At 30.0% G+C, this 144,179-nt stretch overlaps 12 protein-coding genes, 1 non-coding gene and 5 pseudogenes across 17 annotated transcripts in view; 11 read left to right on the top strand and 7 right to left on the bottom strand.

The window, feature by feature from the left end:
• Positions 1-1,743, bottom strand: part of LOC114186742 (pentatricopeptide repeat-containing protein At4g18975, chloroplastic) — a 4,029-nt gene extending 2,286 nt beyond the window's left edge. Inside the window, exons 1-5 of one of the 2 annotated variants that reach the window (XM_028074734.1) lie at positions 1,521-1,743; positions 491-629; positions 342-416; positions 184-254; positions 9-105 (exon numbers count right to left, since the gene is read on the bottom strand). In XM_028074734.1, coding sequence (XP_027930535.1) covers positions 9-105; positions 184-254; positions 342-416; positions 491-550 — 303 coding nt within the window. In that variant the 5' untranslated portion in view covers positions 551-629; positions 1,521-1,743. The remainder of the gene's footprint in view (positions 1-8; positions 106-183; positions 255-341; positions 417-490; positions 630-1,520) is intronic. The other variant, XM_028074733.1, reaches the window with a different exon arrangement.
• A 5,660-nt stretch (positions 1,744-7,403) lies between these two features.
• Positions 7,404-7,476, top strand: TRNAK-CUU. Its single transcript has one exon. It is a non-coding gene; the product is annotated as a tRNA-Lys (tRNA).
• Positions 7,477-13,611: 6,135 nt separating this feature from the next.
• LOC114188784 lies at positions 13,612-14,207 on the top strand. Its single transcript, XM_028077423.1, has one exon. It carries the CDS (start codon positions 13,704-13,706, stop codon positions 14,025-14,027), a length of 324 nt encoding a protein of 107 aa, XP_027933224.1. The 5' UTR covers positions 13,612-13,703; the 3' UTR covers positions 14,028-14,207.
• A 4,703-nt stretch (positions 14,208-18,910) lies between these two features.
• LOC114188157 (transcription factor GTE9-like) lies at positions 18,911-22,563 on the top strand. 2 transcript variants are annotated; one of them, XM_028076708.1, is made up of 11 exons: positions 18,911-19,094; positions 19,524-20,327; positions 20,450-20,510; positions 20,581-20,727; positions 20,821-20,870; positions 20,967-21,018; positions 21,111-21,194; positions 21,281-21,402; positions 21,512-21,578; positions 21,818-21,939; positions 22,023-22,563. In XM_028076708.1, the coding sequence occupies exons 2-11, from the start codon at positions 19,605-19,607 to the stop codon at positions 22,269-22,271; spliced, it is 1,677 nt and encodes a 558-aa protein (XP_027932509.1). In that variant the 5' UTR covers positions 18,911-19,094; positions 19,524-19,604; the 3' UTR covers positions 22,272-22,563. The 2 variants fall into 2 exon arrangements, with proteins under 2 accessions (XP_027932509.1, XP_027932508.1); XM_028076707.1 differs by having other exon boundaries at positions 20,806-20,870.
• Positions 22,564-23,646: 1,083 nt separating this feature from the next.
• On the bottom strand, positions 23,647-25,924 carry LOC114186611 (eukaryotic translation initiation factor 4E-1-like). The gene is made up of 5 exons (XM_028074564.1): positions 25,551-25,924; positions 25,249-25,414; positions 24,750-24,875; positions 24,105-24,170; positions 23,647-24,011 (listed from the first exon to the last, which is right to left on the bottom strand). Exons 1-5 carry the CDS (start codon positions 25,832-25,834, stop codon positions 23,961-23,963), a joined length of 693 nt encoding a protein of 230 aa, XP_027930365.1. The 5' UTR covers positions 25,835-25,924; the 3' UTR covers positions 23,647-23,960.
• A 2,277-nt stretch (positions 25,925-28,201) lies between these two features.
• LOC114187885 (serine hydroxymethyltransferase 3, chloroplastic) lies at positions 28,202-34,202 on the bottom strand. Of its 2 annotated transcripts, none has more exons than XM_028076282.1 (12): positions 33,994-34,202; positions 31,447-31,696; positions 30,837-31,032; positions 30,530-30,704; positions 30,317-30,434; positions 30,126-30,238; positions 29,904-30,026; positions 29,624-29,728; positions 29,395-29,481; positions 29,097-29,204; positions 28,864-28,936; positions 28,202-28,755 (listed from the first exon to the last, which is right to left on the bottom strand). In XM_028076282.1, exons 2-12 carry the CDS (start codon positions 31,652-31,654, stop codon positions 28,481-28,483), a joined length of 1,581 nt encoding a protein of 526 aa, XP_027932083.1. In that variant the 5' UTR covers positions 31,655-31,696; positions 33,994-34,202; the 3' UTR covers positions 28,202-28,480. The 2 variants fall into 2 exon arrangements, with proteins under 2 accessions (XP_027932083.1, XP_027932084.1); XM_028076283.1 differs by lacking the exon at positions 33,994-34,202 and adding an exon at positions 31,843-31,997.
• A 7,778-nt stretch (positions 34,203-41,980) lies between these two features.
• On the bottom strand, positions 41,981-46,873 carry LOC114187176 (PITH domain-containing protein 1). The gene is made up of 9 exons (XM_028075338.1): positions 46,722-46,873; positions 46,514-46,594; positions 46,378-46,427; positions 44,813-44,890; positions 43,518-43,575; positions 43,384-43,433; positions 43,032-43,140; positions 42,899-42,960; positions 41,981-42,276 (listed from the first exon to the last, which is right to left on the bottom strand). Exons 1-9 carry the CDS (start codon positions 46,803-46,805, stop codon positions 42,234-42,236), a joined length of 615 nt encoding a protein of 204 aa, XP_027931139.1. The 5' UTR covers positions 46,806-46,873; the 3' UTR covers positions 41,981-42,233.
• A 14,534-nt stretch (positions 46,874-61,407) lies between these two features.
• LOC114187223 (protein SRG1-like) lies at positions 61,408-65,150 on the top strand. The gene is made up of 4 exons (XM_028075407.1): positions 61,408-61,754; positions 61,844-62,088; positions 62,216-62,537; positions 64,731-65,150. The coding sequence occupies exons 1-4, from the start codon at positions 61,503-61,505 to the stop codon at positions 64,992-64,994; spliced, it is 1,083 nt and encodes a 360-aa protein (XP_027931208.1). The 5' UTR covers positions 61,408-61,502; the 3' UTR covers positions 64,995-65,150.
• Positions 65,151-66,176: 1,026 nt separating this feature from the next.
• On the top strand, positions 66,177-71,400 carry LOC114188606 (ABC transporter B family member 9-like). The gene is made up of 12 exons (XM_028077177.1): positions 66,177-66,398; positions 66,563-66,617; positions 66,790-66,962; positions 67,040-67,261; positions 67,352-67,590; positions 67,702-68,227; positions 68,358-68,631; positions 68,734-69,364; positions 69,482-69,710; positions 69,796-70,062; positions 70,141-70,404; positions 70,602-71,400. Exons 1-12 carry the CDS (start codon positions 66,177-66,179, stop codon positions 71,241-71,243), a joined length of 3,744 nt encoding a protein of 1,247 aa, XP_027932978.1. The 3' UTR covers positions 71,244-71,400.
• Positions 71,401-72,736: 1,336 nt separating this feature from the next.
• LOC114187518 (ABC transporter B family member 9-like) lies at positions 72,737-78,301 on the bottom strand. Its single transcript, XM_028075785.1, has 12 exons — positions 77,994-78,301; positions 77,639-77,693; positions 77,332-77,507; positions 76,896-77,117; positions 76,565-76,803; positions 75,958-76,483; positions 75,600-75,873; positions 74,792-75,431; positions 74,483-74,711; positions 74,132-74,398; positions 73,784-74,047; positions 72,737-73,672 (listed from the first exon to the last, which is right to left on the bottom strand). Exons 1-12 carry the CDS (start codon positions 78,246-78,248, stop codon positions 73,028-73,030), a joined length of 3,792 nt encoding a protein of 1,263 aa, XP_027931586.1. The 5' UTR covers positions 78,249-78,301; the 3' UTR covers positions 72,737-73,027.
• A 7,319-nt stretch (positions 78,302-85,620) lies between these two features.
• LOC114187446 lies at positions 85,621-89,648 on the top strand (annotated as a pseudogene).
• Positions 89,649-99,649: 10,001 nt separating this feature from the next.
• On the bottom strand, positions 99,650-109,877 carry LOC114187995 (annotated as a pseudogene).
• On the top strand, positions 103,366-108,930 carry LOC114187992 (ABC transporter B family member 9-like). Its single transcript, XM_028076461.1, has 12 exons — positions 103,366-103,673; positions 103,974-104,028; positions 104,160-104,335; positions 104,550-104,771; positions 104,864-105,102; positions 105,184-105,709; positions 105,794-106,067; positions 106,236-106,875; positions 106,956-107,184; positions 107,269-107,535; positions 107,620-107,883; positions 107,995-108,930. The coding sequence occupies exons 1-12, from the start codon at positions 103,419-103,421 to the stop codon at positions 108,637-108,639; spliced, it is 3,792 nt and encodes a 1,263-aa protein (XP_027932262.1). The 5' UTR covers positions 103,366-103,418; the 3' UTR covers positions 108,640-108,930.
• Positions 109,878-112,950: 3,073 nt separating the features above from the next.
• LOC114187994 lies at positions 112,951-114,931 on the top strand (annotated as a pseudogene).
• A 5,082-nt stretch (positions 114,932-120,013) lies between these two features.
• On the top strand, positions 120,014-123,305 carry LOC114187993 (ABC transporter B family member 9-like). 2 transcript variants are annotated; one of them, XM_028076463.1, is made up of 6 exons: positions 120,054-120,538; positions 120,641-121,271; positions 121,389-121,617; positions 121,703-121,969; positions 122,048-122,311; positions 122,509-123,300. In XM_028076463.1, exons 1-6 carry the CDS (start codon positions 120,436-120,438, stop codon positions 123,148-123,150), a joined length of 2,136 nt encoding a protein of 711 aa, XP_027932264.1. In that variant the 5' UTR covers positions 120,054-120,435; the 3' UTR covers positions 123,151-123,300. The 2 variants fall into 2 exon arrangements, with proteins under 2 accessions (XP_027932263.1, XP_027932264.1); XM_028076462.1 differs by having other exon boundaries at positions 120,014-120,538; positions 120,641-121,617; positions 122,509-123,305.
• A 1,337-nt stretch (positions 123,306-124,642) lies between these two features.
• On the bottom strand, positions 124,643-130,205 carry LOC114187525 (annotated as a pseudogene).
• A 5,685-nt stretch (positions 130,206-135,890) lies between these two features.
• Positions 135,891-139,615, top strand: LOC114187139 (serine carboxypeptidase-like 11; the record flags this gene model as incomplete). The annotated part of the gene is made up of 14 exons (XM_028075281.1): positions 135,891-136,138; positions 136,241-136,386; positions 136,514-136,590; positions 136,714-136,836; positions 136,964-137,066; positions 137,207-137,244; positions 137,797-137,903; positions 137,977-138,055; positions 138,149-138,298; positions 138,418-138,489; positions 138,579-138,697; positions 138,785-138,898; positions 138,991-139,036; positions 139,213-139,615. Coding segments are annotated over 14 exons (1,506 nt in total), but the record flags the coding sequence as incomplete, so codon positions are not given.
• Positions 139,616-141,809: 2,194 nt separating this feature from the next.
• Positions 141,810-142,555, top strand: LOC114186720 (annotated as a pseudogene).
• Positions 142,556-144,179: the final 1,624 nt, after the last annotated feature.

Here is a 144,179-nt window from a genome sequence, read left to right as displayed (position 1 = left end):
TGACATACAATTCTAACAAGAGTGAGGGCCTTTTGGCCAGACTGAGCTGAATCTCTACTTTTCCACAAGTGGTGCTCTTTCTTTCCAGTTGTCTTCTTCCCTTTTCTGCATTCCAGGTAAAACAAATAATTCACATAAACAAGAGTTCATTGAAAAATAATGAAAATAGAATAAAAAACCTACTTCTTCTCCATGGGACCACCACCTTCTGGGCTAACTTTGGATCTCTTAATCACGCAGTGGATACAACTTCTCTATAATCAAAAGCAGAATATTTCAATACTTCAAAGCCAAATACAAGAAATGCAATTACTATGCTCTTTTATTGAGCTTTTGTTTACCTTCAGTGAGACGGTTATTGGAATTGTTGATAATTTATTCCCCCATAGAAGGGCTCTTGTTTTATCCATCTTAGCCTGGGTCAGAAGAGAAGAATAAGCAATTACAAAAAAAAAAACAGCTTTTTTCTTGGTCAAAAGAACAGCATTACCTGACATATTTGTGACAGGGGCAGAGGAGAAATAATTGAGCTTAAACATGTCATGGGCATCGTGCTTTTCAAATTTGGAGATGTGTTATCACAGAGTCGAAGGGATAAGTACACTCTAGAGTTATCGAAACTGCACTTCCTGCAATTCAATAATCACCATCATTCCTTTTGATTGAACAAAATCTACTGTAAAACCTATGGCATATCATTTATCAGTATCTCTTCAGTTTAACGACTCCCATCCCTAAACTCATCCTTTGCTGCTAAACTTTTTAATAACAGCAAAGAACCCTGTTTACACTCCTTCCCACGTACACGAATTGGTAGCAAATTTAAGGAACAAATTTCTTCATATTTCGTAACCTTTTAGGCAGAATCTTTAATTTGTTTTTCTGTTCAACACCACTATGCTGTTACAGAGTGTAATTATCAATATAACATGTATCTACCCATTATGCTCAAAATTAAGAACTCACTCACTCCGCTACCGAAGTATGCGCATAAAAATCAATAAATTTAGAATACAAAAGCTATACTGTGTAAAACTTTTTACACTGTAAACCAATTAAAAACAGCCTCATAAAACTATAGTAAAAGTTAACAAACCTGACTGACATATATGAAGATTTGGTTAGAGTGTAAAAATGTTTTAACCAGTCAGAGAAGAGTTTATTTCCACTTCAATTTTAAACCAGTGAAATTACCACACTTCAGAATACTTTCTTGTTATGGTTACGCCGAAGAATTTACCTTGTCTGCATTCTGACAACCAAACTATTTAAAGATAAAACTTCCTCGCTTTTCAGTTTCATTTATGCATTCCTTCGAACACTTGATAGGCAATATAAACCAACTCTTACTTATTTCAAAATAAATAACTTTGACAAGCTCAAGAAACTACTGTTATAGCAACGGAAAATTGATCAAAACAGAAACAGCACAATAAGAACATGCAGGAAACAAACTCATGGTAGAAGGGAGCACACTTGGGCTGATTGCACGGTTAAATAATACTGCGGCCAATACTTACCCAATAAACTAAAATAAAAAATTAGTGCCCTCTGGGTCGATTTTTCCTCGGCATCAGATACGAATTTTGCACCATTGCATATTGTCGGAACTGATGTTCTTCATGACCACGCTGTTCAGTTAATTCCGTGCTTCTGTCTGCTGCAATTCTGCTTGTTTGGGTATGGACTTTCATGCTTGGTTCGCTCTGGCCCCATTTCTCATCGGGCCCAGAATAAGGAAAATGTTGTTTACACCACCTTTTGTTAATCATCATACCTCCCTTATGGTAGTTTTCCACTATTTTCCTCCAAACAGCCTTTTAATATTAAAATTCCTCCATTAGAGTTTCTTTGCAAACAAATGGACAAACTTTTTAACATTGGAGTCATGCCAAAGTTCTCTTTTAAGTAGAGATGGTAAATAAACCCGTATCCGTGGGTATTGTCCGAACTTGTTCCCGTTTTGACGAGGAATCCCCGCATTGACTGGGTATGGGTACGGGTATGGAGAATCTCCGATTTTTTCAATTGGGTATGGGGATGGGGATGAATATATCCCCGCCATAATACCCGTCCCCGCCATATCTCCATCATCATTTAAATTATTAAAATATTCACAATTAATTAAGTAACCCTATATATTTATATATATATATATATATATATATATATATATATATATATATATATTTATATATATATATATATTCTTTCTATTTTTTATTTTTTCTAAATATTTTGTTTGTCATGAAACTCATTCGCATTTCCAATATATTTTTTTATCTTATCATAACTTTTATGTAATTATGTTAAAATGATGTATGTCAATTAAAAAAATTTTATGTCTAACATTTGAATATTTCTATTATTTTTTAATATTTTTATTTATTGTATATTTTCCTTTCACCTGAGAATGTTTAATACTCTCAATTTAAGTGTTTAATAGCATAAACATTTCATTTACAAGGTAATATACAAAAAATTACTTATTATTATTATTTTTTGTTTCATTTGAATAACTCTTTCATTTCGCTAAAATTTTTTTTGTTATTTCTCAACCATTGAGTGTATATGTTGATATTTGAAAAGTTTCCTTAGATCTCTAAGGTGTTTTTCGTCTTATCATACCATTAATTATACATTTGTTTTTCTTTGTGCAATTCCTTCCAATAGTCTCCAAATTATTTGTAAGACACACATTTGTTAATTTTTTAATATTTTTATTTTTGTTTATTTTCATCATATAGAATACTATTTTAATAAATTTTATATAGTTATTTTTTATTTTCTAACTCATTACAATCATACTTTAATATTTTCAATGTAATTGTATAAATAATTTTTATTTACTACAATATAAAAATTTAATGTAATTGCCATGAATATATTTTTATCACCATCCAACATATATTGGAGTTTAAAAGATACAATATCTATGATAAAATTTTATTATGTTTACTATTTGTTCTTTGCGTCATTTTTTTTATCAACCATTGAGTATATATATGTTGATATTTGAAAAGTTTTTTTAAATCTCTAAGATATTTTTCATCTTATCATAATTTTAATTATATATTTATTTTCCTTTGTGTGATTCCTTCCAATAGTCTCCAAATTGTTTATAAGACACACATTTGTTAATTTTTTTATTTTTTTATTTTTTTTATTTTCATCATGTAGAATACTATTTCGATAAATTTTATCTAATTATTTTTTATTTTCTAACTCATTATAATCATACTTTAATTTTTTCACTATAATTGTATAAATAATTTTTATTTACTACAATATAAAAATTTAATGTAATTGCCATGAATATTCTTTTACCACCACCCAACATATATTGTGGTTCAAAAGATACAAAATCTATATTAAAATTTTATTATTATATTTATTATTTGTTCTTTGCGTCATTTTAATCAAGTGATGTATTATAACTTTTATTAGTGTATAAAAAATAGATTCATTATAATTTAAAAAATTGAAGTAAACAAACATTTAAAATATATTTTAATTTAAATATTTTTTTCCTTTTATATTTTTTAAAAAATATTTTTTCCTTTTATATTTTTAAAAAAATATTTTTAAAATTTATCAACTAGGTTTCATTAATGTTTGCAAATTTAATAAATGTTTTGGTTCTCATTAAATTTTATTTGGTATTCTAATCTAAAATGTAAACAATTATAATTTATTTCAAAGTATTTGATATCGAAGAAACAACCATACTCCTAATATTGAATATTTGATAATATTATGTTTCCTTTACCGTAATTTTTTATTATTTTATAAAAAATAATTAAAATTAATATTAAAGTAGTAAGAAAACGGGTACGGGTATGGGTACGAGATTATACCCGTTACCCGGTGGGGATGGGGATGAGATAAAAGTTTGATATCCGTTGGATTTGGGTATGGGGATGGGGATGAATTTTTGTTACGGGGATGGGTATGGGATAGTGAAACCCGTCCCCGCCCCGCCCCGTTGTCATCCCTACTTTTACGTGCATTTATTTACTGTTTAGAGGGGGTTAGAGAGTGATTTAAGGTATTTACTTGGGGATTTGAGAGAGAGGAAAATAAAGAAAAATAGGAATTTGATTATTTTATGATCCTCTCTCGTATAATTTGAAGGTGATTTATATAAGATTATATAATAATTTTAATTATTTTTTGTTTTTTTAATTCAAAAATAATATAAATATAACTTCTAAAATTATGTTCACAACATTAATTAATATTTTCTACTTTTTATTATTTATCAAAAAAAAAATCAATACATAAACATATCGTATTATATTATGTTTTTATTAAAATAAATATTTTTCCAATTTATTTATTAAATATTTTTTAGAAAATAAATATAACTCAACTAAAATATAATCTTATATTACTTTCAATCAATTTCATGATTTTGTTTTTCTTTCAATTAAACTTAAATTTTAATAAAGTTGTCAAAAGAAGTTATCACGTCCGATACACTGAGGTCCCGTTCTTTTGAGAGGATTAGAGATGAAGGCATGGAGAGTGATCACCTTGTTCTTTTTGGGGTGATGCAAGGGAATGACAGGGATGGATTAGAGGGATGGCTAAAAAATTCAATCCCTCTACTATGGAAGAGATTAGAAGGTCATGGATACAAAATTACCATTTTATCCTCGTCATATTTATTTTTTACCTCTCGTATCCTCGTAAATTTTTGACGCGTGTTCACATAGTGCTGTCTTCTTTCTTATTTCTTCACATAAATTTATCTTTTAATTTTAGTTTTAATTTATTAATAAAAATAAATAAAATTTTATTATTAACAAATATCTAAAAATCTAAAAGTTAAAAATATATAAACAATACATAATTCTATAAAATTTGAAAAAAATAAAAAAAAATTATTAAAAAACGTTACCTATATTATTAACAAACATAATCAAATTAAAAAAGATATGTTCATATCAAATAAACAAAAAAATATATATTTCAAAGACTTAAAAACAAAAATATATATAACATAAATAAATTATTTTTCATGTAAATATTAAATTGATAAATGTTAAATTTAATTTCATACCAAATAAATTTGATTATTATTATTTTATAAATATATTTATATTATTTCACACAATTAATAGAAATTAAATAAATTATTCTAAATGATTTATATAGCATTTTATATTACTTTTAACATTAGGGATATTTTGATAATCTCATTTTTTTATCTATTAATTTTTTTTTAATATGTCACATCATTCAATTCAACCACAAACTTTCACAAATTTCACTCTCTAATCTATTCTAAAATCACCTCCTAATTCCTTAAAAGGAACAACATCAACTTCATCCTCTGATCCTTCCCATCTCTTCCTCTCCCTCTCCTTCTAATTCTTCCTCTCAAAAGAACATAGCCTGAAGGTTGGTCACCTAGTGAGTCGATCCAACTTGGTTCACTTATTAACGAGCAAAAAATAACAATGAACCTGGTTTGACCTACCATGAGTTGGTGAGTTAAACAGGTTGGCTCACTTAATTAAAAAATATATATAATTTTTCTCCTTCAGTCTAAAACAAACTAAATTATAATTGTGGAAAAAAAATCTAAATAAACTTCAATATAATTCAAATAAAATCCAAAATAATATTTAATTCCAAACCAAAATCACAAAAATATTAGGTTTGCATTTGTCAACCTAATATGTCGAGAAACAAATATCAGTCCAACCTAACCTAAATACAAAACAATTGCGTGATCTTTTATTTGCAAGTGGATTGATGAGCCAAACTGGCTCACCATAGGTTCAACCTAGATGAGCCAAGTTCTCGGTAGGTGGGGTCAAAAGTCAATCTAGCCTAAAGTTTGTAAAAAAAAAATAACCTCATCCAGCTCGAATATGTGGTGGATTGGGTTGACCCACAGATTCTGATCCACTTTGACAATTCTAATCTTTAATCTATCACATCAATTAAATTATTCACACACTTTTACAAGTTTTATTCTAAATTCACCTAGTTTCACTTTTAAACCACTTAAGTAAACAATAGAGACTTCACCTCTAATTCAATTAAATTCATCATCTTTCTCTCTCTCAAATCAATTTTCACACACATTTTTTTATATATTTGGATGAGCTTTTCTATAAACTCTCTAGTTGGAAAAGAAAATTAAAGAAAAAAATTGATCTGAAGTTAATTGATATATAATTTTTAAAATTTATTTTATAACTTTTGTATAAACTAATATTAATTTGTAGAAAAGGTTTTTTTCTTGTAAAAGAGTTATAAGTGAATTAAAAATCCAAAGGAGGGTCATGTCCAAGGGTAAAGATATCCGAGTAAGTGTTCTTTTGGAAGGTACTGGTTGTGATAAAAAGAGTCTAAATAAGGAATAAAGCGGTATTTCTAGATAGATTACTAACAAGAATCGACACAATACACCTAGTCGATTGGAATTGAGAAAATGATGTTCTCGTCATTATATAACAACATATGCTAAAGAAGAAAAAAAATACAAATCCTTTATTATAATTATATTTATTGAAATCAATGTTATTTTTGGAATATGAATAAATAAACTATGGAAAAATCTAAGCGACTCTTTATTAAATTCAATTGATCTTTTCGTAGACGTTTGCCCCCGATTCAGGGAGAAGTTTGTCCAAATAAACTCTTGATTTATATTCATTTCATTGTGGTCATAAACTACCTTTCATCATCATCAAATAAAGGTCTCTGCTTTAGAGAATAAATTATAAACCATGAATCAAAACCTTTCAGTTCTTGAACCTCTCAAATTTCCATTTATTCTAACCGTGAATTTGCCATGCAAATTAAATGTTTGTGACTATGCCTTCTATAAAACACTAGCAAATAAGTGTGAGAAATAATAAATGTGATTCAAAAGTCTGGCATGGCACCACATTTCTTGAGTTTTACTTCAGAATTTGTATCTCGCAGACTGATCTCATGTGTCTGCCTTAAAGGTTACAACAGCTTCATCAATTTTCAAAATTAAAACGAGGTTTCCTTCAAAAGCATCTCACACCATTTGTAGTTGTATTAAACTAATATGTTATATCTCCTTCAAAACAAGTGATTGAATGTTTTTGTAGTTCAAATATATTGTACAGTGCTATAAAGTTTAGATGTCCAGATCAATATTCAAAATATATTTAGTCAAACTTTATTTTATGCAAAACGTATTAAAGACTCAATAAATGAACAAAAATAATACTGTTAACATTTTATATATAATTATAATTTATTATTTAATTATTTTAAAGGATGTAAGTGTGTAATTGGAAAAATAATTTTTTTTATTTTTATTTTTATTTTAAAGATCATGAAATATTTTAATTGAAAGTTAATAATGTTAATAAGGGTTTATTAACTAAAACAAGTAATTTTTAACGTAAGCCCGTCTAGCTCAGTTGGTAGAGCGCAAGGCTCTTAACCTTGTGGTCGTGGGTTCGAGCCCCACGGTGGGCGTTTTTTGTTTCCTTTAGTTCAAAATGAACACAAACTTAATTTTCTCCCTTCTTTCTTAACTTACGACGTATTTATATCAAAAATTATTTTAAAATATTCTATTTAGTTTGTCTTTTAATTTTCTAAATTACTGTTTTCAGTTTGAACATAAATTTATTTAAAAACTCATGAGATCTCAACTTTTTTAATAATTTTTTACTCTTAAAAACCCTTATAATTAAGTTTTTCCCAGCATGCCTGGGTATCTCACAAAGAAAAACATAGAGAATGCGAACCCATTTCATTAACCAGTGTCACATGTTCACTATTTTCAATCATTGTCGTACTGTTAGACATCACATGCACAATCAGATAAGCCTTTTTGGACAATCATGCATATCAGATAACCCAAAATATGAATTATTTGGCACTCATTAATCATTCACAACAAAAAGGTGCAAATCTTTTATGTTCCGTCTCAATTCCCAGTTCCCACGATGCTAAAAATGATTTTCATTTTTCATTTTTTTGGTTAAAATGAAAAAAACTTGAACTTTACAATTTAGTTATTTGTTGGCCAGCTTTTAGCATCCATGCAGATTATATACCATGTATAGTTCTTACAATTTTATGATGTTTTCCTAATTAAACAACGATAGTTACGTTTTTTGATGAACAACCAACACAATGATCAGGATGAAGGATAGTCGGATAAACATAATAAATTAGGATCTTTTCATTGTCAAACAGTCTTCATAGTGGAAATTGTATCCACACCCTTGAGCCTTTTTTTCTTTTTATTTTTGCTTTTTTATTTTTCCATCATCACACCGTAAATAATAAAAAAAAAAGCTTTTACAAAGACATAATCCTTTTGTAGAACTTATTCAAATGTTAACATTTTTAAAACAATGATTCAATATCATGTCAGAAAGTATGTATGTAAAAAGAAATTTGTATCTTATTTATATATTATGAAACCATCAAACCAATTTATAAGAAGAGGATTTTTACTGACTTATATATTGTGAATTGACCTTATCTCTAGTCGATGTGGGACTTTTCAACATACCCCTAGTATATTCATCTCGTGCGTGGGACAAAAAATTAGTGGATGGTCCGTTAACGGATGGAACAGAATGTCCAAGAAAGTTCGCTAAGATAGTCTCTAACCAGGTTCTGTTACCATATTAAAAGTGAGTTTTAAGCCTAACTCAACGTACAAAACAGGCTTATAAGATAAGAATTACATCCACTTATATATTATGAATTGGCTTTATATCGGGTCAATATGAGACTTCTAATAGTTTGTACATATTACCGACTCATGTAAATCTTAATGTTGTTTATGTGACATATTCCTTTTATAATTTAGATATAATTCATTTTATAATTGAAGTTCAATTTAACCAAGAATTTGACTCGTTAAACAAGGTTGTTGTTACTTATATATATTATAATTTAATGGTGTTATTAAAATAATTGATTGACATTGAGGCGTTTGATAGACTCATTAGATCTTGGGAAATAATGATCTCCCTCAAGTTTTGAGTTTAAGAAAGTTGTGGTAGATGAGGATTGGACAAATAAGTTTGAGAATGAAGGAGAAGAAATGGCAAAGCAAGAGCCTTCCAAAGAAAACCAACAGAAGATTGCTTGGAGAGGTGACTTCACCAGCATATTCGACAAACATAGAGGAAACTGAAAAGTAAGATAAAATAAAATTATTATTGAGATAAAGTTAAGAAAAATTATGGTAGTAGTGTATGGAGACTTGCACGAAAACAAATAAACGACGTGGGGAACGTAGCAGCGAAGCAGGATTAATGATGAAGAGAGTGGAAGCCTTGGAGCACGTGGAAAAGTGGGCCGTGACATCATCATTGAACACGTGTAGCGAAAGTAGTGGGTGGTGAGGTTGGAAATCCTGGTACGCAGAGGTGACAGGTATATGCGGATGAGGCGTGGGGCCCATGGTGCAGAGGCTTGGCTTGAGATGCGCGCGTAGGTGTAGTAAAACACAGAGAGATAGCTTTATTGCCACGCTTTTTACACATTCAATCATTGTTGTGCTTCCCAATGCTGCTTTAGCCGCTACCATGCATAACATAACATAATTTTCTTTTTCCATTTTTCTCTTATTAAAACTTTCTATTTTTTTTTCTATTTTATTTGCAAATAAATAGAACGTTAAATAACTCATTTCAATATCTATAATGTATGAGTTTGTCAGTCATTATTATTAGAAATCATCAAATTGAAGGAAGAAAACTCAAATAAACTTTTCAAATGCTTGTTGGATATAGTGTTATTATTATATGATTATTAATAAGAAGACCTAGTTGTACACGTAAATATCAATTAACTTAGGAGGTTTTTTTGACTTCGATTCTCAGTTTCTTACAAGGTTAAGGTTGACTTCAATATGTGAATGGTATTTCTTCCGCTAAGTTTGCCCGTGCATCACCTAAAATAATACTTTGAACATTTCAAGTCTAATATAAGCTATGATATCAACATGTAAGTATGTGATTTACCTTATCCACAAAGGAAACCTAATTGGTGACATTGTTGATTGAGTATTGGGTTATAGATGTTAGTTTTGTACACAATAAAAATTTCAATTTGTCAAATTAGTATAAAATTAAATAGTATTAGTGTAAGTGTTTTTTCTTTTCTTTTGTATCTCATTCCTCCATCATAGTTCTAGACTATTCTGTAATCTTCATTATGATTCAAACTGGTGACATAATATCGTGAAGTCCAAACACAAAAAGGTCATCGGAAAAAAAAAATGACACCATTATGCTTACACAAACCAAGTATATATTTCAAACATAATAAAATAGTATTCAATAATGTTGCCATAAATACACAATGACGAAAAACTGTCATTAGTTTTATAGAAAAGAGGAAAACACAAATTTTGGGACCATTGGATCATTTTCTCATATCAAACTTAAATGAATGCACATCCAAAACATGGGAAGTGAATGATTTTTTTTTTCTTTGCAATATTAATAAAGTAAAAGGTCAAAATAATCCAATTCGTAAATAGTATTAATAGGGACCACATATGTACTGTCTTCTAAATACGTTCAAACATTTTAATTAAGTACTGTTTTGAAAAAAAATTACAAAATATTATCTAGGACTATTTTAATTTAAAAAATGGAGTAAAAATAATTATCTTCTGAAAATGTTTTTCCTATTGTAAAAATATATATCATACTAGAGTAGAGTGTGTATGTATCAATGGTGTAAATGAAAAAATGTTTTATATGCTAAACTTGTTGATTGAGATGTATTATAGTTTAAAGATTATATTAATGATCATTTTTCATGTATTAGTATTGTGTGTTTTCTAATGTTTTGGTACATATTACTGATATACAATATCACCAACCTTCTTGATCATTCTTTTTTTCAATATTAATATTTGTAATGAGACATTTGATTTCAATTTTTTATTTACAAAATTATAATTCAAAATGTTATTATTATTTAAGAGAATCAAATTATCACTAGAAATAACATATTCATAACAATAAACAAAAATTAATTTTATTACAATAAACTAATATAAAAAAAACTAAGATAAAATTATATAAACTAATATTACATGTTAGAGTTTGATTATCACAATAAACTTATTTAAATTTTAGAATTTTAAAAAATAAAATATTTTTATAGTTTTGTATGATTTTTTCTATTATAACTTGTAATATCATATGTTACATCTGAATACTTAATTATTTTAAACCAACACATAATATGAGAAAAGAATGTATACATGTGTTACAGTATATTCAAAACTCAACAATTATCCAATTGATTAAATGTTAAACTTAACTGTACTTACTTATTGTGATAGCATATTTTTCAGAAACTCAGCTTTGTTTTTACAAACTTAATTCACTTACATTATTAGAAACATCCAATCTTAATTAAGATTTCACAAAAAATAAAAGTAAAAAAATAAATAAATACTAATACAGACCAAATACTTACTATAATCAATAATTTATTCAGTTTAATAAAATATTTTCACTTCATTATGTACCATTTTAGAGATATATTTTATCACCACAGTATATTTTTCACTTTTAATAAAATAAATGATAAAATATTTTATATAATGTATCTATAATGTTTTCATCGTTTTCTATTTAAAATTGATTGCTGACAACAAATTTAAATTTTTCTCCTTATATTTTGAGAATAAAAAAACATAATTTTAATTGCAGTATAATTGTAAATATACTACAAAACACAATATATTACTTTGCTCATAAAATATAGAATTACGGTTCTAAGACGTGCATTATTGAAATGCATACTAGCAAATATGAATTATGCAAGTAAAATAATTTATAATGAAATAAACTTCTATTTTGTTGTATGATTATTTCACATTTCCGTATTATCATCATCTCATGATGTAATTGGTCAATGGTATAACATACTTAATATTTTTATCAAATAAGAAATTCAATATATCATAAACTAATTAACAAAATTTGTCAAATAAATTCAAAATTACTCAAAAAATTATAGGGCTGTGGAAAGTAAAAGTTAAGTTATGTTTTCTCTTCCTACAATATTAATTTTTCATTGAATTTTGATAATATTTTATTGTCATCTCAAAATTAAAAAAAAAAACAACAACACTTTATCCTCTTTAATTAATAATTTATGAAGAAGAATGGTAGTTGATTGATATTTATTATTTCCTATTATCATCAGTTAATTTTAAAAATTAAACTTATTGAAACAAAACAAGTACCATCTATAAACGAGTTAATCAGAAAATACCAAAGATTATAATTTATTTTTCACATATTTATCTTTATTGTTATTACATTTTAGTAATTATTTAAAAAATATTAGTATTAATTTTAATTATTTAATATAATAAAAATTTTAATATTGTGTATTAAAATTAACCTCATGAAATTTTTGTATGACATTTCCTTGTATAATTTACATTATTAAATATTGTGGTAAAAGAATCTCCATACCAATGAATCAAGTTGAAAATGTTAATTATCTTAAAAGTTTTACACAAACACTTTGTTGTGTTACATAACTGAAAAAATGTAATTAGTTAAACTCAGTTTTAGTTATAAAAAAAATATGTTACAAAAGTATATATATTTAATAGTTTCGATACTTTCACAGTTTAACATACAGAGATTCTTTCGATTCAAAGGATTTGATTTCCGAGTTGTCATCATTAGAAAAGGGTTACACAAAAAATAAGAAAGGTGTGATGGAAATAAATTGACAGAAATACACATCCATAGCGCATTGATTAGAACAAAAACAGCTACTTTTCTTGTCTCGACGTCTTCTTTGCCAGAAATTTTATTTTGCCAGAGAAGAACACTGTACAAAAATTTATTCTCATTTGAATTTTACTTTGTCAGAAGAAAACAGTGTACAGAAATTTTTATCATTCCACGACACGCGCTAAGTTAAAATCGTGTTTTAACTTTCTGCTATTTAGATAACGATGAACCAGTGACCACGTGTGTAAGCAATCACACTTATGCCTTATGTTTCTGCTTTGATCTTCGTTTAGACAGTTAATTAACAAACAATTATGTGTGTAGGTAACAGCGATCAACTTTTGTATATAATTCATTGTGTTTGGAGAGTAACAGAATTCTTAGATGAAGTAATCATTTAAATCATGTGCTTACCGTTTTAAAAAAACATAAACTTTTGACTTAATTCATTCAATATAGCTTATTTTGGATAAACATTAAAACTCAGCATTCAACAATAATGTAAAAAATTCATTAGATTCGGAAACATGGAATAGGGTAAATGAGGAGAATTAGAAAACGTAGAGACACAAAATTGAAGTTGAAAACCAAGACGAAGGCATGTGTAATTAAGATAAGGCAATAGGTGAGATTTTAAATTGGGATTAACTATGGAGAAGGCACAGAAGGAGTTAATTGCAAGAAAAGGAAATGTGATGGTATTGAAATGAAGAAAACAAAAGTGGGACCCACAGAGGAGAAAATTAGGAGCTGGATTTGTTCACAAAATTGAGCCGACTCAGTGAATGAAACAAATTATAATGACGCCATCTGACAACACAAACCAATCCAAGTGTACCCTATACGTTTCCAAGGATTCCCTTCCTGTTCTTATAAATAAAACCCCAAACCTCCACTGTTTCATTCCCAAACCTTACTTAACCCCCAAAACAATTCATAAAACATTAACCCAACCAAATGGCTGAGGAGTTTACGGAATCCGAGGTTGTTTTCTCCGACCACAGCCTCCGCCAAGGAGTCAAGGTGGCGCTGCCCCCGCCGCGGAGGATGCCAACATCAAAGCCTGTGAATATACCGGATAGAAGGGTACGGCGGTGGGATTCCGGTGAGGAGGAGGAAGAGTGGAAGGAAATGAGGCCGCCGCATGAGATCGTTCGGCGGAGGGTGGCCGGGAAAATGGCATTCTCAGTCTGCACCGGTAATGGGAGGACTTTGAAGGGACGAGATTTGAGTCAGGTCAGAAATTCGATCCTCAGGTTGACTGGGTTTCTGGAAGCTTGACATTGGAAAAAACAGGGAAAATTGAAAGCAGAAACGAGAATTTCCTCCATTTCTTGCTTTGTTATTGATTGGTTGATTAATTGGGTTAGCTTAGAGATCTTTTTTGGAATCTCCTTAATTGTTTGTAACAAGGAAACATTTGAAGTTTAGAAATAAAATAAATTGATTTACAGGTTTCAATTATGCTTTATTATTTAATTTCATAGCATTCAGTTTTCTTGCGGAATTGCTTGCTTCTGCGTGTTGGATGTTCTAAGGTGTGCGCAGTGCACCTAGTTCTGGATATTTTTTCCTTCTTTTGAAGATGGATTCAAAAGGAAGGTTTTTTCCTTCTTTTGAAGTTCAAACTTCAACACTCATGGTCTTCATGTGTCGGGTGTTTTGCCATTAAAATGAAAACTTTGAATAATCACGGGAGAAGACAGCTAAGAAGGAAAATTATTAAAAGAAGGAAAGATTTTAGTTCACAAGCACATTATTATCTTAATAAACTTTATCGCTTGCTTTTGTTTTTATTAGCTATGTGATTGACATTTGGATCAAATTCAATTTGAAGTAATTAATCCCACAGATTGATTAATGAGGGAGTAATTAAAGCACAAGAGTGAAAAATTGCAAGAGGCTCTTGATAATCAATCGGCTGAGGAATTCTAAATATTCTAAATATTTTTTAAAGCATGTTCCGTAAAACAGAAGGACTATTTAGGAAAATGATATTTTAATCTACTTTTTTTGACCCACTTTTAACCCATTATTTTAATTATCATTAGATCATCTTTTTTTATTTTTTTTAGTGATGTGATGTGATGATCTAATGGTGATTGAAGTGGTGAGTTAAAAGTGAGTCAAAAAAAGTAAGTTAAAGTATCATTGTCCGACTATTTAATATATATTTAATATATTGTTCAAAATGTACAATTGTTTAATATTCTTTTAGACTCGTTTATAAATAAAGTAAATAAATGTTTACGCTAATTACAAAATAAATTAGTATCGTTCAATTCTACTACTGACATTTAATTTTGTTTTTGGGGCTATATAATTGATCAAGATACAAAATAATTTAAAATTTACTTATATGTGTAATATAGTTTAAAGAAAAATGTTACTTGTAATTACATAATAGAGGTGATCTTGGTACATTTTTTGTCAAAGTATTAAAGGTTATTTACTATACTTCTTTTGACCGTTCTTATAAAAACAAGTTTGATTTTACTGTTTTTATGAAAATTAATTTAAAATGTTTTCTATGGTATTTTGTTTTTGTCCTATATTCTTTTAAAGTGTTATATTTATGGGAGTCTAACTTTACCTTGATTAATGACAATACTTTGACTATTCAGTACAACATGAATTAAACTTAGAAATAATAAATGTACGAAAGCAAAAATAAATTAAGAGGATTAAAACTAGTAAAAAATTAAAAGCACGTCTTGTTAATGGTCAATAAAGTTTAATGTCATCAAATAAAAACTGACAACTGTTTAATTATACCAAACTAATTAACTAGCTCTTATGATTAGTAAAGAAAAGAAAATCAATGGCATTAAATATTTTTTTAATTTATGTATTTGAACATCTAAACACATGGAAAGGAGGTAATATAAAATTTAATAAGATGTATGATTTTGGGTGGGCTCTTTGAAAAGGAAATCAATATAGTAACATGGGTTTTATTTTATTGGTGAGAAAATACGATAGACATAATTATTTAGTTGTCTCCTTTTCCCTGCATTGAAAAAAAGCAGATTCTTAATATATTAATAATGTGAGGACAAAATAGAATGCTTGAGAACTTAGTTTGGCATTCCACGTACCCCACCAATATTACTATTTTTTGTTTCTCATCTACCATATCATTTGTACTTATGTAACCAGCGTAATTTTTTTCCCTTCAATATAATTTTTGAAATGAATTAACGTAACAGTAATAATTAATAGCTTTATCATGTATCATATTTTAAAGTTGAATGAGAAGTAAAAATATGAATTTGAGTAGGATAAGTAAACCGAAAACAATACGAGTGAACAATGTACCAATTTGTAAATTACGTCTAGATACAATGTCAACCTTAGTGTTTCTTATCGTTTTACTGTTCATTTTTAATTAATTTTTTAAAACTTTTTGCGCATGGATATAAGTTCATATTATGAAAATATGCAATAAATGCTTTTTTGCGTGTGTCTCTGTTTAAATTTGCTAAAGAAAAAGACTCTTGAATAGGTTTGACCTCTCTGAATCATAGTACGACACTTTTGAAAATAGAAAAAATAATTGTCTATTCATGTATATTAGTGATTAAACTATAATTTTGTAATTAAAGTGGCAAATAGAGAGTTGTAGTGAAGAGATTATTCTAAAGACAAATCTTGAAATCAATAAGAAATAACATAGTATGATGATCGGGTAAAAATTACACCAATGATCGAGTTTTGTTGATTGCACAATAAATCAGTTGATGTATCATACTAAAATGAAGTTCCTTTTATAAATTATTTTTCTGTCTTTTGTCTAACCTTTTGGATCCGACTTTTATTTGTTTGAATATTAGAGATTGGACAATGATATGTTAATCAATTTATTTATTTATTTTTAAAATGATAAATTAAAAGTGGTTTAAAATATTATTATCTATCAGAGATTATCATTAAATTCATGGTGAAAAGATTTATATTTTTGACTGATTAAAATTTGAAATAGAACGAGTTTACTTTTTCTTTTCTAGTTCTAGTTACTAGGTTTAAAGAGAAGTTGGATATTTTGTGTAGCTTATATTTAATTTATTTTTGAGTGAAAGAAAGTAGGGTCAAAAGGCAGGAAGGAAGTTGAAAAGAACGAAAAGGATGATTCGTGGCATTATCCATTTGGACAAATTGTTGTTTTGGTGCGAGCGTGGATAGAAAGAGAGGAAGTTTCGTGCGGGGAAAAGTGTGCTAATGTAATGGCTCGGGGTACTTGGTAGGTTTATTGGAAAGGTAGATTGGAAAATAGTATAAAAGTGATTTGAAAATGAAAAGTTTGGAAAATGATTGTGAGAGATAGTTATAAAGGGATTTCGCTTTCGGGCCTTTACATTGGGATATGGTTTTGATGGCCCCTCACACTCCACCACATTCTTTCATTTTAGTTCTCATACTATCTACTTCTTACTTACCTTGCATTTTAGACACGGACTCTCAGGAACAAATCATTTTTTTATATTCATAATTTGAGTTTTGAGTTTTTTTGTTGTTCTTTGTTTAACATTAAAAATACACCATAATAGTATTTTAAATATTTTTTTAATATATTTTAAAATGTTAAAATTAATAATAATCGGTGTATTATGGTGTATTATGAAAGTATAGTAAACAAACAACATACGAAAAATCAGTAGAGAATCTAATCACTCATTATTTAGATATATATAACTTTTATTTTCTATATTGTAATGCTTGCCCGGCCTTATCTCCTAATTACATCACAATAACATTAGTAATTACAAATGCAAAAGATTGACGGAACTCAAATTTGTTTTAATGATTATAATAATTTTGTTATGATGAATTTTGGACTTGTTCCCCAAGATTCAAGTTAGAACGTAAAATTAATACAGAAGTTTTTATAGTAATAGGAGTAGAAGGGTGCCAATGTGATGGTCATGTGAATCACGGGTAGTTAGTTATGAATAGGATATAATTTTTGAGTAAAGTTTTCTACTTCGAAGAAAAATTCAAGCAAGTATGAAGTGAAAACTTCGCAATGTTATCATCTAGATGTTTGAGTAATCATCTAATACACCTAATTCAACTTAAAAAAAATAGAAAAAAATAATAATAAAAGTGATGTACAATAGTGTGATAAAAGAAAATTAAATAAAAATAATATTTTTACTAATAATATTAAATATTTTATGTATGAAGAAAGATGACACACACTCTGAAGTTTCATTTCAGAAAATACAACAAATAAACAAAAGAATTACAAATAAAATGGTTAGAAAAAGCAAACTTTAATAAAAATGAATGAAAAAGATAATTAAAAAATGAAAAAAATATAGAAGTAAAAAAGTTTATGATATTGTTTTTGTTGTAGTGATTTCCTTAATTTTGATGATCTATTGTTAATATTTTTTTTTATATTTTAATGTTTATTGATTTTATTCTAATCCACTTTTTCAGATTTGATGATTATTACGGGAAGGAATTTGAATGTGCTTACTCGCAGATAATATATATATATATTTTAATTTATTCCTTATTTAGAACCGATTACAATCATAGAAAAGCTACAAAGAGAACTTTCAGAAGAAGAATTAAGGTAATGAGAAGGAATATATTCACTCGTTTTTTATAATATTATGCAAGCAACCTTAATTTTAAAAGTAAATTTTATATACAGTATTACCTTGATAAAAGTAATCATGAATTAAATATTTATTTATAGTAGCAATTTTAGCACAATAAAAAAACGTGGAGGTGTGTATTTTATTATAACGTGTCACAAATGAAAAAGCGCCGTATAAAGGTGTCACGTTCATTTTGCAATTTGCCAGGCTGGCAGCAAGAATTTGAAACGGGCCGAGGAAGCCCAAAATCTTAAAGCAACCGTAATCGTACCTAATTATTAATGACATCACTCCACGGCGTATATATCGCGGTTTAAAATTTAAATAAATCTGGGATATTGTGTTAAAGATAGAAAAGTATTAGATATTTCCTTTATTATGAAATAAATATTGGCTCTTGATAGATATTTCGTTGCTAAAGAATCACATCACAATAGTAATTGAAAAACCTTTATTATTCGATTTCCCTTTTTTTCCTTCTGAAATAAAAACAGTAAATAGAGAAAGAAAAACGCGGACTAAAGCCCACGACGTAAAACAAGAGCCGTATCTATAAATAATTAAAAGGGAAAATAGAAAGTCAAGGCGACTCGTCGATTAGCAAAAACCCTAGAAACCACACTGCTACACACACTCATCGCACACTGTGGTTTTGGCAGCGCGACTCATCTCCCTCCTCGCGTCGATCTGCGAGAGGGGCTTCCTAGCCCACTCTCTTCTTCTCTCTCATGCAATTCAGGTAAGTTCGATTCCAACCATAATTTGGATTTAGTCTAAAACTCGGTGTAATTCCGCGCGTTCTTTCTTTTTCTTTTTCTTTTTTGTTTATTCACTGCAGTTTTGGTTCGCTTTGTCGATTTGAAGAACCTCATAATTTTTTAATTTTATTCGACGTGAATGGACTGAGTTGTTGTTATTCATGTCGGAGTTCTTGTCTTCGTTTGTTCTTTTTATTTGTTCGTGAATTCTAATAGTTTCGATCCAATTCTTTTAAATTCTGGGTCGAGGAAATTGTTTGATTACTGTTAACGATTTTGGCCTTCAATAGCCTGCGGTGCATGGTCTATTTGTATTTTGTAATTTATTTATTAATTTTTGGACAATACGCTGTATACTATATTTCCTCTACACGATTTCCGCTATTTTATTTAGCTATCTGGTAATCCAGGTGATTTTGGAGCATTGCCTGCTTGAAGGACTCCGCACCATTGTCTCAGAAGTTGGGGTTTTCAATTTTTATTTCATCAGCATGATTACCACTGAAATTATAGCACCAAGTGCTAAATTGAAGATCAAGTTCTCAACCAAAATGATGGAGGTTGATTCTGTGGCGAAACGTGAGTTTGGACGGGAAGTGTCTCACACTGATGAAAGAAGGCGTTTTAATTCGAATGGAAAATCGTCTGGGCTGAATTCCAACAAGAGGGGACAACCAGATAGTAACGAGGGCCAAAAGGTGAAAAGACAGAGGGTTGATCGAAAATGGTCAGTTCAGTGTGCTACGATACTGAAGAGTTTAATGGCTCATCCATATGGTTGGGTGTTTAACAATCCAGTAGATCCTGTGGCTTTGAATATTCCAGATTATTTTAACATCATAAAAAGTCCAATGGATTTTGGAACAATTAAAGCTAAGTTGGAGAAGAACGATTATTCGGGCACCGAGGATTTTGCAGATGATGTCAGACTGACTTTCTCAAATGCAACGACATACAACCCTCCCGGTAATGATGTTCATATGATGGCGCAGGCTCTACGTAAAATATTTGACCGAAAATGGAAAGATCTAGTCAGGAAATTGAAGTGTGAAGATGAACGCAGTAGAAGCGAGTCTGGAACAATCAAGGAAGCTAGTGGAAGAAGTCTTGACACAATGCATTCCCGGCATAAGGATTCCTGGCCGAAAAACACACACGTATCTGAAAAGAAAGGAATTCCCAAGAGTATATCATCGGCCTGCAAAGATGCTAGTGTAAGTGTAATATTCAACTATACAATATATTTCTCTGTGATGCATTTGTATAGTCTCATGTTTCCTTTATTTCTCTGGTGTTATTTTTTCAATGTGTTATATTGGCAATGTTTAACTTGTAGGTGGAGGCACCTAAATTATCACATATTCCTTTGAAGTTTATGGAGAAAGACTTGCACAAAGGTATGATGCTTTAAGAGTGCTGTGAAGGTTTTTGGCTCTGGAAAGGAGCTAATAACTGTGTATTCTATAGGCAGCAAAGGTAACCGTGATAGAGAACAGTCTGCTGGGTCGCTAAAGGCATGTTCTACTGCGTGCCCTGTCACATGCAAGTGTAGCATTTGTGGTGATACCAACTGCCATTGTCTAATTCGAAGCAACTCAACGCAAGTGTCATCAGGTAGTTAGACACTCTTCTGGCTGCTTATCTGATGTGCCACTTGTTTCTTTATTGACTTATATCTTTTTACTGATTTAGATATATCATTTGAAGGATCGGAAGGAAGGGACCTTACTGTATCTGGTGCTGATACTTTGAGACAGGTACTAAAAATATTATTATCCATATATTAGTCAAAATACGTTTTGAGAAATCTTTTTTACATGTAAATCTTAGAGAAACTCTTTGCCTACTTCCAGGATTGCCTGACTAAAGGTTCCTCACCCATGGAGAAGAAATCGGATTCTGATGGTGAGAATAATTTATAGCTTCTAATAATTAGTTATCTTGTATCTTTTCCATGCATGCTGATTTCATATTGTTGATGTTGATATTTTACACAGGGACTGTTAGTTCTCTGGACAGTGAACATATTTGTGCTAGTTCTAAGCATGTAACTTTTACCACTGATGCCTCTTCTGGGGAAGGTCAGCACCTCGCTTCCTATCAAGTTAGCTGCTGCTACCTTCGTATTTGAATTGATATGGTGCTAATATCTGTTTTTTTGCTTTAGTTTGGAGCACGGCTATTTTGCCTGTCCAGCTATCTCCTAAAAAGGCTCTTCGTGCCGCTATGCTTAAAAGCCGCTTTGCAGATACCATATTGAAAGCACAGCAAAAGACCCTTCTTGAACATGTAAGACTTATATTCAGGGTGTCTTGATATCTGAACATTCTCCTCTTTCCTCAGTAAAGGATACTTTTGAATGTCGTCTGGTTTTCTAATTTTTATTATTGTTTCTAAGGGTGATAAACGTAATCCTAAAAAAATGCAGCTGGAAAAGGAGAGATTGGAAAGAATTCAGCGTGAAGGTGAGTATAGTATATCATTTATATTTCTTGGCACATAGAAACTTCTTTGGTAGAAACATATGTACTGTTTGGAACTTTGAATGCTCTGTTGTGAAATCGTATGTCCATTTTCCTTTTAGCCTGTGTACTTTTTCTATATAAAAACGTGCTTTGTGTAATTTATATTTTAATATTTGTCATCTGTTTTCTGAAAGCAACCATTTGCTCAACTTATTCATTGTATGTTGCATGCTTAACAGAAAGAGCTAGAATCGAAGCTCAAATTAAAACTGCTGAGGCTGCTGCAAGAACGAGGGCTGAGGAAGAGTCAAGACAACGAAGAGAAAAGGAAAGAGAAGCTGCACGAGTTGCAATAGAGAAGGTTTTATTCATTATTTATAATTGGTTGCAAGTTAAATCTTCCTTGATTGTGTGATTGAGTGTTTAATTTGGTGTGTTTTGTAGATGAAAAGAACTGTTGATATAGAACATAATATGGAGATCATTAGAGAACTGGAAAGTTTGAGTGGATGCACGCTATCTTATAAGGCTGTGGGTGGCAGAAATGGCTACAAAGTTGCATTGGACACATGGGATAAACCTCAGTTTGAGAACCCATTGGAGCGGCTTGGTCTATTTATGAAGGAAGAGTATATCGTAGAAGACGAGGAGTTTCTGAACGGAGTCAGAGAAGAAGGGGAAATTTTTAACTGATGCAGTTTAATACCTTTCTACCTACTAAGTGTTTATATTAGACAGGGAAATAGACCACTATTGTAAATGCACTTACTGTGTCGAATCAAGCCTTTTTGAGTGTAACTGCCTTACTACCCTTGTCTGGGAATAAGGTGAACTGCACGCTACCAATTTTGTTTACAATCCTAAATCATTCATTTGAACACGTAGAAGGCCTTTTTATACGTGTCTCTCTATAATGTAAATATTTAGATTAATATCCCAGAAAACGATACTCTTGATTAAATAATTGGTATAATGTTTTTGCGTACGTGTGTACTATGCATGTATGAATTCAATGCTTTTCTTTTTGTACAAGTGGTAGGAACATACAGGTCAATTTTTTTTCTCCTGCCTAGGAATAAAGTTTGTTTTTAAGAGAGATGTGAGTTTAGTATGTCAAACTTAATCTGTTAAATTATTACATTACTGTTAAATTATTATTATATAAATTTTTTGTTATGTATTAATCTGTGAAAATTATTGTAGTTGTTGAGTTTTGGTATAAAACTAAGAATAAATTCCGAAAAAGTTCTTTGTAGTTATAATTGTTATAAATTTCTTGGTATGTTAATTTGTGAAAGCTATTGAATATTAAGTTATATGTAAGAAGAATTACATGGTGGAATAGCGTTTTTAAATTGAAAAAGAGTATGTTTAGACCAATAAATTTACGTGAAAATAGTTAATTTTAGTTTATGGAAAATTGCTTGGATTGCTCTTAAAAGTTCTATGTGCCAAAAATATTTGATTGAAGCATATCAAAGCTTCATATTAAAAATACGCATATTAATGTGACTTGCAAAGTTCGTATGAAAGCTGTCGAAATAAAATTTTAAGATATTGCATAACATTTTCCAGGGTATTTTGAACACATAAAATTAATGTAAATTAATGTTGTTAGTAAAATATTAAGTGTATTATCGGAAGCTTTAAGAAAGTTTAAATTTAATAATTTCAAGTTGGTATTTCAATCTTAGAAATCCTGCATTTATACTTGTGCACCACGGTTTTGGCTGCTGTTTTTATGAGTTAATTAAAGTGCACCTTGGAATTGCTTCAATTTTATAGTACACAATTTATTTTATTGCTTTATTTCGTTTATTATAATATTATAATATTACTAAATGTCTTGGTTGTATTTATTATAATGTTTCTATCAGTGTAAAAAAAAAAAAAGGAAACATGTAACGTCTTACGCATTTTCCTCATCTACTACTATTCCACACATAGTATAACGTCTGAAGTTGTAACCACAAGGAATTAGATAGATGTACCAAAAAGTATTAGCACTTAATAACTGGCGGCCTCTGTTATATTTTTGTATCATCAATTTTAATATTTGACAGTTAAGTTTTCCGTTTGAAGGAGCTTCATACCTTGGATTTAAAAGTGGATATTGGAGAGAAATATCAATCCAAGGATGCAAGTTTAGTTCCATTTTGTAACTAACGGTACATTCATACCCTAATCACTATATTATTGATGATGAAACATCTTCAGTAGGAAATATTCTCCGAGCACAAGAAATACGAAAGTACTACAAAGATATAAGAGACCAAAAGGCCTTAGAATTCAGCTCAGCTACTGAGCATCTAAATGCCAACTCTTCATGCAAGAAATGTACCGCATCCTTCATTTGCCACCACTTTTAAAACGCTATACACTTCATATCACGTATTTATTTTTAGCACCCCTCTCATGCTTCTTTGCATCCTCCTGGAGATCACGGGGCAACACAAATAAAAACCCAAAATACGAAACAGATTAACCAATTTGAGATTAGATAAACACAAATAGATTTCCACTCACATGAAATATAAAGCCTATTGTCTCATTGTAATCAAGAAACTCCTTCCACTGCTTTCCAATGCTCATCTGCAAGAAGAAAAATGTTTGATATTTCTCAAGTTAACACAAGAATTTGAGAGAAGATTTATGGGACATTTTAAAAGCATGCTAAAGTGGTTTATGGACTTTCTAAAAATTCTTTATGACAAGCTTCGTTTAGAAACTTACCTATATAAGGTTTTTTTCAGTCAAACTTATTAACAAACTCTCATTTTATATGAACTTGTTGGAAGTTACTTAATTAAGTTTATCACCCAAACTCGTCTTTGAGCATAAGTAAAGCAAGGTTTAGAAAGTCACTAAAGATCCTCACTCGTAATGAGAACGAACATAAGTAAAGTAGGGTTTAGACAGTCACCAAAGACACTCACTCGTAATGTGAACAAATATGATGTAGTTTTATATATTCAGTGTAATCAAAGAAAGTCATCTTGGAGAGTTCAAGAGTAAATTAGATGAAGTATGTCTAATACACATTCCTCAATAATTCTGACATAACATGAGTGTCTAATTAAGATTAGCTAAATCTCCCTCCAAACTTACAGAAACCATAGACAATAAAGAAAAGACAAACCAAGCAAAATAAATACGTAAAAGAAATGTCACCTGAGCAGCTTCATTTGAAGCATTCTTAGTCCAAATAGAAATTTTATCCTGCCTATTTCTGACATTCACAACAGCTCCACAGATTTCATCTCCGTGATCAAACTGTTCTCCAATCATTGCCAACAACTAGAGGCAACAAGAACAGAGAAAACAAAAGCACTATTAGTTTGGTCACAAATAGATAATTTATTTTACATACACTACTCAATGTAATTTTTTTTTTTTCACTCAAACATCCTTTCAGATTTGTTCATTTCCTGTATAATCCAACTCACTAATAGAATATAAAATCCAAACCCTATCACTACGAAACACTCTACAGTGTCAAACAATAAGAAAATAATTTCAATTACGACTTTTAGAATAGCTATTAGAAACAATAACTAGCCATACATGACAATCCCTGACAACAGTAGCACATGCTAATTAAATTCATAAGTTATACTCCACAAACAAATGAGTTTTGGTATCACAAGCAGAGGGTAATGTAAAACAATACCGTATACAACCAACTGGTATCAGATTTTCCCCTTTGGAAAGTCATAGTCCATTTTCCACCATTGGCGCAGATAGGGTCCTCCCATTTGGGCTCGATCTTATACTTGAAGCAGTGAAAGTCCACCCGCACACCCAACTTGCTCGGATGGTGAATGTTATTGTAAATGCTGAACAATTTTCAAGTAAAAAAAAAAAAAAACAAGGGTTAGCATTTGCAAGAATCAAGAAAGATGCAATTAGGTTAAGACCCAGAGCGAGGGAAATTGGGAGAACGGAGGGGAAGGGAAAAGATCAAAGCTCGACCTCCAAAACTCTTCGACGGTGGCGAAGGTGTATATAGGTCGGATGGAACTGCCCCATTCGTCTTGTTTGGACTTGGCGGAACGGTTGTCGAACCAGAAGGTCCAGGAATTCTCGAGAGGGTGGGGGTTGCGGAGGAGTGCGGACGGAGGCTTGGAGGCGGCGGAGGCGGCGTCGTCGGCATCTTCGAGGATCTCCCCATCTTCAAGATCTTCGTCGTCGTTGTCGACCCTGCTAGGGTTTTGGTCATCGGTGATAGTTGATTTTTGTGAATCTTCCACAACCATTTTTAAGTTCACACTTTTTCCCTTTCTTTCCTTCTGTGTTCTTTGTGCTATGAGATGCAAATAGATGAGTGCATTTCGTTTCGAATCACTGATTATAGGTTGTTTTTAATGACAAACAACAAGAGAGAGAGGGAGACACTGCTGGGCTGGGCTGGGCTGGCTTGGGCCGAACCACTCACAAGATTGGGCTTCAAGCCCCATATAGGTAATCTATGTCGCTTATTACCGGTTGAAAAGTGAAATAGAAGTACCATAATAGTTTTGGACGTATTGTAGCTTAAAGTTAAAATTCATTTAAAAATTATAAATATATGTGGTCCTCAGTTTTTATTTTGAGTTTTTTTTTTCTTTCTAATTTTAATAAATTAACTAACCATAAATTATGTGCTAGACAGCTTGGTACCAATACTTTTCAAGATAAAAACAATACTACTGGTAATAACTAATTTTTTCTGTCACATTGCACCTGAATGTGCTAAATATTATTTGTTGAAGTTTATTAGAATTCACAAAATTACACGGGATTTTACTCTTTTAACGAATCTCACTTATAATTTTGAAGCTTTTAATAAATTTTAATTAATAAAAGAGTACGAATGAGAAAGAATATGGTACCAACACTCCTCTTGATCGAGTGATATGAGAAAACTTACTAACAACTTTTATTCGGTGGTTTTTGTAGAGATGACAAATAAATTCGATTGTAATCTTTTCACTATAATTGTATAAATAACTTTTATTTACAACAATATAAAAATTTAATGTAATTTTCATGAATATTTTTTATCGCCATTCAACATATATTGGAGTTCAAAAGATAGAATATCTAAGTCAAAATTTTGTTATTATGTTTATCATTTGTTCTTTTCGTCATTTTGGGCAAGTGATGTATTATAAGTTATAACTTTTATTAGTGTATAAAAAAGATATTCATTAGAATTTAAAAAATTATAGTAAACAAACATTTAAAATATATGTTAATTTGAATATTTGTTTTTCTTTTATATTTTTTAAAAAATATTTTTAAATTTTATCAATTAGGTTTCATTAATGTTTGCAAATTTAATAAGTATTTTGGTTCTCATGAAATTTTGTTTGGTATTCTAATTTAAAATATAAACAATTATAATTTATTTAAAAATATTTGAAATCAAAGAGACAATCATTCTCCTAATATTGAATATTTGATAATATTATGTTTCTTGTATTGTAATTTTTATTATTTTATAAAAATTAATTAAATTTAATATTGAAGTAGTAAAACGGGTACGGGTACGAGATTATACCCGTTGAAGTTGGATATGAGGATGAGGATGAATTTTTTGTCTAAATATAGGTATGGAATAGCGAAACGCGTTCCCGTCCCCTCTCACCCCGTTGTCATTCCTAGATTTGCATACAGTAACTTTATGGTAATTTTACCTTAATTGTGTAATATAAATTTATCCTAAAGCCAACTTGGGTCATTCAGGTAAATTTACCTAATAAACAAACATTTATTTTTTTAAATGAAATATTCTAAAAAAAAGGTTTAACCGAACTGTGGCAAAATTATTAATAAAATGAAGAAATTATCCTTGTAATATAATAAATGGATTCATTCGAAATTAACAATTATACGAGTAAATAGTACTTGTGTCTTTGTTATTATTATATTATACTATTGTACAGTGGTAAGTATATCAACAAAATTTAATATCTTTATTTAAATTCTGTAAAATCATTTAAAAAAAATAAGAATGACATAAATGTCTTACATAGAATTATTTATCCGAGTACTCTTCTGAAACGTGTGACTATATATTAAAACATAAAGAATAAAAAATAAGTAAAAAATACAAACTAAAATATAAATAAAGTAGCTTATAAATTACAAATTAAAATATTTTCAAAATAAATTATTTTCAATACAAACCATTTTATAAGGCTTAAACTAATTTATAAGCTAAGATCTGTTTAGTAAATATCCATACTTATATCAGGCTTGGATTGTTTTACACGAATGCAAATCCAAAGTTTTCTACAACTTTCTCAAATCGCCACGTCCCAAAAGAACAATCCCGTTTGGTCTCACGGCAACCATATATTTTATGATGGTCTTATCTTCTGGAGAAGCCATCATCAATGATTTGGTTGAAAACATCAATGAAGGGAGATTATAAAGGTTTCAAGAGTTTTTTTTTTTTTTTTTTTTTTTTTTTTAAATAATTGTCACCATATTAATCATATTAAGTTTCCAAATGATAAAACTGATTGAAATCGTCTTCTTATGTAACTACTTTAAATCATCCCAATAAAAAAAAATGCTTTTTCATTTTACATTTGTTTAGAAATATTTGAAGTACCAAAACTCTAGAGGTGGTATTATCATACAAATAAAATTATTACTTATTACAGGAACAAAATGCTTCGAATCCTTGTGAAGGTTTGTTTCTAAAAATCCATGACCTATGAAATATTTGAAGGATCAAGGATTTGTTTGCCTCGAATTATAAATGGGGTAATCGTAAAGTTGCTGCTGCAGCAGCAAACAGATTTTTCCATCAATAGTAACATACAACATATTCTTAGCATCATATCTAAGCATGATTATTAAACAAAATTTTTTAAAACATCTCAGTTTTACGTGCTCATTAAGCAGTACACTTAGACTCCGGGTATCGGATACTGAGTAGTAAGAGCTTCAACTTTCCTCCGCAATTCTGAGACCTTCTCTCCCAAAGGAAATTCAGAAGATGATACAAACTTCAAAAACTCTTGGAGCTTCGTTCCTGAGACCAAACTTTTGGCTTCAAGACTTATTTGCACACCCTCGTGAATTAAATCTGCAATAAGTGCAAATTCTTTCTCACCAAGTCCTCTTGTTGTCATTGCAGGTGCCCCAATGCGAATGCCTCCCGGAACAAGGGCACTCTTATCACCTTTTATAGTAAGCACATGTCAGAAATAATGGGACATAAATATCACGGTGAACAAGCATAAATGCCAAAGGTGCACGCAATACAAACAACACAGCAATAAGATCTCACCAGGCACTGAATTTTTGTTGAGGGTTATTGAAGCCATATCAAGAATTTTCTCCACCCGAGCACCATCAAGGCCCTGACGAACATGTTAATTAATATGAAACATAGCTAACGTACAAAAATGATCATATATCAACTCGGATATCATGCCTTTTTGCATTGAAACACGAGCAGAAGAAAGTGGGAAACGAAGTATATTTTCTGTGACACATTAAAGAAAGGAACAAGAAGCTTACAGAAGGCCTTAGATCAAGAAGAACCAGGTGATTGTCACTACCACCAGAAACCAGTTTATATCCATGCTCAACTAACCGCTGAGCAAGAGCTCTACAGTTAGCAACCACCTGCAGGATAGTATTATTATGAGTGTTAAGTGCCATGTGCCAAACTCTATATACTACGCCCGGTGCACTTTTTTGTTTAATACAGACAGAGTAGCAACCTTGGTTGATTCAAAATTATGCACCAAAAGGCTGTTTAAAATGATCATGTACACACCCTTATGTCCAATGATGAAATGGGCAATCGATATACCTGATTCTGGTAATTTTTAAACTCTGGAGACTGGGCATACTTCAAGCAAACTGCTAGTCCTCCAATTGTGTGGTTATGAGGACCACCCTGGACAAATCTATCACTATCAAATCACAGAAGCAGGAAGGTATAGAAGACGCGTGCATCTTAACTCCATAGGAGCACATGATCCATGCACCTCAATTAGAATAGTTACAATAAAACTATTAAGAGAATATTCCTAATTTACCTGTAGACCGGGAAAAACAGAATTGTTAATGGCAGGCTCCAGATCAACCCCATGCACAGGATCTTTCTTGAAGAATATCATACCACCTCTTGGACCCCTCAAAGACTAGAAGAAAATATCCAACAGACTATGTCACAGGTGTGCCAAGTGTAGCAAAGAATTGTATTTACTTAAGAGTTTCAAGCAACATAGCATCCAATTTGTACACAAACTGAATGCAGATTCTTCTCTTTTTCATTTTAAATGCAAAAGTGTGGCATAAAAATATCTCAAGCCAAACCTTGTGGGTTGTGGTGGTCACAATATCACAATAGTCAAAGGGATTAGCAAGTACAGATGCAGCGACAAGCCCACTTATATGAGCCATATCCATCATAAGAAAAGCACCTACTTCATCTGCAATCTTTCCATGCATAAAAGATGTGATTAGCTTCTTGCCAAAAAGAAAACCATATAATGAGCAATATATAATTCCATATTACTGCATATATACAAAACATACTTTTCTCATGCGAGGGTAATCAATGTCCCGAGGATACGCACTAGCCCCAGCAATGATCAGCTTTGGCCTGAAGAGGATAGCAGTTTTCTCCAGCATATCATAATCAATTAGACCTATCGTGATGCCAACATGGGTTAAAAAATGAGTCATCTCACAAATTTGCAATAACTTTAATGAGAAAACAAAAGTACCTGTTGATTCATCAAGTCGATAAGGCATAGATTCAAAATAAATTGAAGTAGCAGATACACGTTTTTTAGGCGTCATGAATCCATGAGACAAATGTCCTCCATGAGGCAAGTCCAAACCCTGGTAACAAACCATTGCACATCAGAACAATTACAATAATGGGCTGGGAATTGGAATAGCCAAACAAGATGAAGGATAGGTCGAATAGTTTTTACCATAATTCGATCATGTGGTTTAAGAACTGCAGTGTATACTGCAAAATTAGCTGGGGATCCAGATAACGGTTGAACATTAACACCCCATTTATTTCCATCTACATGAAATGCAGCCAGTGCCCTTTGTTGGCATAGGGTTTCGAGCTCGTCAATGTACTCATTCCCACCATAGTACCTTCCATGTAATGAAATTTTAATTATTAAAAAATGAATAAATCAAACACAGTGCCCCATTTTCCATGAACGAAGTCTGGTTACCAAAACAAACATAAAAAATTATATTTTCTTAAATCAAACAGATCCTTACCTTTTACCTGGCAATCCTTCTGAATACTTGTTTGTGAGGCATGAACCAACTGCTTCCATCACAGCTCTAGATGTAAAATTCTCAGAAGCAATAAGCTCAAGACTTTTAAATTGTCGGTCCTTCTCCTTGTCAATAATTGCACGAACCTCAGGATCGGCTTCAGTCAAACCATAGTCCAGGAAGCTACTTCCATCACCTAATATTCGCAATTGCATGGGATTCAATGGACAAAATAAATCATTTACTCATATATACAATTACCAGTATACTGGAACCAAGCCAAATTATTAAACATCAAAACGAGAAAATTAGATAGAAACAACTATTCCAAAGTCCAAAGCTATTTATTATTGTGAAAGAGATCTGCCAAACAGTTAAGTCTCAAATACATACATACATAACTTGATTACCAAAACAAACAAAGGGCCATTTTTAACACCCTGCCAAATATCAAGGAAGAACAAAAATAGAGAATAAGATCAAACACCAACAAATAAAAAGAAAAAGAACCTATAGAGCATAGCAAAACCGTTAGTCATTTCAAATAAAAAAGAAAATAACAGTCATTCGGACAAGACAATATTTCAAGAAGATGGTAGATTACAGTTACCTCCAATTTCAGGAACAGAGTAAGACAGAGATGACGGCTTCCCAGTGACTAAACTCCCTTCAACAGGAGAAGCTTTGCATGGCTTCATATTGCAAAACTTCACTTCAGGTACAAACCCGTAGGTACTGCCATACCCCTTTGCAGGGAAATTCATCCCCTTAGTCCAAACTGATTGTTGCAGAGAACCCATCATTGTACAGGCTTGCATCTTTTGCTTCAGAACTTACGCGGGACAATAACACCCCCTTCCCTACATAGTGCAGTAAAATAGAAAAAAATGGACAGATTAATACACAACATGCCACAAAAGTTACTGTAAAATAAGGATTGAGACGATACTTCAAAAGATGCATGCAAATAAATTTGATTTAATAGTTTTGAATAGAGAATTGGTACCAGATAAACCCGACACCAAAATCAATTATATGTTTAGGGAGAGAGTGAGAGGGAGAATTGGCCCACTGGTTAGGGTTTTGATTGAAGAATTTTGGAAGATGAGTGAGCTTAAAAGACAAACGAAAACACACCAAAACGACATCATGTTGAAAGGGGGAATAGATTAGCTTTAATTTATTTGATTTAAGAATATTTTTATTCTCTTATGGCATAGATTGATTATTTTAAGATCTTTTACAAATTTTATTTGTATACAAAAGTTTCATAAAAGTCACATCCTTAATAATTTATTTATTTATTTATATAAATATATGTTAAAATTAAAAAAAAGGTTTTCATATTTTTAAATTAAATTTTATTTAAAATATTGATTTTGTTTCATTTATAATATCAAGTACTTTTTAGTTGACTCAATTGTACCTACCAAATAATAATAATAATAATATTATTATTATTATAAGTATAGACACATCTAATATAAAATAGTTAAATATTAATATTATGATTCAATCATTTGTAACATAGGTGTTTTTAAATTTAGAAAAAAAAAAAAACTGTTTTAAATTTTAAGAAATAAGTATACCGTATTTTTATCATTTATCGTTTTTATTCTCAAATAACTAATTATTTATCATTCATTAAATTACCATAGTTGATATAATTGTTTTATCTTTCATTCATGCAAAAGTACCATTTAAATTACATAAATATTATTTCCATCTGAAAACGATATATAATTTCTTAATCAATATTAATTGATATATAGTTTTTTGAATTTTTATGATTTTTAAATATTTTTAGAAAAAAAAACATGTGAACAAAAGAGGAGCCAAAAATAAAATGAAGATAAAAAATGAAAAATGAATAATAATAAAATATGCATGCATAAAACATAGTGGGGTGCAATGAGTAAAGTCTGAAAATGAAATGAAAATAAATGGAAGGTATGAACTGAGAAAAACAGGTGCAATCAGCAAATCAGCAAAGGCACATGAAGGTTTGCAAACGTAAACTGGGGGTGGGGATGTAATAAGCGCAGAGAAGAAAAACACAAACAGTTTTACAAATCACACAAAATGGGGGTGAAAATCAACCGAGGAGGTGCGTGAAGAAGGATGGATCTGAAGCCTACTCTTGGTCCAAGTAAATGAATTGAGAAACCCTAATTAATCTAACCCTATTAGCAAAGCAGATCCCCAAATCACCTGGATCTCTTCTCTCTTTCACCTCACCGCATGAACAAAACAACACCCATCTACGCTGCAACCATTCTGGCCGGCGAGGGGCCCTAGCGAAAACGTCGATCACCGCCAGGAGCTTAATCGGCAGCGACACATCCTTCTCTTCCTTCTTCCCCAACGCGAGATGGGGGCGGCTTCCTCCTCGCGTGACCACAAGACAACACCACTTCCCTTCACGGCCGCAAGGGCCCGCTTGCCGGAGACTGTTATCAGCGATTCCAGCCGTCGACGGCGTCCACGCCGGCGCCCATTCATCTCCAAACCTTGATTCTCTTCTTCCGCAAGAGAGAAAAACGCCCTAGGCCCTCCTACTCGCTGCCACCGTGCCATCCACCGAGACTGGGTCCGCGAGCACCACGGAAACCAACCCTCTGGCCGCCGCTACGATGACCGCCTCCATCCGAGTCTCCGACTCGCCGGCGGCATAGCCCGCGGCGATTGTTTTTCCTATTTTCTTCTCTGTTTTCTTTTTTCTTTTTTAAAAAAAAGCTTCTCTTTTGGAACTTGCTCTGTTATTCCGTGGATTGGTTTTGAATGATAGTGGTATGAAAGCTGAATGATTCTGGAGCTGGAAAATGGTGTGAGTAGTGGTGCGTGAAGGCTCTGTTAATGTATAATAAAAGGTGAAAAACGAAATATGGAGAAGGAGAAGATTAGAGTGCGTATGTTGACGGTGGCAGTGTGAATGACCATGTGTGGGTTCTGCTTTTGGGTCTCCTGCAGGCGAAAGGTGTAGGTGGTTTGCACCGTCCGAGAATGAGAATGAGTGAATAGAGGTTCTCTGGTTTTGGTTATTTTGTGCAGATTGGAGATGAATGGGAGAATGAGGAATCAACAAACAATAGAGCATAACACAACAATACATCATGTTCGACATCATATTCGTTCAATTCTCAAGTAACGAACTTACCTCTTGGTGCCTCTTTCTCTCGTGCTCGCCCACCTTCTTCTTTCCTTTTCTCTTTTTCGTTCTCCTTTGTGTGCTCCTTTTCACTTCGTTGCTACTGGCCCCTTAGCTCATACTAGTTAGGGTTTTGATTGAAGAATTTTGGAAGATGAGTGAGCTTAAAAGACAAACAAAAACACACCAAAACGACATATGTTGAAAGGGGAATAGATTATCTTTAATTTATTTATGATTTAAAATATTTTTATTCATAGACCGATTATTTTAAGATCTTTTACACATTTTATTCGAATACAAAAGTTTCATAAAAGTCACATCTTAATAACTTATTTATTTAATTATATAAATATATGTTAAAATTAAAAAAAAAAGGTTTTCATATTTTTAATTTAAATTTTATTTAAAATATTGATTTTGTTTCTTATATAATATCAAGTACTTTTTAGTCGACTCAATTGTACCTACTTAATAATAATAATAATATTATTATTATTGTTATTATTATAAATTAGGTAACACAGACGCTATTGCACAATAACGTTTGTGTGTATAATTTTTTAAATATGTGTGATATTATATTAATAGGTGATAATATTATAATATTATTAAGTTAATATATATATATATATATTAAAATTATATTTATTAAAAATAAAGTGAAATATATCAGAACATATAAAAGAATAACCATTGATAAATAAAGAAGAATAGAAGAAATAGAAATATCTGATTTTATAAAAAAATTGTAAAAGTAACGGTCAATTTTTAAAAATTTAATAAATTATTATATTTAAAGCGATAAAATCGATATTTTGAAAAGTGGACACAAAAAAAAATCTCTTTATATATTATTATAGATATAGACACATCTAATATAAAATAGTTAAATATTAATATTATGATTCAATCATTTGTAACATAGTTGTTTCTAAATTTAGAAAAAAACTGTTTTCAATTTTAAAAAATAAACATACATTCTTTTTATCATTTATCGCTTTTATTCTCAAACTAGTGTAAACACAGGCGCTATCGCGCCTGTGTGTACGCATTTTTTGAATTATATTAATAATTGATGATATTGTAATGTTATTAATTTAATAAACAAAATAACAAAATAAAAGTATATTTATAAAAATAAAATAAAATGTACGGAGAAAATAAGAGAAAAATAACTGTTGATGAATAGTAAGAGAAAAAAAGAAAAAGGAGATAAGTAAATAATTTTATAAAAACTTGTAAAAGTAACCGTTAAATTTTAAAAATTTAATAAATAATTAAATTATAAAGGGTAAAGTTGGAATTATGAAATGTGGACACAAAAGAGGGAATCCCCTTTATATATAGTTATAGATTTATATATAGTTATAGATAACTAATTATACTTGTTTCTTAAAAATTCATTGATGATGTTTATGAATTGGTTTTTCATATTAACCATAAGATATCAGGTTAGCGGGATCAAATTTAAAAAAATAATTTAAATTTAAATACTAAAACATATTTAAGATTTTTTCTATTATGTTTAATTACTTGTTTTAGTCTCTCTTATTATACAAAATTTAATTTTTTTAATTTATATTCTTACCGGTCACTAATTTTATTCTTACACGTATATTAAAGAAAAGGTAAAGTTAAGATAACTTTAACTTGACTAATCGAGATCATCCATTTTGTCCAGTTCTTTTAATTTGCATGTTCAAATATTTGAACACATTTTCAATGATCATATATAAATAGGTGATGATCAAGTTATTTATCAGTTTACATTAAATGATCATCAAGTTGTTTATACATTTATATTTATAGTGATTAAAAAAATGTGTTTTCTCACCTTTTAATGCGTAGATGCTTTGTTGTTTTTATGTACCAGAGGAGACAAACTAAATTAAAATCTTGATTTATCATTCATTAAATTACCATAGTTAGTAGAATTGTTTTATTCGATTAACCTTTCATTCATGCCAAAGTACCATTTAAATTACATAAATATTATTTTCATCTGAAAACGATATATAATTTCTTAATCAATATTAATTGATATTCTATCTTACCTGTTAAACAGGTGAACCTTTTTCTTTTTATAAAATTTCCTTCATCACAAAATCTTTACATGAAAATTTGTTTTTTAAAATCTATACACTGATCATTTTTATGCTTTGTAATTGATTACAATATTATAAAATTAGTAACAAAAGTAAATTATTTAAATTAGTAATTGTTTACTCATACTCAGAGTCTTTTTGTATAGGATAATTGTAAAATTATTTTATATTTTGTTTACAAAATAAAATAATCGTAAATAAACACACCTGCGACCCTGTCTAAATCATTAGTTAAAATTTGATAGAAATAAGAAATTCTAAAAAGTTGAACTTGTTATTTATTTTAGTTTTATGATTTTAATAAACCTCGTCCTATTCAGCTGAGAAAGAGACTCTCCTTCCTTACCTTGTTCTTGCTTGTGTAGCCAATGGAGTTCACTAAGGGATTTGTGTGTTGTTAATACTAACCATTTAATAGTAAAATTATTTTATATTTGGTTTACGAAATAAAATAATCTTAAAGATGTGTTTATCTTAGTTTATTAGTAATCCAATTGATTTGATTTATTAATAGTTTATTAAGAAGAAGAGTAGGAATTTCGATAACTACTAGTGCGGAGATAATATTTCCAGGTCATGATGTTACGTTTGTTTTGTTTTTAGTTCAGCTGTGGATAAGTTGCTGTGTAGGATTAAGCTCAGAAATTACATTATAACTTTTTAATTCACTTTCGCATTTTTAATAAAAGTATTTTCAGTTGATTTTTTCTTAAAAAATTGTTTATTTAGTATTTGAAATTTTTATACATTTTCAATTAAGTTTCTATTGTTAAATTTCTTAAATAATTATTTTTATATTTTTTAATCAAATTTTATAGTTAAATTTTGTGATTAATGTAATTAATATATTATTCTTATCTTATATATTTATAATCACTCGTTGAAAATATAAGATTTTACAATTTATGTGAAATTTATATTCCGTTGATATAAAAAAAATGATGATTTTTATTGTTTTCATAAAAAACATAATCGAAAATGAAGTCTTCATGTTTTTTATCTGCTTCCACAACATCATTAAATCGATTAAGTGATTGTGTTCCCTCAGTCGATAGTACATTTTTAATAAAAACAATAAAAAATAGTTATTGTTTTCCATAATGTCATTTATATTAATGATATAATTTCATATTACTTAACACGTAAAGACAGGTAAGTAAACTAACGACATAAAATAATTGTCACATCACTCAATGAAATAATTAAATGATAATAACTTAGTGAAAAGATATACAAATTTTGAAAATTAATTAGAGTTTTAAAAAATCTATATCGAAAATATTCAAATCTACTTATGATTTGAAACTTAATAAAATCTAAAGTATCAACATATAATTTAGTTGTTGAATGTTAAATTTGATTAAACACAACATATTCTCTTGTGATATTTTGTATTATATATCTGTGTCTTAAAAATATATTAATTTTAATATATTAAAAATTGATATATTTTAAAATATCATTGTTATATCTTATTTATCTTATGTGAGTAAATGATATGGAATTAGAGATGGCAAATAAACCCGTTCCGGCGGGTATTGTCCGAACTCGTTCCCGTTTTGACGGGAAATCCCCACATTGACTGGGTATGGATATGGGTATGGGGAATCCCCGACTTTTTCAATTGGGTATGGATATGGGTATGGAGAATCCCCGACTTTTTCAATTGGGTATGGGGATGGGTATGGGGATGTACATATCCCGTCATATTACCCGTCCCCGTTTAAATTATTAAAATATTTCTAATTAATTAAATAACCACATATATATATATATATATTATTTTTTATTTATTCTAATTATTTGGTTTGTCATGAAACTAATTTTGTATTTCAATTATATTTTTCATCTTATCATAATCTTTATATAATTATGTTCAAAAATATGTATGTTAATTAAAAAAATTTATGTCTCACATTTAAATATTTCTATTATTTTTTAATATTTGTAATGTATATTTTTCTTTCACATGAAAATGTTTAATACTCTCAATTTAAGTATTTAATAACACAAACATTTCGTTTACTAGGTAATATAAAAAAAATCATTTACTTATTATTCTTATTATTAGTTTTTGTTTCATTTGAATAACTTTTTTATTTCACTAAAATATTTTTTGTTATTTCTCAACTACTGAGTATATATGTTGATATTTGAAAAGTTTTCTTAGATCTCTAAGATATTTTTCAACTTATCATACCCTTAATTATACATTTGTTTTCTTTTGTGCGATTTCTTTCAACAGTCTCTCAAATTGTTTGTAAACATTTGTTAATTTTTTAATATTTTATTTCTTGTTTATTTTCATTATGTATAATACTATTTCGATATATTTTATTTAATTATTTTTTTATTTTTTAACTCATTATCAATCATACTGTAATTTTTTTACTATAATTATATAAATAACTTTTATTTACTACAATATAAAAATTTAATGTAATTGTCATTAATATTTTTTTATCACCATCCAACATAATTGAAGTTCAAAAGATATAAGATCTATGTTAAAATTTTATTATTATGATTATTATTTGGTCTTTGTATCGTTTTGATTAAGTAATGTATTATAACTTTATTAGTGTATAAAAAAGAGATTCATTAGAATTTTAAATATTGAAGTAAACAAACATTTAAAATATATTTTAATTTGAATATTTGTTTCCTTTTATGGTTTCATTAATGTTTGCAAATTTAATAAATGTGTTGGTTCTCGTGAAATTTTATTTGGTATTATAATCTAAAATGTAAATAATTATAATTTATTTTAAACTTTTGTTATGATTATTATTTGTTCTTTGTATCATTTTTATCAAATGATGTATTATAACTTTTATTAGTATATAAAAAAGATATTCATTAGAATTTAAAAGATTGAAGTAAACAACCATTTAAAATATATTTTAATTTGAATATTTGTTTTTTGCTTATACTTTTAAAAAAATATTTTTAAATATTTTCAACTAGGTTTCATTAATGTTTGTAAATTTAATAAATGTGTTGGTTCTCATGAAACTTTATTTGGTATTATAATCTAAAATGTAAACAGTTATAATTTATTTTAAACTTTTATTATGATTATTATTTGTTATTTGTATCATTTTGATCAAATGATGTACTATAACTTTTATTAGTGTATAAAAAAGATATTTATTAGAATTTAAAAGATTGAAGTAAACAAACATTTAAAATATCAATTATGTTCTTTGTATCATTTTGATCAAATGATGTATTATAACTTTTATTAGTGTATAAAAAAAAAGATTTATTAGAATTGAAAAGATTGAAGTAAACAAACATTTAAAATATATTTTAATTTGAATATTTGTTTTTCTTTTATATTTTTTAAAAAATATTTTTAAATTTTATCAATTATGTTTCATTAATATTTGCAAATTTAATAATTGTTTTAGTTCTCATGAAATTTTATTTGGTATTATTATATAAAATGCAAACAATTATAATTTATTTTAAAGTATTTGATATGGAAGAAACAATCATCATTCTAATATTGAATATTTGATAATATTATGTTTCCTTTATCATAAAAATTTTATTATTTCATAAAAATTAATTAAAATTAATATTGAAGTAGTAAGAAAATGGATATGGGTATGGGTACGAGATTATACCCGTTACCCGGTGGGGATGAGGATTGGTCAAAAGTTTAATACCCGTTGGGTTTGGGTATGAGGATGGAGATGAATTTTTTTTATGGAGATGGAAATAGGTATGAAATAGCGAAACCCATGCCCGCCCCGTTGCCATCCCTGTATGGAACAATTACATTATTCTTAATCAATAATAATAGTGACTCCTAACTCTATTTTAGGAAAAAAAGCTTCGAAAATGATGAATCTAACCATAGGATTAGGGACTAGGGACGGAGGCTAATCCCCACCCCTTAAAGATCCACCGATGGTAGTTTATGATGATTTTGTTAGTTAATATGGAGATTTTGAAGATTTTCATTTTTCCTGTGAGAATTTTAAGAATTTATGGAGTTATTGGTGTATGAAATACAAACAAATACTAATTAAGTGGAGTTGATTATGATTACAAAATCATTTGTATTATCTATATTTATATGAGTTTGTGTTGAATATAAAATAAATAGATTTAAGAAATTTTTGTTTATTAAAGAAAAATTTGAATGCACAACCTCTCTCGTCTTCTCTGGTATAAAAAAAAAATTCATAAATTTATTATCTAAAAGTTTTATATTTATATGATATTATTATTTTATACGATTTTAACTTATATCATATTTAATACCAAATTTTTCTTACGAATTTCTAAAATCACATTTCTTATGAATATAATTTATTTATTTAGTAATAACTAAAATCATATTTCTTTTACTTAATAAAACTTCTTACCAAATTATTAGAAGTTACGATGCAGATCTTTCCTATTTATCTTTGCAGTAGATAAAACTCGTTGTTTAAAAGAAAGGATAAAAAATAAAGATAAAGTTACAAATAAAATATTATATTTTTAATTACATAAAAAGTATATAAATCAAGTTCAGATAAATAATTCTAATGGAGTATTTTATTAAAAAATTAAGTTTAATTAAATTTTTATTTTATTATTTTTTGTTATTTTTTTTCATTTTTCTATTTTTAGTCCTTGTTATTAATAACGATTACGTCTATCAAACGTTGTGGTGATAAAATCACATTGATATGTGACTAAAATTATTCAGGGTTTAGGATTTGTTAATTCAAACTATTGTGATATCATTGGTTCACCCTTTCATTCTAAATGAAAAAACAATCATATGCAATACTTTTTCTTTACCTTTCGAAAGTCACAATAACTTTTTTTTTTTATCTTCCACCAACGAAGAAAAAACAAAAAAAAAAAGAGAAAGAAGAATAGGAAAAATAAACAAATAAATAACTAAATAATCACAATCTTTATATTGTATTGGGTAACTTATCACACAAAAAATCCACAATCTTCAAATCGTTGTTGTAGCTCTCAATATCGTCAATACCATCAAGACACCATTAACAAAAAAATAAAAAATCACTAATGTTAGATACACGCACAAAAACTAAAAATAAAAAAATAAAAAACATCTAACATTAATTCAATGATTTGATTCGAAGAGATTTTTAACTATTATTAAAAAGAAAAAAAAAATATTAGAATAAAAATCTTCCAACGAAGAACAAAAGTAGTATGAAAGAAAGAAAAATATTTTGAAATATTAATTAATAATATTGTAAAAGAAAAATACCAAGAGAGAGAAAAACAATAACAGAAATACTTCATTCAAAATAAAAATAAATATCAGTAACCCACTAAATAAAAAATATATATAACACAATTGTTTATCAAAGTTTAATTTAATTGTTAAAATATATTAAAAATATCTAAAGATATCTTTCTATAAATTTAATTGTTAAATTCTTATATGTTTAATAGAATCCTAATGATGCAAACATTTTAATATAACTTATTATATGGCCTTAGTTTGGGCTGAAAAAATATATTCCAATACCCTCTTTTTTTTTTATACAAAGATTGAATACTACTTTACTAAAAACTGGGCTACGAAAAAAATGGCCACAGATATTTTCTATCCGAGTTTTTCTTTTTCTGCCGAAGTGAAGAGTTAAATCTTATCCTCACGAATGATTCCTCACTTTTCTTGCACTGCAGCCAAGATATTGAATAATTCTTCTTCATTTATATGATAACCTCATACAACTTTCCTTAGCTAGAAGGTAGAACTGAATTAGATTCGCTTCTTTTACCAAAGACAATTGCATCTCAACCTTTGGCCATCAACATCAATTTCATAGCTAAAAAACGTAGCCGACCCTCTCACTGCCTTTTTCTAAAGGGTTTATTCTTCCAATAGCAGAGAGAAACAATTGCTAATGATTAGTTTTTCATTTGTTCTATAAAATATTTAAGATTGTCATATTCATCATCCAAAGAAACAGTATATAGCCACATAATTCTTCATGTAATTTACATAGACTGCAGGACTAGATATTTCATAGCATAGTATTGTATTTAACCAGGTCCAGCTGTACTTTCTCGTCTTAGGTGGGTGGAAACAAGGGGAACAAGATTGGGTTGGGATGGTTATTAAGTAAACAAAATAAAACCAGTAAATGTGTTTCATTCTATTTGTGAAAGACCCCCGCCACTTTCAGCACGTGTCCTACAAAATAATCAAGTGTTAGGAATTACCAAGATACACAACTGCACCAAAGTGAAGCCCATGAATACTAGGCTCTCAACCATTGCAATTAACAAAAACATGCAATCTTATGAATAAACAGATATCCGCTTGCACACACAGAGAGTAAATGGGTGGGGATGAGTCTGCCCGAGATGCACATGCATGAGGTAACTATGCTTCACATGGACATCAAAACAAACATGCATGAAACATTTTAGGATGGACATTACAGGTTTACAACCGATAAATGCATTTAAATCTTGATTTCGCGCTTTTCTAAACTGACCTAGAGGACTCTTACCAATTTTTACAGGTTCTAGCCATTTCAAAGGCTATATAAAAACTAAGATCAATGAAGTTGAAGAAGAATTTTTCTAGAGGGCAGTGATTTGCTAATAGGACAATATGTTGCAATTAAGCAAAAACTGGGATAAAAATGCCTAATTTGGAGAGTCCAACATCATTGTTGTGTCCCAACCAAATTTTCTGAAATGATATTAGGCTAACAAACTTGTTAGCCTCCTCCATTTTAAAAATGAATGCCACGGAAGGCTATAAAAGATAATTGACTATCTAATAAAGCCAAGCGTTCCATACTTACTTGTGGTCAGAAGGATTTGGCAAAAGCTCATAAACAATATTGGCAACAGCATCCCTTTTCAACTACACAATAAACAAGAACGTTAATAATCTCACTAAACTATAAACAACAAGCAACCTAGCAGTTAAAGTACCTGAGTGGCTTCGCCTTTAAAGCCAATGTAGTATATTTCAGTTATGTCACCCCCAAAGCTCTCTGGAAAGTGTAATGTAATATTTGCCACACTTTGAAATTTAGAATATCTAACAAAAAGGATATATGCATTAAAAGAACATACTGAAAAGAGAACTCCAATGACACAAAACAATACTGTCTCTTAATTAGCTATACCAGTATAGGAATATGCTACAGTAATAATAAAGAAAAAAATGCATAGCATACACGTATTGTTGCCTAGTTCAATATTTCACAATATTTTCGGGTACAAGAGTTTGTAGAAAAGACCAGTGATGGAATAGCTAAAATGAGAAGTAGGTGAGGGTTACCTTGTCTGGTATTCCAAAACTCCTTGCATATTCTCAACCAAATCCCATTCCTGCGAGAGAAAAATAATTGTTGCATAAAAGTTGTGGTGTTGACTTGTCAATGAATTCCTTGAAAAGCTTAAAAGAAACTATACCTGAACGGCTTGCATGCTTTGTGCATCTGAAAAGTCAATGCCCTCTCGGTTGATGAACCTAATTCAAGTTGAACTGTTCAGCCATTTTTGAGTAAGAGAATACTTTACACAATAAATTACTGTAATTGAACATTTAGTTCAATTATACAAATTTTATTTTCCAAAGTACATATTGTTAGATAGAGGTGGCATCAAGAATGCTCACTGAAGATGGAATAGTTGGCAAATATTAAAAGCCTTGCGGGCCCAAATACTAAGTGCGATTTTTATTTATCTATAGGATAATGATATTTTGACTCACTTTTAACCCATCACTCCCATTACTCTTAGATTATTTATTGTGATTCTTTTTAGTGGTGTGATGTGATGATCTAAGGATAATTGGAATGGTAGTATAAAAATGGATAAAAAAAAAGTGGTTTAAAATATCATTATCCTTATCTTTATGTAAAAGTAAGTAACAGGGAAGAGGTTGACAAACATCCCTTTAAATTCCTAAAATATTAAATACGCCCTCAAAAAAATTACGTATTATTCCCGCCCCTCTAAAATCTAAACATTAATTTGTAAATAATAAAGATATACGGAAAACTTACAAGGGTCTAAAAATAATCTTAATTATGCATCTAAGGAAAATCACTTTTAATTATAAAATGCATGAGTTAAAATCATCATTCACATCAGCTTTCCATTTGTCATCATTACCAACATGACCTAAAAAGTGTTTAAATTTTAGACAGATAAAAATAATACAAATTTTTTAGGAGATGTATTTAATATATTTGAAAAATTACATATTTCATCCTTTCATGTTTCATCTTACAAAGTCTCCTCTTGCTCAATAAATAAAATTTACAAGAAACTTCATTAGGTATGATCATTATTAATAAGATATTTATACTAGTTGCTCTGAAATCCAACTGAGAATATGAACAATTTAGTTGTACAAGTACTGACAAAAGATAGCATTAAGCAGACAAACAACACATCAATCAAACAGCACACAAGATGAGGAAAGGATAACAGAGAATATGGTATCTAAAACAAGGCCGTACCACATAAGTATGCACACAAACTTAATAGGCTGTACTCGAAAGAAAAGTAGAATCACAAATGTGAGAAAATCAAATATTATAAATGTCATAGAAGGAATATTTCAAATAACAAATGGTAACCAAAAGCAACATTCATTTTAAACTCAGTTATTATCAAAGCCAACAACAAACAAAAAACTTGCGTCACAGAGGCTGGTAATTTCTATAATCATAAAATAGAATTATTTCCATAGAACTTACACTCTCATCTTGGAGGGACTTGTTCCATAAGCTCCACCAACAATGGATATGCTCTTAATCTTGACATCTGAAGTAAACCTATACATAGAAACATAATAAGTTCTGTAAGAACTTATGGAAGATGTTACAGCAAAGTTGTTGACATTACTTTTTTTAGCATGGAGTTGATCATACTTAATATGAAGGTTGGCAACATACAGGAAAAGCTTTACAGTAAAAAGAATCAATATTCAAGACATTTAAACACTGTCACAAACACACGTTTGTGTTGCTTTTTATTACAGTATTTTAAAATGTTGACAGAATTTTTTACAGTAAAGGTACAGTTAATGCCAAATGGTCTCTGATTCATGGAACACAAAAATAGTAGAGTTATTAAGAAAGTATATACTTCTTTTCTTCTTTTCCCTTTTAACATCAAAGCACACGTTTGCTAGAAACATATTATGTAATTCAGTCCCATTTCAAAGAATACTTATTCATTCACACCCTTCAATATTCCATTTGACAGTTTTTATACAAAAAAATAAAATAAAATACAAACTTTGGCTTACTTAGAGTAAGATATTCAATATTCAATATCCTAGAGGCAGTGCTTATTCAATATTCAATATCTTAGAGAGAAGTAGGATAAGTCATTGAACTATCTGATACGCATTTTTTAACTAAGCCTAATTGCGAAATGTGGTCCATAGCCCTAAGTGGGATATGGCTTCTGCTGTTGCAGAAGTGAGGTTAAATTAAAATCATAATAAGCTGACTGTTACATGTTCAGATAAAATAAGCAGACAACACATAAAATTGAATATGTGCAATAAAATTAAGCTTTTGCAAGGGAGAACCAGAACCAGTAATACTACTAAAAATACACAGATGGTTAGGTGGTTCAAAATGTTAGCTTCTTTAGAGGACCCTAAGGAGTTTCGATGTGATTGAATCATAGACAAACTCATATAAAAGACTAGAACACCACTTATATCATAATGGTGATCCTTCCTTTCAAAATGTGCTCCATGTAGTCATAAGTGGGATGAGGCCTCTGTTGTTGCAGTTGTAAGGTTAAATTAAAATCAGAACTAGCTGACTGTTACATGTTCAGATAAAATATGCAGACAACAACTGGAACCAGTAATACTACTAAAAGCACATAGATAGTTAAGTGGATGAAAATGTTAGCTTTTTCTAGAGAAGAGAATGAAGAGTTATGACACATCTTTAATCCAACATCTTAAGATAATAAATTTATTGGTCTTTCTACTTCTATTTATATATTGTCTATCTTACTTATTTCTGATCAATGTGGACTTCCAGTTCATCTTGAATTCCTAAGAAAAAATTCTCATAGCTTTCTAAGACATTAAAATGGAAGTATTTGAAAATGAAAACTAAATACATAACAAATATAAACAAACAATCCATTCCACGCATGCATATACTAATACAACACTAAAGGAAAATAGCTCATTAAAAACAAAATAAGACATTTAATACATCATATTAGAACTAGGGAAAAATCAACTCAGTTGGACGGAAAACTAATCAGACAAGATTACTTGATTACTTACGGAATGAATACAAGTAACTCAGGATCACCCTCATTGCTTTCCAAGTGTTCCTGTTGAAGCAATTGCTAAAAGTAAAGTACAAAATACAGAAACAGTGAATCCTAAGATTGAAGTGAGCAACTGGAGAACGCATTACCCCAGAAGTATTCAGCCTATCTTCCCAAGCTTTAAAAACTGATTTAACACTACCTGGCGTGGCCTCATTCAAAGCAAATACCTGACCATATTACCAAATCAGTGAATTAAATCTCATTCCCTTGTACTATTTAAAATTATAACTAAAGATAATACAGTCACTGAAATGAAAATTATGAAATTCACATTAATGTATGAGATAGAAAAACCTTGGAGAGATCTATGTGCTGATAGAGAGACCAATTAGAGGAACAGTCATGTTCTTCGCAACTGTGGTCGTGTAAGCACGCCATCTTCAGTCACTTGCAATGCAAACCGAAACCGATTGATTCTTTTTCCTATGATTTGTTATATACACCAATACAACATTCTAAAACGACACTTCCCTACACCGTTTTGTTCCTTATATATAAACAACAGTGCACAGATATTATTGTTACCAATAGTCTTTATTTAATCCGATTTATTTAAATAAAATTATACTAATAATAAGTACATACATAAAAAGTTAATTGTTATAATAGAAATATATATACATAAAATAATTATATTTAATAATTTTTATTACATTCATATTTATAATAATATAATTATTTATGAGAATAAGAACAATAAAAAGGTACTTATTCTAAAAACCAACTACACAACACAATCTAATTGTAATTAATTATCTTTACATAAAAAAAAATTCACAGCCAGATAAACCCTTATATATATATATATATATATATATATATATATATATATATATATATATATATATATATATATATATATATATATATATATATATATATAATAAAAGGATACAAATAATATTTACATAAAAAAAGTAGTTATAGAAAAAAAGTATTTTATGTTTTTATTTACTTTAAGTAAAAAATTAATAAAATTGATGGCTAGTATTTGGATAATTTATAATTTTAAAATAAAATTTTAAATAAAATAAAAATATTAAAAACACTTCTTTATATATTATTATAGTTTTTTTTAAATATATTATAAAAAATATAATTATATATATATATATATATATATATATATAAGTAAATAAGCTTTAAATTATCTTTCATAAATATTTATAATAGTAAAAAAAGTCAGAATGAAGTTGTGTTTATAGAAAAACTGGTGCATTTATTCTTTTAGTTGCAATCATTCTCTTATTTATTTTCTTTAAATGGTCAAGTAATTAAATATATTACAGAAAGTATTCACTTTAAGTTTTGTAATTTTATAAATACTTACAGAAAAATAAAAGTTATCCAAATAGCATTATATTATAAATGTATACAACCAGCTAATCAAACAATAAAATAGAAATAGTATACAGTTTAAATTAAATTAAATCAATATTTCAATTTAGAATTTTTTGTGAACTTTGTTATTATAGATTTTAAATTTTATAATAAAATATTATTATATAAAAATACATATATGTTTTTTATACAATTTTTATTATATTTGTAATTTCAAATTTAATTGTATAAATTAATCAATATGAATTTACTATCATACTTGGACAAGTATAAATATAATGTAGATAAAATACAATCAAAACCAAATTTTTTTTAAAAAGATTATATATATATATATATATATATATATATATATATATATATATATATATATATATATCAATTGTTAACTAACTCAGATATAATTTAATCGTAATAATAGACAATTTGGTTTAGAATTTATTTCAATCCAAGTTAAAAAATTTGGTTAAGAAAAAAAAAATTAAACCAAAAGTAGAAGCAAAACACAAAATAGATAAAACGAGAAAGGAATTGTAAAAGTTTGGATCAAGATTCAATTAGAGGCATTATATTTACCAAATATTCTACTATGTGTGTTGTAAAAAATAAAAGAATTATATTTGAAATAAATAACAAAAGGGATTATGTTTACAAAAAGTAGATATTTTGTGTAGAAAATAATAATAATAATAATAAATCACTTATAATAAATAGATATAAATAATTTTATTTCATTTATTTATTCAATATAAATATTTTTATTCCATTATTTTTCTCACCGCATAATGCTTATAGGAGGAGATTGATATGTTAAGTTTAACTATGTTATTTAATTCCTCCTAAACCAAATACTAAAGGCCCAAATTTTATACTGTTTGAAAAAAATGATTGTAGGGAAGTAACTAAATTAGATTGTATTGGATGATGAAACACCCGCGTTACTCCTAATTTTTTCTTTAAAAAAAAAGAAAAGAAAACTTTGTTTTCATTCAAGAATTATAAGATTATTAATTTCAATCTTATAGTAAAAAGTTTTTTCAAGTATGTTTCCAATTTCATGTGAAAAGGAGTTTTTCAAACCATTTTCATTTGTTGAAGCTAGTTTGTTGTGTCCTATTTCTAAGAAAATAAATAATTGAATATCATGAATTAATTCGAATTTTCAATCCACTGGTTTGTTTATACATAGACTCTACAATTACATTTGTAGTAGTATTATTTATTAAGAAAATATTAATTGTTTTTTAACAAGACAGAGTAGTTATGCAAGTATTAAGGGAACAACAACTGTGGGCTTTACAATTAGGCTGAGCCCAATGCAAGTTCTGTACTGAGACCCAATGTCATGAGATTCAGTTCATACAAGTGATGTAATATTAAACTCATTATAAGGTAACAGTGTAAATATATGTGTGTTCATATATTATGATAATAGAAAATAAAAAACATTTTTTTATTAGGGTTAAATATGTTTTTATTCCTCAAGTTTAAGTGAATTTTGGAATTAGTTCTTTTTCGAAACTTTATACCAATTTAGTCATTCATTTTGAAAAATGCGTAGATTTAGTCACCAAATTTTGTTATGTTTATTTGACATTTTAAACGCATTTTATTATAATATTTGAGTTAACATTAAAGCGAAAAGGTGTGAACGGTGTAAACAATTTAAATACTATCGTGAAATGCGCTTGAAACGTCAGATAAACTTAACAAAATTTTGTTAAAATGACTAAATTCATGTATTTTTAAAGATGAAAGATTAGATTAATTCAAAGTTTTAAAGAGGGACTAATTTCAAATTTCACTGAAACTTGAGGGACCAAAAATATATTTAACCATTTTTATTATTGTGGTTATAAAATTAAAATAATTATTATAACTATTGTAAATACATTTTATTTATTTTTTAATAAAAATAGTTAATTTAAAAAATGTCAAAATAAAAAAAATGCTAAATTTAAAGAAACAGTTATTTAAAAAAGTAAAATTCATAAATAATTATTTTAATTAAAAAAATATTTAAAAGATAAAATTAGAAAATAATTGTAAATACTAAAATAAAGAACCTTTATATATAAGTAAAGTATAAATACTAAAATAAAGAAGCTATATATATTTTTTCTACGTTGGAATTTAACTCATGTGTCTAATGGTATGGGGCAATATATATTCTTTTAAAACTTCATACCAGCTATTATATATAGTTAAATTGACACGTTAAATACTGATTCACGTTAAGTCACGTTAAGTATAAGATGACGCTGTGTTAAACATTTTTTGATGGAGAAGGTCGTATTAAACATGACATAAACAAATCAGACTTTTTGTCACACATCATATAAAAAATAAAAAAAGAGATCCTTATAAAACCTAACTAATTTTTTATTTGTGTTCTATGTCCTAAGTATAATTTATTCTAGTTGGACAGTTTATAATGTGTTTTAGATAGAACTTTTTGTGATTATTCTATTAAATGTGACCAAATCCAGAATAGGCGAAGTTTGTATGAAAGGATTGAAAATAATTAAGAGGAGATAGTAATGAATGATATCTTGAACTACAATCCAAATGTGATAACGTCTTGGTTATAAATTTGAACATGAATAGTAGAAGGGAACATCTTAGTCAATCATATGAACCAATTAGTGTTTGTACGCACTGTATTGAATAATAATATTTGTGACAGAGTAGTCAATATTAAGCACGTTTTACACAACAAAAATACTTTTCATTCATAGAAAACAAGTCGGCAGAAAATAATACACATCAAGCCTTAGACCTTAGGAAGCAAGTGGGGATATTAATATACACGTGTCATCTTTATTTTCTCCACCCATTCTACCAACTGCACGTGAAAATGTAGGTCTTCCATTGGATTGGATCAAAATATTAATTTTACGATATAACTCAAGCTACCAAATTATCTGTAAACAATTCCAAACCATATAATATCTACATTACATTATTATTTAAATGAGTTACTTATCTTCGTTTTATAACTCTCGCCACCATTTATAAACTTAAACATTATAAAACTAAATGTTACCATGTGATTATTTAACATAACGTTTGTATCCACATTTTTAAAATCTGATCAATTGTTGAAGTGCTCAAAATACTAGAGTTTTGATCATTTAACCCGTATTGAATCGATATTGATCAAATTATTTAAAATTTTCTTAACAAGAATATTAATGACTTGATTAGTTCTTTTTGGAACAATTTTACTGGTTTGATACGGATTCCACCAATTTGAGATCAATATTGTCAATTTTGGTTCACAATAGAATCGAAGGACCGATTTTCGATCGAACTGCAATAATCATGAGAATCATAATTTATACCGACAACAATGCTTTTATAATAACAACTTCCCATTCTATTAATTTATGATAAATGTCGTTAAGTAACATTCATTAAATTAAAACAAAATTTATGCGTGGGTACCGAATATATATATATAAGTTTTAAAATAAATTTATGTTAGACATTGTTACGAATGACTCAAAATCCTAACAATTATTTGTCTTCACATAAAAATAAAAATTTATTAAAATAAAAAAAGGAAAAAAAAACAATTATTTGTATTCAATCATATAAAAAACATTCAATATATTTACATTAGTAAAATATTGAACAGAAGACCCTAAATACTTTTGAAACATACCCTTCGCACTTCTTCTTCTTAATTCCATTATCAAAATTAGGCATGAAATTAATTTCTATATACTTATTTATTCAAAGACATATTAAATAATATTCACTATAACTGAAATTACATGCTGGTTTTAGAGTTATATTTTATTAGGATATTCATGCTTTTATAGTTGTGTTAAATATATTTTTGTCCATTAAGTTTCGGTGAATTTTGAAATTAGTCCCTCTTCAAAATTTTATATCAATTTAATTCTTCATATTTAGAAATGCGTAGATTTATTTATTCTTACCAAATTTTATTAAGTTTATTTGACATTTTAAATGCATTTTATGATAATATTTGTGTTAACATTGAAGCGAAAATGTCTCAAATGGTGTAAACAATTCAAATACTATCATGAGATGTGCTTGAAACGAGACGTGTTTGAAACGTCAAATAAACTTAACAAAATTTGGTTAAAATAATTAAATTCATACATTTTTAAAAATGAATGACTAAATTGATAATTTTTAAAAAAAAAAATTAATTTCATATTTAAATAAAATTGTAGGACAAAAACATATTTAACCATTTATAGTTTAAGTATGAAACGAAGCAATCAATACTTATTCTTGTCCAACAACACCCTTATCTATTCAGAATCCACTCTAACGTTTTATATGGATATTTTTATACGCTGAAAGTTCCACGGGCTCATATTACAGTTAATTTGAAACAATAGATATATACACATGATTTTAAATTATACTATTTCTAGGATAAATAATTTAGTTCACTTAAATTTGTTTATGTTTCTTTGAAAAAATAACTAATTTTAAAAATGGTGAGAAATACGTCATTGAATGATTAACTATATATATATATATATATATATATATATATATATATATATATATATATATATATGAGGTTTAAGGCACCTCTATTAATATATAAATCCAAGTATGTTTTAAGGTTACGATTTATTACGTAGGGTTAAAAAGCTACTAAAAAAAGATCTCTCATATTTATATATAATTATAAGTATAAAATGAAAATATCAAAATCAATTACTAAACTGTTATTTGATATTTTCTAAAAAAATATTATTTTTGTGTAAACAACATCATCAGACAACTACAATTGTTAGCAATAGTATGAGATTTGTTGTTATATATGGGTTTTTGAAACTCCAGCCAACCATAGCAGTAAAATTAGACTGCAGAAAATAAGGAACAATATGAAGAAACTTACAATATCTCAACTTGATTACAAAATTGGCAACTTCGGTAACCACATTCATGATTTTTTTTTTCATAAATGATCAATATAACCTTTTCACGATCAACCTCCAAGCTAGGAATTTGTAGTTTTACTTTTAGTACGTCTCTCCAAAAGGAACTCAAATATTGACTATCTCTTAGTTTTCTTTTCCTATTTTTCCCATTACCTTTTTCTTTGTTGGTCAAACCACACGTATTTTCTAAAATTTTCGTCATCATTTTCTTCCAATTTCCTTAATGTGAAACAAAAATGAAATTGTTTCAAAGTTTCATACTCTTATAAGCGGGTGACATCAATTGTCATGTGACAGAGGTTGGATGAGCCGAGTCACAATCGAATCATGGCGTTTGAACTCATATGCTCTTAAGTATAGAAAGTTGTACCCTGATTAATAGTTATAAATAGTTATAGATTTTAGTCAAGTGATAAGCGTTCGATCCAACAATTGGTATCAGAGTCACGAGTTTGAGTTGCAGCAAATAATTGTTGTGAGGAAAATTATGTCCTGACTAATAGCTATATTTAAAAAAAAAAAATTAGTCCTTTTACCATGTTAGGAATTACAATATTATTATTTTTAGTTGTTTTAAAGACGAAAACTGTAACAATGAAATGATTATTGGTAATTTAAAAGGCCATATTCATATAAAAAAAAAAATTGGAATTACTATCGACATATATATGATTAATGATGAAGAGTAGCTGCTTGCAACGCCACAATAAATATGGACCACAGAGAGAAAAAAAAAAAAACAGCCCTATCTGTCAGTATTGTTTGAAAATAAAAAAGGTGTTGAATTTTCGTTGTTTGTATGATCTGTCATGAGAGGTGAGGATAGTTTGTTGTTGTTTGAGTCCTCACAAATTCTTTAGAAGAAAAAGATTGGTCACATGTGAAACATTTAATCCCTACAACTACGTCAAATGTCAAAGATTATGTTAAACATGTCCTATCCCTCGCACAACAACTCAGTAGTTGAATATAGATAGTTCTAATTATTAAGGGATGGAAAGGAAAATTTTGGAATCAAATTTTTCTCACTCCGTGGAAAATAAAAAAAGAAGACTTCGATATATTTTCTCATTCCGTGTAATATAGATATAATTTTTCTCATTATATAGTATGTCTCTTTAGAGATGTTCGTGTTCCTACCTTTAGAAATTTCTAACATAAAAAATATGTTTTTCCAGCTTCATATCCCTAAAATAATCATTAATATTTGACGATCACGTCTCGTATAGGAGAAGTTTAGTATTAGTTTTGATGCAATGTTGAAAAAATCAACCATCATTTCATATCAATCGCAAACAAAAGTGTTTACATGTATTCATTATGTATTCATTGTTGGGTAGAAATTGTACACTTATTTATTTTATCACATAATAAAAATATTTTTATTTAGTAAAGATTAAATCAGCTTATTCAAAAATTACACCAACTATTGAAATAAAAAGTTGTATCACTTCAAATGAAAGTATGATAAAGGAAATAGAATAGTTTTCAGAGATATTTTTAAGTATTAAAAATATAAATTGTAATACGTATTTAAAAAAAAACTACAAAAAGACATTAATTTAAACAAAAACAATTTTTATATGATAAAAAACAATTTCTAAATATACAGAAAGCTTGTAGGAAAAGTTCATAAAAAAAAAAAATCATAAAACTAACAGAAAAAGTTGCATAAAGAATCCATACAAAAATTTGTAGGTTACAAGTGGTACTATTGTGTAAGTTTTTTATGCTTCAATGATAATATCGACATAGAAAAATTAGATTTAAAAAATAAAAAAGGTTTTGTGATATGAAAGGACATTAAGATAATGAAATGGGTGTAAACAATCAATTAACAATGAAAGTTTATACTGAAAAAATCTATGGCATCAAATAAAAATGTCTATTATATAATAATATATTTTAATGATTTTTTGAGGTGCAAATATTCATAAACTAAATTCCGTATGTTTTTTATAATATAAGATTGTTAGTATAATTGAAAATAAATAACTTTAAAGACTATTTGGCCACATAATAAAAAAATTATTATTGTCACGTATATATATATATATATATATATATATATATATATATATATATATATATATATAAATAAATAAGTAAATAAAGAAGAAAATAAAATTGTCATGTTATAAAAAAACAATTGTGAGAATGGAAATTAGTTCTTGTACTAAATTTACTGCCGTGATACAGTGGTATCTGTTGGTAAATTTCATAGAAAACAGTAATTTATAGACAGAATTTTATTCTGTGAATAATTTTTTATAGATAATAATTTTAGTTTCTTTAAATAATCATTTACAAACAGTAATTTCTTTTATGTGAGTCGGACTATTACAGATCTGTAGGATCATTATCCTAGTTTCGTGTTTTTCTTAAATCTGCGAGCTAATCTAACAAATCAGGTCCTAATTGCCACCATTTATATTTACATATATTTTTTAATTCCTATAAACTCTTTTTAATTTTATATAAGCAATTTTCAATCTTATACACTTTTTAAAACTATGTATTTAATCCTTTTATTTATAAATATAAAATTAAAAAAATATTTTCATATAGCCTAATATATATATATATATATTTATTTATTTATAGAAAAATGAAATTTCTATAACCTAACATCAAAAGTATATGCACAAATATAAAAACTAAATAAATAATTAAATCTTTATGAATTTATATTCAAAAGAAAAACAAACTAAATATATCATTAAGAGTAAGTTACATTCATTATTCTGAGCTATAAGTTTTGAACCAACCTAAGAGAGAGGACAAAAGAATGGAAGAAGGTGAACATAACCAAAAAAAAAAAAGCTGGCAGAACCTAACGAATTAGACACGTAGTTTGTAATTTAGTATGCTAAAGGTAAGTTTCAAAATTTTAAAAAACTATCATAATTTTGACCTTTTAGAATTAGAATTGGTATTTTTCAGAACAAAATAAAAGGTTTAATTTTTTCTTATAGTATTACAAATTATGCGTTATTTTTTTTATTTTAATCTCGAACTAAATATATAGATTGTTATATATTTTATAAAATTATTATAAAACTTTGATTAGGAATATAAATTGAAATAATTGAATTGACTCATGCGAGTTAAGTTAAAAAATATCAATTTAATTTAAATAATTAAATTTGATTTAAAACAAATCGGAAGATCAGTGAATTAATTTGAATATAGTATGAATGATTTATTTTATATATTTATTATAATGAAAAAAATATATTGACTCAATTTATTTTTAGTAATATAATAATATTTATCTAATTTTTTAAATATAGTTATAGTAATTGAAATTAGAGTATTAATGTGTATAATTTGAAAAATAAATAAATTAAATATCTAAATTATTTAAATATTATTAAATAATATTTTAATATTTAAAAAGATAAAATTGTAAACTGATATAATTAAAATTAATAAATAAATATAATAAAAAATTATAAAAACATAAAAAAATATTGTTATCGACTCACCTTCAATCAGTTCAAAAAATTTAATTCGACCCACATGTTAATAAATTAAAAATTTTCAAATATAACGTGACACAAACCTAAGATTCATTCAACAGAACTATTGTTGAATAGTGTGATTGACATTGAAAGTCTTCATCTTTTGCAATATTTCTTACCGACTGCGTTTTATTACTAACATGTATGTAGTAGCATTTCGTGTTTAAATTTGGTTGGACAACAAATATCAATAGGTCTGAATAGCCATATATAAAAATAGTATACGCTCCTACATATTCATTATTTTGAAATTTATCTCGATTTTTTTATACAAAATATTTATAATTCATTGGTGTTGAAAGACGAACTAATAACCTGATTTATGTCTGTTAATTATATTATTTCCATCCGGATACAGCATTGTCCTTTCTAATGACAAACTTATTAATAACCTGATTTACATTGCTGTTACACCTTCACAAAAGAATTTTCACAATAGTTCTCTCATGTTGTTTATATATATATATATATATATATATATATATATATATATATATATATATATATATATATATATAAAATATTACGTGAATTAAATATTTATGAATGATTTGATAAAGATAAATAAAAAATGAAAGAATAGATTTAATAAATAATTAATTTTATTAGGATAAATTCTAACATGTAATTTTGATACCATATATAAAAAATAACGGCGGTACAGAAAATGGCAGAAAATGAGTACTCGTGGTGGGCAGCTTCCGCTGGAGGGGGAGTGTACCAATGTGGTTGAAGGAACTCACCCTTGAGGGGGAGATTGTTAGGAATCCAAGTGTGAGTCTAAGTTCCACATTGACCAGATTTGAGAAAGTAGAGCACCATATAAGTATCAAGACCCATAAAACCATTGCCTTAAGGTTTTGGATTGAGAATAGTGTCAGTATCTTATGTGGTTAGGCTCAGATCTTATTAATATTGTTCTCTCCGGTAATACCCCTCCTTAAAAACCTAACACTTAGCTAGCATAGCACATTCAGCAAACTCTAATTAATAGTTTGCTTTTATATCTCTATTATTTAACTTTTCATATTAGATAAGATTTTTCATATTAGATGGAGGTCCATAAGTTTCTTAATATTACTACAAATTTTTATATTAGATAAGATCTTTTTTGTAAATTTATTAAAAGAATTTACAAAAAAAGACTTTTTTATTTTTATTTTTTAAGAATCTTAATTAATAGGTAGATTTTTTATGAATAATTATTTTATATAAAATTATAAAATTCATAAATATTTTCTATAAAGTATGTATTTGGTAACACATTAAAAAATTAATCACGGCTAATATTATTTGTTTTGCATTAGACATGAATTTTTTTATTTTAAAACTGATTTTGAAATCAAACATATATAGCTTTTATGTTTGAAAATCAAGTGTGCGTCAATCTAACGCCAAATCAAACATGCTACAAATTTGTTGTAGAAATATGAAAAATATTTTGTAAAAAAATTGAAAATAATTTTATGCAAATTTATTTCATAATAAAATTTACAAATATTATTTTAGAAAAATTCAACACAAAATTTATAGAAAATATGAGTTTTTTTAATTAATGTAACTAATATTTAGCAATGTAATGTGCATATTTACTGTTATTCAAAACCAAATATAAGAGAAAGTTAGAATTTCAATGTACTGAAAACACACAAAAAAATTGTTACACTTTCTTCGATTAAAAACTTACTTTATACATTATCTATAATAGATTAGATAAACATAAATAATAATTAAATATTTAAAAATATTTTTTATTATAGTAAAATGAATACTTGTAATAAAAGTATTAAAGTAATTAATAAAATCGTATCAAATAAATATTTTCACTTTCTTTTTAATCTGCATAAAGAAACAGGACTTATACCCCTATTAGCAATCTTTGAACTCTCAAAACCATTTTTGTTACGTGTAAAACCTGCTCTAAAACCTTAAAAATCTATACTAAAAAGGATAATGATAAATGCCATAGTAATTGTGATAATAAGAACCGCATTAATAATATTATAATAATGGTAGTGACATATTAATAATGATATTAACTCTATGTAACTTTTATATATATATATATATATATATATATATATATATATATATTTAATTAGAAACCAAATTTCAATTTGTTGTTGTGTTTTTAAAGAAATATAAAATATTTTCATACCAAGTTAAAACTATTTCAATTGGATTTAAGTTAACCAAACACAGCCCATTAATAAAGAGCATATTTTAAAGCCAAAGAAAAAAAAAAAAGTCGTCACCATCTCAAACACACCTCTTATAAACTTTAGATTTTAGTTTAATGCAATATATGATTTAGTGGATGTGACTTATTATCTAAAACTGGTGGATATGTAAGATTTGTTAATTATTAAATCAACACCGCTAGAGTCATGTAAAATTTATTTATATATTTATATTAAGTTCCGAAATGAAAGCAATAATGGAAAATATATTGAGTGAAATTGGAACTTAAATTATATTTAGAGGATAAAACATTAAGTTTGCCTTAACTTTCCATTAAATGAGTAGTTTAAAAATTTAATTTAACTTAACACAACATTATATGAATATCATATAAACTTTGATCACACATTAGAACATTAAACTTTTTTCAATAGTATTTAATAAAATACGAACTAAACAGGTGAAACAAATACTAGTTAAAAACACTACATCTACGGCACATTAAATTAAGATGAATGAATCCATATTAATTCTGATTTTTCTTTTATATTTTTATTCTTTACCTATTTACCTCCTTTTTTATTTTGTTTTTCTTTCATTTTTAATTAAACTAATTATCATTTTTTTTAATATATTTCAATTTCAGTCCCCCTTTAATCTTTGATTAGTTTGATTTCCTATTTTTTAGAATTTTAATCTTCACATTCTGGAGAATATGTAATTTTGATCTGATATTCAATTTTACATATGTTCTATTTGAATCTTTTATTTTGATTCCATTAAAATCTATATTTAATATATTAATTAAATTTAAAATACCATTGATAATAATTTTTATAATTAAAATATGTTAAATGAACACATACGGCACTGCCAATTGAAGCAAAAATGTTGACCTTTCGAAATATAAAAGCCAAAATCACAATATATATATATATATATATAATATAAATAACTAACACTACATATAGAAGATGTGCCAGGTCAACATCAAGGCGCATGAAAAAAATGTTCAATTCCCACATTTATATGCCTTACAGCTTTATGCATATTGAGGTCTTTCTAACTTTGTGGCACATCTTGTACGGATTTAACAGCATACGTTTTGATTATAAAAAAGTAATATTACAGATAAAAATTTAAAAAAAGATGAAAATTATAATTTGGTTTCCTTTTCTACTATTCTTGTCGCCAACTATTTTCTAATTCCTTGTTCTACTATTCTCGTCGCCAACTATTTTTCTAATAGAATAGACGCCTAAAAAGAAAAAAACATTTATCATGCATTAATGCCCGAAATTTGGTGTTTTAGGGTTAATGTACCTAAAACACCACCAATCAAATCCCCCACCAATAACCAAACAGAATTAAGGAAAAATCGAGGAAAATCAATTATCATATATATATATATATATATATATATATATATATTATTAAGCAATTAATTACCACGAGTACGTGATCAATGACCATAAAATTAGTTTAAGTTGATTAAAAGTCTCTAATACTATATTTAACTTTCATCTTGTATTTAACACACTCATAACTAAGAGAAATTCAAGCCAATGAAGAACACTAATTATAGTTTTTACTTGTGAAAATTAATCTATCAGTCAAACAACTTTTCTACATTTTAGTTACATATAAACAAACATTATAATTAAACATAAAGGTTTAATTTTGATATATTTTGCATTACAACATATTATAGGATATGTTTTCATGAATTCTTTAAAGAGAAAAAAATAAAATTAACTTCTCGGTATAAATTAAAACTAAGATTTAATTGAGTTATAAGTCTTTTATAAATTTAAAAACTTTTAATTAACTCTAAATAAACTTATACTTTTTAATTGAATATAGTTTAATTCGGTTAATGAAATGATACTACTGTTAAATGACTAACATCATTACTATTTTGTCTCATTACCTTACTAATATATTATTTTATTATTTTAAAATTTTCTAATTTTCTAACATTATAATTTTATAATTTTATCAAACTATATATATGTTGCAAAATTTTAAAATTCTAAAATTATAAAATAAAACATGATGACAACTCAACACAATTACAAAACAAGATATAATAACGTAAACCACTTAAGAGATATATAAACTATTTAACATAAATTAAAGACCTAATTGAAAAATATAAGTTTATTTAATATATAATAAAACATAAAAATTTATTAGGAAATCAATGAAAAAATTTTAAATATATAAATTTATCTTAAAATTTAATTAAACCTAGAATTAATGTATAAACTATAATTTATAAAAATTTTCTATATATAATTTATTTAAATTAATAAATAAAAACATTCCAAATATATACTATTATTTTATTAATCATTAAAAATACTAATATGTGCTTATTATATGTGTTATCAATTAAAGACAATATCCTCGTCTCATAAATTAATTTAAAAATAATAAGTTAGACTTAATCCTTAATTTTGATGCTCTCTGTGAGCACGCAACGAGAATTTCGGTATGTCATGTTTTTTCTTTCCTAAATTTGTTATTCCTTACTAATCTGGTCTGAGTTTTCTATTATTTCTTAAAATTGCTTAAAAATTGAAGTCCAAATTTTTTTATTAGTTTTTTCTATTGTTTATACATCGTGCTTCAAAATACATGAATTTTCGTATTTAAAATTTTAATACATTTCAAATATTATAGAAAAATACATTTTAAAGATGTAGGTGAGGGAAAGTACAATTCAAATTCAAAAAATTTAATGCAAGTTAAGAAAGGCCAGAATGGTGCTAAAATTTAAAGAAAATGGGGTCAAGGCCGCAGATTCATCATTTAATTAAAACTTGATCAGCACAATTCATGAGTTTTGCCCTTGTCGACAACAAATTCTATCTCATTTCATTCCATACGCCGACCCCACCTTACGCGTTAAATAATATCATTTTCACTTGCAGCAATTTTCCTTATTTAGACGCACTACGTAGGAGTTTTCACTTCACATTCGTTTTCCATTTTTAAATTTCATATCATGCGCACTGCTATTATAGTTGTATAAATACAACCAACACAGTGGCTGGTTACAATACAAGGCGTGATTAGAAGAGAAGAACATCATGGTATACTCAGAATTAGTGAGAACGTTTGAAGAAGTGTTGAGCATTCAGGAACTCATAAAGAAACCGCTCACTTCAGTTCCTGAATGCTATGTTCAACAACAGTGCCATAACCAACCCGCACTTTTCCCAGATGAAACCTTATCTCAGGAACTCCCAACCATCAGCCTCAGAAAACTGATCCATGGAGAAGATACGGAACTTGAGCTGCAGAAATTGGACTCAGCTTGTAGGGATTGGGGTTTCTTTCAGGTTAGCAAATTATTAAGCTTCCTTAATTTCACACATCTGTTTTCTTCTTTTGGTCTGAGTTTGTATGTTCTTTACACATATATATGCAGCTGGTGGAGCATGGAATAAGCCCAGCAGTGCTGAAAACACTGAAAGATGAAGTTGAAGGATTCTTCATGCTCCCCTTGGAAGAAAAGATGAAATACAAGGTACTACCAGGTGATGTTGAAGGCTATGGAGCTGTGATTAGATCAGACGATACAAAACTCGATTGGGGTGATAGGTTATTTTTTAAAACCAACCCTCGTAGTATCAGAAAACCACATCTTTTACCGCAGCTCCCTTCGTCGTTCAGGTATCAAAACAAAACCCTTTAACTCTTAGCAAGTTCTTTGATTGTTCCTTTTAAATAACTTCATCACTGAACCGACATAGAGAATTGCACGTAGATATATGGATGAGTTGAGGTATATGATATGCAGGAGTGTGTTAGAGTTATACATAAACGAAGTGCAAGATCTTGGTATGAGGATTATGGGGTTGCTGGGAGAAGCATTGAAGATAGAGAAGAGAGAGTTGGAGGTGTTCGAGGATGGGATACAGAATCTTCGGATGACGTACTACCCTCCATGCCCTGAACCAGAGTTAGTTATGGGACTTTCTGCTCATTCTGATGCATCAGGAATCACCATTCTTAACCAAATGAATGGAGTGAATGGCCTGCAGATTAAGAAAGATGGAGCTTGGATTCCAGTGAACGTCATCTCAGATGCTCTTGTTGTCAACATTGGAGACATTCTGGAGGTTTGTATGGACCCATATTCTTCTCTCTCCCTTCACTCACCAGTTTTATTTATTACTTTTTATCACATTTTTTTTTCCAATATTTCTTCTGGTCTTATATCTCTTTACAGTATGAAAAAATTATACTAATTTATGCATTAAATGGTGGATTGGGAGAGAATGGAGCTAGGTAGACACTTTTCAGACACGTCAATTTCAATACTCAATTCTTTTCCAAAATGTGTGGATCGCAACATTAAATATGTTTTTTGTTTTTGAACCACCTTGCAAAATTCATTAGTTTTTTTAACCTTGCTCACAACTTACAAAGTTGTCTTTTCCCATCCTTTGACCACAGATCCTTATTTGTCGGAGAGATTAATTTCATCTTAATTTATACTTAATCCTGCAAGTTTAGCTACTTGTGACTTTAATTTTGAAAGTTACTATATCTTAAGTTGTATCAGTCAAATAACTTGCATTTTGAAACTCCATTATTATTATTTTTTATTTTTATTTTTATTTTTAGTGCAATACATGCACGTTTTTTTTTTTATTCTTTACACATATCGTATTTGAATGGGAAAGATGGATTGAACATAAAAGAAATTGACCCTATGCTGTGGTTGCAACTTCCATATATTTTATTGTGGACAAAACAATCTAAGTCTACTTTTCCCTTAAGAAAAAAAAATGATATAATTAACAGTAGATGATTTTTATGTGAACAAATGTTGATCGTATTTATTTGCAATTAAAATAAATTATTTTGCATTTATATTATTTTTTCAGCAGTAAAGTTAAATTATGTAGACATTATTCATTTTTTTATTTGTTTTCAATATTTTTTATTTAATATATTTATCCGTTTTTATATATTCACTTTCATTTGTTCTTTTTTACTTAATAAATAAAGTTATTTTCGCTAAATATTTTAAAATTAGAAATTAGCCAATATAATTTATAAAAAAAAATCACTTCATCAAAACTTAACTAAATGAAGTTTTTTTTAATCTTTTCAACTTTAGTTGGACTCATATTTTACTATATATTAAACTATTAATTTAAGTTATTATGATATATTATTCAATGAAAATGTTTCTAAATGTGGAGGTTATAAGGGTAAAACTTAGAAGCAGCAATAAAATAACAAAAACTTAGTCATAGACCCTTCAATAATGTTTTTATTCAATAATTTTATGAAAATTGTCAAAAGATTGAATTTCTTATGTATAAATTAAATTATCATAAATTTCCTCAACTAGTCACAATTATTTAATACTTTATTGATAGATATTAATTAGTCTAATGCATCCTTTATATATATATATATATATATATATATATATATATATATATATATATATATATAAACAGCTCAAATAGTGCATATACTCATACTTTAAAGATTAGCTAAATAAAAGTCACGTTTTACGGAAACATTTTAAGAATGTGTACCAGTGTATATGATTATTTTATTTTGGATCTATCTAACTATCTTTTCTTCATTTCCTTGCCTATCTTGTCAGACAAAGGAGATTGAGGGGGTTTAATTTATTTTTATACTAATAAAGTAATAACCTTGAAGAATATTAACCTCTTTAATTACAAATAACTAATATGTTTGTTTTATCTGCAATATGGAAATATGGAAATCCTCTGAACAAAAGTTACATGAAAATGGTGTAAATAATAATCTGAGAGTTTACAAAATGAACATTCCAAAAGGAGTTTTCACTCGTGTGAGTGTTTTAGAAGTTTAACTGTAGATGAAGATCACTAGAACGATAAGATATATCGTTTTTATAACGTAAAAAAAAAAACACAATTAGATATTTTAAAAACTGAAAATGCTTTTATTCAAACATTATGTGTTATTCAAACTTTTTAATTTAATACGTTAAAATATGTTAATATTTTTTTACATATAATAATAAATGATTATGCATACTTGACATTATGCATGCATGACAATTTCTAATTAGTTAACTATACTTATTATTTATAACTTGATGGTTAATAATGAGAATTTTATACCCATTAATTAGCTACAATACATGCTAATATAACTTTGGGTTTAATCCATTAGTATATGAAATAAGATATAAGTTTTAGAAGGAAACAAGAGAGAAAAAGTTACGGAAGAGGAGTGCAACAGATTAAAAGGCGATGGAAGAGAGAAAGAACTGAAGAGAAAAATATTGGAATGTGCAGATTATGAGCAATGGAGCATACAAAAGTGTTGAGCACAGGGCAACAGTGAATTCAGAGAAGGAAAGGATTTCCATAGCTATGTTCTATCTCCCGAAGCTTGAGTCTGAGATTGGACCTGCAGTTAGTCTCACAAACCCAGAAAACCCTCCTCTGTTCAAAACAACTGGAGTGGACAAATATGTTGAAGATTACTTCACTCGTAAGTTGGATGGAAAGTCCTACTTGGAGCGTATGAGGATCTCAGATCAAAATCTCTCTATCTAGGTTAGCTTCTAATGGCTAACCTAAAATGTGTTCTCCAACCACTGTGCTTCAATAAATATCATATCATAATAAAGTTTGGCTCTCTTTCTAGAAAAATCTCTTTCTGCCATTTTATTTTGTACCATCCAACAAGCCTAACTTTTCGGCTCTCTTCAATGTCCATTTTATTCTAATCTACTTTCTAAGTTTTGAACTATTCTTTTCATCCATATTTTTAAAAAATAATAAGAAAAAAGGCCCTCTACCATGTTCAAAATTCTAAAAATCAGATTATAATAAATAAATAGTGTATAAACTTCACCTTTGCTAACGTACAAATTAACTCAATACACTAGTTTTACATTTTATAAAAAAAATCATTTTATTTTTTGTTGCCTACGCTCTTCTATATTTATTTACGAGAAGGCCGTTTAAATGTGTTTTAATAATGTTTGATTCATAACATGATTGAGAAAGATTTTCTATTTTTTAAGAATATGAAATTAGAAAAATATGTCGTGATTTGTTTTTAACTCATAATACTTTTCGTTGAACAATATTTTTTGAGAATGTTTATTACAAAATCGTAATCATAAAAATGTGGGAATCCATCATGTTTAAATTAAAATAAGAAGTGTTACAGTAAAAATATTATCATGCAATATTTTTATCACACAATTTAACATACGGTAAATAATTAAGGCTTCTGATAAAAATAGCATGTTCTTCTGCTTTAATTTCATTAAATTTATACGAATATATTTCTAAAATAAATTGATCAATGAAAGATAATTTAATCGTTCTTAAATTACTTTACGAATCATAATTCTTGGCTAACTATCATGAGAACCGAAAAATATTTGCATATTAGTTATCACGCATAGGTTTTGCTAAAATTAATTACAAACCCTTCCATGCCATTCGATGCATACATAATCCTTGACCTAATTAAAATAATGAAGTTATTAAATAAATAGTTCGATCTTAATTTACTCTCTTTGCATAGTATAATTAAGATCTGAAAACAAATTATTCAGGGAAGACACGAAAAGAATTCCGAACAACATTACATTCCACAGCTATACTTTGCCCAAATTAGATTCATATGCATGCATTTAAATATAGGACATGTCTTATGCCAGACTCTTGTCTTCCCATTTCTTTCATAGGCGAAGGTTAGGGCCATCCTAAACCCCATTAGCCATGGCATCAGATGAAGAACACAATGCCAAAGTCCGGGAGAAGGTTCCATTTTATAAGCTATTCACTTTTGCAGATAACCTTGATAGGACTTTGATGATCATTGGTCTCATCTGTGCCATGGCTAATGGGGTGGTGCAGCCTCTCATGACCCTAATTTTTGGGAATATGATCAATGCCTTTGGCTCCACTGATCCTTCCCACATAGTTAAGGAAGTTTCCAAGGTATAATTAACACGCATTAATTTGGCATGTACCCTTGAATCAAGGGTTATTCTAGCCTTGCATTTCTTGCCATGTCCATTTTGTATTAACTATTCCATTGACATAGAATATAATATATGCTTTCATACTAACTTATATGTCTGCATTGACACTTCCGATTTCAGGTTGTGTTATTATTTGTTTACCTGGCCTTTGGTGCTGGAATAGCCTCTTTTCTGCGTAAGATATTTTTATGTCAGTGTTGCGTTTAAGCAAATGTGTGTACATAATATTATAGGAGTTGAGTACTATGTACACTCTATCTTGTCGTTATTTGTCCTATTGGGACTTCGTAGTTTTCCAAATAATAAACCCAGGACTCTGATACGAGGTTTTTTATTGTATGCTGCAGAGGTATCGTGTTGGATGGTGACAGGAGAAAGACAAGCCGCTAGGATCCGTGGCATGTACTTGAAAACTATATTGAAGCAAGACATTACCTTTTTTGACACTGAAACAAGTGGTGAGGTAATTGGAAGAATTTCAGGTGACACCATTCTCATTCAAGAGGCCATGGGAGAAAAGGTATGCTGCTTTTTGCGTATGGAAAGGACCAATATATAAGAAAAAAAGCAGAAGTACTGAAATGAAGTTACTGGCAGGTTGGGAAGTTTATTCAACTCGTTACATCCTTTATTGCTGCCTTTATAATTGCCTTCACAAGAGGATGGCAACTCTCTCTAGTTCTGCTTGCATGTATTCCTTGTATTGCTATTGTCGGTGGAATTATATCCGTGATGATGGCGATAATGTCAATTCGCGGGCAAACTGCTTATGCAGAAGCTGGAAATGTTGTGAAACAAACAGTTGGAGCCATCAGAACAGTAAGACACAAAAATTATTGATAGATAGTTTATGCATTGTTTTTGGTATTTAGGCATATAATATTCCTTGACATCCTGATTTTTAACCAGGTTGCCTCTTTCACCGGTGAGAAAAAAGCAGTAGAAAAGTATGATAACAAGTTAAGAATATCTTATATTACAACTGTTGAACAAGGGCTGGCTTCAGGGTTTGGAATGGGAATACTTTTGTTGATTATATTTTCCACCTATGCACTTGCCATGTGGTATGGTTCTAAACTCATCATTGAGAAAGGCTATGATGGTGGAACTGTTTTCAACATTATCATTTCAGTCAATACTGGTGCAATGTAAGTGACACAATGTTTTTCTTTAAGTCTCTGGAGCTCTGTTTTTGTTTGATGATCATCAATAGAATTTTATTTACTTAATTTACATCCCTTGATAATCTGTTAAACTAGGGCACTTGGTCAGGCAACCCCTTGCTTGAATTCATTTGCAGCGGCTCAAGCAGCAGCATGTAAGATGTTTGAGACAATTAAACGAAAGCCAAAAATAGATGTTTATGACACCAATGGTGTTGTCTTGGAAGACATAAAGGGAGATATTGAACTCAAGGATGTTTACTTCAGATACCCTGCAAGGCCAGATGTTCAGATATTTTCCGGAATCTCATTCTGTATTCCGAGTGGCACAACTGCTGCTTTGGTGGGTCAAAGTGGAAGTGGGAAGTCAACTATAATAAGCTTATTAGAAAGATTTTATGACCCTGAAGCTGGAGAAGTTCTTATAGATGGTGTGAATTTGAAGAATTTTCAAGTTAGATGGATTAGAGAACAGATTGGACTTGTTGGTCAAGAACCTGTCCTGTTTACAGCTAGTGTTAAAGACAACATAGCATACGGGAAAGAAGGTGCAACAGATGAGGAGATAAATAAAGCAATAACTCTTGCCGATGCAAGAAAATTCATTGATAAGCTGCCTCAGGTACAACAAATCTCTCAACTCAGGATATAGTTATGCACACAGTGTCTTACAAAAGTGATATACCAAGTTTTATGTTTGTTATTTTTTCCTCGATATTATTTAAAGCTAAGTTGTTTTGTTCTGTTTGTAGGGCATTGACACGATGGTAGGAGGGCATGGGACTCAAATTTCTGGTGGGCAAAAGCAAAGAATTGCAATTGCAAGGGCAATTTTGAAGAACCCAAAAATCCTTCTCCTCGATGAAGCTACTAGTGCATTAGATTCTGAGTCTGAACATATTGTTCAAGTAGCACTTGAAAAGGTTATAACCCCAAGGACTACTGTAGTTGTTGCACATCGTTTGACAACTATTAGACACGCTGACATCATAGCAGTGGTACATAAGGGCAAAATTGTGGAGAAAGGTAATAAAATTGAACCTACTGTTTCAGTTCCTTTTTTCAGCACAATACTTTTGGTGTCATGTTTAGTCTGCTAAGCATACTGCATGTTTCCTTTATTTGCAGGAACTCATGATGAGTTAATCAAGGATGCTGATGGTGCTTATTCTCGGCTTGTTCGTCTACAAGAAGGAAATAAAGTAGCAGAAGAAGTGAGCCGTAAGTCAGAAGCAGATAAGTCAAATAACAACATTTTGAACCTAAGTCGGAGAACATCCTTTGCAAGATCGAGCAGTAGACACTCTCTCTCACTTAGTTTTGCTCTTCCTTATCAAATTCCCTTGCACGAGTCTGGAGTGGAGGATAACGGGGATGTTGAAAGTAGTGAAGTTGATGATAAGAAGCATCAAAAGGATGCTGTTAACTGTTTGGTCAAGTTGAACGAGCCAGAGGTTCCTGTCTTAGTACTAGGATCCTTTGCAGCCGCAATACATGGTCTTACTCTCCCTGTATTTGGACTCTTGCTCTCATCATCTGTTAACACGTTCTTTAAACCTCCTGATGTGCTTAGGACAGATTCTATGTTTTGGTCATTTCTATTTGTTGGTTTGGGGATTGTCGGTCTGGTGGCTATGACATTGCAAAACTACTTATTTGGGATAGCAGGTGGGAAACTTATAGAGCGAATTCGTTCAATGGCATTTAATAAGGTTGTGCACCAAGAAATCAGTTGGTTCGATCATCCTTCAAATTCATGGTATGTTGAGGTGATAATTACTTCCAACTATAAAAGACAAAATAAACATGCAATCATGTCATATATTAATTCCTTCAACTCATCTAACTCAAAAAAAAAATATGGATTTCCATGCAGTGGTGCAGTTAGTGCAAGGCTAGCTACTGATGCTTCAACAGCGAGAAGTCTCGTCGGTGACAACTTATCCCTCATTGTGCAAAACATAGCAACAATCACAACTGGTTTAGCTATAGCATTCACTGCTAATTGGATTCTGGCTTTTGTTATTCTGGCTGTGTCACCCTTGTTGCTTCTACAAGGATACCTTCAGACCAAGTTCGTAGAAGGATTCAGTGCAGATGCAAAGGTTGGTCTAAATTCTGTTTTGCTGATTCCATCCGCAGAAATGAGAAAGTAGGCACATATTGACAAGTTTCCTTTGAGTTGTATAGGTGAATTATGAAGAGGCAAGTCAGGTGGCAAATGATGCTATTGGTAGCATTAGAACTGTTGCATCATTCTGTGCTGAGCCAAAGGTGGTGGATATGTACAAGAAGAAATGTTCAGGGCCAGAAAAACAAGGTGTTCGCTTGGGGCTTGTTAGTGGTGTAGGACTAGGCTTCTCTTTTCTTGCTCTATACTGCACAAATGCTTTCTGTTTCTACGTAGGATCGCTTCTTGTGCAAGACGGGAAAGCAACCTTTGAAGACGTTTTCAAGGTATGTCATTGTAATGTAACGGTCCACCTTAACTTGATGTTTTCTTCTGATATAGTTCTTACTATAGATTTTATGCAGGTTTTCTTTGCCTTAACAGTTACAGCAGTTGGTGTTTCCCAGAGTAGTGCCTTGGCTCCAGATACTAACAAAGCCAAAGATTCTGCAACTTCAATAATCAAAATTCTTGAGACCAAATCAGCGATTGACTCCAGCAGTGATGAGGGCAAAACACTAGACCTCATAAAAGGTGATATTGAACTACAACAAGTAAGCTTTTGTTACCCAACAAGGCCTGACATTCAAATCTTCAAGGATTTGTGTCTAAGCATGCCAGCTGCAAAGGTAACCACTAATCATTAAGAACAAAACTTAGGTATAACTTGTTAGGTGCATTTGATGTTGTCTTTTAGTTTCATCTCGATACTATGGTAATAAAGATTTGCATTGAATGGTAACATATCTAATTATTAAGCTTTTGGGTTGTACAAATCTACTAATTTGAGACTATATGATAACATTGTTGAAATATGTCTGTGTAGACCGTTGCCTTGGTTGGGGAAAGTGGGAGTGGAAAATCAACAGTGATCAGCCTCATAGAGAGATTTTACAACCCTGATTCTGGACGTGTGCTACTCGATGGAGTGGATATAAAAAACTTGAGACTGAGTTGGTTGAGGCAACAAATGGGTTTGGTTGGTGAAGAGCCTATTCTTTTCAATGACAGTATTCGTGCCAACATAGCTTATAGTAAAGAGGGAGGTGCCACAGAGGAAGAGATAGTTGCAGCAGCAGAAGCAGCAAATGCACACAAGTTCATATGCTCTCTTCCACATAGTTATGACACCCCTGTGGGAGGACGAGGGACACAACTGTCAAGAGGACAAAAACAGCGCATAGCCATTGCAAGAGCCATTCTGAAAGACCCCAAAATCCTTTTGCTGGATGGGGCAACCAGTGCACTTGATGCAGAATCTGAGTGTGTGGTTCAAGAGGCTCTTGATAAAGTCAGTGTTAATAGAACTACCGTTGTGGTAGCTCACCGTCTTCCAACAATTAAAGGTGCTGACATTATAGCAGTCGTCAAAAATGGGGTCATTGCTGAGAAGGGGAACCATGAAGCGTTGATGAAGATTGATGGAGTTTATGCTTCATTGGTATCTCTGCATATTAGTCAATCATAGTGTGAAAAAAAAATGCCAGTGCCATGTACATTACACGTCACTAGATAGCATCAAATTTTGCAACTTGATCACTTCTTTTTTTCTTAAATGACTTGAAAATTCATTCTAAAGTCTTGTAAACACATCTAAAGATCATTCCCCAGATTCTGGAGAGAAATTTTCCGTAAGTATTATTAAATTTTTATTACAGTGGTTTTTTTGATATTCAATTTTACAGTAATTACTTATAGTATCTAATGAACAAGAACATAATTGAAGTCTTTGAACTTTTAAAAGGCCAATTATTTTAGAACAAAAAATAAAACATCAATAATAATTGGAAGAGTGTATATTTGCTAATAATAACTAGGGGGGCATAAAGTTTCTCTTTATAATCAAATACTAGCTGATGATATGTTGGGTTTTTATCATTAGTAAGAATCTAATTAAGTGAGTGTAGATTGGTGGTGATAACGACGAAAATTGGAAGATTTTAAGTTTTCGTAAAAACTTATTTAGAAACATCTTCTAAATTAAAATTTAGTTGGTAAAATATTGAAAAGCTTAACATTAATATTTAAGTTGATTGCCTCATTAAATGAAAAAAAAAATGTACAGTTCTAAGAGACCCTGAATACACACATGTTCTACAAAATAAAATATTATCACTAAGATCATTAATTTTTTAATTTTTGGGTAACTACTAGTATAAATATTGTGAGTTCGCTGCTAATGGCGTGATACATTATATTGTATTAACATGATTATATGAAAAGTTATTAATAATAATATTAATATCAATATCGTTTATAATATATTTTTCAAATGCATAAAATTGTACAAAACGAGGAATGATCCAAAATTTTCGGGAGAAACAAGATTAAATACTCATTTTTTGACATGTCTATGATACCTACGCTCAGCATTGTCTCAGCACCGCTTAGAATTAGGTTTTACGAATTGAAGGACCTTCAGCCTCACTTTTCCACCGCTTAATCTTGTGTAGTTTAACAAAATTCTGTATTTGAAGTACTAGACGGGATTTTAGTGGCACCCGACACGGGTATCTACTTCAAATTGATTTTTTTTCTTGTCCAAAATATGTTTCTTATTTTCCTCCACCACAAATGTTTTCTATTAAGTTATTTAACACACTCAAAATAGAAATTAGAGGTAAAATAAACATAAAATAATTAAAATACAAAACACATTAAACTTAAGAATATAACAAAATAAAAATTAAGAAAAAGTTTATTCGTGACATTAAATACACAACACGTAAAAAGCAACTCTATACAAGCATCTCTATAGAAGCTATGCTCACCGATAATGTTGCTTTTATACCTAGCGGTGCAAGAAACAGTAGAGATGCTTGTATTGAGTTTCTTACAGAGAAAACAAACTTATACTTTAAGATGCTTCATAAGTTCATTCAAAAAGCCTTAAAGATAGCTTAAACCATAAAAACATAAAAAATAGAACTAACATGGAAAGAGAAGAATGGTGAAGAGAAACCGAGCAATTGTCGTATTTGATGCTGAATATTATCACATTTAACACTCTAAATCATATTCAAAGACAAATCAGCCCATCATCGTACCTGAACATGTTATTAAAACATCTTTTATGTGTTTTTGAATGACAAAGAATGTCATTTTTTCTCTAACATTATAAAACGTCACTACTCCCTTCTAATCATAGACATTCACATCCTCTACTTTTATTACTTCGAGAATTTGAAATAATGAGAAGATCATGTCTCTGGAAACCAACCATTTTCCAAGCAATGGTGCTTGATAAGAAATTTACGATGCAGTCGTATGTAGAGCGACCAATGATGCATAGACTCCATCAATAATCTTCATCAACTCATTATGTGTTCCCTTCTCAGCTACCGCTCCATCTTTCATTACGGCTATTATATCAGCCCCTCGAATTGTTGTAAGACGGTGAGCTACTACTACTGTAGTTCTACTCACACTCACTCTATCTAGAGCCTCTTGAACTACTTTCTCTGATTCTGCATCAAGTGCACTAGTTGCCTCATCAAGCAAGAGGATTTTGGGATCTTTCAGCATGGCTCTTGCAATGGCTATGCGCTGCTTTTGTCCTCCTGACAATTGTGTGCCTCTTTCTCCAACATGGGTGTCATAGCCTTCGGGAAGAGCACATATGAATTGGTGTGCATTGGATGCTTTGGCTGCTGCAGTTATCTCTTCCTCTGTGGCAATTCCTTCTTTGCCATAAGCTATGTTGGCACGAATGCTTTCATTGAAGAGAATAGGTTCTTGACCAACCAAACCCATTTGCTGTCTCAACCAGCTTAGTCTGAACTCTTTTATATCCATTCCATTCAGTAGTATACGTCCAGTGTGAGGGTTGTAAAATCTCTCTAAGAGGCTGATCACTGTTGATTTTCCACTGCCACTTCCTCCAACCAAGGCAACAGTCTGCAAACACATTCATATCAACAATGTAGCTACATTACATGTTCCCAGATAAAGTTTATTTGTACAACTCAAAAGCTTAATTACTGAAATATCCAAGTATCAGTTGACTACCTTTCCAGCTGGAATGTTTAGACACAAATCTTTGAAAATTTGAATATGAGGCCTAGTTGGGTAACTAAAACTGACATGTTGAAAATCAATATCACCAGAAATGGCTTCTAGTGTTCTACCCTCATTGCTGCTGGAGTCAATGGTGGGTGTACTGTCAAGAATGTTAAATATTGAAGCTGCGGAATCTTTGGCTTTGTTGGTGTCTTGTGCCAAGGCACTAGACTGGGAAATGCCGATTGCTGTTATTGTTAAACAAAAGAAGACCTGCACAAATTTTGTGGTGAGAACTAGATCAAAAGAAACATCAAAATAAGCATGGAGCGAAAGGTTTTGGTTGACTTATTTCACCTTGAAAACCTCTGGAAAAGTTGCTTTCCCATGTTCCACAAGAACAGATCCTATGTAGAAACAGAAAGCATTTGTGCAGTACAGAGCCAAAAAAGAGAAACCAAATCCTGCACCACTCACAAGCCCCAACCGAACACCTTGTTTTTCTGGCTCTAAACATTTCTTACGGTACATATCCATCACCTTCGATTCGGCACAAAATGATGCGATAGTTCTGATGCTACCAACAGCATCATTTGCCACCTGACTTGCCTCTTCGTACTTTACCTACACAGCAGTCAAAAGATTCTCTTGATATCCATCCATATTCCATAATGCATAATTTCAAACAAAACTGAAAGTAAAACTAACCTTGGCATCCGCACTGAATCCTTGAAGAAACTTCATCTGAAGAAATCCTTGCATAAGGACCAAGGGTGACACAGCCAGAATAATGAAAGCAAGAATCCAATTAGCAGTGAATGATATAACTAGACCAGCTATGATTGTTGATAAGTTTTGCACAATGAGGGCCAGTGTATCACCAACTAGACTTTTCACTGTTGAAGCATCACTAGATAACCTTGCCCCAACTGCACCACTGGAAAGTGATTCATATCCTTTAGTTGACGAGTATAAGAAATTGCAACACATAATAATTAAAATATCTTACTAACATACCTTGAATTTGCAGGATCATCAAACCAACTGATTTCTTGATGGACAACCTTTTCAAATGTCAGTGAACGAATTCTTTCTACTAATTTTCCTCCGGCAACGCCGAAGAAGTAATTTTGCACAGGTATGACCACAAGAGTAATTAAACCCAAACCCACATATAGAAGTGCCCAGAACCTAGAATCTTTCCGCTGTTTTTCTGGAGGTTCAAAGAACATAGATATTGCTGAGGAAAACAAGAAGCCAAACATAGGGAAGACAAGACCATTTATTATTGCAGCAACGGATCCAAGCACTAACATAGGAACTTCAGGCTTGTTTAAGTAGGCCAAACGTCTCAAAGAAACCTTCTTAGCATCACCTTTACTTTTTTCAACATCCCCATCTTCTATTTCTACAGATTCATGTACCCCACTTCGATGAGAAAGAGTAAATCCATGTGAGTGTCTACTAGATGAATCTCTGCTTAATGAAACTTCTCTCTGAGTGGAAGATCTAGCTATGTGACTATCAAAAATAACATTGTTACTTGACTTCTCTGCTTCAGAATTATGGCTACCCTCAGCTTCCGTAGCTCCTTCCTGTAGGCGAATAAGCTGAGAATAAGCACCATCAACATCCTTGATTAACTCATCATGAGTTCCTACAAATAAAACCAAGCGTCAAAAGTGAACACCTTGTTCCAAGATGTCTCAAAAAATTGAATTTTCTTTCATAGATTGCGACAATGAGTTAACATGATATAGAAAATGGACCCAAACTACTTTTGATATACACACATAAAGAAAAAAACAATTGATTCACGTTTAACCTTCCTCCACAATTTTTCCTTGATGAACCACCGCTATGGTGTCAGCATTTCTGATTGTTGTCAAGCGATGTGCAACAACTACAGTAGTCCTTTTTGACATGGCTTGTTCTAATGCTTCTTGAACAACACGTTCGGACTCGGCATCTAATGCACTAGTTGCTTCATCAAGAAGAAGGATTCTTGGGTTCTTTAAAATTGCCCTTGCAATTGCAATTCTCTGCTTTTGCCCACCAGAAAGTTGAGTCCCATTCTGGCCTGCCATTGTCTCAAGGCCCTACTAGCAGAATAAAACACATTAATAGAATTAATAAAAGAAAGCAACCTAAAACGAGAATTGATTTTGGAACATTTATTACACCTGAGGCAGCTTGTCAATGAACGTATTGGCATTGGCAAGTGTTATTGCTGACTTAATTTCCTCATCAGTTGCACCTTCTTTTCCATACATAATGTTCTCTTTGATACTTGCTGCAAACAGAATAGGTTCTTGACTAACCAGCCCAATTTGTTCTCTTATCCATCTAACCTGAAAATTCTTCAAATTGACGCCATCTATCAGTACCTCTCCAGCATCAGGATCATAGAATCTTTCCAATAAGCTTATCACAGTAGACTTTCCACTTCCACTTTGACCCACTAAAGCAGCAGTTGTGCCACTGGGAACATATAATGAGAATCCAGAGAAGATCTGCACATTTTTCCTTGCAGGGTAGCTAAAGTAAACATCTTTTAGTTCAATATCCCCCCTTATGTCTTCCATGACAACACCATTGGTGTCATAAGCATCAATTTCTGGCTTTCTTTTAATTGTCTCAAACATCTTATATGCTGCTGCTTGTCCTGCGGCAAATGCGTTTAGGCAAGGAGATGTTTGACCAAGTGACCTGCGAATGTTAGAAAGATTAATCAGGTTTCAGTTCTTCATTAGGAATGCTAAGCTATGTGAAATCCAGAAAAAATCTTACGTTCCGCCAGTCATAAGAGCTATTATTACAGTGATGACGGTTCCACCCTGGAATTCTTTCTCAATAACCAGTTTAGAACCATACCACATTGCAAGTGCATAGGTGCAGAAGACAATCAACAAAAGTAACCCCATTCCTAAACCAGAGGTCATCCCTTGTTGAACCATAGTTTTATAAGCAATTTTTAACTTGATATTATACTTTTCTATTGCTTTTCTCTCACCGGTGAAAGATGCCACCTAGTTACATTGCAGAAGAAATTCAAGGACAATGGTTAGATAAAAATCATTCATTTTTTTTTCTACAACTAATTTGTGTGACTGTGACTTACTGTTCTGATAGCTCCCACTGTTTGTTCAACCACAGTTCCTGCCTCTGCGTAAGCAGCTTGGCCACGACTTGACATTCTACTCATCAACACGGACAGAATTCCACGAGTAACAACAATACATGGTATACATGCGACCAAAACAACAGTAAGTCGCCATCCTCTTACAAAGGCAATCACAAAGCCACCAATAAAAGTTGAAGCAAGTTGTATAAACTTCCCAACCTATCAATATAATTTTTTATCGTAAGTACAAAGGATGAGAAGTCAGAAAAAAAATCGTTAGCATAAATTAGTGTTTATCATTGTTCTTTTCAATATTATGTTGCCAGTGTTTTTTCATCATTATTATCGATGTTTAAATTTTCTCGACTAGTTAACGTAATACTTGCAGACCATGACCCATAATAACAATTGAGATTATCTTGGATTATGATACCTTTTCTCCCATGGAATCTTGAATGAGAATAGTGTCACCAGACATTCTCCCAATAACCTCACCAGTTGTTGTCTCAGTGTCAAAGAAAGCAATGTCCTGCTTCAATATAGTTTTCAAGTACAAACCTCGAATCCTCGCAGCTTGTCTTTCTCCTGTCACCATCCAACATGTTACCTCTGCAACATTTAACAAAACCACCGTAACCCTGATATCAAAATTCTGCAATTATCTGACACTGAACTAACACAACATAATATATAGTCTCTAAGAAATAAATAAACAGAAAAAGAAGCGTGTGTCGTCTTACGGAGAAACGAGGCAACTCCACTCGCAATAGCCAAGTATACAAATAATAACGAAACCTGAAATTTGAAATAAGAGTACCAAAACATAAAGTTAATGTTACTTTAGACGTAATGCCAAATTTGTAATTTTATTAGAGTAGTAATATTTTTTGCATGTAGTAATCAAGGAAAACAACCCTTTTGCATATAAAGACCAAGACTGTGTTCAATGGTCCTCCTTCTTACCCTTTTACATAACCAGGATTATTTTGAACCATAAAGAACCATTCTTGTCTGTGTTATGAGTATTCCCCATCCCGTTGGAGCAGATACTATAAAAAGAAACGAAAAAAACTTTCATTGCATGCACACATATACCTTAGAAACCTCTTTGATGGTATTTGATGGATCGGTGGAGCCAAAGGTGTTGATAAGCTTTCCTACAATGACAGACATGATAGGCTGCGACCAGCCATTAGCCATGGCAGAGATTGTGCCAATGGCCATGAAGGCCACGTCAAGATGATCTGCAAAAGTGAATAGCTTGTAGAAGGGAACCTTCTGGTTGTCATTGTCTCTTTCATGGTGTTGAGGTGACGTAGAAGAAGGTGGCATGTCGGTGTTGTGTGCCATGGCTGGCTCAAGAGAGATGAAGAGCAAACCAAATAAGGAAGAAAAGAGTGAGAGAAGTGGTAAGAGTTATTGGTGGAAGATTACATGATTCAGTTAATATGTTTCTATTCATATCAGTCATTTAATTAATACTTTATCGTCATGATGGAACATTTTTCTATTTTTTCTATGTATGACATTAGTAAAAAATATAGACAAATTTTCTGTTAATATTTTTATGGTGGGTAACAGATCTAGAAGAACTTTTGCTTTTCTTTTCTAATTTTAGAAATTTGTGTTTCTTGATATATCCAGAAGAATTTGTCAACTAATTGAAAAATTATTTCCTATATAATTTTAGAACAATAGTATAAAAACCAACAAGTTTTGTTATATATGTCTCAAAATGATAATATTATCCTTTATTTCCATTTAAGTATACTTTTTATCATTAATAGATAGTTTTACACAAATATTCAAATATACTTCTCTATATTAACCATGTTTAAATGAAAGAACTATTTTTAAATATTTTAGTTATACTTTAGCTATATGAGTAGGGATGATAGCGGGTGATGCGTAGATAGATCTCGCTATCCCATACCCATTTTTATAAAAAAAAAAATTCATCCTCATCTCCATGATTAAATTTAACTGGTATCAAATTTTTGTCTCATCCCTACCAAGTAATGGGTATAATCTCGTACTCATCCCCGTACCGATTTTCTTACTACTTCAATATTAATTTTAATTAATTTTTATAAAATAATAAAAAATTACGGTAAAAAAATATAATATTATCATATATTCAATATTAGGAGATGATTGTTTCTTCGATATCAAATACTTTGAAATAAATTATAATTGTTTACATCTTAGATTATAATACCGAATAAAATTTCATGAAAACCAAAACATTTATGAAATTTGTATTTCTTGATATATCCAAAAGAATTTTTCAACTAATTAAAAAGTTATTTCCTATATAATTTTAGAACAATATTATAAAAACCAACAAGTTTTGTTATATATGTCTCAAAATGATAATATTATCCTTTAGTTCCATTTAAGTATACTTTTTATCATTAATAGATAGTTTTACACAAATATTCAAATCTACTTCTCCATATTAACCATGTTTAAATGAAATAAGAACTACTTTTAAATATTTTAGTTATACTTTACTTAAGTAGGGATGACAACGGGGCGGGACGAAGATGGATTTCGTTATTAATATCCATTCTCGTAAAAAAAAATTCATCCTCATCCTTATCCCATAACCAAATTTAACGGGTATCAAACTTTTGTCTCATTCCCATACCCGTACCCATTTTCTTACTACTTCAATATTAATTTTAATTAATTTTTATAAAATAATAAAAAATTACGATAAAAAAACATAATATTATCAAATATTCAATATTAGGAGGATGATTGTTTCTTCGATATCAAATACTATAAATTATAATTGTTTACATTGTAGATTATATTACCGAATAAAATTTCATGAGAACCAAAACATTTATTAAATTTGTAAACATTAATAAACCTAGTTGATAAAACTTAAAAATATTTTTAAATAATATAAAAGAAAAAAAATATTCAAATTAAAATATATTTTAAATGTTTGTTTACTTCAATTTTTTAAATTCTAATGAATATTTTTTTATACACTAATAAAAGTTACAATACATCACTTGATAATAATGACGTAAAGAACAAATAATAAACCTAATAATAAAATTTTAATATAGATCTTGCATCTTTTGAACTCTAATATATGTTGGATGGTGATAAAAAAATATTCATGACAATTATGTTAAATTTTTATATTATAGTAAATAAAAGTTATTTATACAATTACAATGAAAAAATTTACAGTGTGATTAATAATGAGTTATAAAATAAAAATAATTAGATAAAATATATCGAAATAGTATTTCACATAATGAAAATAAATAACAAATAAAATCATTAAAAAATTAATAAATGTGTATCTTATAAATAATTTGAGAGATTATTGAAAGAAATCGCATAAAAGGAAACAAATTTATAATTAAGGGTATGATAAATGAAAAATAACTTAGATATCTAATAAAACTTTTCAAATATCAACATATATACTCTATGGTTAAGAAATTAAAAAAAAATTGTTTTAGCAAAACAAAAGAATTCTTTAATTGAAGCAAAAATTAATCATAACAAGTAAAGTCTTTTTTTTTTTATATTACCTAGTAAAAGAAAGATTTATGCTATTAAACACTTAAATTGAGAGTATTAAACATTCTCATGTGAAAAGAAAATATACAATAATTAAAATATTGAAAAATAATAGAAATATTCAAATATAAGACATAATTTTTTTTTAATTGACATACATCATTTTAACATAATACATAATTACATAAAGGTTATGATGAGATAAAAAATATAGTGAAGATACGAATGAGTTTCATGACAAACCAAATAATTAGAAGAAATAAAAAATAGAAAGTATATATATATATATATATATATATATAAGATTATTTAATTAATTGTGAATATTTTAATAATTTAAACACGACGATATTATGGCTGGAATATGTACATTCTCATACTCAATTGAAAAAGTCGGGGATTCTCCATACCCATATCCATACCCAGTCAATGTGAGGATTTTTCGTCAAAACAGGGACAGGTTCGGATAGTACCCATGGATAGGGATGGCAACGGGGCGGGGCGGGGACAGGTTTCACTATCCCATACCCATCCCCGCATAAAAAATTCTTCCCCATCCCCATACCCAAACCCAACGGGTATCAAACTTTTTTCCCATCCCCATCCCCACCGGGTAACGGGTATAATCTCGTACCCATACCCGTACCCATGTTCTAACTACTTCAATATTAATTTTTATAAAAGAAAAAAAATTACGGTAAAGAAAACATAATATTATGAAATATTCAATATTAGGAGGATTTTCTTCGATGCCAAATACATTAAAATAAATTATAATTGTTTATATTTTATATTAGAATACCAAATAAAATTTCATGTGAACCAAAACATTTATTAAATTTGCAAACTACAACATTAATGAACTTAGTTGATAAAATTAAAAAATATTTCAAAAAAGTATAAAAGGAAAACAAATATTCAAATTAAAATATATTTTAAATGTTTGTTTACTTCAATTTTTTAAATTCTAATGAATCTCTTTTTTATACACTAATAAAAGTTATAATATATCACTTGATCAAAATGACACAAAGAACAAATATTCAAATTAAAATATATTTTAAATATTTGTTTACTTCAATTTTTTAAATTATAATGAATCTCTTTTTTATACACTAATAAAAAGTTATAATACATCACTTGATCAAAATAACACAAAAAACAAATAATAAACATAATAATAAAATTTTGACATAGATTTTGTATCTTTTGAACTTCAATATATGTTGCATAGTGACAAAAAAATATTCATAGAAATTACATTAAATTTTTATATTGTAGTAAATAAAAGTTATTTATACAATTAAAGTAAAAAAAATTACAGTATGATTAATAGTGAGTTATAAAATAACAAATAATTAGATAGAATATATCGAAATATTTTATTCTACATGATGAAAATAAACAATAAATAAAAATATTAAAAAACTAACAAATGTGTGTTTTAGAAATAATTTGAGAGACTATCGAAAGAAATCGCACAAAGGAAATCAAATGTATAATTAAGGTATGATAAAATGAAAAAAACCTTAGAGAACTAATTATTAAATTATGTTTGAAGTGGTTAAAAATAAATAGAAATATCATTAGTGACCAAAAAATTTATCATTAAATTACAAATAAAATAGTAATTAAATTGGTCACTAAATCAAGTACCGATTCGATCATTGAATCAGTCACTAATTTAGACAATAAATCAACTACTACCACCAATGACGAAAAATAGTGACTGATATGGGTTACTGACTAAATCAGTCACCATTTCATTTTTTCTTGTAGTGAATTATCATATACTATTCCTAAATATCATTATATATATATATATATATATATATATATATATATATAATTTTAACCACTTCAAACAGAATTTAAAGTGAAACAATTACATTATGATATATTATTCTACATGATGAAAATAAAAACAATAAATAAAAATATTAAAAAACTAACAAATGTGTGTTTTAGAAATAATTTGAGAGACTATCGAAAAAAATCACACAAAGGAAATCAAATGTATAACTAAGGTATGATAAGACGAAAAATATCTAAGAGAACTAAGAAAACTTTTCAAATATCAACATATATACTTAATGGTTGAAAAATAACGAAAATTACTTTAATGAAACAAAAGAGTTCTTCAAATTAAACAAAAATTAATAATAATAATAATAATAAGTAAAGAATTTTTTTATATTACCTTAAATTGAGAGTATAAACATTCTCATGTGAAAGGAAAATTTATAATAAATAAAAATATTAAAAAATAATATAAATATTCAAATGTAAGGCATAATTTTTTTTATTAACATACATTATTTTAACATAATTACATAAAGGTTATGATAAGATAAAAAATATATTGGAGATGAGAATGAGTTTAATGACAAATGAAATAATTAAAAGAAATAAAAAATAGAATATATATATATATATATATATATATATATATATATATATATATATATATATATATATATATATATATATATATATATATATATATGGGTTACTTGATTAATTGTGAATATTTTGATAATTTAAACGAGAATGAAGATATGGCGGGGACGGGTATTATGGCGGGTATATGTACATCCCCATACCCATCCCCATACCCAACTGAAAAAGTCGGGGATTCCCCATACCCATACCCATACCCAGTCAATGCGGGGATTCCCCGTCAAAACGGGGACGAGTTCGGGCAATACCCACGGGGACGGGTTTATTTGCCATCTCTACCCATGGATAATTTATTTGTCATCTTTATATATGAGAAATAATTTATATTGATACAAAATCATTTCTAAGAATTAATTATCAATATTTTTTTTTAAAACATCAAATTTAGAAACACTGATGGAAGAAAATATTGAAAGAGACATGAAAGTTAAAAAGAAAATGCCTAAAAATGTGTTTTATTTTTAAAACTCAATATACTAGTAACATGCATCTTATATGTTTTTTAAAATAAATAAATGTTTTAACACTTTTCATGTCTTTTATTTTTTAATATTTTTATTTCTAATTTAAAATTCAAACATTATCTAAGAAGCTAAAATAAAAAACCTTAAAAAATGTGTGGTAAGTGTAAAATTTACAGTTTAAAAACTAGATGCATTCCTACGGTTTTAGTAAAGCAAAAAGACTTTATTTAAATAAAAATAAAAATTAATAATAATAGAATAAAAAAGTTACATATTTAACATTATTTAGTAAATGAAAGTTTATGTTATTGAATACTTATTGAGAAAATTAAACATTCTCATGTGAAAATAAAATATACAATAAATAAAGACATTAAAAGGAGGTAAAAATATTCAAATGTGAAACATAAAAAATATTTAATTGACACACATAATTTAAACATAATTGCATAAAATTGTTATAAGATGAAAAATATCTTGATGACGAGGATAAATTTCATAACAAACCAAACAATTAGAAGAAATAAAAAATAAAAAGTATGTTATATATATATATATATATATATAATTACTTAATACACTATGAGTATTTTAATAATTTAAATAGGTCAAAGATACGATGAGATAAGTATTATAGCAAGTACGATGACGAAGAGACGAGTGAATATATATATTCACGTATCCAATTGAAAAAGTTAGATATTCTTCGTATATACTAATACAGATACCTAAACAATATAGAAAATTTTCATCTAAACGAGATTATTACAATATTTAAAAAAACAGTTCTGTTTGTCCTTCCTAATTAAAGACATGAATATCATATACTTTTTAGTAAAAAAACAAATCTTAAAAGTTGTCTTTCTCTGTAAATGAACTTATGTTATTATTTGTGATCCAAAATATTCATACAAAAACTATTGAACAGTGTAAACTCTAACTCTTCGTATAAACTGTAAATAAAAAACAAAAAGAAATACTGTTCACAATCAAACCATTAAACAAAATGCACTATGACCATTCAACAAAAATTTTCCAAATTTCATTATGCAGCTCTTAAATTCCAATTGTTCAACAACTACTTATTAACCCATTGTAAGTACTAAGCAAAACTCATTTCTGTCACCGAAAACACTCATTGATTCATAATTTAATTTTAAATTGACATAAAGTTAACTTCCCTTATATTACATTTTCTTGTACGATAAATTAATTAAAGAGGAAGATGAAGCAAAATACCAAAATTTTTTACATCACCTCAATAACTTACTCCTAATTAAAATCTAAAAAAAAAAAACAGTTCAAATCCAGAATCCTTCTACCTTAAAGAAACCTAAATCCTAGTTCATGTATGCACCTCCATAAGCAAACAAGATTACCTAATGCAAGGTTCATATTGATGAACTTATACTTTTCTTTAATTTGAGTGGAAGACAAAGCTCACAAGGGATGGAGAATACTTTGTATTTTGTACCGGAGATCGAAGCGGAAGAGTAGGGATGATCGAATAAGATTAAAAATGAAGAAATTGTTAAACATTTTATAATTAAAAAGTTACTAAATAAAGAAACATGTGATATTTTTTGTATGATTGTTGTTACATTTATGATTTAGATTTTCTTTCCTATTTTAAATAAATAAAATTATCTTATAATTAAAAATTAAAAATAAAAATAAAAAACTGCTTTCATATTTTATTTTTTATTTATTTTTTTAAAATTAATTTGATTTTGAGTAATGAGGAAGGGAAAGAGAAGTTTTAGTATAGGTTGCACACCCTCTTTTTCTAAGTTCAGTTCCATGCACATTTTTGTTTTACAAATATGGATTACTCTTCAAACCTACCCAAAGTCCATTTTTGACATATACGTTACATAGCATATCCTATTAAGTAAATTAAAATTAAAATATAAATGTAAATTTAATTATGAGGTATAAATGATTTCATATACTTATATATTATAAAAACATACTCTATTACATTACTTAATTGGTCTCGGGCACAACGTGGGAGTGGTCCTTATCCTTATAATACGCAACCTCTGGAGGAACAGCAATAAGAGAAAAAAAAAACAGAAAAAAAAAAAAGAAGAAGCACGAGAGAGATTCATAAGTGGGAACAACCTGAAGAGAAGAGAAGAGAAGAGAAGAAGACACAAAGGAAAAGAAGAACAACCAAAAGACTGAAGGCCCCTGATGTGTGAAACTGTGTGATCCTGATTAAGTCCCACAGGTGAGGTTATCACAATGCAATAAACTTTCTCTTCACTTTCTTCCAAACACACTCTGCTCCACTCACGGATCTCTATCCGCCACTCAGGTACACAGTTTTATTATCAAGGATAGGTTAGATTTTTATAACCAAAATTTCAGTAGATTTTTACTATTTTACGATTTATCTCGATTTTATCTCATACTTCTTCTGCATGCAATTCAACTCATGTGTGGACCCATTTCTTTTGCAGTGCCCATATCTATGTCAGAGTATGAGTATGGTAAATTTAATTGGAAGGTTTAAGTGCAGGACATTTAAAAAGATGGAAATAACATGTTAAGTGCGTGGGCCTGCTTTTCTTCATACTTCTTTCGACAGCTGCTTTTGTCTACATGCACCCTGTTTTCTTATATACACCTGTTAGGCTTCTTCTATTTTACCCTAACTGCATGTATCAAGATCCTTTCATATACGCATCATTCCCTTTAAAAAAAAAACAATAACAATTCTGTAACATTTTTGTTTTTTTGGATATGAGTTTGTAAGTAGTTATGTATTATGCATATAGAATTTGACACCTTTTTTTTAATATTCAAAATATTTTTTTCTGATTCTTTCATTTAGATGTTTGCATGACTGTACTGTATAGGTAGTCTAATATCTCAAAATAAGTATATAAGTACTTGTGTGATTATACGTCTGTCGTCCTAATAATTGGTATTTTTCTTTTTTTCAACAATTTCAAAACACAAAAGAATAAAGTTTGAGATTGAGAAAAAAAATAAATTCTCAAACAGTACTGAGGTGGATCTTTGCATACTTAATCAATCAATTAAAAATTGTGTTTATTTTAATCATTTAATTAAGGCCCGCGTGTTATACAGGGTCACTGAAAATGGCAAAGCTTAGTTCAAGTTGCAGCACTGGTTATGTTTTGGCTCATTACGGGATTCCACTTCCCCTTCTTCTCTTATCACAATTCTTCTTTCAACTTTCATGGTGTGGCTCCACAGTTAAGTTCCTTCCTGGATTCGAGGGACCCCTTCCTTTTCTTCTTGAAACCGGGTACGTTAAACTCAGTTAGAAAAAATGTTACTACAATGAAAGTTGACATTATATTTGTTGGATAGATATGTGGGAGTGGGTGAATCAGAGAGGATGTGCAGGCATTCTACTACTTCATTGAGTCAGAGAACAATCCAAAGGACGATCCTCTCATGCTTTGGCTCACTGGTGGCCCTGGCTGTTCAGCCCTCTCTGGTCTTGTCTTTGAAATAGGTGATAGTATCATCATTGTTTTTTCAATTTCTATTTTGCTTCTTCGCAATGGTTATTATGTATTAGGCAATTAGATTACTATTCTATTTCAATGTTGCAGGTCCACTTGGTTTTAAACATGAAGAGTATAATGGAAGCCTCCCAAATTTGTTCTTGAGGCCACACTCATGGACAAAGGTTTCCACTGTTCTTGATCTTTTTGTTGGTTCAAAAAACTGGTCTTTTAGCTTCATTGTATTTATTTCATCGCATCCGTTTCTTATGCTTATTTATTGATATTTAGTGCTGATCTTTGCTATTTTTGACAGGTTAGTAGCATTATATTTGTAGACTTGCCTGTTTCTACAGGCTTCACTTATGCCACCACAAAGTCGGCTACTCAACGAAGTGATTCCACACTAGTTCTCCAAGTCCATCAATTTCTTAGGAAGGTGCTCACCATTTTTTTGTTTTTGGTTTTATTTCACAATTATCACCTTTTTCTTTGGATTTTGTTGTTTATAGACAAGTATTTAGTTAACAGAGTTTGTATGATCATGTTTAATTTTTTGCAGTGGTTGATTGATCATCCAAAATTTTTGACAAATGAAGTTTACATTGGTGGCGATTCATATTCTGGAATTCCTGTTCCGGCAGTGGTTCAAGAAATTTCCCGAGGTGAGAAACTCATGTGTGTTTCAATGTGTATAGAAAAACTGTGACCACAAATTTATACTGAAGCTAAACCTTCTCTGCTGTTTAATAGCCTCATTGGGTTGTTGAAAATTTTAACAACTGTCAAATTCCATATTTTCAGGAAATCAGAAAGGCGTTCAACCATGGATAAATCTCCAGGTTATAGAATATTGTAAGAGAATCCCGTCCTTGAAATATACACCATCTCTGCAGATTGATGACCATTCGTCCTTTTCTTCAGGGTTACCTGCTAGGGAATGCACTAACAACTCGAAGAGAAGAGAACTATCAAATTCCCTTTTCTCACGGCATGGCACTTATATCTGATGAACTATACGAGGTAATTTCATTGTAATTCATCAATACCTATCTTATCTTAAAAATTGTAAACTCAAATGCTAACGAATCTCTAGTTATAATGAAAAGTCACTGCAAAAACATTGTAAAGGAGAGTACATAAACGTAGACACCAGAAATGCATTATGTTCCAGAGATATGGCGTCATTTGACGCGGTACGCATCGTTTTTTTTTTCTTCTGCCCCATCTTTCCATATCAAATTTCACCAGTAGAGTTTCTAGTGGTGAAATATGCATCACACAACGATTTTTCCATTGCGACACAGGCTATATCAGGAATTTCAGACACGTATATTTTGGAGCCAAAATGCGAATGGCTTGATACGGACACATCTCAGAGGATATCACTAATTAAGAAATATCCCGCCAACAAGCTCTCAGATACTCATCTCAATTTGCCACCCTTAAACTGTGGAGTAAACTTCATGTTCTATTGCATCAGACACGTTTCGCTTAATGCTTCTTTTCTTATATTATCCAGTTACAATCTTGCTATATACCTTGCATCCATAAACTACTATCAAGTTATTTCTTAATTGCATTTAAAGCCAAATTCTTCATTGGATTTAACTTGATGTTTATCTCCTTTCCACCATCAGACTTATGTATACTTCCTCTGCGGTTTTTGGGCCAATGATGACAATGTTCGTAGTGCACTGCATATCCGCAAGGTGCAGTTGATACTTGTAACAATATTCTTTCCACATACAGTTAGTTGGCTATAAAATTGCATTTTGGTTGCATGTTGCAGGGAAGTATAGGAAAATGGCGTCGGTGTACCTTGGATATACCTCACGATATGGATATTCCAGAAAGCTATGGGTATCATGTAAACCTTAGTAGAAAAGGTTATCGTTCACTGATATACAGGTCAATATCCTTTCTCTATGCTCAAAAGGAATAAGGTAATACAGATGAAGGAATTTAAATATCACAAGGTAAATAACTTCTCTGTTGTATTGATAACAGTGGCGACCATGACATGAAAATAGCTTTCTTGGCAACTCAGGCATGGATAAGATCTTTGAACTACTCCATCGTAGATGATTGGAGGCAATGGTATACAGATGGCCAAGTTGCAGGGTATTCTTACTTTAGTTAGGATTACTTTATCTACAAAAAAAAAAGTAATTGAATATTGTGTATTAATATATATTTGTTTTCCTGCAAGCAGATACACAAGAACTTACTCCAATCGTATGACATTTGCAACTGTGAAGGCAAGTTTTTTCTGTTCTTCTTACGGTTCTTGTGGGTCACACGAAGACTCCATTTGATTAGGGTATTTTAGATAGGTGAAGAAGGGATAAATTTAATGGATATTGTTTACAAAAATAAATTTGAATGGTGGAGTTGATGCAGTGAGAATGAAGTATAAGGCAATATTTGGTAGTTCCTTATTTCATTGTTTGTTCTCGTATACTTTCAGGGTGGAAGCCACATAGCTCCAGAGTCCAATCCTAAAGAATGCTTTGCTATGTTCAGTAGATGGTTATCTAAGAAGCCTTTGTAGGAACAACCAAACTAGGTCATCTACTATGAGAGGCAATCCTCGAGGTAGATTTATCTTTGTCAACCAAATAAAGATAGTTATTATCTTTCTAAAGACACCTTGCAAATCCTACAATTGGTATTTGAATAATCGGATATTAAAGATATTAAGGATGTGCCAAGTTAAAAGTGATCACATTGTATTGTTTTTATTGTTATGTATGTGAAAGATTACAATAACCTTAATATGTAGTAATTTTAATCTACAATAGACAAATAGAAATACAAAAGAACAATCTCGTCTATTGATAAATAGGTTTGGACCCTATTTTTTATTTTATCGGCAATTGTTAGATATTAATTTTTTATTAATGGAGAAGTTGAATTCACGATCTCTCTTATCCTCGGATAGAACACTTATATTTTTTTCTATCATGTTTTTTTGGAAGGCCGAACAACTTTAAAGAAAGTACATGTTCTTTTGGAAGGCCAAACGACTTTTCTCTCCCTTACTACTTTTAATTCAAATATGCCTTTTAGTTCTAATGATTAACATGACAAATTAAGAATTACATGCATGATAGTTTTTCCTCAAAGATTTAAGATTAAGTTTGGTTTCATCACTGGAATTCACAGTCATTGCAAGAGTAGCTCAAAAGTTTAGGAGATCTAAAACAAATTTAAAAATAAGGTCTTTATTTTAATACTTTTTTTTGAATTTTTCTTTTATGAAAAATTATTTATTAAATTGTCATAATTAATTTTATTTAATATTTTTTTTCAATAGATAATAAGGTTAATATATGTAATTTTTCTATAGACGACATTGTTGATCTCAAATAAGTTTTTTATTATCTTTAGCTTTAAGAAATTCATCTTGATTAAAGCAATGGACACTTGAATTATTAACATTATTCTATAAGTTATATATCCATTTCAAAAAAAAATCTATTCTTTTTATATAATTAAGAATATGAAATGGTTTATTATTTTCTGAACCTATAATTTCTCTTAAGAAATTTAATTCTTAAAATAAATTAAATCCATCAATATCAAACAAATTATCATGTTTTAAAGATTTTTCAAAGTTTAACCATTTTTCTTTCAAAAAGGTATAATGTAGTGACTTTAAGTTTTTTAACACTAAATCAAAAATAAAAAATATCTTCATATATTTTAAATTGTCAAATCTACGTTGAAATATGTTAATTGTTTTATCTATACTTTACAAAATGTAATCAATTATAAATAATTATTGAAGAGATTTTACCATTTCATTATTCTTATTAAGTTGTTTCTTTTTTGCGTCTAATACGTTTTTCAATAAATTTAGGTTCTATATTTATTTCAATAGCAGTTTCTTTAACAAAAATCAATGCCTTTTCAAATCCATTTTCTTCTACTTTTCAAAGAATGGAAGAATACTTCTTAATTGTTCAATAATTTCATCAATGCTCAAATCTTTTGATCGTAAATGCTTAAAGTAAGTTTTTTTTCTTCTAAACTTAAACTATCTTTCTCCACTAAACTCAACTCTAAATTATGCTCAAATTAATCTATTATCGACAAAGACTAAACTTTAATCTAATTAATAATTTTGTAGGAAAATTTCAGTTTCTCATCAAGTATATATAAAAAAAACTCTCAAAACTCGTAAATCAAAAAGTATTGAAAAATAAAAAATGTAGGAACGCATTTATAATTCTAATACAAATCTAAAACAAAATAAAAACAATATCAACACGAATAAAAAGGAAAAACATACTAACTAGAAGATGATGGAAAAATTGGTACAGGACTAAAAAAAAGTAAGGAGAGACAAAAGAAGTCACAAAAAGATAAAAAGATGTTAACAAGTGATATCAAAAGCTTAGATTTGAAAGTTGTTAACAACTTAAATTTGAAAGTTACTTTTATTATTATCATGATCTTAATTATACACATATTTTTTATTTATTTTTAATTTGTCCAAATAATGTATTAATTTTAAATTTATTAAATCAAATATAGGACATACATATAATTATCTTTATTTCTTACTATTTTTATCAATTTTTTAATATTTTACGTGAAAATTTTCAAGAATTGAATTGAGTAACCTTTTTATCTTTTGTTTTAATATTTATATATTTCTTTTTTATATATAATATTTAACTTTTAAATATTAAATTAATATTTAAAAAAATAAAAAGGCGATACAAATATAAATATTTATATACCTAATATTCAATAAAATAAGAATAAAACAAAATTTTCATGTCAATTGAATAAAATATATGATAATCAAAATATGGGAAACTTTTCGGCATCCATGTTTTCTTTCTGCACCTCCATATTTTTTAAAATTTTAACTATTTACGGATTCTACGCTCCGTAATTATTTTAAATTACACGATTCATAATATAATTAGTAACGTAAATTTATATTTTGAATCAAATAATCTATAATATAAATGTACATTATAAATTATACGATTCATAATCTAAAGTTGTATTTTTGAATAATCTAAAATTGTATATTTTGAATCATGTAATTTGTAATGTAAATATATATTTTGGATTATCTAATCCGTAATGTAGTTTTTCATTACAGATTATACAATCCAAAATATACAAAGATTATGAAATTTAAATTTTATATTTCAAATTTTTCATTGTTGATTTTCGTCTTTTTTTTCTTATACTATATTATTGTGATATTTCAATTTATTCTAATTAACACTTATAAATGATTTTGAGAGTGGAAATGGAAGACGAAAATGAGACAGAGATAATGGTGGAAGGAAAAGATAGGGTGGAAGTAAAGATAAAGCTAGAGAAGAAGATAAAGGTGAGAGAAGATAGGATGAAGTTGCTTATTGGCTTAATATATCTTTAAAAAGTTACAAGAATGAATAATATTATTCTTTTCTTTGTTTTTCATTTTTAGTTTGTTAGAAAAAAGTTGTAAAATATTTTTTCAGAAAAATAATTAAATATTTTATTATGAAAAATGTTTTATAATTTAACTTTCTCTTATATTTATAAATAATACTTAAAATTCATAATAATAAATTTCTTTAGATTAGCGTAAATATATTATAAATAAAACAGAATCAAACTTCAAAACAATTTTCAACATACATGTAATGATTTTAGACATACAGAATGAACACATATCTTGGTTATTGATTTTAGACGTAGTTTTTTGTTCACATGCTTTTTCTGATTCTAAGCTCACCTCCCTACACATTTTGTTATATAACTAAAAATCTGTTTTGTTTTGCTCTTCCAACTCACATTAAGTCCACTTCTACTTTTAGCATACTCAAAAACTTAAAAAACATATAAACAAGATACCATATACCATTAAGGAAATTAAAACTTAAATGTAATTATATTTTATTATGAGATATAAATCATTTTATACACTTGATTATTGTAAACACATTTTTTTACGCTACTTAATACACTTATTTATTATCAAAACACACTCTTTTACATTATTTAACTCAGATCGGTTTCAAGTAGATTTTTAAATAAGCACACCATTTTTTTAAATATTCCATTGTGTTAATTCTTTGTTATTGGACTCTGCTAGTGTTTAAAATAAAATAAACTATTTTAAAAGTTTGATCGAATTAATTATTAGTATTTTAGGGATACTAGCTAATAATAAGAATAAAATACTTTTACTGAAATTGCTGTAGGAAGGAGCTGATGAGCTTCCCATTAAAAACTAAATTCAAGAAAATATTTGTTTTAATCTAAAATTGACATGATAGTTGCATCTAGGGATGGCAACGGGGCGGGGCGAGGACGGGTTTCGTTATCCCATACCCATCCCCGCATAAAAAATTCATCCCCATCCCCATACCCAAACCCAACGGGTATCAAACTTTTTTCCCATTCCTATCCCCACCGGGTAATGGGTATAATCTCGTACCCATACCCGTACCCGTGTTCTAACTACTTCAATATTAATTTTTATAAAAGAAAAGAATTACGGTAAAGAAAACATAATATTATGAAATATTCAATATTAGGAGGATTTTCTTCGATGCCAAATACCATAAAATAAATTATAATTGTTTAAATTTTATATTAGAATACCAAATAAAATTTCATGTGAACCAAAACATTTATTAAATTTGCAAACTACAACATTGATGAACTTAGTTGATAAAATTAAAAAATATTTCAAAAAAATATAAAAGGAAAACAAATATTCAAATTAAAATATATTTTAAATGTTTGTTTACTTCAATTTTTTAAATTCTAATGAATCTTTTTTTTATACACTAATAAAAGTTATAATATATCACTTGATCAAAATGACACAAAAAACAAATAATAAACATAATAATAAAAGGAAAACAAATATTCAAATTAAAATATATTTTAAATGTTTGTTTACTTCAATTTTTTAAATTATAATAAATCTCTTTTTTATACACTAATAAAAGTTATAATACATCACTTCATCAAAATGACACAAAGAACAAATAATAAACATAATAATAAAATTTTGACATAGATTTTGTATCTTTTGAACTTCAATATATGTTGGATAGTGACAAAAAATATTCATAGCAATTACATTAAATTTTTATATTGTAGTAAATAAAAGTTATTTATACAATTAAAGTGAAAAAAATTACAGTATGATTAATAGTGAGTTATAAAATAACAAATAGTTAGATAGAATATATCGAAATATTATTCTACATGATGAAAATAAACAATAAATAAAAATATTAAAAAACTAACAAATGTGTGTTTTAGAAATAATTTGAGAGACTATCGAAAGAAATCGCACAAAAGAAATCAAATGTATAATTAAGGTATGATAAAATAAAAAATACCTTAGAGAACTAATTATTAAATTATGTTTGAAGTGGTTAAAATTAAATAGAAATATCATTAGTGACCAAAAAATTTGTCATTAAATTACAAATAAATTAGTAATTAAATTGGTCACTAAATCAAGTATCGATTCGATCATTGAATCAGTCACTAATTTAGTCATTGATTCAGACAATAAATCAACTACTACCACCAATGACGAAAAATAGTGACTGATATGGGTTACTGACTAAATCAGTCACCATTTCATGTTTTTCTTGTAGTGAATTATCATATACTATTCCTAAATATCATTATATATATATATATATATATATATATATATATATATATATATATATATATATATATATATAATTTTAACCACTTCAAACAGAATTTAAAGTGAAAAAATTACATTATGATTAATAATGAGTTATAAAATAAAAAATAATTAGATAGAATATATCGAAATATTATTCTACATGATAAAAATAAAAACAATAAATAAAAATATTAAAAAACTAACAAATGTGTGTTTTAGAAATAATTTGAGAGACTATCGAAAAAAATCACACAAAGGAAATCAAATGTATAACTAAGGTATGATAAGACGAAAAATATCTTAGAGAACTAAGAAAACTTTTCAAATATCAACATATATACTTAAAGGTTGAAAAATAACGAAAATTATTTTAATGAAACAAAAGAGTTCTTCAAATTAAACAAAAATTGATAATAATAATAATAATAATAAGTAAAGATTTTTTTTTTATATTACCTTAAATTGAGAGTATAAACATTCTCATGTGAAAGGAAAATTTATAATAAATAAAAATATTAAAAAATAATATAAATATTCAAATGTGAGGCATAATATTTTTTTTATTAACATACATCATTTTAACATAATTACATAAAGGTTATGATAAGATAAAAAATATATTAGAGATGAGAATGAGTTTCATGACAAATGAAATAATTAAAAGAAAAAAAAATATATATATAAGAGTTACTTGATTAATTGTGAATATTTTAATAATTTAAACGAGAATGGAGATATGGCGGGGACGGATATTATGGCGGGTATATGTACATCCCCATACCCATCCCCATACCCAACTGAAAAAGTCGAGGATTCCCCATACCCATACCCATACCCAGTCAATGCGGGGATTCCCCGTCAAAACGGAGACGGGTTCGGGCAATACCCACGGGAACGGGTTTATTTGCCATCTCTAGATCCAGACCCGCCAAAATCATCTTTACATTTTTAATCGGCTTAAATACCTTTTTGGTCTTTATAGTGTTTGTTACTGATAGTCCTTATTTTGACAGAATGTTTAAAATGATCTTTATTCTTACCCAATGTTTAAAATGGTCCCCATTCTCGTAATTCATGTTTTATTTGGTTGTTTTATGTAACGCTGTATTATACAAGTGGCACAATTTGTATTTGGATGTGTTACGTGTACTGTACAGGTGGCTAATTAACGTTAATTTTTCAATTTAGGGGAAATTTTGCAATTAGAGAAATTTCTTCATCTTCGTCTTTGTTGAGTTTGGATTTGCAGAGGAAGCAGCTAATACTTGTCATTTCATCATTGGACTGCAGTTGCGCTCTTCATCTCAATTTTCCAATTAATCATCATCAACAAGGTAAGTGGGTTTAGGGTTTTCTGGGTTGTGTTTGCTCGTGGGTTAGGGTTTTCGTAATTCTTTTTGGGGTTTATTTGTCTTTCGATTCCAGATGCCCAAACTGCTGAGAATGCTGAAACTGCTGAAACTGCTGAGAATGCACCAACTGCTGAAACTGCTGAAACTGCTGAGAATGCACCAACTGCTGAAACTGCTGAGAATGCACCAACTGCTAAAAGTCAAACAACTCAACCACCAAGGAATGAAGTGGAGAGTCAAGCAACACCACTACCAACACCAGAAAAATCATCTCAGTAGTTTAGGATGAAATTACAGATTAGGAGGAGGCCATGATAGCAGTTACAAACGTCTTAGTTATTGTTTGGAATTTCTTATGTAGAATTCATTATTGATGTACTGCATTTTGACTTTCCTTAAACTTCGTTCAATCTCACTTTTGCCAAACATTGATGTAGTGCATTTTGATCAGGATGAATTAACATTATGAATTTAACTTCTTTCAGACTTAGATCAATTTAATTTTTCCCAAGCTTAGATCAATATCACTTACTTCAATGCTCAGATTAAGATGTCATTTTGAACATGTTGGGACTAATATCAACATAATCAAACTAATTCATTTCTTCATTTAACAATAGTACAAAATAGATTGGACTTTAAAAGATTACACACAATAACAGTACGAGTAATACAATAACAGTACAAGTGAACCCTATCACTAATTGCAGCCTCTTCTCAGCAACCTTCAATGACTTCTCCACATCATTAATCTGCCTCATTTGTGTCATGATGATGACATCCTTTCCATCAACACCACCATTTGAAAAAAGTTGCAGCCCACATTATTGGAACCACCACTCTGTAAATCAATCAACCAAAAACTAAAACCAATTTATTATTAACAAAAAAATAAAAACAGATTGTACCCAAAATTTTCTACCAATATTCTTTAGAGTTCTTGCCATCCTCAAAGCTGTCATCTCTCCGCAGCTACAACTCGGGTTAATCCATTTCTCGTTGAACCACCAACAATGCACGAAGATTGGGACCGTAACATACCTATATAATGGGATTGCAGGGAGAAGAAGATTGCAGCAACACCAATTGGGTATGGAGGAACAAGATTGCCAAAACTCACCAACTGTCCAAACATTTCTTACCAAAACCCTAGCTCACTTATTTATCCCCAAATATCTAATTACTACACTACACTTGTACAATACACGTAACATACCCTAATACAACCTGTACCACATGTACAATGTTCCGTTAACGATTTAAACGGCGTTACAGAAAAGGACCAAATAAAACACGAATTGCGAAAATGAGGACCATTTTAAACATTCGGTAAAAATGAGGACCATTTTAAACATTCTGTCAAAATGAGGACCATCCGCAACAAACACTACGAAAACAAAAATGAGGATCAAAAAGGTATTTAAGCCTTTTTAATTTTAATATTATTTTTAATTCTCATTTTTTTAGGTGATGTTTGGTGTGTGAGACTTCGACACTCAAACCTTTTTTTTTAATTATTATTATTATAATTGAAGAATATGATAGTAATGGGTTGGTTTGATTTAATTTAATATAACTAATTACGAGTGGATGATTTGAATGAGGTTTAAATTTCAGATGTCGTAGTTATTCATGGGAGAATGTAGGTAGAAGTTGTAATTATATTAAGAAGGATGATATTTTTATTCTCACAAGTTTGAGTCTCATTTTGTATTTTTTAACCTGGTTTATTATTGAGGATAGATCCTTTTAAAAAAAAAATAGTGGTACATTAATCAATTTTTCACACTAAGTTACATTAAAAAGTACAAAATAAGAGTCAAATTGTAAGAATCAAAATGTAATTTTTCTTATATTAACCTTACATTTCGTTATCAATTGTATTAATTTTTATTAGTACCATTTCTTTTATCATGTGTTCTTACGAGGTTGAAATATATTGTGTAAAGTCTTTTAAAAAACTGTAACATTAAAATCTTGTAAACAGTTGTAAAGATTCATGCTATTGGTTTCAAATGACATTGGTCCTCCAAAGTCGCATATAGGAAATGTATGAAAAAGACACTCCGATGTCAAAGAATAAATGTCAAAGAATATGTAATCATTTGGTTGTAAGATGTGCCTTTTATAGTATGATTCACGGACCTTTCTTCGTTGGGCTTTAGTTTAGCTGATATAATTATTTGGTAATTAACCTTGGACTTACCTGCTTTGAGCGATGGTTATACTGGATTAGTTTGTTGTCATAATTTTAGTACACGTTGTCTTACAGGATTGACATCTACTCGGTTGGATCTTGTACATTAGAAGATACTTTAGTCATGTATAATATACTGGTCTTAGAGATCGGGTACATTAAAAAGTATATGCTTAAAGATATTTATCAGTTATATTGCAGAGAAATATAAACGATTAATAATTTTAACAACTATAGGTGTTGATTCATCTAAGTTGAAATTTGAAGATCTAACTAACAATCGAAAGTTTATTAGTACTTGAGTTATTTTCCTTACGAGTATATAGACTTGAACTAGTTGAAATACTAAATTTATCGATGGTGGGAATTAATTGATGTTATACTATTTTTTTTTTTGTGTAAATTGATTATAACCGGGTTGATTAACATTTTTACAATTTTGAATAGATAATATTTGGTTTTTGATTACTAAAATTTATTAAAAGTATTATAATTAGAAATTTATAATTGTGTATGCTTTTTTTTAGCTTCCGCATATTTTTAGTTTCTGCATATTTTGTTTACAATAATTAGTTTATTGGATATATATTTTTCTTAAGTTTAATATACCCTAAAATAATTCATTTTGATTCAATTTAATTTTAATAAAATTATTAAGTTAATTTAGTATATTATAAAGGAAAATTATACGTATGTATTATTCCATAAGTTATATAAATAACTCAATAAATGTGTTTAATGATAAATTTATTTGTTGGATATTATTTTGTTATTAATTAATTATGTCATTCTAAATTTAAAATAACGTCTTTAGTTTGTGTTTTATTTTCTAAATAGGAAAACAAATGTTACACTTTTCTGAGGTGGGATACAAAAGCAGAGATGAGAATTCAGCTCCCCAGAAAGCCGAGTGCTGACGTGGCAGAGTGAATTGTAGAAAATTTTTTAGAAGATTGTGCTGTATATGTAAATTTTGTAGGCATGCGGAAACCCGTGGAAACATTTAACAGGGTGGTTATATTTGACGCCTCAAAAGATAAAATTATATTCATCTAGTATCGGAAAAAATCATATTTTATTTATGTTTATATTATTTTTTAATTTAAAATTATAATATATATTATTATATTATTAAAAGAGAATGTCAAAGGAATGTATATTTTTAAAGAGAGTAAATAACAAAGTTTTTCCACTTTACGTCTTTGATTTGAGTTCTGCATGAGCCTGTCTTTATCACATCTTCATAGAATAGAATCTTAAATGTGGTTAACAACTATGAATGTCTACCTCAGTTGAGATTCAATATTTAAAGCTAACAGAGACCATATATGATTGGTTTTTTGTTTTAGCAATATTTAATCCCATTGGTTGAAAAGTAATTTTCTAAACAATACAAGTCATAATGTCCTAAACACTTCTTCCTCATTGATTCATAGTATTATTAATGGTAAGGTACATATTGCAAGAATGAACTTAAACTTTATTGGTGAACAAAATCTACCCTCTGATTTTGTTACGAACAAGATCCTAAGTTTAGTCCTTGCTAGAGCAAATGACCTTATTATTTGGTTGTTCTTACAAAGGCCTCTTAGATAGCCATCTACTGAACATGGCAAGACATTCTTCAGGTTTGTACTCTGGAGCTGTATGGCCTCCACCCTGAAAATATACCAGTACAAGCAATGGAATCAAGAACTACCAAATATGCTACACATACTTTATTCTCATTACACTTTTTAAATGGAATCTAGAATATAACCCATCTAGAATATACTTATGAAATGGAATCTATATTTGACCCACACAAGAGCAATAAGGAGAACAAAAAAACTTGCCTTCACAGTTGCAAATGTCATTCCATTGGAGTAAGTCCTGGTGTATCTATTTGCAGGAAAACAAAAATCAAAGACAAATTAATTAGCATTTTGGATGAATTAAGCCTGTTGATTATATAACTACAGTTAGTGGAATACCCTGCAACTTGGCCATTTGTATGCCATTGCCTCCAATCATCTACAATGGAGTAGTTTAAAGATTTGACCCATGCTTGAGTTGCCAAGAAAGGAATCAAAAGGTCATGATCGCCACTGTCAGCAATATAGAAAAGTTATGTGGTATGTGAAATTCAAACTATAGTTCAAACCTTATTCAATATGGAGAAAGAATATCGACCTGTATATGAGCGAACGATATAGCCCATTCTACTGAGATTCACGTGATACTCAAAACTGCTTGGGATATCTCTCTTGTGAGGTATATCGAACGTACAACGACGCCATTTTCCTATGCTTCCCTGCACCATGCAACCAAGACTAATGTTATATATGAACTTGTATATGCAATTGTATGTGGGAAATTTACTGTCATTTGTATCAACTACACCTGACGGATATGTAATGCAGTGCGAACACTATCATCATTGGCCCAGAAACCGCAGAGGAAGTATACATAACTCTGGATGGTAGTTCACAAAAGGTGTGTTAAACAACCAATGCATGTTATAGCAAATATATCACTTTACAAATATGCAAAGAAAAAAAAAACATTTGTGATTGAATGAGGCATGAAGATTACTCGACAGTTTAAGGATGGCAATTTGAGACGAGTGTTTAGGAAATTCGTGGTGGGATATTGCTTAATTAGTGATCTCCTCCAAGATGTTTCACTATCAAGCCACTCACATGATGGGTCCAAAATATAGGCACTGTTAATTCCTGATAAAGCCTATAACAATGAAACAATTATTGACATTGTGATTTTTTGTTATTAGAGATTCTACAAATGGAAATCTTGCAAGTAAAAATCAAATAAGCGTACCTAGTTGAATGACTCGATATCTCTAGAGCATAATACATTTTTGACGTCTACTTTTATGTACTCTCCTCTACAATTTTTTTGTAATGACTTTTCATTGTAACAAGAGAGTTTAGTTAGCATTTGATTTTCTTCAACAGAGTTTTTGATGAGAATGAAATTACCTGATATAATTCATCGGAAATAAGTCCCATTCCATGAGAATAAGGAATTCGATAATTAAAGTCGCTTCCAGTAGTAGCAGCATTCCCTAACAGGTATCCCTAAATAAAACAAAAAACATTTTAGGATAATTGTGGAATATATGATCAAGCAGTGAGCAGTTTTAGTATTTGCAGGAGATCTTACATCCGAATTTCCATGGCTTTTTAATGCAATCAATCATTGTACAAAACAAATTAATGTATGTAAGAAATTCACTCCTAAACTTCTGATTCTCCTCACAGAAACATTGTAGTAATAATTGTGGAAAAATGTATACCCAACGTCAAAGAGATACTTTAAGATGCTAACCTGGAGATTTATCCATGGTTGTACCCCTTTTTCATTTGCTGAAAACAAGAGGATTTGGCAATCACTAAACTTTCAACCAATCTATGTTAACCCAATGACGCTACGATATACAAATTAATCAGCTTCTACCTATGGTTTGTGGATCCACCATTTTGTAGCGCATAGAGCTTTTTCTTACCTTGTGAAATTTCTTGAACAATCACTGGAATAGGAATGCCAGAGTACGAATCGCCACCGATGTAAACTTCGTTTGACAAAAAAGTTGGATGATCAATCAGCCACTGCAAACAGTTAATAATCACTGTAACAACTAATACTTTTTTTTTTCCAAACAAAGCGAAAAAAAAAGAAAAACAAAAAAATTGTGATGATTGTGAAATAAAGAAACGAAAGAAAAGGATGAACACCTTCCTTAGAAATTGATGGGCCTGGCGAACAATTATCCAGTCACTTCGTTGAGCAGCAGACTCGGTTGTGGGATAAGTGAATCCAGTGAAAACTGGCAAGTCTACAAATATTATGCTACTAACCTACCAAAATTAGTTATGGTAAATATTAAAGACCAATAACTAAGCATAAGATAATAACAATAAATACAATAAAAGCTCAGTTTGAAGCAAGAGAAATGAAGAAGCATAATGGATACCTTAGTTCAAGAGTGTTGCCTGTAGAACAACTTAGGGATTGTTCCGTCATATTCCTCGTACTTAAAACCAAGAGGACCTGAAACATTCAAATACAGTGAACCTCAAAACCTCAGCTCTTGTTGCCTACTACGCAAGTATTCCGAAAAAGTTAAGTAAAAATTGGTAAGACTATGAATCGTGTATATGAAATGGTCGTGCATATATATATATATATGTTGGGAATAGTCCAAGTGTGAGTCAAAAAGTCCCACATTGGCTGAACAGATATTACCTATTTCAAAGACAAGACCAGAGAGGGCTGAACAGCCAGGGCCACCAGTGAGCCAAAGCATGAGAGGATCGTCCTTTGGATTGTTCTCTGATTCAATGAAGTAGTAGAATGCCTGCACATCCTCTGATTCACCCACTCCCACATATCTATTCAACAAATATAATGCGACATAACATGTCTATGACTTTCTTTCCCATGATCAGAAGTACTGGAATGTTTTTTTTTGTCTGACTGAGTTTAACGTATCCGGTTTCAAGGACAAAAGGAAGGGGTCCATCGAATCCAGGAAGGAACTTAACCGTGGAGCCACACCGTGCTAATTTTTTACGGTAATTTTTTATTATTTTATAAAAATTAATTAAAATTAATATTGAAGTAGTAAGAAAACCGGTAGGGGGATGAGTACGAGATTATACCCATTACTTGGTGAGGATAAGACAAAAATTTGATACCAGTTAAATTAAATCATGGGAATGAGGATGAATTTTTTTTTTTACAGAAATGGGTATGGGATAGCGAGATCTATCTACGCATCACCCGCTATCATCCCTACTCATATAGCTAAAGTATAACTAAAATATTTAAAAATAGTCTTTCATTTAAACATGGTTAATATGGAGAAGTAGATTTGAATATTTGTGTAAAACTATCTATTAATGATAAAAAGTATACTTAAATGGAAATAAAGGATAATATTATCATTTTGAGACATATATAACAAAACTTGTTGGTTTTTATAGTATTGTTCTAAAATTATATAGGAAATAATTTTTCAATTAGTTGACAAATTCTTCTGGATATATCAAGAAACACAAATTTCTAAAATTAGAAAAGAAAAGCAAAAGTTCTTCTAGATCTGTTACCCACCATAAAAATATTAACAGAAAATTTGTCTATATTTTTTACTAATGTCATACATAGAAAAAATAGAAAAATGTTCCATCATGACGATAAAGTATTAATTAAATGACTGATATGAATAGAAACATATTAACTGAATCATGTAATCTTCCACCAATAACTCTTACCACTTCTCTCACTCTTTTCTTCCTTATTTGGTTTGCTCTTCATCTCTCTTGAGCCAGCCATGGCACACAACACCGACATGCCACCTTCTTCTACGTCACCTCAACACCATGAAAGAGACAATGACAACCAGAAGGTTCCCTTCTACAAGCTATTCACTTTTGCAGATCATCTTGACGTGGCCTTCATGGCCATTGGCACAATCTCTGCCATGGCTAATGGCTGGTCGCAGCCTATCATGTCTGTCATTGTAGGAAAGCTTATCAACACCTTTGGCTCCACCGATCCATCAAATACCATCAAAGAGGTTTCTAAGGTATATGTGTGCATGCAATGAAAGTTTTTTTCGTTTCTTTTTATAGTATCTGCTCCAACGGGATGGGGAATACTCATAACACAGACAAGAATGGTTCTTTATGGTTCAAAATAATCCTGGTTATGTAAAAGGGTAAGAAGGAGGACCATTGAACACAGTCTTGGTCTTTATATGCAAAAGGGTTGTTTTCCTTGATTACTACATGCAAAAAATATTACTACTCTAATAAAATTACAAATTTGGCATTACGTCTAAAGTAACATTAACTTTATGTTTTGGTACTCTTATTTCAAATTTCAGGTTTCGTTATTATTTGTATACTTGGCTATTGCGAGTGGAGTTGCCTCGTTTCTCCGTAAGACGACACACGCTTCTTTTTCTGTTTATTTATTTCTTAGAGACTATATATTATGTTGTGTTAGTTCAGTGTCAGATAATTGCAGAATTTTGATATCAGGGTTACGGTGGTTTTGTTAAATGTTGCAGAGGTAACATGTTGGATGGTGACAGGAGAAAGACAAGCTGCGAGGATTCGAGGTTTGTACTTGAAAACTATATTGAAGCAGGACATTGCTTTCTTTGACACTGAGACAACAACTGGTGAGGTTATTGGGAGAATGTCTGGTGACACTATTCTCATTCAAGATTCCATGGGAGAAAAGGTATCATAATCCAAGATAATCTCAATTGTTATTATGGGTCATGGTCTGCAAGTATTACGTTAACTAGTCGAGAAAATTTAAACATCGATAATAATGATGAAAAAACACTGGCAACATAATATTGAAAAGAACAATGATAAACACTAATTTATGCTAACGATTTTTTTTCTGACTTCTCATCCTTTGTACTTACGATAAAAAATTATATTGATAGGTTGGGAAGTTTATACAACTTGCTTCAACTTTTATTGGTGGCTTTGTGATTGCCTTTGTAAGAGGATGGCGACTTACTGTTGTTTTGGTCGCATGTATACCATGTATTGTTGTTACTCGTGGAATTCTGTCCGTGTTGATGAGTAGAATGTCAAGTCGTGGCCAAGCTGCTTACGCAGAGGCAGGAACTGTGGTTGAACAAACAGTGGGAGCTATCAGAACAGTAAGTCACAGTCACACAAATTAGTTGTAGAAAAAAAAATGAATGATTTTTATCTAACCATTGTCCTTGAATTTCTTCTGCAATGTAACTAGGTGGCATCTTTCACCGGTGAGAGAAAAGCAATAGAAAAGTATAATATCAAGTTAAAAATTGCTTATAAAACTATGGTTCAACAAGGGATGACCTCTGGTTTAGGAATGGGGTTACTTTTGTTGATTGTCTTCTGCACCTATGCACTTGCAATGTGGTATGGTTCTAAACTGGTTATTGAGAAAGAATTCCAGGGTGGAACCGTCATCACTGTAATAATAGCTCTTATGACTGGCGGAACGTAAGATTTTTTCTGGATTTCACATAGCTTAGCATTCCTAATGAAGAACTGAAACCTGATTAATCTTTCTAACATTCGCAGGTCACTTGGTCAAACATCTCCTTGCCTAAACGCATTTGCCGCAGGACAAGCAGCAGCATATAAGATGTTTGAGACAATTAAAAGAAAGCCAGAAATTGATGCTTATGACACCAATGGTGTTGTCATGGAAGACATAAGGGGGGATATTGAACTAAAAGATGTTTACTTTAGCTACCCTGCAAGGAAAAATGTGCAGATCTTCTCTGGATTCTCATTATATGTTCCCAGTGGCACAACTGCTGCTTTAGTGGGTCAAAGTGGAAGTGGAAAGTCTACTGTGATAAGCTTATTGGAAAGATTCTATGATCCTGATGCTGGAGAGGTACTGATAGATGGCGTCAATTTGAAGAATTTTCAGGTTAGATGGATAAGAGAACAAATTGGGCTGGTTAGTCAAGAACCTATTCTGTTTGCAGCAAGTATCAAAGAGAACATTATGTATGGAAAAGAAGGTGCAACTGATGAGGAAATTAAGTCAGCAATAACACTTGCCAATGCCAATACGTTCATTGACAAGCTGCCTCAGGTGTAATAAATGTTCCAAAATCAATTCTCGTTTTAGGTTGCTTTCTTTTATTAATTCTATTAATGTGTTTTATTCTGCTAGTAGGGCCTTGAGACAATGGCAGGCCAGAATGGGACTCAACTTTCTGGTGGGCAAAAGCAGAGAATTGCAATTGCAAGGGCAATTTTAAAGAACCCAAGAATCCTTCTTCTTGATGAAGCAACTAGTGCATTAGATGCCGAGTCCGAACGTGTTGTTCAAGAAGCATTAGAACAAGCCATGTCAAAAAGGACTACTGTAGTTGTTGCACATCGCTTGACAACAATCAGAAATGCTGACACCATAGCGGTGGTTCATCAAGGAAAAATTGTGGAGGAAGGTTAAACGTGAATCAATTGTTTTTTTCTTTATGTGTGTATATCAAAAGTAGTTTGGGTCCATTTTCTATATCATGTTAACTCATTGTCGCAATCTATGAAAGAAAATTCAATTTTTTGAGACATCTTGGAACAAGGTGTTCACTTTTGACGCTTGGTTTTATTTGTAGGAACTCATGATGAGTTAATCAAGGATGTTGATGGTGCTTATTCTCAGCTTATTCGCCTACAGGAAGGAGCTACGGAAGCTGAGGGTAGCCATAATTCTGAAGCAGAGAAGTCAAGTAACAATGTTATTTTTGATAGTCACATAGCTAGATCTTCCACTCAGAGAGAAGTTTCATTAAGCAGAGATTCATCTAGTAGACACTCACATGGATTTACTCTTTCTCATCGAAGTGGGGTACATGAATCTGTAGAAATAGAAGATGGGGATGTTGAAAAAAGTAAAGGTGATGCTAAGAAGGTTTCTTTGAGACGTTTGGCCTACTTAAACAAGCCTGAAGTTCCTATGTTAGTGCTTGGATCCGTTGCTGCAATAATAAATGGTCTTGTCTTCCCTATGTTTGGCTTCTTGTTTTCCTCAGCAATATCTATGTTCTTTGAACCTCCAGAAAAACAGCGGAAAGATTCTAGGTTCTGGGCACTTCTATATGTGGGTTTGGGTTTAATTACTCTTGTGGTCATACCTGTGCAAAATTACTTCTTCGGCGTTGCCGGAGGAAAATTAGTAGAAAGAATTCGTTCACTGACATTTGAAAAGGTTGTCCATCAAGAAATCAGTTGGTTTGATGATCCTGCAAATTCAAGGTATGTTAGTAAGATATTTTAATTATTATGTGTTGCAATTTCTTATACTCGTCAACTAAAGGATATGAATCACTTTCCAGTGGTGCAGTTGGGGCAAGGTTATCTAGTGATGCTTCAACAGTGAAAAGTCTAGTTGGTGATACACTGGCCCTCATTGTGCAAAACTTATCAACAATCATAGCTGGTCTAGTTATATCATTCACTGCTAATTGGATTCTTGCTTTCATTATTCTGGCTGTGTCACCCTTGGTCCTTATGCAAGGATTTCTTCAGATGAAGTTTCTTCAAGGATTCAGTGCGGATGCCAAGGTTAGTTTTACTTTCAGTTTTGTTTGAAATTATGCATTATGGAATATGGATGGATATCAAGAGAATCTTTTGACTGCTGTGTAGGTAAAGTACGAAGAGGCAAGTCAGGTGGCAAATGATGCTGTTGGTAGCATCAGAACTATCGCATCATTTTGTGCCGAATCGAAGGTGATGGATATGTACCGTAAGAAATGTTTAGAGCCAGAAAAACAAGGTGTTCGGTTGGGGCTTGTGAGTGGTGCAGGATTTGGTTTCTCTTTTTTGGCTCTGTACTGCACAAATGCTTTCTGTTTCTACATAGGATCTGTTCTTGTGGAACATGGGAAAGCAACTTTTCCAGAGGTTTTCAAGGTGAAATAAGTCAACCAAAACCTTTCGCTCCATGCTTATTTTGATGTTTCTTTTGATCTAGTTCTCACCACAAAATTTGTGCAGGTCTTCTTTTGTTTAACAATAACAGCAATCGGCATTTCCCAGTCTAGTGCCTTGGCACAAGACACCAACAAAGCCAAAGATTCCGCAGCTTCAATATTTAACATTCTTGACAGTACACCCACCATTGACTCCAGCAGCAATGAGGGTAGAACACTAGAAGCCATTTCTGGTGATATTGATTTTCAACATGTCAGTTTTAGTTACCCAACTAGGCCTCATATTCAAATTTTCAAAGATTTGTGTCTAAACATTCCAGCTGGAAAGGTAGTCAACTGATACTTGGATATTTCAGTAATTAAGCTTTTGAGTTGTACAAATAAACTTTATCTGGGAACATGTAATGTAGCTACATTGTTGATATGAATGTGTTTGCAGACTGTTGCCTTGGTTGGAGGAAGTGGCAGTGGAAAATCAACAGTGATCAGCCTCTTAGAGAGATTTTACAACCCTCACACTGGACGTATACTACTGAATGGAATGGATATAAAAGAGTTCAGACTAAGCTGGTTGAGACAGCAAATGGGTTTGGTTGGTCAAGAACCTATTCTCTTCAATGAAAGCATTCGTGCCAACATAGCTTATGGCAAAGAAGGAATTGCCACAGAGGAAGAGATAACTGCAGCAGCCAAAGCATCCAATGCACACCAATTCATATGTGCTCTTCCCGAAGGCTATGACACCCATGTTGGAGAAAGAGGCACACAATTGTCAGGAGGACAAAAGCAGCGCATAGCCATTGCAAGAGCCATGCTGAAAGATCCCAAAATCCTCTTGCTTGATGAGGCAACTAGTGCACTTGATGCAGAATCAGAGAAAGTAGTTCAAGAGGCTCTAGATAGAGTGAGTGTGAGTAGAACTACAGTAGTAGTAGCTCACCGTCTTACAACAATTCGAGGGGCTGATATAATAGCCGTAATGAAAGATGGAGCGGTAGCTGAGAAGGGAACACATAATGAGTTGATGAAGATTATTGATGGAGTCTATGCATCATTGGTCGCTCTACATACGACTGCATCGTAAATTTCTTATCAAGCACCATTGCTTGGAAAATGGTTGGTTTCCAGAGACATGATCTTCTCATTATTTCAAATTCTCGAAGTAATAAAAGTAGAGGATGTGAATGTCTATGATTAGAAGGGAGTAGTGACGTTTTATAATGTTAGAGAAAAAATGACATTCTTTGTCATTCAAAAACACATAAAAGATGTTTTAATAACATGTTCAGGTACGATGATGGGCTGATTTGTCTTTGAATATGATTTAGAGTGTTAAATGTGATAATATTCAGCATCAAATACGACAATTGCTCGGTTTCTCTTCACCATTCTTCTCTTTCCATGTTAGTTCTATTTTTTATGTTTTTATGGTTTAAGCTATCTTTAAGGCTTTTTGAATGAACTTATGAAGCATCTTAAAGTATAAGTTTGTTTTCTCTGTAAGAAACTCAATACAAGCATCTCTACTGTTTCTTGCACCGCTAGGTATAAAAGCAACATTATCGGTGAGCATAGCTTCTATAGAGATGCTTGTATAGAGTTGCTTTTTACGTGTTGTGTATTTAATGTCACGAATAGAGATGTTCCGTCATATTCCTCGTACTTAAAACCAAGAGGACCTGAAACATTCAAATACAGTGAACCTCAAAACCTGAAACATTCCGAAAAAGTTAAGTAAAAATTGGTAAGACTATGAATCGTGTATATGAAATGGTCGTATATATAAGGATCTCCGACAGATATTACCTATTTCTAAGACAAGGCCAGAGAGGGCTGAACAGCCAGGGCCACCGGTGAGCCAAAGCATGAGAGGATCGTCTTTTGGATTGTTCTCTGACTCAATGAAGTAGTAGAATGCCTGCACATCCTCTGATTCACCCACTCCCACATATCTATTCAACAAATATAATATAACATAACATGTCTATGACTTTCTTTCCCATGATCAGAAGTACTGTAATGTTTTTTTTTTTGTCTGACTGAGTTTAACGTACCCGGTTTCAAAGACAAAAGGAAGGGGTCCATCGAATCCAGGAAGGAACTTAACCGTGGAGCCACACCGTGCTAATTGAAGGAAGAACAGTGACAACAGAAGAAGGGGAAGTACAAGGCCATAACAAATGAAACCAGAAGTACTGTAACTACCACTGAAGTTAGCCATTTTTAATGGTTTTTCCCTTTTGTCTACGGCTTTTCCATGGTTTTTAAACGGAGTTTGTGAGTCCTGGACGACAAGACACCATTGTTTTTAATTATTAATAATCAGTATTTCTCTGTAACACGGAATCACAGTCATATATATTATTTTTCATAGCGTTGGAAAGGTCACTTTGAACCGCAAACAAGCGACAGGCTCTGGTTATGTGTCGTGTCCATGGCTGGCTGTAACATTTTATTTGATTGTAGTTGGAAATATATGAAACCCACCATAATTCCAATTATTCTCATTTTAGTGAAATACAACAGGCTAGAAGAATACAATATACTAGATATACATTTTTCTGTAAAATAAAAATTTACAATTCTAAATACTACATATTTTAGTTTAATATAATAAAAACAATATTATTTTAATATAATAATTTAATTACATATGGGTTTATCCTTAATTATTAATATAATTAAATATCTATCACATATATTTAATAAATAAAAAATTAAATTAATATATAACTACTTTTTTTCTACTAAACACACATAATCTTTATTAAAAACTATATCTATCACATTTTTTTAGCTTATCTTATTTTTTAAGACTTCCTCTAGGATTTTTTTTTTTTTAGAAAATGCCCTTAAATAGATAGAAAGAATTACAAATGAAATTCCTAAATTGATTTGGAAAAATTACAAATTATTGATGAATTCAGAATTATTAGTTAACTTAATTAATTTTCTGATAATGAGAACTTTGTTTTCCATAATAATTTAATCTGATTTGAAAAAATTATGATCACCTATCACGAATAATTGTGTTATTAAGAACAGATGCAAGATGGCAAATAAATCAGTTCCCGTGGGTATTGCCCGAACCCGTCCCCGTTTTGACGGGAAATCCCCGCATTGACTGGGTATGGGTATGGGTATGGGGAATCCCTGACTTTTTCAGTTGGGTATGGGGATGTACATATACCCGCCATAATACCCGTCCCCGCCATATCTCCATTCTCGTTTAAATTATTAAAATATTCACAATTAATCAAGTAACTCTTATATATATATATATATATATATATATATATATATATTTTTTTTTTTTTTTCTTTTAATTATTTCATTTGTCATGAAACTCATTCTCATCTCTAATGTATTTTTTATCTTATCATAACCTTTATGTAATTATGTTAAAATGATGTATGTTAATAAAAAAAATATTATGCCTCACATTTGAATATTTATATTATTTTTTAATATTTTTATTTATTATAAATTTTCCTTTCACATGAGAATGTTTATACTCTCAATTTAAGGTAATATAAAAAAAAACTTTACTTATTATTATTATTATTATTATTATTATCAATTTTTGTTTAATTTGAAGAACTCTTTTGTTTCATTAAAATAATTTTCGATATTTTTCAACCTTTAAGTATATATGTTGATATTTGAAAAGTTTTCTTAGTTCTCTAAGATATTTTTCGTCTTATCATACCTTAGTTATACATTTGATTTCCTTTGTGTGATTTTTTTCGATAGTCTCTCAAATTATTTCTAAAACACACATTTGTTAGTTTTTTAATATTTTTATTTATTGTTTTTATTTTTATCATGTAGAATAATATTTCGATATATTCTATCTAATTATTTTTTATTTTATAACTCATTATTAATCATAATGTAATTTTTTCACTTTAAATTCTGTTTGAAGTGGTTAAAATTATATATATATATATATATATATATATATATATATATATATATAATGATATTTAGGAATAGTATATGATAATTCACTACAAGAAAAACATGAAATGGTGACTGATTTAGTCAGTAACCCATATCAGTCACTATTTTTCGTCATTGGTGGTAGTAGTTGATTTATTGTCTAAATCAATGACTAAATTAGTGATTGATTCAATGATCGAATCGATACTTGATTTAGTGACCAATTTAATTACTAATTTATTTGTAATTTAATGACAAATTTTTTGGTCACTAATGATATTTCTATTTAATTTTAACCACTTCAAACATAATTTAATAATTAGTTCTCTAAGGTATTTTTCATTTTATCATACCTTAATTATACATTTGATTTCTTTTGTGCGATTTCTTTCGATAGTCTCTCAAATTATTTCTAAAACACACATTTGTTAGTTTTTTAATATTTTTATTTATTGTTTATTTTCATCATGTAGAATAATATTTCGATATATTCTATCTAACTATTTGTTATTTTATAACTCACTATTAATCATACTGTAATTTTTTTCACTTTAATTGTATAAATAACTTTTATTTACTACAATATAAAAATTTAATGTAATTGCTATGAATATTTTTTTGTCACTATCCAACATATATTGAAGTTCAAAAGATACAAAATCTATGTCAAAATTTTATTATTATGTTTATTATTTGTTCTTTGTGTCATTTTGATGAAGTGATGTATTATAACTTTTATTAGTGTATAAAAAAGAGATTTATTATAATTTAAAAAATTGAAGTAAACAAACATTTAAAATATATTTTAATTTGAATATTTGTTTTCCTTTTATTATTATGTTTATTATTTGTTTTTTGTGTCATTTTGATCAAGTGATATATTATAACTTTTATTAGTGTATAAAAAAAAGATTCATTAGAATTTAAAAAATTGAAGTAAACAAACATTTAAAATATATTTTAATTTGAATATTTATTTTCCTTTTATATTTTTTTGAAATATTTTTTAATTTTATCAACTAAGTTCATCAATGTTGTAGTTTGCAAATTTAATAAATGTTTTGGTTCACATGAAATTTTATTTGGTATTCTAATATAAAATTTAAACAATTATAATTTATTTTATGGTATTTGGCATCGAAGAAAATCCTCCTAATATTGAATATTTCATAATATTATGTTTTCTTTACCGTAATTTTTTTCTTTTATAAAAATTAATATTGAAGTAGTTAGAACACGGGTACGGGTATAGGTACGAGATTATACCCATTACCCGGTGGAGATGGGGATGGGAAAAAAATTTGATACCCGTTGGATTTGGGTATGGGGATGGGGATGAATTTTTTATGCGGGGATGGGTATGGGATAACGAAACCCGTCCCCGCCCCGCCCCGTTGCCATCCCTATCCGGATCTCGCTATAAATGTGACACTCGTGTTGGAATATCCGTTCTACCAGAACGCAAAACGGAGACTGTTTTTGATTTGCAATCTCCGAATCCGTCGTGACTGACGGCATGGCTGCTTCCAGTGGCTTCGTCGACGGCGCAGCCACTCCCACTCCTTCGGAATCGGCGTTGATCTTTCTCGGCACCAGTTGTTCCAGCATGGTTCCCAATCTCATGTGCCTCCTTCAACCTTCCAACCCTCCCTGCTCGTTTGCTTCCAGTCATTGTCCATCCCTCCCGAACGAAACCCTAATTACAGGTCCTTCACTTTCTCCTCCTCTTCCCTTTTTCCATTTCAAGAAACGGCTTCAAGATCTCGATTTGCAGGTGCAACACGTCTCTCCTGATTGACTACTGCGGCGACGCGAACGATCGCATGTATATATTGATCGATGTTGGAAAGACCTTCACGGAAACAGTGCTTAGGTGGTTCGTTTCCCGTCGGATTCCCAGAGTTGATTCCGTGAGTTCACTTTTCTCATGACGCCTTCTTAATTTAGAGATGGTTCCCTGCGCGTAAGCTAGTGGATTGTAGAATGCAACGTGTCTTTATGCCTCTTAATAATTGATTGGAAGTTCGATGAGGATAGCATAAATTGCTAATGAAAAAGAGATTCGTTGTTTCTTCTGATGTTGCATTTTGTACCTAGGTAGGCAGGATCTCCTTCATGTCTTGGCGCAATGTGTTAGTTGTTGAAAATGAGTTAAGGGTGTTTAGTTGATAATAGAAAAAAAAAAAAAAGGATAAGAGATGAGGAGATAGATAGAGAGACATGTGAAAATAGGTGAGATACAGAGCAACGAGCTTCACCGTTTTTTAAAATTATTTCCACCTTATTTAACTTCTTTCAAATCAAACACACCCCAAATGAAGTACTCGTCTCATCATAACTGAAGCAAAGCTGAATGGAGTGGCTTGCTTCCTCTTTCTTCGTCCATGGGGAAAAATTGGCTCCTAATTGCCGTTGTTGTTTTGATAATATGATGCGAATTCTCTCTTATCTCTGATTTACTGGACTATGGGCGATATTGTGAAAGTTTATCAATTGAATGAGAAAATTTGTTAAGTGGTACCCAGCTTTTTTATATTCCTGAGATTGTAAAAGTATGTTGGATGCTCTACTAGCAAAAGATTTATATTTTCTGTAGATAAACTCTCTCGAGCTCTTCTAGCTTGTAACCAACTAGACCCTAAACCATTTGAATACATGCTTGGATTTTGGTCTATTCACAATGTCCTTTATTGAAAGATGTCAAGGATATTTTGAACAGTGTTCTCTTTTGGCGTTTCTCTAAAAAATCTGACTTAGAAGATGCCCAACCTGGGAATGCAAACATGAAATACTAGTCTGAGTACTGGGATCTCTGTGGTTCCTTTAGCTTCCTCTATTTGTAATTTCCTTAACGGAGATCTTAAATGTTACCTCAAAATATAATTAATGTTACTTTTACTTCAGATTCACACACAATATTATTTGGAGACTCAGTTTGTCAGATGAGTGCAGAGAGTCATAAGATGAAGGCTTATTTCCATCCTATTTAAAAATCAGGGTCATATTGACCTAAGTATAACTGTAAAAGTGTAATTATTATTATTATAGTTATTATCATAAAATTTATATTTATTATTCATCACCTATGATAGAGAGACTTTAGAAGAGTTTGGCTATCTCAGTGCAACTGAAATTTAATGGATATTACATTTCAGATATATACTTTCAGGGTGGAAGCCACATAGCTCCAGAGTCCAATCCTAAAGAATGCTTTGCTATGTTCAGTAGATGGTTATCTACTATGAGAAGCAACCAAACTAGGTCATCTACTATGAGAAGCAATCCTCGAGGTAGATTTATCTTTGTCAACCAAATAAAGATAGTTATTATCTTTCTAAAGACACCATGCAAATTCTACAATTGGTATTTGAATAATTGGATATTAAAGATATTAAGGTTGTGCCAAATTAAAAAAGTAATCACATTGTATTAAAAAAGTATTTTTGATTGTTATGTATGTGAAAGATTACGAGAACCTTAATATGCAATAATTTTATTCTATAATAGATAAATAGAAATACAAAAGAACAATCTCATCTATTGATAAATAGGTTTGAATCTTATTTTTTATTTTATCGGCAATTATTAGATATTAATTTTTTCTTAATGGGAAAGTCTCGTGACCTCTCTCGCCCTTCTATAGAACACATTATATTCATTTCTATCATGACATCAATAAGAATAGTAAAAAGGATTCTTTAAAGAAAGGAAAATACATATTTTTTTGGAAGGCCAAACAACTTTTCTCTCCCTTACTATTTGTAATTCAAATATGCATTTTAGTTCTAATGATTATCATGACAAACTAAGAATTACATGCATGATAGTTTTTCCTCAAAGATTTAACAGTTGAATTCAGAGTCATTACAAGAGTAGCTCAAGAGTTTAGAAACCTAAAATAAATTTAAAAATGAGATCTTTATTTTAATACTTTTTTTCGAGATTTTTTTATGAAAAATTATTTATTAAATTGTCATAATTAATTTCATTTAAATATTTTTTTTAATAGATAATAAGACTAATATATGTAATCTTTTCATAGACATTGTTGATCTTAAATAAATTTTTTATTATTTTTAGCTTTAAGAAACTCATCTTGAAGCAATGGACACTTGATTTGTTAACATTATTCTATAAGTTATACATTCATTTTAAAAAAATTTATTCTTTTTATATAATTAAGAATATCAAATGGTTTATCATTTTTTAAACCTATAATTTATCTTAAGATATTTAGTTCTTAAAATAAATTAAATCCATCAATATCAAACAAATTATCATGTTTTAAAGATTTTTCAAGGTTTAATCATTTTTCTTTTCAAAAAGGTATAATGTAGTGACTTTAATTTTTTAAATCAAAAATCAAAAATATCTTCATATATTTTAAATTTTCAAAGTTACGTTGAAATATGGTAATTGTTATATCTATACTTTACAAAAAGTAATCAATTATAATAATTCTTGAAGAGATTTTACCATTTCATTGTTCTCATCAAATTGTTTCTTTTTGTGCGTCTAATACATTTTTCAAGAAATTTAGGTTTTATATTTATTTCGATAGCAATTTCTTTAACAAAAGTCAATACATTTTCAAACTTATTTTCTCCGTACTTTTCAAAAAATGAAAAAATACCTCTTAATTGTTCAATAATTTATCAATGCTCATATTTTTTTATTGTAAAAGCTTAAAGCAAGTCTTTTTTCCCTAAACTTAAATTATCTTTCTACACGAAACTCAACTCTGAATTATGCTCCAACTAATCTATTATCCACCAAGAATAAACTCTAATCTAATTAATAATTTTGTAGGAAAATTTTAGTTCCTCGCCAAGATATATACAAAAAAACTCTCAAAACTCGTAGATCAAAAAGTACCGAAAAATAAAACTACGAAAGGAACGCATTTATAATTCTAATACAAATCTTAAAAAAAAATAAAAACAACATCAACACGAATAAAAAGAAAAAACATACTAACCAGAATAAGGATGAAAAATTGGTACACACGAACAATAGAAGATTTAAGGAATGTAATTTGCCAAAGCTCTAAAAAATGAATCTTAGAAGAGAAGAAAGTAAGAAGACACAACAAGAGTCACAAAGAGATAAAAAGACAAAAAAGAAAATAAAATTTTAATCGATTATAAGAGAATAAAGATAAATAATCATTATATTTTTCATAAACAAAATTATAATTTAATTAAATTTTTCTATCAAACATAAACTTACAATTAATTTAATAAAATTAAACCAGTATTAAAATACTTTTTGAAGCCTTTTTCTTCTTAAAAATACTTTTATAATGATTTAATAGAGATATATTAGTAAAAAACAATTAAGATATTTTTTTAAAACATTATTTTATATTTAATTTAATAAAAAATGAGTAGTAAAAATGATATTTTTGAGATTTTTTTTTAGTGTAAAACGAATATTCTAATTACTTTATTTTTGAGTGGACCCCAAACCACTATCATGATTGATCATAATTTGTTTTTTAGGCTTATCTTTTTATGATAATATTTTATACATTGTAGCATGCTTTCAATTAAAATTAAATCATATATGTGTATCTTATAATTATTATAAAAGATATTAATAATTAAATAATTGTTTTGTTTTGTTTTCATATATTTTTTGGTTTGAAATAATTTGACAACTAAGTACGTGTATATATTCAATTGAAATATGAAAAATATGATAAAAAAAAATCGGTAAAATCAATTACTCAATCATCATGATCATATTTATTTGAAAAATCATTTCTCCTTTTTGTATACAGGTTCTTTTATTATCTCTCAATTGATAACTTATTTAATATTCACGAAGTTTATTTATTTCAAAATTTTACTTAGATTTGAAAGTTACTTTTATTATTATCACGATCTTAATTATACACATATTTTTTGTTTTTTTTTAATTTGTCCAAATGATATATTAATTTCTGAAAAACAAAAATCTTAAATTTATTAAATCAAATATAGGATATACATATAATTATCTTTATTTCTTATTATTTTTATCAATTTTTTAATATTTAACGTGAAAATTTTCCAGAATTGAATTGAGTAACCTTTTTATCCTTTGTTTTAATATTTATATATTTCTTTTTGTATATATAATAATATTATTTTTTAATTATTAAATTAATATTTAAAACAATAAAAAGGCGGATACAAATATAAATATTTATATACTCAATATTCAATAAAATAGGAATGAAGCAAAATTTTCATGTCAATTGAACAAAAGATATGATAATCAAAACATGGGAATTCTTTCCGGCACCCCATGTTTTCTTTCTGCACTTCCCTATTTTTTTAAAGTTTTAACTATATTCCTATTGTTATTATAGTTTGGGACTTGCAATCCGTAATTATTTTAAATTGTATAATTCATAATATAAAATTATTTTATGAATTATAAATTTATAACACAAATTTATATTTCATATCATAGAATCTATAATATAAATGTAAATTTTAAATTCTTCAATTTGTAATGTAAAATTGTATTTTAAATTATACAATTCGTAATACAAATTTATATTTGAGGATTATTTAATTCATAAGGTAGTTTTTTATTACGGATTATACAATCCAAAATATATAAAGATCGTAAAATTTAAATTTTACATTTCAAGTTTTAGTATTCTTTCTTATACTTTATATTATATATTATTGTGATATTTCAATATATTTTAATTGACACTTATAAATGATTTTGTGAGTAGAAGTGGAAGACAAAGATAAGACAGAGATAATGGTGGAAGGAAAAAATAGGATGGAAGTGAAGATAATGGTGAGAGAAGATGGAATAAAGTTGTTTATTGGCTTAATATATCTTTAAAAAGTTACAAGAATGAATAATATTCTTCTTTTCTTTGTTTTTCATTTTTAGTTTGTTAGAAAAAAGTTGTAAAATATTTTTTCAGAAAAAATAATTAAATATTTTATAATTTAACTTTCTCTTATATTTATAAATAATAATTAAAAATTATAATAATAAAATTCTTTAGATTAGCATAAATATATTATAAATAAAACAGAATCAAACTGCAAAACAATTTTCAACATACATGTAATGATTTTAGACATACAGAATGAACACATATTTTGGTTATTGATTTTAGACGTAGTTTTTTGTTCACATGCTTTTTCTGATTCTAAGCTCACCTCCCTACACATTTTGTTATATAACTAAAAATCTGTTTTGTTTTGCTCTTCTAACTCACATTAAGTCCACTTCTACTTTTAGCATACTCAAAAACTCAAAAAACATATAAACTAGATAACATATACCATTAAGGAAATTAAAACTTAAATGTAATTAGATTTTATTTTGAGATATAAATTATTTTATACACTTATTTATTGTAAACACATTTTTTTATGCTACTTAATACACTTATTTATTATCAAAACACACTCTTCTACATTATTTAACTCAGATCGGTTTCAAGTAGATTTTTAAATAAGCACACCAATTTTTTTTTTTAAATATTCCATTGTGTTAATTCTTTGTTATTGGACTCTGCTAGTGTTTAAAATAAAATAAACTATTTTAAAAGTTTGATCGAATTAATTATTAGTATTTTAAGGATACTAGTTAATAATAAGAATAAAATACTTTTATTGAAATTGTTGTAGGAAGGAGCTGATGAGCTTCCATTAAAAATTAAATTCAAGAAAATATTTGTTTTAATCTAAAATTGACATAAAAGTTGTGACATCCCATTTAAATAGAATAATTCTACTAAATTAAAACATCACATAATTATATAAAGAAAGAGCAATCAGATGAACAGTACATATATGAATTCGTCATTACAATCATCATCCACAAATATACTTAACAGGATAACTAAGGCATACCAAGGATGCCATGAACAAAACATAACTAAAAAGTTCTATCAGTTTTGCAAAAGGAATACTCCTATGGTCAAGAATTACAAAGGCATTAGGGCCTTAAAATTGCTCCTTAGGGCCTTAAAACTGCTCCTAAGAGCCATGAATGACAGGATAAACTAAACTACGATGCTGCTACCAATAAGGTGATCATCGCAAAAGAGAAAATAAGATAAGAAACAAACACAAATGAAAGGGTAAGCTAGTGTAAAATAATTTTAACATATTATAGCAGACAAGTACTTAAAACAGCTCCAAGCATACAACACAGTAGGCACAAAAATCATGTTATAGCAAACAAGCAGGACACTATGACTCAATTATCCGGATACATATAATAAGATCGGATTCACTAGACGCTTGCACTCGTGATGGCCTCTACTGCTCTGCAGAGCCATTGCCAATGGGTTTCACCCTACCACACACAAGCTTAGCCTTCAAGCATCTAAGGCCATTATCATGCCAAAGACTAGGGTCTCCTACTACTCTCACCACTTGGATCAGTTTGCTCTACGTGAGACTAACTGATCCTTTAGAGTTTTGGGATGCGACCCTTACTTGAATCCTTATCTTAATTATATACACTACACACCACCATGAGTTCTCCCTACGAGACTCATGGAATTACGCCTATCACACACCAAATTCATGTTTCTCATACCATAATCACCACTTTTATCTCAAACGCCCAATTCTCATGTTATCACACCACCAACCAACAATTCCATGCCATAACTCATTCCAAACATACCAATTTTAGTGCATATAGATCAAGTAACCATGCATATTCAAGACATATAGCCAATCCATGGATAAATTAAAGAAAACATAATCAAACCTGCACAATTCTCGCTTAGGCTATGAGCCTTCGCCCAAGCGACAGCGACTGCCTCGCTTAAGCTAGGCATCCTCGCCTGAGCGAGTGTTGTAGTGGTACAGTGAGCACTCTGCGAATTCTCGCCTAAGCGGGGCCTTCTCGCCTGGGCGAGATCGCTCTTCGCTCAAAACGAAAGTCCCTCGCTTGGACGAGGATGCGAGTAAAGAACACCACTGGTTTCCTCAAGGGCTCGCTTAGACAAGTCGTTCTCGCTGACATCATAGCAGTGGTACATAAGGGCAAAATTGTGGAGAAAGGTAATAAAATTGAACCTACTGTTTCAGTTCCTTTTTTCAGCACAATACTTTTGGTGTCATGTTTAGTCTGCTAAGCATACTGCATGTTTCCTTTATTTGCAGGAACTCATGATGAGTTAATCAAGGATGCTGATGGTGCTTATTCTCGGCTTGTTCGTCTACAAGAAGGAAATAAAGTAGCAGAAGAAGTGAGCCGTAAGTCAGAAGCAGATAAGTCAAATAACAACATTTTGAACCTAAGTCGGAGAACATCCTTTGCAAGATCGAGCAGTAGACACTCTCTCTCACTTAGTTTTGCTCTTCCTTATCAAATTCCCTTGCACGAGTCTGGAGTGGAGGATAACGGGGATGTTGAAAGTAGTGAAGTTGATGATAAGAAGCATCAAAAGGATGCTGTTAACTGTTTGGTCAAGTTGAACGAGCCAGAGGTTCCTGTCTTAGTACTAGGATCCTTTGCAGCCGCAATACATGGTCTTACTCTCCCTGTATTTGGACTCTTGCTCTCATCATCTGTTAACACGTTCTTTAAACCTCCTGATGTGCTTAGGACAGATTCTATGTTTTGGTCATTTCTATTTGTTGGTTTGGGGATTGTCGGTCTGGTGGCTATGACATTGCAAAACTACTTATTTGGGATAGCAGGTGGGAAACTTATAGAGCGAATTCGTTCAATGGCATTTAATAAGGTTGTGCACCAAGAAATCAGTTGGTTCGATCATCCTTCAAATTCATGGTATGTTGAGGTGATAATTACTTCCAACTATAAAAGACAAAATAAACATGCAATCATGTCATATATTAATTCCTTCAACTCATCTAACTCAAAAAAAAAATATGGATTTCCATGCAGTGGTGCAGTTAGTGCAAGGCTAGCTACTGATGCTTCAACAGCGAGAAGTCTCGTCGGTGACAACTTATCCCTCATTGTGCAAAACATAGCAACAATCACAACTGGTTTAGCTATAGCATTCACTGCTAATTGGATTCTGGCTTTTGTTATTCTGGCTGTGTCACCCTTGTTGCTTCTACAAGGATACCTTCAGACCAAGTTCGTAGAAGGATTCAGTGCAGATGCAAAGGTTGGTCTAAATTCTGTTTTGCTGATTCCATCCGCAGAAATGAGAAAGTAGGCACATATTGACAAGTTTCCTTTGAGTTGTATAGGTGAATTATGAAGAGGCAAGTCAGGTGGCAAATGATGCTATTGGTAGCATTAGAACTGTTGCATCATTCTGTGCTGAGCCAAAGGTGGTGGATATGTACAAGAAGAAATGTTCAGGGCCAGAAAAACAAGGTGTTCGCTTGGGGCTTGTTAGTGGTGTAGGACTAGGCTTCTCTTTTCTTGCTCTATACTGCACAAATGCTTTCTGTTTCTACGTAGGATCGCTTCTTGTGCAAGACGGGAAAGCAACCTTTGAAGACGTTTTCAAGGTATGTCATTGTAATGTAACGGTCCACCTTAACTTGATGTTTTCTTCTGATATAGTTCTTACTATAGATTTTATGCAGGTTTTCTTTGCCTTAACAGTTACAGCAGTTGGTGTTTCCCAGAGTAGTGCCTTGGCTCCAGATACTAACAAAGCCAAAGATTCTGCAACTTCAATAATCAAAATTCTTGAGACCAAATCAGCGATTGACTCCAGCAGTGATGAGGGCAAAACACTAGACCTCATAAAAGGTGATATTGAACTACAACAAGTAAGCTTTTGTTACCCAACAAGGCCTGACATTCAAATCTTCAAGGATTTGTGTCTAAGCATGCCAGCTGCAAAGGTAACCACTAATCATTAAGAACAAAACTTAGGTATAACTTGTTAGGTGCATTTGATGTTGTCTTTTAGTTTCATCTCGATACTATGGTAATAAAGATTTGCATTGAATGGTAACATATCTAATTATTAAGCTTTTGGGTTGTACAAATCTACTAATTTGAGACTATATGATAACATTGTTGAAATATGTCTGTGTAGACCGTTGCCTTGGTTGGGGAAAGTGGGAGTGGAAAATCAACAGTGATCAGCCTCATAGAGAGATTTTACAACCCTGATTCTGGACGTGTGCTACTCGATGGAGTGGATATAAAAAACTTGAGACTGAGTTGGTTGAGGCAACAAATGGGTTTGGTTGGTGAAGAGCCTATTCTTTTCAATGACAGTATTCGTGCCAACATAGCTTATAGTAAAGAGGGAGGTGCCACAGAGGAAGAGATAGTTGCAGCAGCAGAAGCAGCAAATGCACACAAGTTCATATGCTCTCTTCCACATAGTTATGACACCCCTGTGGGAGGACGAGGGACACAACTGTCAAGAGGACAAAAACAGCGCATAGCCATTGCAAGAGCCATTCTGAAAGACCCCAAAATCCTTTTGCTGGATGGGGCAACCAGTGCACTTGATGCAGAATCTGAGTGTGTGGTTCAAGAGGCTCTTGATAAAGTCAGTGTTAATAGAACTACCGTTGTGGTAGCTCACCGTCTTCCAACAATTAAAGGTGCTGACATTATAGCAGTCGTCAAAAATGGGGTCATTGCTGAGAAGGGGAACCATGAAGCGTTGATGAAGATTGATGGAGTTTATGCTTCATTGGTATCTCTGCATATTAGTCAATCATAGTGTGAAAAAAAAATGCCAGTGCCATGTACATTACACGTCACTAGATAGCATCAAATTTTGCAACTTGATCACTTCTTTTTTTCTTAAATGACTTGAAAATTCATTCTAAAGTCTTGTAAACACATCTAAAGATCATTCCCCAGATTCTGGAGAGAAATTTTCCGTAAGTATTATTAAATTTTTATTACAGTGGTTTTTTTGATATTCAATTTTACAGTAATTACTTATAGTATCTAATGAACAAGAACATAATTGAAGTCTTTGAACTTTTAAAAGGCCAATTATTTTAGAACAAAAAATAAAACATCAATAATAATTGGAAGAGTGTATATTTGCTAATAATAACTAGGGGGGCATAAAGTTTCTCTTTATAATCAAATACTAGCTGATGATATGTTGGGTTTTTATCATTAGTAAGAATCTAATTAAGTGAGTGTAGATTGGTGGTGATAACGACGAAAATTGGAAGATTTTAAGTTTTCGTAAAAACTTATTTAGAAACATCTTCTAAATTAAAATTTAGTTGGTAAAATATTGAAAAGCTTAACATTAATATTTAAGTTGATTGCCTCATTAAATGAAAAAAAAATGTACAGTTCTAAGAGACCCTGAATACACACATGTTCTACAAAATAAAATATTATCACTAAGATCATTAATTTTTTAATTTTTGGGTAACTACTAGTATAAATATTGTGAGTTCGCTGCTAATGGCGTGATACATTATATTGTATTAACATGATTATATGAAAAGTTATTAATAATAATATTAATATCAATATCGTTTATAATATATTTTTCAAATGCATAAAATTGTACAAAACGAGGAATGATCCAAAATTTTCGGGAGAAACAAGATTAAATACTCATTTTTTGACATGTCTATGATACCTACGCTCAGCATTGTCTCAGCACCGCTTAGAATTAGGTTTTACGAATTGAAGGACCTTCAGCCTCACTTTTCCACCGCTTAATCTTGTGTAGTTTAACAAAATTCTGTATTTGAAGTACTAGACGGGATTTTAGTGGCACCCGACACGGGTATCTACTTCAAATTGATTTTTTTTCTTGTCCAAAATATGTTTCTTATTTTCCTCCACCACAAATGTTTTCTATTAAGTTATTTAACACACTCAAAATAGAAATTAGAGGTAAAATAAACATAAAATAATTAAAATACAAAACACATTAAACTTAAGAATATAACAAAATAAAAATTAAGAAAAAGTTTATTCGTGACATTAAATACACAACACGTAAAAAGCAACTCTATACAAGCATCTCTATAGAAGCTATGCTCACCGATAATGTTGCTTTTATACCTAGCGGTGCAAGAAACAGTAGAGATGCTTGTATTGAGTTTCTTACAGAGAAAACAAACTTATACTTTAAGATGCTTCATAAGTTCATTCAAAAAGCCTTAAAGATAGCTTAAACCATAAAAACATAAAAAATAGAACTAACATGGAAAGAGAAGAATGGTGAAGAGAAACCGAGCAATTGTCGTATTTGATGCTGAATATTATCACATTTAACACTCTAAATCATATTCAAAGACAAATCAGCCCATCATCGTACCTGAACATGTTATTAAAACATCTTTTATGTGTTTTTGAATGACAAAGAATGTCATTTTTTCTCTAACATTATAAAACGTCACTACTCCCTTCTAATCATAGACATTCACATCCTCTACTTTTATTACTTCGAGAATTTGAAATAATGAGAAGATCATGTCTCTGGAAACCAACCATTTTCCAAGCAATGGTGCTTGATAAGAAATTTACGATGCAGTCGTATGTAGAGCGACCAATGATGCATAGACTCCATCAATAATCTTCATCAACTCATTATGTGTTCCCTTCTCAGCTACCGCTCCATCTTTCATTACGGCTATTATATCAGCCCCTCGAATTGTTGTAAGACGGTGAGCTACTACTACTGTAGTTCTACTCACACTCACTCTATCTAGAGCCTCTTGAACTACTTTCTCTGATTCTGCATCAAGTGCACTAGTTGCCTCATCAAGCAAGAGGATTTTGGGATCTTTCAGCATGGCTCTTGCAATGGCTATGCGCTGCTTTTGTCCTCCTGACAATTGTGTGCCTCTTTCTCCAACATGGGTGTCATAGCCTTCGGGAAGAGCACATATGAATTGGTGTGCATTGGATGCTTTGGCTGCTGCAGTTATCTCTTCCTCTGTGGCAATTCCTTCTTTGCCATAAGCTATGTTGGCACGAATGCTTTCATTGAAGAGAATAGGTTCTTGACCAACCAAACCCATTTGCTGTCTCAACCAGCTTAGTCTGAACTCTTTTATATCCATTCCATTCAGTAGTATACGTCCAGTGTGAGGGTTGTAAAATCTCTCTAAGAGGCTGATCACTGTTGATTTTCCACTGCCACTTCCTCCAACCAAGGCAACAGTCTGCAAACACATTCATATCAACAATGTAGCTACATTACATGTTCCCAGATAAAGTTTATTTGTACAACTCAAAAGCTTAATTACTGAAATATCCAAGTATCAGTTGACTACCTTTCCAGCTGGAATGTTTAGACACAAATCTTTGAAAATTTGAATATGAGGCCTAGTTGGGTAACTAAAACTGACATGTTGAAAATCAATATCACCAGAAATGGCTTCTAGTGTTCTACCCTCATTGCTGCTGGAGTCAATGGTGGGTGTACTGTCAAGAATGTTAAATATTGAAGCTGCGGAATCTTTGGCTTTGTTGGTGTCTTGTGCCAAGGCACTAGACTGGGAAATGCCGATTGCTGTTATTGTTAAACAAAAGAAGACCTGCACAAATTTTGTGGTGAGAACTAGATCAAAAGAAACATCAAAATAAGCATGGAGCGAAAGGTTTTGGTTGACTTATTTCACCTTGAAAACCTCTGGAAAAGTTGCTTTCCCATGTTCCACAAGAACAGATCCTATGTAGAAACAGAAAGCATTTGTGCAGTACAGAGCCAAAAAAGAGAAACCAAATCCTGCACCACTCACAAGCCCCAACCGAACACCTTGTTTTTCTGGCTCTAAACATTTCTTACGGTACATATCCATCACCTTCGATTCGGCACAAAATGATGCGATAGTTCTGATGCTACCAACAGCATCATTTGCCACCTGACTTGCCTCTTCGTACTTTACCTACACAGCAGTCAAAAGATTCTCTTGATATCCATCCATATTCCATAATGCATAATTTCAAACAAAACTGAAAGTAAAACTAACCTTGGCATCCGCACTGAATCCTTGAAGAAACTTCATCTGAAGAAATCCTTGCATAAGGACCAAGGGTGACACAGCCAGAATAATGAAAGCAAGAATCCAATTAGCAGTGAATGATATAACTAGACCAGCTATGATTGTTGATAAGTTTTGCACAATGAGGGCCAGTGTATCACCAACTAGACTTTTCACTGTTGAAGCATCACTAGATAACCTTGCCCCAACTGCACCACTGGAAAGTGATTCATATCCTTTAGTTGACGAGTATAAGAAATTGCAACACATAATAATTAAAATATCTTACTAACATACCTTGAATTTGCAGGATCATCAAACCAACTGATTTCTTGATGGACAACCTTTTCAAATGTCAGTGAACGAATTCTTTCTACTAATTTTCCTCCGGCAACGCCGAAGAAGTAATTTTGCACAGGTATGACCACAAGAGTAATTAAACCCAAACCCACATATAGAAGTGCCCAGAACCTAGAATCTTTCCGCTGTTTTTCTGGAGGTTCAAAGAACATAGATATTGCTGAGGAAAACAAGAAGCCAAACATAGGGAAGACAAGACCATTTATTATTGCAGCAACGGATCCAAGCACTAACATAGGAACTTCAGGCTTGTTTAAGTAGGCCAAACGTCTCAAAGAAACCTTCTTAGCATCACCTTTACTTTTTCAACATCCCCATCTTCTATTTCTACAGATTCATGTACCCCACTTCGATGAGAAAGAGTAAATCCATGTGAGTGTCTACTAGATGAATCTCTGCTTAATGAAACTTCTCTCTGAGTGGAAGATCTAGCTATGTGACTATCAAAAATAACATTGTTACTTGACTTCTCTGCTTCAGAATTATGGCTACCCTCAGCTTCCGTAGCTCCTTCCTGTAGGCGAATAAGCTGAGAATAAGCACCATCAACATCCTTGATTAACTCATCATGAGTTCCTACAAATAAAACCAAGCGTCAAAAGTGAACACCTTGTTCCAAGATGTCTCAAAAAATTGAATTTCTTTCATAGATTGCGACAATGAGTTAACATGATATAGAAAATGGACCCAAACTACTTTTGATATACACACATAAAGAAAAAAACAATTGATTCACGTTTAACCTTCCTCCACAATTTTTCCTTGATGAACCACCGCTATGGTGTCAGCATTTCTGATTGTTGTCAAGCGATGTGCAACAACTACAGTAGTCCTTTTTGACATGGCTTGTTCTAATGCTTCTTGAACAACACGTTCGGACTCGGCATCTAATGCACTAGTTGCTTCATCAAGAAGAAGGATTCTTGGGTTCTTTAAAATTGCCCTTGCAATTGCAATTCTCTGCTTTTGCCCACCAGAAAGTTGAGTCCCATTCTGGCCTGCCATTGTCTCAAGGCCCTACTAGCAGAATAAAACACATTAATAGAATTAATAAAAGAAAGCAACCTAAAACGAGAATTGATTTTGGAACATTTATTACACCTGAGGCAGCTTGTCAATGAACGTATTGGCATTGGCAAGTGTTATTGCTGACTTAATTTCCTCATCAGTTGCACCTTCTTTTCCATACATAATGTTCTCTTTGATACTTGCTGCAAACAGAATAGGTTCTTGACTAACCAGCCCAATTTGTTCTCTTATCCATCTAACCTGAAAATTCTTCAAATTGACGCCATCTATCAGTACCTCTCCAGCATCAGGATCATAGAATCTTTCCAATAAGCTTATCACAGTAGACTTTCCACTTCCACTTTGACCCACTAAAGCAGCAGTTGTGCCACTGGGAACATATAATGAGAATCCAGAGAAGATCTGCACATTTTTCCTTGCAGGGTAGCTAAAGTAAACATCTTTTAGTTCAATATCCCCCCTTATGTCTTCCATGACAACACCATTGGTGTCATAAGCATCAATTTCTGGCTTTCTTTTAATTGTCTCAAACATCTTATATGCTGCTGCTTGTCCTGCGGCAAATGCGTTTAGGCAAGGAGATGTTTGACCAAGTGACCTGCGAATGTTAGAAAGATTAATCAGGTTTCAGTTCTTCATTAGGAATGCTAAGCTATGTGAAATCCAGAAAAAATCTTACGTTCCGCCAGTCATAAGAGCTATTATTACAGTGATGACGGTTCCACCCTGGAATTCTTTCTCAATAACCAGTTTAGAACCATACCACATTGCAAGTGCATAGGTGCAGAAGACAATCAACAAAAGTAACCCCATTCCTAAACCAGAGGTCATCCCTTGTTGAACCATAGTTTTATAAGCAATTTTTAACTTGATATTATACTTTTCTATTGCTTTTCTCTCACCGGTGAAAGATGCCACCTAGTTACATTGCAGAAGAAATTCAAGGACAATGGTTAGATAAAAATCATTCATTTTTTTTTCTACAACTAATTTGTGTGACTGTGACTTACTGTTCTGATAGCTCCCACTGTTTGTTCAACCACAGTTCCTGCCTCTGCGTAAGCAGCTTGGCCACGACTTGACATTCTACTCATCAACACGGACAGAATTCCACGAGTAACAACAATACATGGTATACATGCGACCAAAACAACAGTAAGTCGCCATCCTCTTACAAAGGCAATCACAAAGCCACCAATAAAAGTTGAAGCAAGTTGTATAAACTTCCCAACCTATCAATATAATTTTTTATCGTAAGTACAAAGGATGAGAAGTCAGAAAAAAAATCGTTAGCATAAATTAGTGTTTATCATTGTTCTTTTCAATATTATGTTGCCAGTGTTTTTTCATCATTATTATCGATGTTTAAATTTTCTCGACTAGTTAACGTAATACTTGCAGACCATGACCCATAATAACAATTGAGATTATCTTGGATTATGATACCTTTTCTCCCATGGAATCTTGAATGAGAATAGTGTCACCAGACATTCTCCCAATAACCTCACCAGTTGTTGTCTCAGTGTCAAAGAAAGCAATGTCCTGCTTCAATATAGTTTTCAAGTACAAACCTCGAATCCTCGCAGCTTGTCTTTCTCCTGTCACCATCCAACATGTTACCTCTGCAACATTTAACAAAACCACCGTAACCCTGATATCAAAATTCTGCAATTATCTGACACTGAACTAACACAACATAATATATAGTCTCTAAGAAATAAATAAACAGAAAAAGAAGCGTGTGTCGTCTTACGGAGAAACGAGGCAACTCCACTCGCAATAGCCAAGTATACAAATAATAACGAAACCTGAAATTTGAAATAAGAGTACCAAAACATAAAGTTAATGTTACTTTAGACGTAATGCCAAATTTGTAATTTTATTAGAGTAGTAATATTTTTTGCATGTAGTAATCAAGGAAAACAACCCTTTTGCATATAAAGACCAAGACTGTGTTCAATGGTCCTCCTTCTTACCCTTTTACATAACCAGGATTATTTTGAACCATAAAGAACCATTCTTGTCTGTGTTATGAGTATTCCCCATCCCGTTGGAGCAGATACTATAAAAAGAAACGAAAAAAACTTTCATTGCATGCACACATATACCTTAGAAACCTCTTTGATGGTATTTGATGGATCGGTGGAGCCAAAGGTGTTGATAAGCTTTCCTACAATGACAGACATGATAGGCTGCGACCAGCCATTAGCCATGGCAGAGATTGTGCCAATGGCCATGAAGGCCACGTCAAGATGATCTGCAAAAGTGAATAGCTTGTAGAAGGGAACCTTCTGGTTGTCATTGTCTCTTTCATGGTGTTGAGGTGACGTAGAAGAAGGTGGCATGTCGGTGTTGTGTGCCATGGCTGGCTCAAGAGAGATGAAGAGCAAACCAAATAAGGAAGAAAAGAGTGAGAGAAGTGGTAAGAGTTATTGGTGGAAGATTACATGATTCAGTTAATATGTTTCTATTCATATCAGTCATTTAATTAATACTTTATCGTCATGATGGAACATTTTTCTATTTTTTCTATGTATGACATTAGTAAAAAATATAGACAAATTTTCTGTTAATATTTTTATGGTGGGTAACAGATCTAGAAGAACTTTTGCTTTTCTTTTCTAATTTTAGAAATTTGTGTTTCTTGATATATCCAGAAGAATTTGTCAACTAATTGAAAAATTATTTCCTATATAATTTTAGAACAATAGTATAAAAACCAACAAGTTTTGTTATATATGTCTCAAAATGATAATATTATCCTTTATTTCCATTTAAGTATACTTTTTATCATTAATAGATAGTTTTACACAAATATTCAAATATACTTCTCTATATTAACCATGTTTAAATGAAAGAACTATTTTTAAATATTTTAGTTATACTTTAGCTATATGAGTAGGGATGATAGCGGGTGATGCGTAGATAGATCTCGCTATCCCATACCCATTTTTATAAAAAAAAAAATTCATCCTCATCCTCATGATTAAATTTAACTGGTATCAAATTTTTGTCTCATCCCTACCAAGTAATGGGTATAATCTCGTACTCATCCCCGTACCGATTTTCTTACTACTTCAATATTAATTTTAATTAATTTTTATAAAATAATAAAAAATTACGGTAAAAAAATATAATATTATCATATATTCAATATTAGGAGATGATTGTTTCTTCGATATCAAATACTTTGAAATAAATTATAATTGTTTACATCTTAGATTATAATACCGAATAAAATTTCATGAAAACCAAAACATTTATGAAATTTGTATTTCTTGATATATCCAAAAGAATTTTTCAACTAATTAAAAAGTTATTTCCTATATAATTTTAGAACAATATTATAAAAACCAACAAGTTTTGTTATATATGTCTCAAAATGATAATATTATCCTTTAGTTCCATTTAAGTATACTTTTTATCATTAATAGATAGTTTTACACAAATATTCAAATCTACTTCTCCATATTAACCATGTTTAAATGAAATAAGAACTACTTTTAAATATTTTAGTTATACTTTACTTAAGTAGGGATGACAACGGGGCGGGACGAAGATGGATTTCGTTATTAATATCCATTCTCGTAAAAAAAAATTCATCCTCATCCTTATCCCATAACCAAATTTAACGGGTATCAAACTTTTGTCTCATTCCCATACCCGTACCCATTTTCTTACTACTTCAATATTAATTTTAATTAATTTTTATAAAATAATAAAAAATTACGATAAAAAAAACATAATATTATCAAATATTCAATATTAGGAGGATGATTGTTTCTTCGATATCAAATACTATAAATTATAATTGTTTACATTGTAGATTATATTACCGAATAAAATTTCATGAGAACCAAAACATTTATTAAATTTGTAAACATTAATAAACCTAGTTGATAAAACTTAAAAATATTTTTAAATAATATAAAAGAAAAAAATATTCAAATTAAAATATATTTTAAATGTTTGTTTACTTCAATTTTTTAAATTCTAATGAATATTTTTTTTATACACTAATAAAAGTTACAATACATCACTTGATAATAATGACGTAAAGAACAAATAATAAACCTAATAATAAAATTTTAATATAGATCTTGCATCTTTTGAACTCTAATATATGTTGGATGGTGATAAAAAAATATTCATGACAATTATGTTAAATTTTTATATTATAGTAAATAAAAGTTATTTATACAATTACAATGAAAAAATTTACAGTGTGATTAATAATGAGTTATAAAATAAAAAATAATTAGATAAAATATATCGAAATAGTATTTCACATAATGAAAATAAATAACAAATAAAATCATTAAAAAATTAATAAATGTGTATCTTATAAATAATTTGAGAGATTATTGAAAGAAATCGCATAAAAGGAAACAAATTTATAATTAAGGGTATGATAAATTAAAAATAACTTAGATATCTAATAAAACTTTTCAAATATCAACATATATACTCTATGGTTAAGAAATTAAAAAAAAATTGTTTTAGCAAAACAAAAGAATTCTTTAATTGAAGCAAAAATTAATCATAACAAGTAAAGTCTTTTTTTTTTATATTACCTAGTAAAAGAAAGATTTATGCTATTAAACACTTAAATTGAGAGTATTAAACATTCTCATGTGAAAAGAAAATATACAATAATTAAAATATTGAAAAATAATAGAAATATTCAAATATAAGACATAATTTTTTTTTTAATTGACATACATCATTTTAACATAATACATAATTACATAAAGGTTATGATGAGATAAAAAATATAGTGAAGATACGAATGAGTTTCATGACAAACCAAATAATTAGAAGAAATAAAAAATAGAAAGTATATATATATATATATATATATATATATATATAAGATTATTTAATTAATTGTGAATATTTTAATAATTTAAACACGACGATATTATGGCTGGAATATGTACATTCTCATACTCAATTGAAAAAGTCGGGGATTCTCCATACCCATATCCATACCCAGTCAATGTGAGGATTTTTCGTCAAAACAGGGACAGGTTCGGATAGTACCCATGGATAGGGATGGCAACGGGGCGGGGCGGGGACAGGTTTCACTATCCCATACCCATCCCCGCATAAAAAATTCTTCCCCATCCCCATACCCAAACCCAACGGGTATCAAACTTTTTTCCCATCCCCATCCCCACCGGGTAACGGGTATAATCTCGTACCCATACCCGTACCCATGTTCTAACTACTTCAATATTAATTTTTATAAAAGAAAAAAAATTACGGTAAAGAAAACATAATATTATGAAATATTCAATATTAGAAGGATTTTCTTCGATGCCAAATACATTAAAATAAATTATAATTGTTTATATTTTATATTAGAATACCAAATAAAATTTCATGTGAACCAAAACATTTATTAAATTTGCAAACTACAACATTAATGAACTTAGTTGATAAAATTAAAAAATATTTCAAAAAAGTATAAAAGGAAAACAAATATTCAAATTAAAATATATTTTAAATGTTTGTTTACTTCAATTTTTTAAATTCTAATGAATCTCTTTTTTATACACTAATAAAAGTTATAATATATCACTTGATCAAAATGACACAAAGAACAAATATTCAAATTAAAATATATTTTAAATATTTATTTACTTCAATTTTTTAAATTATAATGAATCTCTTTTTTATACACTAATAAAAAGTTATAATACATCACTTGATCAAAATAACACAAAAAACAAATAATAAACATAATAATAAAATTTTGACATAGATTTTGTATCTTTTGAACTTCAATATATGTTGCATAGTGACAAAAAAATATTCATAGAAATTACATTAAATTTTTATATTGTAGTAAATAAAAGTTATTTATACAATTAAAGTAAAAAAATTACAGTATGATTAATAGTGAGTTATAAAATAACAAATAATTAGATAGAATATATCGAAATATTTTATTCTACATGATGAAAATAAACAATAAATAAAAATATTAAAAAACTAACAAATGTGTGTTTTAGAAATAATTTGAGAGACTATCGAAAGAAATCGCACAAAAGAAATCAAATGTATAATTAAGGTATGATAAAATGAAAAAAACCTTAGAGAACTAATTATTAAATTATGTTTGAAGTGGTTAAAAATAAATAGAAATATCATTAGTGACCAAAAAATTTGTCATTAAATTACAAATAAATTAGTAATTAAATTGGTCACTAAATCAAGTATCGATTCGATCATTGAATCAGTCACTAATTTAGTCATTGATTCAGACAATAAATCAACTACTACCACCAATGACGAAAAATAGTGACTGATATGGGTTACTGACTAAATCAGTCACCATTTCATGTTTTTCTTGTAGTGAATTATCATATACTATTCCTAAATATCATTATATATATATATATATATATATATATATATATATATATATATATATATATATATAATTTTAACCAATTCAAACAGAATTTAAAGTGAAAAAATTACATTATGATTAATAATGAGTTATAAAATAAAAAATAATTAGATAGAATATATCAAAATATTATTCTACATGATAAAAATAAAAACAATAAATAAAAATATTAAAAAACTAACAAATGTGTGTTTTAGAAATAATTTGAGAGACTATCGAAAAAAATCACACAAAGGAAATCAAATGTATAACTAAGGTATGATAAGACGAAAAATATCTTAGAGAACTAAGAAAACTTTTCAAATATCAACATATATACTTAAAGGTTGAAAAATAACGAAAATTATTTTAATGAAACAAAAGAGTTCTTCAAATTAAACAAAAATTGATAATAATAATAATAATAATAAGTAAAGATTTTTTTTTATATTACCTTAAATTGAGAGTATAAACATTCTCATGTGAAAGGAAAATTTATAATAAATAAAAATATTAAAAAATAATATAAATATTCAAATGTGAGGCATAATATTTTTTTTATTAACATACATCATTTTAACATAATTACATAAAGGTTATGATAAGATAAAAAATATATTAGAGATGAGAATGAGTTTCATGACAAATGAAATAATTAAAAGAAAAAAAAAAAAAATATATATATATATATATATATATATATATATATATATATATATATATAAGAGTTACTTGATTAATTGTGAATATTTTAATAATTTAAACGAGAATGGAGATATGGCGGGAACGGGTATTATGGCGGGTATATGTACATCCCCATACCCATCCCCATACCCAACTGAAAAAGTCGGGGATTCCCCATACCCATACCCATACCCAGTCAATGCGGGGATTCCCCGTCAAAACGGGGACGGGTTCGAGCAATACCCACGGGAACGGGTTTATTTGCCATCTCTAGTTGCATCTGTTCTTAATAACACAATTATTCGTGATAGGTGATCATAATTTTTTCAAATCAGATTAAATTATTATGGAAAACAAAGTTCTCATTATCAGAAAATTAATTAAGTTAACTAATAATTCTAAATTCATCAATAATTTGTAATTTTTCCAAATCAATTTAGGAATTTCATTTGTAATTCTTTCTATCTATTTAAGGGCATTTTCTAAAAAAAAAAATCCTAGAGGAAGTCTTAAAAAATAAGATAAGCTAAAAAAATGTGATAGATATAGTTTTTAATAAAGATTATGTGTGTTTAGTAGAAAAAAGTAGTTATATATTAATTTAATTTTTTATTTATTAAATATATGTGATAGATATTTAATTATATTAATAATTAAGGATAAACCCATATGTAATTAAATTATTATATTAAAATAATATTGTTTTTATTATATTAAACTAAAATATGTAGTATTTAGAATTGTAAATTTTTATTTTACAGAAAAATGTATATCTAGTATATTGTATTCTTCTAGCCTGTTGTATTTCACTAAAATGAGAATAATTGGAATTATGGTGGGTTTCATATATTTCCAACTACAATCAAATAAAATGTTACAGCCAGCCATGGACACGACACATAACCAGAGCCTGTCGCTTGTTTGCGGTTCAAAGTGACCTTTCCAACGCTATGAAAAATAATATATATGACTGTGATTCCGTGTTACAGAGAAATACTGATTATTAATAATTAAAAACAATGGTGTCTTGTCGTCCAGGACTCACAAACTCCGTTTAAAAACCATGGAAAAGCCGTAGACAAAAGGGAAAAACCATTAAAAATGGCTAACTTCAGTGGTAGTTACAGTACTTCTGGTTTCATTTGTTATGGCCTTGTACTTCCCCTTCTTCTGTTGTCACTGTTCTTCCTTCAATTAGCACGGTGTGGCTCCACGGTTAAGTTCCTTCCTGGATTCGATGGACCCCTTCCTTTTGTCTTTGAAACCGGGTACGTTAAACTCAGTCAGACAAAAAAAAAAACATTACAGTACTTCTGATCATGGGAAAGAAAGTCATAGACATGTTATGTTATATTATATTTGTTGAATAGATATGTGGGAGTGGGTGAATCAGAGGATGTGCAGGCATTCTACTACTTCATTGAGTCAGAGAACAATCCAAAAGACGATCCTCTCATGCTTTGGCTCACCGGTGGCCCTGGCTGTTCAGCCCTCTCTGGCCTTGTCTTAGAAATAGGTAATATCTGTCGGAGATCCTTATATATACGACCATTTCATATACACGATTCATAGTCTTACCAATTTTTACTTAACTTTTTCGGAATGTTTCAGGTTTTGAGGTTCACTGTATTTGAATGTTTCAGGTCCTCTTGGTTTTAAGTACGAGGAATATGATGGAACCATCCCTAAGTTGTTCTACAGGCAACACTCTTGGACTAAGGTGTCCATTATGCTTCTTCATTTTTATTGCTTCAAACTCATGTTTGAGCTTTTATTGTATTTATTGTTATTATCTTATGCTTATTTATTGATCTTTAATATTTACCATAACTAATTTTGGTAGGTTAGTAGCATAATATTTGTAGACTTGCCAGTTTTCACTGGATTCACTTATCCCACAACAGAGTCTGCTGCTCAACGAAGTGACTGGATAATTGTTCGCCAGGCCCATCAATTTCTAAGGAAGGTGTTCATCCTTTTCTTTCGTTTCTTTATTTCACAATCATCACAATTTTTTTGATTTTCTTTTTTTTTTTCGCTTTGTTTGTAAAAAAAAAGTATTAGTTGTTACAGTGATTATTAACTGTTTGCAGTGGCTGATTGATCATCCAACTTTTTTGTCAAACGAAGTTTACATCGGTGGCGATTCGTACTCTGGCATTCCTATCCCAGTGATTGTTCAAGAAATTTCACAAGGTAAGAAAAAGCTCTATGCGCTACAAAATGGTGGATCCACAAACCATAGGTAGAAGCTGATTAATTTGTATATCGTAGCGTCATTGGGTTAACATAGATTGGTTGAAAGTTTAGTGATTGCCAAATTCTCTTGTTTTCAGCAAATGAAAAAGGGGTTCAACCATGGATAAATCTCCAGGTTAGCATCTTAAAGTATCTCTTCCACGTTGATACAAAAATAAAATGTTCGTCAGTGTTTTTTCTTCTGGAAAACTAGAAAAAAAAAAGGCTTTATTTTAAGTGGCGTGACTCCGTAAAAAATTGTTTACCAACTTTGATTCTGTTATCATCTTTGTTCAACGTATATATTTTAGAAAAATAATATTCTTACGATCCGTTCAAATATTTGATAATTTTAATATAGTAATACAGATATCCGAGTCAACAAAAAACGACATAAAATACTAATAAATGTACCAAAAACAGCTGTCTGATTGGAATTCTCAATCTCCATACTTTATTCTCTATCAAAAGCGAGGAAAACGTTACGGGTTGCACGCAATATCTTCTTTATTTAAACAAACAATCTTACAGAGTACATATTAAAATATTTTTCAAACAATTAAAGAGGTGTGAGGGTAACCTTGTCAAAATAATTAAAAATAATATTTCTGTATGGCAAAATTTGAAAAAAAAAAGAAGATAAACACACGCAATGTACTTATCCTAAAATGTTTTTTGTTTTATTTAGGGATACCTGTTAGGGAATGCTGCTACTACTGGAAGCGACTTTAATTATCGAATTCCTTATTCTCATGGAATGGGACTTATTTCCGATGAATTATATCAGGTAATTTCATTCTCATCAAAAACTCTGTTGAAGAAAATCAAATGCTAACTAAACTCTCTTGTTACAATGAAAAGTCATTACAAAAAATTGTAGAGGAGAGTACATAAAAGTAGACGTCAAAAATGTATTATGCTCTAGAGATATCGAGTCATTCAACGAGGTACGCTTATTTGATTTTTACTTGCAAGATTTCCATTTGTAGAATCTCTAATAACAAAAAATCACAATGTCAATAATTGTTTCATTGTTATAGGCTTTATCAGGAATTAACAGTGCCTATATTTTGGACCCATCATGTGAGTGGATTGATAGTGAAACATCTTGGAGGAGATCACTAATTAAGAAATATCCCACCACGAATTTCCTAAATACTCGTCTCAAATTGCCATCCTTAAACTGTCGAGTAATCTTCATGCCTCATTCAATCACAAATGTTTTTTTTTCTTTGCATATTTGTAAAGTGATATATTTGCTATAACATGCATTGGTTGTTTAACACACCTTTTGTGAACTACCATCCAGAGTTATGTATACTTCCTCTGCGGTTTCTGGGCCAATGATGATAGTGTTCGCACTGCATTACATATCCGTCAGGTGTAGTTGATACAAATGACAGTAAATTTCCCACATACAATTGCATATACAAGTTCATATATAACATTAGTCTTGGTTGCATGGTGCAGGGAAGCATAGGAAAATGGCGTCGTTGTACGTTCGATATACCTCACAAGAGAGATATCCCAAGCAGTTTTGAGTATCACGTAAATCTCAGTAGAATGGGCTATCGTTCGCTCATATACAGGTCGATATTCTTTCTCCATATATTGAATAAGGTTTGAACTATAGTTTGAATTTCACATACCACATAACTTTTCTATATTGCTGACAGTGGCGATCATGACCTTTTGATTCCTTTCTTGGCAACTCAAGCATGGGTCAAATCTTTAAACTACTCCATTGTAGATGATTGGAGGCAATGGCATACAAATGGCCAAGTTGCAGGGTATTCCACTAACTGTAGTTGTATAATCAACAGGCTTAATTCATCCAAAATGCTAATTAATTTGTCTTTGATTTTTGTTTTCCTGCAAATAGATACACCAGGACTTACTCCAATGGAATGACATTTGCAACTGTGAAGGCAAGTTTTTTTGTTCTCCTTATTGCTCTTGTGTGGGTCAAATATAGATTCCATTTCATAAGTATATTCTAGATGGGTTATATTCTAGATTCCATTTAAAAAGTGTAATGAGAATAAAGTATGTGCAGCATATTTGGTAGTTTTTGATTCCATTGTATGTACCGATATATTTTCAGGGTGGAGGCCACACAGCTCCAGAGTACAAACCTGAAGAATGCCTTGACATGTTCAGTAGATGGCTATCTAAGAGGCCTTTGTAGGGACAACCAAATAATAAGGTCATTTGCTCTAGCAAGGTCATTTTGTTCACCAATAACGTTTAGGAAAATAATTTTTTGACAAAATTTTGATTGACAAAGTTGACAAACTTACCAAATAAAGTAAGTTTTTTATTTTTTAATGGAAGTTAAGATAATAAAATAATAAAATTTTAAGGTTTTTTTACCAAAAATAGTTATTTGTCAAAAAGTTTGTCAAAAAAACTTTTTCAATGTATCATCTCTCTAAAGTTTAAGTTCATTCTTCCAATATGTACCTTACCATTAATACTATAAATCAATAAGGAAGAAGTGTTTAGGACATTATGACTTGTATTGTTTAGAAAATTACTTTTCAACCAGTGGGATTAAATATTGCTAAAAGAAAAAACCAGTCATATATGGTCTCTGTTAGCTTTAAATATTGAATCTCAACTGAGGTAGACATTCATAGTTGTTAACCACATTTAAGATTCTATTCTGTGAAGATGTGATAAAGACAGACTCATGCAGAACTCAAATCAAAGACGTTAACTGGAAAAACTGTTTGTTACTCCCTTTAAAAATATACATTCCTTTGACATTCTCTTTTAATAATATAATAATATATATTATAATTTTAAATTAAAAAATAATATAAACCTAAATTAAAATATGATTTTTCCAATATTAAATGAATATAATTTTATCTTTGGAGGCGTCAAATATAACCACCCTGTTAAATGTTTCCACGGGTTTCCGCATGCCTACAAAATTTACACAGCACAATCTTCTAAAAAATTTTCTACAATTCACTCTGCCACGTCAGCACTCGGCTTTCTGGGGAGCTGAATTCTCATCTCTGCTTTTGTATCCCACCTCAGAAAAGTGTAACATTTGTTTTCCTATTTAGAAAATATAACAGAAACTAAAGACGTTATTTTAAAGTTATAATGACATAATTAATTAATAACAAAATAATATCCAACAAATAAATTTATCATTAAACACATTTATTGAGTTATTTATATAACTTATGGAATAATACATACGTATAATTTTCCTTTATAATATACTAAATTAACTTAATAATTTTATTAAAATTAAATTGAATCAAAATGAATTATTTTAGGGTATATTAAACTTAAGAAAAATATATATCAAATAAACTAATTATTGTAAACAAAATATGCAGAAACTAAAAATATGCAGAAGCTAAAAAAAAGCACAGCACAATTATAAATTTCTAATTATAATACTTTTAATAAATTTTAGTAATCAAAAACCAAATATTCTCTATTCAAAATTGTAAAAATGTTAATCAACCCGGTTATAATCGATTTACACACAAAAATAAATAAAAACAAAATTAGTATAACATCAATTAATTCCCACCATCAACAAATTTAGTATTTCAACTAGGTCAAGTCTATAATACTTTCAAGGAAAATAACTCAAGTACTAATAAAACTTCCGATCGATGGTTAGATCTTCAAATTTCAACTTAGATCAATCAACATTTATAGTTGTTAAAATTATTAATTGTTTATATTTCTCTGCAATATATATGATAAATATATTTAAGCATATACTTCTTAATGTACTCTATCTGTGAGATTATTATGTTATACATGACCAAAGTACTTTATAAGGTACAAGATCCAATCGAATAGATATCAATTTTGTAGGACAACATTACTAAAACTATGGCAACAAACTAATCTACTATAACCATCGCTCAAAGCAGGTAAGTCCAAGGTTAATTACCAAATAATTATATCAACTAAACTAAAACCCAATCAAAAAAGGTCAGTGAATCATATTATAAAAGACACATCTTACAACCTACATGATTACATATTCTTTCGCAAACATTTTTTATATGTGACTTTGGAGGATGAGTGTCATTTGAAATCAAGTTCATGAATCCTTATAGTTATTTAAAAGATTTGATCGTTACAACTTTTTAAAAGACTTTACACAATATATTTCGATCCGGTAAGAACACATGATAAAAGAAATCTTACTAATTAAAATTAATATAATTGATAACGAAATGTAAGGTTAATATAAAAATAATCATATTTTGACTCTCAAAATTCGACTTTTATTTTATATTTTTTGATGTAACTTAATGTGAAACATCGATTAATGTACCACTATTTTTTTAAATTAATACTCAAAAATAAACTAGGTCAGGATGTATAAAATGGAACTCAACTTGTAGAAATAAAAATATCACCATTCTTAATATAATTACAACTTATACCTGCATTCTCCCGTAAATAACTACGACATTTGAAATTTAAACCTCATTCAAATCATCCACTCGTAATTAGTTATATTAAATTAAATCAAACCAACCCATTACTATCATATTTTTCAATTACAATAATAATTAAAAAAAAAAATTTGGGTGTCGAAGTCTCACACACCAAACATCACCTTCAAAAAATGAGAATTAAAAATAATATTAAAATTAAAAATGTAAAGATGATTTTGGCGGGTCTGGATCTCGCTATAAATGTGACACTCGTGTTGGAATATCCGTTCTACCAGAACGCAAAATGGAGTCTGTTTTTGATTTGCAATCTCCGAAACCGTCGTGACTGACGGCATGGCTGCTTCCAGTGGCTTCGTCGACGGCGCAGCCACTTCCACTCCTTCGGAATCGGCGTTGATCTTTCTCGGCACCGGTTGTTCCAGCATGGTTCCCAATCTCATGTGCCTCCATCAACCTTCCAACCCTCCGTGTTCGTTTGCTTCCAGTCATTGTCCATCCCTCCCGAACGAAACCCTAATTACAGGTCCTTCACTTTCTCCTCCTCTTCCCTTTTTCCATTTCAAGAAACGGCTTCAAGATCCCGATTTGCAGGTGCAACACGTCTCTCCTGATTGACTACTGCGGCGACGCGAACGATCGCAAGTATATATTGATCGATGTTGGAAAGACCTTCAGGAAAACAGTGCTTAGGTGGTTCGTTTCCCATCGGATTCCCAGAGTCGATTCCGTGAGTTCACTTTTCTCATGACGCCTTCTTAATTTAGAGATGGTTCCCTGCGCGTGAGCTAGTGGATTGTAGAATGCAACGTGTCTTTATGCCTCTTAATAATTGATTGGAAGTTCGATGAGGATAGCATAAATTGCTAATGAAAAAGAGATTCGTTGTTTCTTCTGATGTTGCATTTTGTACCTAGGTAGGCAGGATCTCCTTCATGTCTTGGCGCAATGTGTTAGTTGTTGAAAATGAGTTAAGGGTGTCTAGTTGATAATAGAAAAAAAGATAAGAGATGAGGAGATAGATAGAGAGATATGTGAAAATAGGTGAGATACAGAGCAACGAGCTTCACCATTTTTTTAAAATGATTTCCACCTTATTTAACTTCTTTCAAATCAAACACACCCCAAATGAAGTACTCGTCTCATCATAACTGAAGCAAAGCTGAATGGAGTGGCTTGCTTCCTCTTTCTTCGTCCACGGGGAAAAATTGGCTCCTAATTGCCGTTGTTGTTTTGATATTATGATGCGATTTCTCTCTTATCTCTGATTTACTGGACTATGGGCGATCTTGTGAAAGTTTATCAATTGAATGAGAAAATTTGTTAAGTGGTACCCAGCTTTTTTATATTCCTGAGATTGTAAAAGTCTGTTGGATTCTCTACTAGCAAAAGATTTATATTTTCTGTAGACAAACTCTCTCGAGCTCTTCTAGCTTGTATCCAACTAGACCCTAAACCATTTGAATACATGCTTGGATTTTGGTCTATTCACAATGTCCTTTCTTGAAAGATGTCAAGGATATTTTGAAGAGTGTTCTCTTTTGGTGTTTCTCTAAAAAATCTGACTTAGAAGATGCCCAACCTGGGAATGCAAACATGAAATACTAGTCTGAGTACCGGGATCTCTGTGGTTCCTTTAGCTTCCTCTATTTTGTAATTTCCTTAACGGAGATCTTAAATGTTATCTCGAAATATAATTAATGTTACTTTTACTTCAGATTCACAATATTATTTGGAGACTCAGTTTGTCAGATGAGTGCAGAGAGTCATAAGATGAAGGCTTATTTCCATCCTATTTAAAAATCAGGGTCATATTGACCTAAGTATAACTGTAAAAGTGTAATTATTCTTATTATAATTAGGATAATGATATTTCAACAAAAGTTTTTGACAAGTATTTGACAAAGGTGATGTGACAGCGGTTTTTTTTAAATTTTAATTACGAAATGGTTAGTTCACACGTGCAGCGGAAAGAGAAACCAAAATGAAATTAAATGTCAGTTAGAGAGAGAAAGTGAAGAGAGAAAAGGGGGAAAGTGAGCCCGCCGGAGTTTGTGGTTCAGTGAAAGTGAGATTCCGGCAACCATTTCGCCGGGGGTGGAGGATAGTTATCCGTGAAAGCGAGAAAGATAGAGAGCAAGAGGGATAAAGCGAGAACGAGAATGAGGGAGTGATCGGAGTTAAGCATTGTAGATTAGTGGTGGATAATTGCAGTCATTGACGCCGTTTGGGTGGGTTACCGGAGGCAGGTCGTAGAAGAAGTCATCGACGACAAGGAATTCATCATCCCGAGCGTATATGTGCACACAACTGTATAAACAGCTGACGCCGATGTGGGTAGTAAGGACGCTGTATGTGGGGAGTTGAAGCAAAGTTTTTTGAACAAAACTGTAGGACAAACCAATAAACCTAATTAAAATGTGGTAAATACGTTATTCTTATTTTACTTAAGAAAAATATTCGTATGCATAACCCAATTCCATTTCAAATAATTAAGTGGGAGTAGTAGCCTCACAGGACCCCAAGTATAAACCTGATAGAAAAGCGGGGAGTAACTCGCAACTATGTGGGGAGTACACATGAACTTTTGCAATACTGCTTCAACATTGAATAAACACTAATCTTA

Source organism: Vigna unguiculata, chromosome 6 (genome assembly GCF_004118075.2).
Source record: "Vigna unguiculata cultivar IT97K-499-35 chromosome 6, ASM411807v1, whole genome shotgun sequence".
NCBI lineage: Eukaryota > Viridiplantae > Streptophyta > Magnoliopsida > Fabales > Fabaceae > Vigna > Vigna unguiculata.
This window is presented reverse-complemented; position numbering and strand designations above follow the sequence as displayed.

Coding starts and splice junctions, on each gene's coding strand:
- LOC114188784 (XM_028077423.1), top strand. CDS start 13,704: ATGGCTGAGGAGTTTACGGAATCCGAGGTTGTTTTCTCCGACCACAGC.
- LOC114188157 (XM_028076707.1), top strand. CDS start 19,605: ATGATTACCACTGAAATTATAGCACCAAGTGCTAAATTGAAGATCAAG. Junction 21,579..21,817: donor GGAAAGAATTCAGCGTGAAG/GTGAGTATAGTA, acceptor CATGCTTAACAG/AAAGAGCTAGAATCGAAGCT. Junction 21,940..22,022: donor CACGAGTTGCAATAGAGAAG/GTTTTATTCATT, acceptor TGTGTTTTGTAG/ATGAAAAGAACTGTTGATAT.
- LOC114186611 (XM_028074564.1), bottom strand. CDS start 25,834: ATGGTTGTGGAAGATTCACAAAAATCAACTATCACCGATGACCAAAAC. Junction 24,171..24,749: donor CTTCAAATGAAGCTGCTCAG/GTGACATTTCTT, acceptor TTCTTCTTGCAG/ATGAGCATTGGAAAGCAGTG. Junction 24,012..24,104: donor CAATAGGCTTTATATTTCAT/GTGAGTGGAAAT, acceptor CGTGATCTCCAG/GAGGATGCAAAGAAGCATGA.
- LOC114187885 (XM_028076282.1), bottom strand. CDS start 31,654: ATGCAAGCCTGTACAATGATGGGTTCTCTGCAACAATCAGTTTGGACT. Junction 31,033..31,446: donor CTCTGTTCCTGAAATTGGAG/GTAACTGTAATC, acceptor TGCGAATATTAG/GTGATGGAAGTAGCTTCCTG. Junction 30,239..30,316: donor TCGACTTGATGAATCAACAG/GTACTTTTGTTT, acceptor GCATCACGATAG/GTCTAATTGATTATGATATG.
- LOC114187176 (XM_028075338.1), bottom strand. CDS start 46,805: ATGGCGTGCTTACACGACCACAGTTGCGAAGAACATGACTGTTCCTCT. Junction 46,428..46,513: donor ATAGGCTGAATACTTCTGGG/GTAATGCGTTCT, acceptor TTGCTTCAACAG/GAACACTTGGAAAGCAATGA. Junction 43,576..44,812: donor AGTCCCTCCAAGATGAGAGT/GTAAGTTCTATG, acceptor AACTTGAATTAG/GTTCATCAACCGAGAGGGCA.
- LOC114187223 (XM_028075407.1), top strand. CDS start 61,503: ATGGTATACTCAGAATTAGTGAGAACGTTTGAAGAAGTGTTGAGCATT. Junction 61,755..61,843: donor GGGATTGGGGTTTCTTTCAG/GTTAGCAAATTA, acceptor ATATATATGCAG/CTGGTGGAGCATGGAATAAG. Junction 62,089..62,215: donor CAGCTCCCTTCGTCGTTCAG/GTATCAAAACAA, acceptor TATGATATGCAG/GAGTGTGTTAGAGTTATACA.
- LOC114188606 (XM_028077177.1), top strand. CDS start 66,177: ATGGCATCAGATGAAGAACACAATGCCAAAGTCCGGGAGAAGGTTCCA. Junction 67,591..67,701: donor TCAGTCAATACTGGTGCAAT/GTAAGTGACACA, acceptor CTGTTAAACTAG/GGCACTTGGTCAGGCAACCC. Junction 70,063..70,140: donor CCTTTGAAGACGTTTTCAAG/GTATGTCATTGT, acceptor GATTTTATGCAG/GTTTTCTTTGCCTTAACAGT.
- LOC114187518 (XM_028075785.1), bottom strand. CDS start 78,248: ATGGCACACAACACCGACATGCCACCTTCTTCTACGTCACCTCAACAC. Junction 77,694..77,993: donor CCATCAAAGAGGTTTCTAAG/GTATATGTGTGC, acceptor TTCAAATTTCAG/GTTTCGTTATTATTTGTATA. Junction 74,048..74,131: donor CTTTTCCAGAGGTTTTCAAG/GTGAAATAAGTC, acceptor AAATTTGTGCAG/GTCTTCTTTTGTTTAACAAT.
- LOC114187992 (XM_028076461.1), top strand. CDS start 103,419: ATGGCACACAACACCGACATGCCACCTTCTTCTACGTCACCTCAACAC. Junction 103,674..103,973: donor CCATCAAAGAGGTTTCTAAG/GTATATGTGTGC, acceptor TTCAAATTTCAG/GTTTCGTTATTATTTGTATA. Junction 105,710..105,793: donor TCATTGACAAGCTGCCTCAG/GTGTAATAAATG, acceptor TTCTGCTAGTAG/GGCCTTGAGACAATGGCAGG.
- LOC114187993 (XM_028076462.1), top strand. CDS start 120,436: ATGCGAGTAAAGAACACCACTGGTTTCCTCAAGGGCTCGCTTAGACAA. Junction 121,618..121,702: donor GATTCAGTGCAGATGCAAAG/GTTGGTCTAAAT, acceptor TGAGTTGTATAG/GTGAATTATGAAGAGGCAAG. Junction 121,970..122,047: donor CCTTTGAAGACGTTTTCAAG/GTATGTCATTGT, acceptor GATTTTATGCAG/GTTTTCTTTGCCTTAACAGT.